Below are 144,179 nucleotides of genomic sequence, written 5' to 3' on the forward strand. Positions count from 1 at the left end.
GTGTCTGTCTGTCTGTGCACGTGCATGTGTGTGTGTGTGTGTGTGTTTGGTTGTGTATTCTCCTCAAACTCTGTATATATAGCCTGTATCAATTAAGTTCATACTCATATTCATGATCAATCATAAACCTTCCAACCCAGACTTCAGCTAAAAGTCCCCACATTTTTAAGCACATATGATACTTTTGGCAATATTATTAGCAGCTCCTAAAGCTCTGCATACTTCTATAAGTATGTTTTTAAGTATGAATATAGGTTGTCAGAACAACTTATGTTAAATGCTACTGTCCTACAAGTCCTATAAGGCATATTATCCATTGAGCATTATACTTGCAGGCCTCAAGTAAAATTTTTACTACACCCTTAAAATTCAAATTTTCCTGTCAGCTATTGTATAGATCCTCTCTGAAACCTTTCACAGTTTTGAAATACTACAGCACTGCCAGGCAAGTAGCTAGCCCCGGTTTATGTTAACGGTCAAATTCATGCAGCAGTGACTTTTACATACACCATCGCAGTGTTGCTTGAATGGAAGCAGCCAGAGTGTACTGCCCTAGAGACTGAGATCTGTTTGCTGTAATTAGCTGCTGTGTTTGACAGTCCCAGAATCATGCCTTTGTTCTTTTCCGCAGAGGCCTGCAGAGTGGCGCAGAGAACTAATATGAATCAAAATATGGATTGGGAACATCAAATTATGAAAGACAGAAAAATCTAAATAAAATTGAAAATAAATCAAATCTCACTGACGATACAGTGGCTCAATTCCATCCTAAAAACAAAACAGTTTAACTCAGTTCAATCTTACAGGCTAAGTAAGAAGACAAGGAGTGCTCTTCATTTAATCACCAAACTCCTGGACTCAGTATATACAAACTTCAGTAAATTGAGAATGCAGTTTGTTCAAGTAGATGTAGCGAGCAAAGAAATAAAAGTATTTCTAAATAATTGTGGTGAAGACATTCTTTAAATGGAAGTTCCTGGTGGTGATCCTGAAAGGCTTTGTCAGAAGGCATTAATCGTTATCAGAGGTTCTATAACCATTGATTATTCTCTGCTGTGCTAGAAGTTGTAGACTTGTTGTGACATTACATGGAAGACAGGAATGCAATCACCGGCCTGTTTCTTGATGCAGCCACCGTGGAAGATTGACTCCTCAAGTATCTTTTAGATCACATTCTTTCTTGGCAAGCCTTTGTTGAGCATATTTAGAAATACTGGAAATGTTAACTAGCATTTCCAAGGGGCTCAAAACTATCCACTACGAGACTTAAGAAACATTACTATTGGACAGTCTTGTATTTTGATTCAGGTTATCTGGTTAACTGAAAAGCCCTCCTTTTCAGAATATATTTTAGATCAAAAAACCTTACAGGATCATTTAAGGCCTGAGTTACTTCACTGTGCTGCCAGCTAGCGTTTAGAAAGTGAAGTTCAACCAAAGGAATTCTTCTGACATTCACCCTAAACTGATAAACAGAGGTTTTAACAATAGTTCATAAATTAATGAAAGTGTCAGATGAAGATCAAATGAGGGCTATGAGCTAGAGGCAGGACATGCCTAAAGCGAAAGACGAATAGAACGGATATCACCTGTTGTTTTGTATGAGTTCCTATAACACCTACCGTCCTGACAAACCAGATTGCGTCGTCTCGATCAGGAAACAAAACACAACATTCCGCAAGCTGTCACCTTCGTGTCTTTTGGTGTGTTTTTTCTCCCCTTTAAAATTGAATTATTTAACTGCACTGACACAGAGAGAGGAAACATTGCTTAAAGGCAGTAATGTAGCATTCTTTCACAGAGGAAGTGTTAGGGTAATAAACGTCAAACAAGCTCCTGAGCCATGCCTAACGGATGCTTTTACTAGCCCTGCAACAGAGAGCTGCTGCTCACTGAGGCATGGACCCAGATGAGTGTTCCTTGAAAATGGACAAAGCTCGTTAGACTGGAGGTGCTGAGAGATAGCATCGGAGAAGAATGGCTTTCTTTTTCAACAAGCCCTATTTCCACACAGCAAGTGTCATTTATAAAATGTTTTACATCATGAGTGCAATATTATGTTCAAACAAGCGTGTCAGGGGAAATATCTTACACGTAAATGACATGCCGAGAGAAGAACTGTGGCGGGAGATTTTGGGATGCTTTTACGCTGTGTCGAAATTTTAAAAATGCACGCGCTGTTCTTTTTCATGTTTCAGATCTTTTAAATTGTTTATCTGTGTTTTGGTACATGGGAGGGCATTTTAAACAGATGAAATTATACACCTTGAACTGTTCCCATTTTACAGTATCGCCCTTTTTAAAGTTATCTTAGTTTGTATGTGTGATAGGTCCAGTTGCTGACATGATTGTGCATCTGTTCGGTATGATTTGAAATGAAAGCGTACTTGTGAGTCTTGTCAAGACCTCCATTGCATATTATCTCAGTGTAGCACAGAACCGTTTGCCCAGGATGTTGAGTCCATTACTTGTGTGTTGATGTCATTTGGTACAGCTGTTCTTTACAGTACGTTCTGGTCTTTGATGAAAGATCGGTCTTTAACCTTTTTTTTTTAAACTCCTGTCCTTATCTTGTTTCTCCTTCATTGCAGATGGAAGACTGTTTTTGAAAACTACGGTGATGTACTGATATGGTATGGAGGGCCGAAGAAGTGTCTGTCAGTGGAAGATTCTCAAGAGCCCTCCAGAGTTAATTTAGTCGCAAAACAGGTCAAGCTGCTTGTGTGGGGCTCCATGGAAGTGTCTGTGTTTGGTCATAAACCGAAACCTGGGTTTGGTCAGACTTTTATTCTCACCAAAATCGACATTACGTTGTGGCAGAGACATATCTGTATGCCCTCAGTCGGCTCTATCGAAAGCAACAATTTGAGCACAGTAAAATGTACCGAAAGGTGATTATATTTACCACAAAATTCACAGCACTGAAGATTTTATACTGTATTTAAACCAGCAAGAAAGCTTTGCAAAGAAGGTCTGATTCAGAGGATTTGTTTTGTATTAAAAAGAAAAAAAAAAATAGTGAATTGCTGAGACAATAAACATATTAACTTGGACAAAGCCTCTGAAAAAAATGTGAATTGAATATATGTTGATCCACAAAACAGTAAATGTTTGCTTTTAATGTTTTCTAAATTAGAAGAAAATACAATCAAGTTTCCTTTTTATCATTGTTGTCTATACCAGAACAGAGGGACACTCACTTTGGTATGTGTATATAAAGTTAACAGATGGTATTGTGTATGCATTAGCTCTGTTAGGTAAACAATACCAACATTTATATTGAATTTATAGATTTGTTTTGTTTCTGAGCCATTACTCTTTCAAAATAGCTGCCATTATGGTGAGGAAGCATGCAGGCATGTAAATGTTTGTCCTGAAATTTATGATATCAATAAATACATTTCTGTGCTGACCAACTATGTACTTAGGGTTGATTCACTTAAGCCCAATGAATTTGACCCAAGATGAAAAGTCTTTCACAGCCATGCTGAAAATCAATTGTAAAATCAAAGTAAATCATGTGCCATTTATCTGATAAATGTTTTGTATTTTCATCAGATTCTGAAAGGTTCTGTACGAGAAAACGTACTCCACAAAAACTGCCACCATCCGTGAAGCCAACATTGTTGTTTTTTGTCAGTTCTCAAAACAAAGTACAATACAATTTTGTTTAATAGAATCACATCACTGTATACTAATATATGGCATAAAATAGATTTTATCAATTTCCGTTTGAATTCCATATTCTGGTCAATTTACGTAGCATTATGTGTTTTTACGTGGTGATTTAATCGATTAAAATAGCAAATCACCTCAGTTTCTTTCTCTCTCAACTGCCTTATCCATCTGTGGCAGTGTGGAGCTGCAGTTCAGTTTGACCTCTATGACCTGAACAGCAGCATTTTTACTGAAACTGTAGCTAAATTGGTAAATAATTTCATTTGATTTAAATATATCTGTGTTGTATGTCATGGTTAAGAGTGGACATTCTTTATCTAGTTTAAGCAAATAGCTTTGCACTTTTATTGAAACAGTCCTTTCATGTTCAAACCCATTCCTTTGACTCAAAGCGATGTTGGACCTTGTCTGTACATCACGTTTGTCTTGCACAATGTGCATTCTTTTTTTGAATTGTACCCCCCTGGAACCACTAAACTGTATTAGTTTAAAACTTAGCTTCTCTTTGTTTTGCTTTTCAAGAAGATGATTGTCTTGAATTTGCTTCTGATACTTTTCTTTGTATTTTGAGTGTAAATAAAAATGATAGTGTTGACAGGTGAACAAAGTGTTTTTATAGATTGTTGAAGGAATACACATTGACACAAATTATACAACATACAGACTTATACGATGTTTTAGAAAAAAAAAAAGAAAAAGAAAAACAGTTACATTGTTAAGCGAATGAATCAGAAATCAGCTGCTTTGCAGAAGAATGCTACAGTTTCCACCACGTGTGCCCAGTGTGGACTGTTATATTAGAGAGTTTTGAGTTTGTGTTCAATATATCACAAAGTGTTTGAGACCTTTACATAACATAATAGAGTAATTCAGTAGAAGGAAATTTGTTGGCTGGTAAAATCTGAGACTTGTCTTTTTTGGCCTTCTATTAGCCCTGTGGATGGAAAAATAAATCAGTATTAATAACTTTATATTATTAAACACAGAACATGAAGTTAACAATGGCTGCATATGACTGAGAAACTTGGTCTCGAAAAATTTCAAATTTGTCAAATCATGGGCAGCTATTTTTTTATTAGCATTATTGTTTCCAATGTTCTTTCACCACCCATTCCCAGTCTGTAAGAGTTCAGAGGTTTGTGTTGAATTTTAATGTTTCCATCTACTATGTACATCAAAAGAGGGTTTGCTTTCTGTTTGGTGTTAAGTATAATGTATAACTTGTTACATGCAGGTATACACTGTAGCAGGACCTATGATCATGTTGTTCCTCTTCACTTTGTATTACAGTAAAGGAAATGTATGAATATTCAAATGATTACAATGTCTTATTTTTAAAGTTCTTTTATTTACGTGAATGAGTGAATATGTGAGTGGATGTGTGGTGCGTGTGTGTGTGTGTGTGTGTGTGTGTGTGTGTGAGAGAGACAGAGAGAGAGAGAGAGAGAGAGCGAGAGAGAGGTAGAGGTAGTATTTGAACTGCTATTTCAAAATTTTATGTGTAGTTTAGTGATGGCTATTGCATAGGTGTGACAATATTGTTAAGTCACTGCCTTATGACTGACATCAAGTATAAATTACACAGGTGTTCTCTGTCTCTCTGTCTCTGTCTCTCTCTCTCTCTCTCTCTCTCTCTCTCTCTCTCTCTCTCTCTCTCTCTTTCTGGATGTGTGTCTATGTGTGTGTAATAGAGAGATAAAACCAACATTGGCATTAAGCTGCCTCGGGTCCTGAAGCTTCTAGCATTATGAAAAAAGTGACAGGACAATAGTCACAGGAGAATTATCATAAAAAGTGGTCATGCATTGACCACAATAGCAGAATCATCTCTTTACTTGTGTCTACTTAATGATGGCATTAAACCTCAAGTCAGATTTATTTGATTTTATGGTTGACCAGTCGAAAAAGAGTGCTGATGTTTGTGTAAATTTCACCATCAAGCAAAAAGGCATGTCTAATATTACATAAGCTGTGTGCTTATATTCTAATCTGAAGGGTAATCAAATATTTTCATGGTTGAGTTGTAAAACATGTGTTATTGAACAATGACAATATCTTGTGGAATAAAACCATTGAAGCTTATTATAGTGTTCATGCAATAATACACTTGACATTACGGAGAAATAAAACCTTTTTATTCTCTCCAGTTGAAAAGACACACCTCACAGAAGCACACCTCACAAGTGAAGGGGAACCCTTTTTTTCACCCTTCTTTCCTTTAGCTCCTGCTCTGTTTTTTTTTTCTTTTCAGTATATATTTCCTCTCATTTTTGTTTTGTCGCTAAGCACTTAAAGTTCTCTGTCCCGTTTTGAGTCCATTCGTATTCTAATGTAACTATCGCGTTCTGTTGCATCTGATCTGTATATGATTTACCAAGGGATCGTTGTGTTTAAGTGTCACTAATTGGTATAAGGTGTGTTATTTCAAATTTGTAAGGAGTAAATGAGAATCGACACTGAACAACAAATTTCTCTTGTAAGCAGTTCTGAGGGAAATGTGTTGACACTGCATTGCTTTACGAAGGCCCACTTTGCATGCTTTTTAAAGCAGCAGTGAAACAGAGAGGGCCTAGATGAATAATTGACTGATCTCTGCATAATTCAACACAGCATTGTGAAAATTCAAGGTCCGGAACGATTCAGGCTTTTCTTCTGTAATAAAAAATGAGGTTAAAGTTTCAATCAACCTTGAAAAACTACATATAAAGTGGCAATCAATGGTGACTGAAACTCCATATTATCAAGTTCAGCCTTTCTTCAAGTATAAAAGGTTTCTGTCTCTTGTGTGAAACTTGACCTGATGTATTTTGGCAGAAATGAAGGCACAAGTGCTTTGTCCGTGACAAACATCCAACTCTCCTCCGAATATTACTTAATAATTGGTCGATTAATAATTACTTAAATATTATACCTTAGTCGATGCTTTCACAGCCCAGAAGATTTAGGATCCTCATGATTTTTTTTTTTTTCAAACAGAAATGCACCTGTTTTCCATTTAATGTCATGTTATATCTGTTGAAAAACTCCTCTGCAGCTGGATGTTTCATATCAGTGTACATAGCGTAATAATTTCAAATCAGTACAGATATGACCGTGAGGCAGAGACAATAAAATACAGAATGCATATGAATTGTATCAAGCACAGCTAAGCCATCATTTGATACTACTCAAAATATAGCCTCTGTCACTGATAGCACTGCCAAATATTTATTCACCTGACATAAAGACATCCTGCAACAGCATGAGTCTTTTTACAAACTGTCTTCATTGGCATTGCGTCTCTACTTAGAAAATGGGGTGCAAATGTTAAAGGAAAGTTTCAGTCACCTGATATGACGGTCATGATATAAATCTGGATGAACAGAAATGTGACGACTCTACGGTTCTCTTCAACAAATTGAAGAAAAAAATACTGAAAGACCCTCCGGTCAAAATAAGACATAGAGTAGTTTGTGTGTTTTAAAATTTCTTATCTACCGTTTCATTAGTTGAGAGTTAAAGTGATGTGACAGTGTTTCTGCTGTACATTGAGATTGCATTTATGGTGTATAAAAATTGTATGCCTGTGTGTGAATGTGTGTGTGTGTGTGTGTGTGTGTGGGTGTGCGCATGTGTTTGTGTGTGTTTGCTCATGTTCAATAATGTGTTATCCTCTTGTGCCTTTTGCCTTCTTGTTTATTTAAAAGGTTACAGTTTTTTTTAATGATCATTATTCACAACAGCAAATAAACTGGAAAAAAAAAAAACTATCAAAGACTTTGAGATTCTCTGGAGCTCATCTGGACATCTTTGAGTCTGTGAGACGGAAATCGGTATGGCTTGATTGGACAGAAGATAGACTTAATGTCATCTAATCAGAAAGACCATTATGTATTAGTGAAAGTACCAAACAGAATTATCTGACAAGGGACAGGCCACATTATCTAAATTAACATTTTGCAAGCATGAACATGCAAGGCCACAGTGGAAAATGAAAGGCTACAGGAGTACGGCCTGCATTTAGACATTCGGCTGTAATTATTAATTTATGCTTGTCCGTGGTCTTAATGAAAATGAAAGCCAAGGAAAGAGAACAGGGAGGGATAATGTGCCGTGAAATTGAGTTTCATTTGTTCAGGGGCCACCTTTTAACTTTTCCTTTCTTCCCAGGAAATGAAACCAACCAGAGTTCTTGTGTGTTCAACCCACACCCCCACCCCCTCCCTCCCCTCTCATTGGACCCAGACAGGGACAATTTCATGACCTTTGCAGTGCTGGTAAATATCCTGTCTCCTTCTATAATCTGCTTTATACAGCCAACTCAAGTGATTATTCTTGGTTTCTTAATATCTAAGTACTTAATGTTTTAACACTTTGCATTGCCTTTTTAAGAACACCTGTTATGTATTACGGTGTGATAAAATGGAACGCATCACAGTTTTTGGCAAGAGCATGTACAGTTTATTCAAAGTGTACACAAAGCTGTCTTTTTCTCTCTTTTTTTCTTTTCTTTTTTTTCTTTGCTTCATTACACTCCATTTATGTTCACACGCCATGAATTATGTGGCTTTGGAAGGCAGTAATAATGGACCTACATGAGGTTATGAAATGTCAAACCCACCACTTTTGTTAGGTAGCTATAATGCTCCAGTTAGAAGGACACAGCTCTTTTAAAAATATTTATTAGTAAACGTAAGCCTTTTGACATCGCTCATAGGTCTTTGAGATTTACGCAGCAAATTGTTTTTGCAATTTCAGTTTTTAAAGAAAAAAACAAAACAAAACAAAAACATGATTATGGACTTGCGCTGTAGAGGCACTGTTCCTATCAGACATGTGAGAGAAAAATTGATCATTTTATGTGTTTACCTTTATGGTCACTGTGAGTCACTAAAACATTAACAAATTTAAGTGAACAGCTCCTTCACAGTGAAAAAGACAATGAATGAGTGCCTTGATCCTGGGATTTTTCTTAATTTCATCCCTCTGTTATAAAGATGGGTTGCATAGAAGTTGTGCATGACACACACACACATACACACACACACACACACACACACACATACACATACACACACACACACACACACACACAAGCTATTAACCTTCCTCCAGCTCATCAACTTTATTTTGCAATCTTCCTTCACAACCATTAGAATACCCTGAAGAAATGACTTTCCAATTAAAGAAGATCCAGGAGAAGAACGCCTTTTTATCTCAGACTCCTGGAGTTCTTTATACCAATCATTTAAATTGGAATTGATTTTTCAATTTAGCCCCTGACTGCCATGGACACACAGCAGAGAGGGCCAAATAGAGTTGCATTCAGAAATATTTGTCACGAAGATGCACCCCTCATAAATTCACAGTGGTCAAACACCTTAACATTTCTCCACAACTGCCACGCCACAAAAAGCCCGGCTTTTAGCTCAGCATGGTGATACTCAGAAAGCCCATCAGTTCTGGGCACTGAGGTCTTAGTTGTTGCCTGTAGATTTTTTATGTCTGTTACAAATGGGACTGTTTTTTGAAGTTATTATTGCCAGTTTTTGCTATCACGACAAATGTAGACTAATGATGAATGACCTAATGTCCAACTGGCTTAAACAGCTCAGTTGCTAGTCTGAGATTTACTTCTCTATCAATGAGAATTTGTCACACAACAAATTGGATGTAATAGAGACAAAAGACATATCACATCACAAATAACCATTGTATACAAACACACACACACACACACAAACACATGCATGCACACACACACACATAGATAGATAGATAGATAGATAGATAGATAGATAGATAGATAGATAGATAGATAGATAGATAGATAGATAGATAGATAGATAGATAAATAGATGGGAATTTATTTTTCAACCATTCCGCTGGCAATATGACTAATGAATTGTTCGAGTTCTTCTGTTAACATATAAAAATCAACTTAAGCCTGAAGTGACTGATCTTACATTTACAGGGAATAAAATGTTTAACTTTGTGGGAAAAGTTTCCTTTCTTGAAACAGCTACTGTGCGGTGGCTGTCTAACAAGCCTGGCTATCATCACAGTAAATTTCCCATGTTCTCTCAGCCCTGAGGAAAGAGTTGTCTTCTGCTATTACAATTGGACTCAGATGTGCAGGTTCGCCGAATGGGCCTGTGAAGCCTGCAACAGCACTGACAGCTGACTTTTAATGAGCATTTATTGTTTCCCAAGCGTGGACACTACTTTTATGGGGTCTGGTTCAAAGCGAAATTATTTTTTTCTTCGCCGTGTTTTAAAGAGGCATTTAGAGAGAGAAGACGGGGCTTTGTGGACTGACGGTTCATTCTTTAGTTTCTGACAGCTGTGTCGGCTTGTTTCGTTTATTTTCCCTCTCTCTCTCTCTCTCTCTCTCTCCCTCTCTCTCTCTCTCTCTCTCTCTCTCTCTCTCTCTCTCTCTCTCTCTCTGTTTTTTGCTCTCTCCTGAGTTGTTTAATATAGTTGTGCTGCAGGAATTCACGGGAAGATTAATGGACACAAAAAATGGGTGGCAGTTGTGAGGAGATGCAGGACAGAGCAGGCCAACAACCATCTGTTCACTTGCCTTTACAGCTCTCTTAATGGCGAGCGGCATGGATTGCAGCCACCAAGCAGCCTGCTGTGTCTCAATACGCACTGCTGTAAACTAATTGTCAGTCCTTTTGACAATACAGGAGAATACAGTTTTCATTTCTTTCCCAAATGTGTTTTACCTCTCAATCAAGAGGAGTTGGTGATAATCCAAAACAGTTATTTTGTATTTTCATGAGGACAAAGCTACGGGGAAAAAATGATTAAGAGATACTCTTGACACAAAACAGATCATTCACAAAGACAACATGCGCTGTAATTACAATAAGATGAAAGTTACTTTGTGTGTGTGTGCATGTGTGTGTGTGTGTGCATGTTTGTGTGTCTGCGTGCATGTGTTTGTGTGACTGTGTGTGTATGTGTGTGTGTGTGTGTGTGTGTGTGTGTGTGTGTGTGTGTGTGTGTGTGTGTGTTTACACAATCTTTATATTTGTCCTAAAACAGACACGTCCTGAAGGAATGACACAAATCTTAACTAATGCTTTGCTAAATTTTAGACACACAACTCAGATTTCATAGGCATCAAAACTTTGTTGAATTACAAAGATGGACATCATTCATCTGTTCATCTGTCCTTGTCGACTTGTTTCTCTTATTCTCTCGTCTTAGGTTAAACAACGGCTTTACTTTCTCTCCTCAGTGTTGACATCTGTAAGGCAAAATGAAGTTTCCTCTCTGAGTATCAATCTTGTAATTGAGCTCTTGGAGCCTGCTACGTGATGCGCAAACACAAACCCCCCGACATCCCTGCTACCCTGTCCACTCACTTGCTGTCTGATCTGGGCATACCGTTGCCCTGTGCTGTCAGGCTGAAGAAGTTTTCTTCACTTCTTTCACTATCATCTCTCTGTTTCTTGCCGTCTTGTTTCTACACTGCTTCTCCTTACCCTCGCTAATACACCAGGACTTCAATTATTCTCAGCACCAAGATGCCCTTGTAATGAGCTCTGACACCAACATGTGGTTGAATTTTTGATTGGATTTAATTGTTTTCTCAGCGGTAAATGCTGAAGAAAAACAGAGAGGGGTGGGGGGGAGAGAGAGAGAGAGAGAGATGGGAGTAGGTGTAGATGGAAAATGGATTTGATGGATTTGAGACACTCTCTTTCTCTCTCTCTCTCTCTCTCTCTCTCTCTCTCTCTCTCTCTCTCGCAATGTTTTGGTATTACAACATCTCTGACTTTTATCCTTGTTCAGTACAGCCTCGCTGTTCTGATACAAATGGATCATGTGGGAAGTTTAAGCAAGAGGAAATTAAATATTAAACCAATCTAACACAGCATGCTGTCACGGTGCTGTCTCACTTCGCACAGATACGATTAAAACCATCGCACTGTGCCGAGCATGCAACACTCGATCCCTCCTGAACACTGTTAGCTGCACAGTGCTTTACTGACTTAAAATAAATCTTGTCCTAATCTATTGAAAACCTGACAAGAGAAGCCCAAGGTTTCAAGGCACTTAGCTGAGTAGTGTAGGGGAAAAAAAAGTCTTACATTATTTATAACCTTTAATGGTGCTGCAACTGTGTGTGTTTGTGTGTGTTTATATGTGTGTGTGTGTGTGTGTGTGTGTGTGTGTGTGTATGAAACAGAGAGAGAGAGAGAGAAAGGGAGAGAGAGAGAGAGAGAATCAGTAACAGCATAATCTGCTAAAATAACTGCCTCTGTAATCAAAGCCATACATTTTCCACACTTCTCCTCTTGCTAACTGGCAGGTCAATGAGTGTCATCATTGCGTCAAGCGTTCTTTATGGAGAGATTATACCTTTTAATAGAGATTAAGGAGCACGAGTTGGAGCTTTTTTTTTTTTCTTTACCCACTGCACAGATAAGATCTTTATATGTAAGCAAGTGAAGGTAAACATGAGTGTACTCTAGGGAGACTGTACTGTTCACACTGCCGTATGGGCTTCAGCACTGTAAATACACTTCTACTGAAGAGAACTAACTGCTCACTCATCTAGTTCACCCTCCTTCATGAGGACAACGTTATCCACACTAGCATTTTAAACTAGGCCTCTAACAATTCTGGATATCTGTATTTGTGAAGCATTGCCCGACAAATATACTCCATGAACTTTACAGGATTACCTTTCAAAACTCGCCCCTTGCTCTGAACCATGATGCACAACATGTAAGAACTAACCCAACATCAGTAACTAAGAGTATGATGTGCTCATTCGTCATATCCATGAGTTGACAGCTTATTCTATGGTCTATCTCATGTAAAGAGGTAAATAACATCCTACATTGGAGTGTGGAACGAGGAGGCTCTTGGTTTGTGCATGCTGCACTCCTTAAGGGGTACAACAGGGCATAATCACAAAAGGATGTCTTTTCATGTACTGTAATGGAAACAAGATGTTCAGGATACAATAATGGTGTGTGAGGGGCTTGCATGGATTTTTCTTCTCTTTTTGTAAATTATTGTTTGTTACTTTGTTTCTCACACAAAAGCACAAAATTTAGAGGGGGAAAGTTGAACTTTTGGAATATTTGCTCAGTGTTATTCTACATGCTGTATTACAGTGTTGCTTGAGGTTGTTTTTACTATGGGCTTGATTTAAAGTCATTCTCTGATTTTTTTTAAATGTCAGAATAAATAAACTTTTTTTTTTCTTACAAACTCCTATACTGAATTCTAGTATTTAATGTCAGCTACAAATGCCAATTGCAATTACAACATCATTTTTCCATAAACACTAAATGTGTAGGATGATTGTATGAAAGTGTGTAAATTAAAAGTGAGTCTACATCTACACACATTTCAAAAATACATTCCAAACTTGTTTATAGAGAGCATTTCTGTGAATACGTTCTGGTTTTGTGTGTTAAACATTTAAATCATTAAAATTTCTGTCTTTCTTTGTATGGTTTCTGAATTCAGCTCTGAGATGGCATCTAATGAACCCTAGGAATCCCACACCACAGTAAATATACATATTAACAGAAAATGCATAGACACAACACTCTATCCGTTCTTTTCGATACACTGGAGTCATACTGAGCAATATTCAAAAAATAAATATTACCAGAGCTTCTCTGATCATTACTTGATAGTGTGCTGACAAGCAAACTCTATTAAGCTGTCCTCAAATATGCAAAAATGATATGATTTTACAATGATTACATATTCACTCCCCAGCTGGCTGGTTCTGTGCAATTCCATTTGTCATTGACTATTGTGTCCAATTATATGATTAGCTTTGAACACTCCGGCACTTGGAGAGCTCTTGTGTGTTCCAGTGCACTGACTGATTCACAAACAAAGTCATTACAACATGTATTCACACATATCAAATAACAAACAGATGGCCGTTATGCGTGCTGGCTGATTTGTTTGTGACACGAGTGGCGGAAAAAAGGTAGTTTCACTTCGCTTTGTTTAGAGCTGACTGGTTTATTCCCGGAGAGGAGCAGCTGGCTGCCGGGGCGGCTAAATCAGCTCAAATGAAAGACAATCTTGTTTCCATTAATTTTTCTGTGACAAAAGCACTTGTTATGAAGATTCTAAATTACCCAGAAAGCTTTCCGATAATTCATCATAGGCTGGACATGACTCTTTAATTGTTTTGAGTGTCAGTCTCCATCAAATGGCGTAAAGTTTCCTTTAAAGTGTATCAGGTGAGGTATTCTGGCATTGAGTAAGGACAGCAATCTGTCTCAGTGCTAATTGTATTACTGAATCCCAGCTAATTCGGCTGATTGTTGCTCCAGTAATGAGCAACGCTGACACTTTGTGAACAATCTTTAAATAGTGTTTTTAATTTTGTGTGTGTAGCATCTGATACTGTTGATCAGACTGTAGGTGTATCACGCAGGTTTTGGTCAGCAGTCAATTCATACTATGTCTCCCAGGGTGCAGTTTAATACTCACAAATCAGCTAAAGAACATTTCAAATTCTCCTGGTAGACAAAGGTTTAAGTGTTGCTTTGCCTCTTCATTATTGTGTTCAACAAGTTACACATGAGCTTCTGAGAAAGACAGAAAGAAAGAAAGAAAGAAAGAAAGAAAGAAAGAAAGAAAGAAAGAAATATTCCATTGTTTTACATCAAGACTACGGTAAAATATAGGTCCTTTGTTGTTAAGACCTTGTCACCTGCAAACAAACTATTTATTTCCTCACATTTACCATTACTGTGTCTTAGAATAAGCTTCAGCGGAAGCCCTCGGAGGATTACAGACTAGTCTAACTGTGCCAGCTCCTCTGGCACTGTCTCACTGATATGTCAACAATAACACATGAGGTCTCCTGGTTTTTTGGGGGGTTTTTTAATCATTTGTCTCCATACAGTAACATCTCCACATAGTGTACTCTTAAATCTCCTTGCTTGATGCTCACTTTTAACCCTCTATTCTCATTTTTACCCAATTTAGTCTCTCTGGGAGTTTTTTTTCTCTTTTTTCCCCCCTTTTTTGTAGGTCAGATAATCTTTTTTTTTTTTTAATTGGCTTCTTTGCATTTAAAGGAAAGTGCAGAGTTTATTTTTAAAAGAGTAAAAACAGATAAAACCACTAAAAAGGAACATACCACACTGAAAGGTCAATTCAAATTAAAAGGCTCTTTTAGAGTATGTACACTAGAAACTCATCTTGGATCAGCTCCACTGAAATGTTGCTAAGACATAGCGCTACCTGGCTGCAATACACTGACATAACAGTTTTGTGGGACTCTGCAGTCTAATCCTTTATTATGGCGCCATCCATTGTCTGTATACACACAGTGTATGTAAATATCATGAGAAAGCCAAAATACAGTACATCAGAAGTGAGACTGGAGTGTATTATGTATTATGGCTAAATATTTTGGGTGTATTTAAAACATATTTCAAACATTTAATTTGCTCAAAATGTTTTAAAGTGAATCTAATTCAAATTGATAGTACTAATGTTTGCCATTTCGTGTACTACCTGGGTCTATACAGTGCAGAGCAGAATTTCCAAACAATTCTCAAATTTTAGAACTGATAAACGTAACAAACTTGCATGTCATGGCCTGCGGTACATTAAAAAAAAAATTGAATTAATTTGAATTGTTAGTCAGTGCACATAGATGCCAGCACAGAAGTTAAAAATATATATGTACTGGTAAAATGAAAAGATTAGAGTCCTAACAAACAAGAGTTTCTAAAAGCTTCTGGAAGACTGAACAAAAATGAAAACATGTTGTTTGTGAAATGGCCTGTACAGCAATACTTCACTTATAATCCTAAAATAACAGATTCAAATGAAAACTTTGTTGTCTGTTGTCTTTGTATTACTCAATCATGTGACCAGTGTTTAGGCCTAACTGTACACTACAGCCCATATTAACATCTATGTACATGGTTTATCGTAGTACTTCTTTCAGAAGTCCCTGTCTTCCTATGTAACAGTTTGCTATTTCAAAAGAATAGTCCAAAAGGCTTTTGAGCCTTCTCAAATCATGGCACTGGTAAGGTTGCTGAGGGAACGTACACTTCCGGTATGGTGGCTCTTCCTTCGCACACTCCTCAAGTAGTTACGGTAAAAAATGACACTGATTACCCGGTCCTGGAACTGCTTAGACACAATGTAATAGAGGATGATGTCCAGCACTGTGCTCATGTTCATCAGGAAGGTCGTGACTGCACCCCAGGTACTATAGTCTTCATCACTTCTCTTCAGGAGCAGGAAGACAAGGCAGATGTGGTAGGGTACAAAGCACACTAGAATCTGTATGATGAGCGTGACGATTATGCGAATGGATTTCTGCTTCACTTTTGGCTTAAGTTTGGACGTACGGCCGTGGATGAGGTTATCCACAATGATGATATAGCAACCTACCATGATCAGAATCGGCACCAAGAAGAAGAAGATGAGCCTAGCAAAATTGACAGGGTTGTCAGGTTGAAGGTAGATGATGTCTTGCATCTTGACACAAGTGGTGTAATTGTACATCTGATCGAGGCCATTGTCGGGGAAAAGAAGGGGTACTGTTGCCCCCAGTGTCATAATCCAAACCCCAACACAGGACACAACAGCTTTTCGCACACTCTTCAGCTCCTTGCTGTGTCGTGGTTGCACAATGGCTACATACCGGTCTGCGCTGATGAGCGCAAACAACCACAGAGCTATGCAGGGGTAGAACATAGTTAGTGCAGCGTTAATCCTGCAAAACATGTCCCCAAAGTGCCAGCGGTTCTCATTGTAATAGACCATGCGGAAGGGCAGCAAAAGGATGAAAATCAAATCCACTATAGCTACATTTATCATGTAAATGGAAACAGAACTCCTTCTTTTGGTGGTCAGAGCAAAGACCCAAAGGGCAGTAAGGTTGACCATTATCCCAATTATGAAGATAATACAATAGAAGACTAATCCAGCCATCCTGAATTCCTTAGGGTACAGATCTCCAGACCCATTGGCCAGAGTTGTAACATCCAGAGACTTGATGTTCTGATCCATTATGATTTACCTGATAGGTTTGGGGAAATAAGAAGACAGTGGCACTAGATATGAAATACAGTAACCAGAACAAATTTGACAGTAACAAGGCAGTGAAAACTAATGGGAACGCCTTAGTGCTAAAGCTAAACTTGTGAAAAAAATGAAAGGATGATCAAAAAGGCTCACTGTGAAAAACTGTCTAATGTCTAATATATATATATATACACACACAGACCAAAAAAAAAATATATATATATATATATATATATGTATATATATATATACACGTATATATATAATATTTCAGCCTAGTTTTGAAAGCAAAAACATTTTGAGAGAAAAAGGAATTAAACCATAAATCTGAGACACAAAAGAGGAAGAATGAACAAAGAGAAGTAGAAGTGAAAATCTGAACATCTCTTCTGTTGATTATATCTATCTGTCTGGAAATCCTGTGACTGTTTACTGTAAATGAGTAACTGAGACTCCACCTTTGATCTTTTAATGGCCTTTACTGATGGGTGCAATTGATATCAAAAAGTTCAGAACCAGCCCATGTTATGTTACATTTTGAAACACGTCTGAAAATGATTAAAGCAGCTGACGTAGAGTTTTAAGGGTCAAATATATTGCATAAAGGATGATAGACTAGAGATATATCACTTCCTAACAGTTACAGTTGAGTTTCTGAGTAAATCTCGCATCAAGACATTTTAAGAGCTTTGTTATCGGACACACATAAGCAAAGACTCTTACCTCAGTTATCTATGCTCTCATTCTGTTGTTGACACTGCCAGTGCCCTGAGACCTGTATGAAGAATTCAAGTGATGTGGTAGCGAGTCCTTTTGCTGTCACAAATGCAAGCTGAAAAAACGGAAGTCATCTAGGCTGTTATTTTAACTCGTTTTTTTTTTCTGGTTAAACAGAAGCCCCTTTACTTCCTGTGTCGCCTAAACAGAACGTTTTTTTTTTGGTTTGAATAAATAGCTAAGCTTGCAGTTGCACCCACTTGAAAAAGAGATGTCTGCAGCATGAAAATCTCTTCAACATTGATAGGCAAAAAAGCTGACATGTTCTTGGCTGATTGTTGATTGGAAAACTAGGGTCTGCAATGCAACATTAACTCTCATGGGAGTATAGTACAGCAGGTAGCAACAGAAGACATCTGGTGTTGAAGAGTTTTAATTAAAAGCAGGATGTTGAGCTGGTGTGGTATAAACAGGAAATAATGCCTTTCTACAAGAGGCATGATCAAAGATGGCAGAACATACTTATAGGAAATGGTATTTTGATGGGTTATCTTCAAGACCCTCTACTCAGCCTACTCAATAGTAGGTGTGTAAATATTGTTTCTGATTACACCTTTTCTATTTTGACTTGACATCTTATTCTAACAAAGACAATTTAGGTGTTGTCCTGATCACAGCCTGCTTTAACTTTGTTAATACCATTCACAACTTTGAAGAAGATATACAGGTCTGTCATAGATCAAAGAGAACTTTGGTTATTATACATACAAATGCCTTTAGGGAATTTTTTAAAAAAAGCATACTATCTTAAGCAGAAATTATAAATATTAGATTATAAGATATTATAGATTTTAATAAGAGTTTTCACCCATTGCAGCAGGGAAAAACTTAAGATGTTCACGTTCACTCATTGGCACTATTATGGCTCAGATGTTATCTACCGGCACCAATGTGATCACATAAAATGTATGTGCTCCACTGAAGACTAACTTTGCAGTATGGTGGCAGGACAACAGCAAGATATGTTCAGAGGTATCAATATGACTGAACCTAAAATGGAACTGAGTCAAAAGCTTGTCATTGACACTTTTGTGCACTCGTTCATATTCTCCATACTGTCATGGACAGTCTCACCCACCACATGCTGTTCTCTACATCTGCGTTGGAGCAAAGCCCTTATGACGACAAAACCACTTCTTATGACAAATTTTCACTCACACTTTATTTTCTCTCAGTACTTTTTTTTTCTCAGGCTGTGACACCCACAGACAGTACCAAGAGAACATCCACAAGCACTGTATTCATCACATGCTAGATTAAAAATAGTATACAGAGCACTTATATTTTGTAATGGTACAAAACTGCAGTTTGGGTGGATGATGATTACTATTTCCAATCTTTCCTTTATTACAACCAGTAGGTGATTTTATTTTTGTAACAGGAAGGATGGCCCAATGGACAATGGGGGGGGGGATCCAATGGTCACTGACACTACTGTTTATATATATATATATATATATATATATATATATATATATATATATATATATATATATAGGGGGATGGCAGGTTAAGAAGGGTGATGCATTTTGGTCATTTTGCTAACATCTCCCTGCAATTCACCTACTGATTACAACCAAGAGACCCCATAGGACATACTGGTGGAGCCTGTTACTGCACTTTTTGGCTGGTGATAAATAAATTTGACAACACCTCAAATGGAGCTATTCTAACCCAGCATCCTCTTTACCATCTACTTAAAGACCTGGTAAAAGCGCTCCACCAGTCTGTTGGCCTGGGGATCAGTAAAGCCTACAAATGGTATAACCATAACAGCAGGCATCTGTTATCACAGAAATAAGTGGGGTCTTCTATATGTAAAGATTCCACTGAGTATGCCCATTTGAGAGGTGGACCATATTAGTTCCATACAACAGTTTTGGTGGTAACGTTGTGTAATGATATGGCCTTTAGACAGCAATGATAGCTGGCTAGAATTCCCCCCCCAAAGGGGAATTTCATGTCAACATCAGCACATGGACAATCACTATCAGCACAGAGGAGTACTTTGCTAGACTGTAATGAGTATGTGTGAAGATTAGGCAAACAGATACAGTTCAGACCAATACCATTAAAGTAAGAATTTCTCTCTTGAACTTCAGCCTGTTAGCACTCATCACATTACATGCTGTGGCACATGCAAAACAGGAACAAAAACAAAAGCAAAAAAGAAGGTCAGAGTGAAGATTGCATCATCTTCAGTCTCAACTTCCTCTTGATTCATGCTGATTTTTTTTTTTTTTTTTTGACAAGGCAGTACTTATAAAAAACTGTCCATGGACAATTGTCTCAAATTCTATTTAGGACACCTGCTTATGGGTCAACCTACACAAAAACCTCACATATGTAACAAATGAGCACATATGTAGCAAATGAGACAAATAAGGAGAGCCTAGTCTGGAACCTTGGATTTTAACCTGCTTTGATGTATCCCAGTGTTGTTCTTCTTATTCAAATGTGTGCAGTTACAACATCTTTTTCATGACTGTTAAAGTTGGCTCAACCTTTCTAGCAGGTTTGAGTGGCAAATGAGACTGATGGTTCATTTCAAACTACACTCAAGAAGAATTTTGTTTTTAGCTACTGAATGTACTAAAGAACACTGAATTGCTTCTGCACTGCACAGTGTAATCTTGACAGACAGTTTTCAGTGAAAACTCACGCTAAAGTACAGAGAGAGAGAGAGAGTTACATCCCTGAGGATTGTTTATGGACAACAGAACTGTCTGATTTAAAAAGGAAAACATCAGCGAGGGCAGGGTGAAGGGACGTGTTTGTTTAACTACTATGTATGTTATCTACAAAAGGCTAAACATAATTATGTGGATTTGTGCAAATAAAGTGGCATAGGAACTCTTGACACAGCTACCACTTATGATGATAATACTAATACTGAGAAGAAGAAAAAGAAGAAGAAGAAGAAGAAGAAGAAGAAGAAGAAGAAGAAGAAGAAGAAGAAGAAGAAGAATAGCAGAATGGTTAGAACACTTGGCCCTTGTAAGGCACCAAATCCCTTTGACCCCGTTTACACTTGGTTTTAAAATGCGTCTTGGGCGATAGGATCACAAGTGGACAGCGCTAAATACAAGTGTAAATGACCACCAAAATGCATTCTGATCCGATCACTCAAACCACTTGCCGAGGTGGTCTGCGATGAATTTGACCACATATCTTTTGTAGTGTAAACGCTAATGTGTCCTGATGCGTTCCAAACAGAGACAAACGTAATAACCTTCTAGCGAAACTGAGGTAGCAGTAGCAGAATCCGAACACAAGTGGTCAGCTGGATACCTTGGAGAAGCATGATAGACACAGCTGTAAACAGCAATGTGTCTCGGCTGTTCACTTGTGATCCCATCACCTAAGAAGCATTTTAAAACCAAGTGTACGATACAAGCTGCCGTCAGGAAGGAAGATACAACATCAAACGTACATAGATGACATCAGACTGCATGGAAGACTAGCACATGAAATCAGTTCCTTGATCTGGACAGTGAAGATAATCTCATACGACATCAAAATAATGTTCAGACTAGACAAAGGTGCTGGGCTCATCATCAAGTGTGGCAATATCACCAGTAATGATGGAATGAAATTGGAAGAGGGATGCATTAAGGAAGAAGAGGATGTCAAGAATAGCTACAGGTATCAAAGAGTGGGGGGGTGGGGATTTAATACCGTTAATGATAATACCGATATAATTTCAAAGACAATACGAATTTTTCATATCATGATGTTATGACATATGCACAAGTGACTAAAGATGCAAAAAAAATCAAATGACAAAAAAAATTACTCCAGTTCAGCCATACTCTTTAAGTATACTATGGTCTGGAGTAATGTTGGGATGTAATGACGCATATTCAAGTTTTCCTATTATCATTCATTTTGTTATCGCAAAAATACTCTGAAATACCATGATACTATTTTGAAAGCCGCGTCACCCGTCCGCTTTCTTAAAGTACGGCAACATCATGAAAATCTGTTAGAAGAGGACAAGAAGACAGTCACAAAGGCAGAAATCCACTAACTCTATGTAACCTAGGACCAAAGAAGAAGAGGCCTCATTAAGACAGCCATCAGAGCAGAGGAAATCATTCTGGCTGAGTACATATGGCCTAAGCAAGATTGGAACACAATCATTCAAGCATTTCACCCTGGAGGGATGAACAGGAGACCAGACAAAGGTGCCAAAGCCTCGAATAGAGACCAAAGGGAAGACACCACTAGATGTGGAGAGAGAACACCCTGCATGGGCTGTTCCAACGCCAGAGAGAGGAACAAACAAATGTGGAATGGGCACACAGATGGAGGAGGGAAGCTAGTCTCAAGGCATCACCGGAAGCTCTCATCACTGCAGCACAAGATCAGGAACTGAACACCAAGTACAACAGAGCAGAAATGCTGAAGGTCACATGAAACTCAAAGGGTAGATTGTGCAAGGAATAGATTGAGATAGTCACCCTACTCCTTACAGGGTGCCAGGAGATCACCTGCACAGAGTACTTGAAGATGCACAAGTGTCACAGCACTTGTACATGGGAGCATCTGCGAGGACTGCCAGATCCCTGTACATCAAAAGCCATGTGACAGAGACTGAGATGTAGGGGTGTGCGATATGTATCGTCTACTATAATATCTTAATTGTTGTTTTAAGGATATGTGAGCTGACATTATCAAGTATGCAAAAACCTGCCTTGAGAGTCCACACATTCACTGCGTCATATAGCCTTTTAGGATATACTCATGCACGTGCGGATTGAGAGTGCATGCAGTAGTGCTAGGACAGGCCGACATGGTCACCACACCACAAGTTAAGCTAAAGTAACTGCCTAAAAATGCATGACTGAAATTAAAAATGAGTGAACAAACAGCGGCAAGAGACAAAATGCAGACCCCACCAGCCAGTCTACGTTGTTAGATTTAATTGCTAGATGTGGATCATCCTCACTGGCATGGAGGTGGTTTGGCTTTGAAAAGACGGATGTTGCTCAAAACTTCTTTCACCATCTCTGAACTAACCACCACACAGTATATGAAGAATTTAGGTAAATCCTGTATGCCACTTTGAAATGGTTTACTCATACTTGCACTGTTTGATCTCAGTAACACTTGTAATGGTGCTTTTAATGTTTTTGTACTTAATATTTCAGTTTTAAGTAAATAAATAACACCTGTTTTCCTTAAATGTGTTGTTTCCATTAATATCATTAGTAAGCAACAATTAATATCCCAGTAACAAGAGTGAGCTAGTACCATATAAGACTTTTACAAACACATTTTTGAAGGATGCAAAACATCGTCTACGTATCGTTATCGACAAAATCCCAGAAAATATCGAGATATCATTTTTTGTCAATATCGCACACCCCTACTGAGAGGATAAAAATCCTGTGGGGCATGGAAATCGGAACCAACAGGGAGATTCCTGCAAGCCAGCCAGACATCAGAATGATCAACAAGAAAACCAGAAAAGCAAAAGTCATTAACATTGCAGCTCCTGATGGCAGACATGTCTCAAACAAGCATCAGGAGAAAAGTGGTGAATACCAAGACCTGTGGCTTGAAAGGCGAAAGGTTTGGAATGTGAAGGTCCAATTCATCCCAGTAGATATCAGAGCCCTGGGGAGCCATTCCCTGGACCTAAGCAAACACTTAGAATGCCTGCCTGGAACACACAAGGCAGCAAACCTCAGCGAAACAACTCTGCCTGGAAGTGGACACATCCTTCACAAGGACCCAGATCCCCCAGAGGACTAGTAGGAACTCAGAGATTCAGAAGAAGAAGAAGAACAACAACAACAACAACAAACCCAACAACAAGAGTCCTGATGAAAGGACATAATTCAAAACTGAACAAACTTCAAATCCTGGAAAAGAAAAGTGGTTGTGCTGAATTAACATCTTCTGGACCCTAATGCTTTAAAGCATAACAAACTGGCAAAATAAATAGAACAGATTGTCAACAGTTTGTCAGATCATAGTCCATATGATGGTGGACAGTGCAAGGAACATGCCCTTAAAACACCTGAAACAACAAATCTTGCAGTCAGGAAAAATTCCAGCTGGTGAGCAGTTTCCTAGCCATGTGCTCTCTGAGGTTGTATCCCTAATAGTTAAGAAGTCTATCCTTGACTGACATTGTCTTTAGCACAGGGGGCAGACAGACATCACATTATTTATGACATACTGCATTATGTTCTTCAGTGTGACAGATTTCACCACAACATCACTTGATGTAAGATTCAGTAATATACCAGCCTTTCCTGTGGCTCTTTAAATTTGCAGCACATTGACAAAGCACTTTAAAAACAGTGGTAGTGGTTTTGTGTGTGTGTGTGTGTCATAATGAAGGACAATGTTGTAGGCCTACTTTTCCATCATAGTCACATTGAAGCTATGGTTTTGCCTCTCTCTGACAATTAAGTGTATCAAAGTGCTGAATTACAAACAAAAAGAACATGTAGGGCAGTAAACCTGGTCATCTAGCTTTTTTGGTTGATAATGCTGCTCTTTTCAGTAGAAAAATTGAGTTCCCTAGTTGGAAAGGCTTAACCCATTGTAAGGTTATTTTGGGTAAAAAAAAATACCACTGCTTTTCTCACAAAAAAAATAATTAGATTTAATTTACATTCGTTTCAAGAATACAATACTAGCAGAGATTATTCATTTTGGGAAAGAAAAATTAAAAATTACAATTAATTATGTCACACCTGTATAACCCCAGTCAGAAATATTCCAAAATCAGTAGATCAGGTATTTCAAGATAATACACTTTTTGACAACAAAATAGTGTGGCAATTTTAATCTGCTACAATGTTCTTTTGTATGCATGATTTGGCATCATGGTGCAACACCTAACAGAGGGCCAGATTATCCATCATTTATCTACTGTGTTATGCTTCCCTCTTGTGGTCTTGGAACAAAATAACAATCCGATACAGGCTAGTACCAAAAACTGTATAGTACAAACTCCTGCAGTTTTCGAATTCCACATGTTTATCCCAAGCACTAATTAAATGGGAGATATGTAAATAATATTAAACTGTCATATTTAAATAGCTTTCTGCAACACACTGCAATATTGTTGCTTATTTTTAATCATGCAACTTCAAAGACCAATTCGTTGCCTGCTTTTTTTTTGTTTTTCCACTACATCTAAGCCCACAAAGATCTTTTCAAGTTATCTCAACAACTTTATTATCATTTTTACCCTTATCTTTCACAGCTCTCCTCCTCCTACCAAACTGCTTATTTCTGTTTTCTGACTCTTCCTCAGAGGGCGTCTGGTCTACTGGCTTGACGAGTTATTTTTGTTGTTGTTGTTGTTGTTGTTGTTTTGTTTTGTTTTAATAAACAAAATTTCACAAACTTTTTTCAGTGACCTCTATTCCTCTGCTTTTCCTGTTTCCAAAGTTCTAGGTTTTGTTTCTCTTTTGCAGATTGTTAAATTCAGAGTCGGAATAAAGAGCTTTGATTTAACACCACTATATAAACTCAACGAGAGAGAGTGGCACTATTCCTGAAAACCTTGTCCTAAAATAGGAGAGGATGATATTTTGGCTATGAGAGATACAGTTAAAAAGCCACTTAAAGAAGAGTTCACAACACTCTAATATAAACAGCTCTGAAAGACCTCACTGATTGTAGATGACATGAGTTTCTCCTCCATGCTTCTATGTTTTGTGTTTTGTTTTTTTCATTTAGAAAAAGGAAATGAAAAAAGAACAGCCTCATATTTTCCATTGTCTAAAGCAGCCAGGTTGATTAAAACTCACTGAAATATTTCTTTTTTTTCCTACGGAAACAGAAAAAGCAGCCCAACACATGGAAATATTTACACCAATATTTACATTTTGAAAAACAGGTCACCGGGCTGTTTCTAACCTCCCAAGGCACATTAAGGGTCAAGAGATCAACAAAAAAAGAACAAAAAACTGTCTATGGGAGCACATTTGTCACCTGTTCTCGCTGCTGTACAGAGTCAGATTTGGAGCACAGATCCATTTGGTTCCTTGTTGTTGTTTTTTTTTTCTTTCCCAGAGTCTGTGATGCATGTTGAATAGAAACATCGTTCCTCTAGGTTCTGATCTAAGATCTGACACACCCATCTGTGATGGCCCTGATACTGAACAAGGTTTCCAGAATTTATCCCGTTTCTGCTGTTTGAAATAGAATCTGAGTGGAGTCCATCATTTAGTCCATCATTACACTGCTTCTCAACCTGCTGCTCATGTTGATCCTCTCACCGCCAATCATGTCTCTGGATGAAGCTTCATGGGAAGTCCTGGCCACACTGGAGAAGGACACACTCACCTGCCTCTTCAGCAACTTCAGCACTTTCTTTTTGTAGCCCTTGCAGGCAAAGAAGTAGATGAAGGGGTCCAAACAGGAGTTGAAATTCATTAGGCAGACGGTGACGTGTAGAGAGATCTGGAAGGCATGCAACTCATCACAGTCTGGATGACCGATCAATTTCCGGATCATGTACTGTAATAAATCAATGTGATAGGGGCTGTAGCACATTACAAATACTAGAATTACACAGCAGATCACTCCAATGGCCTTCCGGTTACAACCTGACTTCTCAGATAGGGGGTTAGCCTTGGCTGTCATACGCAGTTTAAAGCATAACACTGAGTAACACCCAAGAATGATGACAAGCGGGATACCGTAACCTAAGATCACAGCGCCGATTAGCATGACAGGCAGGTTCTCGACGTTTTCAAAGTTTGGATACTCCATGCAAGTTACATAGCCATCGTCTTCCACGTTTGTCAGGGGCATGGAGAGCAAAGGCAATGTTTGCATAAGTACAAGCACCCACACAGCTGCACAGATGTAGCGGACGTTCTTCACCTTTCGGAACCGGGCGCAACGTAGCGGCAGCACGACAGCGATGAAACGATCCACACTCAAGCAGGTCATGAAGTTAACGCCGGCATAGGTGTTGATATAGAATAAAAGTGCTGTGAATTTACATAGTCCATCCCCCAGTGGCCAGTGGAAGCCAAGCGCGTAGTACATCACACGCAATGGCAATGACAACGTGAACAAGATATCCGACACCACTAGATGGGCAGAGTACAGAGTAGTGGAGTTGAGCTTCTTCAAATTTGGCCAGATTACATAAAGAGCTAACACGTTGCCCAGCAACCCCACAACAAAGACTATAACATAATGCAGAGGCATGAGAATCCGCGCTTCATTGCGGTGGTTATATAAATTGTTGCAACTGGGAGTGAGGCTGATGACAGAGTCATTGCTGATGTTTACCGACAACTCAGCCATTAGGTTGATGAAGAGACAACCGCGATCTGTGGAAAAACAGAGGTGTTACTATTTCATCAAGGAACTCATGGCCAGCCACTTGAATCAACACAAGGTTTCACTGAGGAAATGGATGAGCAAACACGTCTAACAGTTTTTGTTGTTGTTGTTTTTCTTTTCTTTCTTTTTTTTTTCTTTTTTTTTTTATGATGGTTTAGTGCAGAAACTCTGCGGTTCATATGAACAGTACAATCTAACCATGATTTCTATGTATGTATTGAGTGTCATTTTAATTAATCTGTGGGTCTAGCCCTACACTGTAAAGGAAGCCTATGACTGTCCTAACCTTGTGTATTTCAAGGAAACTCTATGTCAATCATCAAAGCTTACAAACAATAGGCGACCCTAAAGTTGCAGTCCAGTCATGGCCACAATCTGCAGGGTCTGAGCTGCAAAGAAATCTGCTTCCTGTGTTTCCAGCACATCCGGAGCAGTCTGTTCTTTGACAAAGATCAAGACGCTAATAAGTGGAAAAGCTATTTCAGGCAAGAGTTTAAAAATTCTGTATGAAAATGAAGTTTACTGGTATTTGGTATTACTTTTACAGTCTGCATCTAATGCCTGTTGATATGGTGAGCTGTGTCAAGTATGTAACATTACAGAAGAACTGCATTTTAAATGTCATATTTACTCAGTTCACTATCCTGTTTCAGTCAGCCATGATGCTCCCAGCACAACCAGTACACACAGTCGCCTTTGCCATTATTTACACTTTGCTTTACCCCAGCTTTTTTGCTTTGCACCATTTTGAAACAAGCTATTATTATTAGTAGTAGTAGTAGTAGTAGTAGTACTATTATTATTATTATTATTATTATTATTATTATTATTATTATTATTATTATTATCAGCTGCAGAGCTTTTATCATCATCATCATCATCATCATAATTATTAATATTACAATGATATAGTAACAGAACTGGGAATCAATGTTAAAAATAAGACAACTCTCATGTAAACAAACAAACATATAAATAAATGTGGCCACAAATGAGAAATTCTGAAATTTACCATGAGAGTTCTCATATATTCCAAAAATACTTTCATTAAGACCTAATATACAATCACAGCGGAAATGGTTGCTTACCGTACTTTTACTTTTTCAAAATAAACGCCTCAGTGCTGATTTTTTTTGCATGGCAGCACTGAAAACCTAGATCTGCTCTCGCAGTGTGTAGCATGGACCTCGTTCTTCTCTAAAGAGTGAGACGATAGTGAGAATCGAATGTTCTGTATGCGTAACCATAGTGACTGACACAACTTCCTGTGTTTCTGTCGTAAAAATATGAAGAAGAAAGCGTCCATGAAGAAAAAACAGAGACAGCCCCTCTCTGTCCTTTAAAACACCTGTTAATTAGCTGTCTCAGCAAAGCACCGGGCAACCACGATACTGGAACAAAAAAAAAAAAAAGAAAAAAAAGAAAAAAAAAGTTGTTGAGTAAACCAATTCATAAGAATCTCCAGTTCTATCATCAATATGGGATAGCAGTAGAAACATGGCATTTGTAGCTGCAAAACTAATAACAAACAAAAATTAGAGGAGCAGGAGGTCAATAGCATTATTCAAAGATAGATATGCAAAATCAAATTCAAATCAAAGGAAATACACAGTGTGTGTGTGTGTGTGTGTGTGTGTGTGTGTGTGTGTGTGTGTGTGTGTGTGTGACATCTAAGTTAATTTCTTACTTAATCACATATTTTCTTGAGATTGAGTTTTTTTCAGTCTTCAGTTTTTTTCAGGAGTGATGGAATTAAGTGTCTTAACAACACTCTGTTTTAGCAACCTCTCTGTTCTTTTTGCCCACAGGATGTGGTTTTTGGCACTAATTTCTCCCTCTCCCTCTCTCTCTCTCCCTCTCTCTCTCTCTGTCTGTCTGTCTGTGTGTGTGTGTGTGTGTGTGTGTGTGTGTGTGTGTGTGTGTGTGTGCATGTGAGAGAGAGAGAGAGAGACAGAGAGAGATTGGCATACAAGGGCTTTTATCGGCATGCAAAATGAAATGGTAACAAATTGTATGCACTGACAATGTTGTTATATCTATTTGTGGATGCTCGTGAAGCAGATGTGACACAATGTGCTTTTTTCAGTTACAGAATCCACCTTGGAGTATTAATAGAACTAAAGCCACCTGTAGATACTTTCATCTGCTACAGGAAGAGCCATCTGTGAGACTAATTCAGTTTATTTTTTCAGTAATATAGTTCAGCTGCCCAAAAGCCACCTGACAAAAGGGGAAGTCCAGTCTTTATGTTTTACATCATCAGTGGTAAAAGTGAATAAAACTCAAAACACATGATAAGAAACCAAAAATACGATAAACAAGTGAATGGCTGAATTGCTAATTTATTATGAATTATCTATGTATCTATGTATCTATCTATCTATCTATCTAAATCCTGAAATGTCATCTATTTATAAGTTTATCAGTCACAAACCCACATTTGTTTATTTCATAGCGATACCCTTACAGTAGCTGCTGTGAAGGTCCAGTGGCCTCTGTCACACACATTCTTACAATTGCAATTTTTGTCCTTTGTTTGCTTAATTTGATTTTACTGACACAGAAAGGCAATGCCATGAAATTTATGCACAGTTTAATGAAAGAGATCTTCACCATTTTATCATTTTAATGCTGAATGTTGAGAGGATACTGTTTCATCACTGGCATGCAAAACTGACAGTTTACTCTGTCTTGTGGTTTTAACACCTACTGCAGTGGCATGTTTTACAGTTGGGTGAAAGAGTATAAAAGCTCTTCGGGTTCTCTCTCTCTCTCTCTCTCTTTCTCTCACCCTCACAAGCACACACACACACACACACACACACACACACACACACACACAAATGCCTTATACATTTACACAAACTGGTGCTGTTGTATTTCGCGCTGTTGTATTAGAATTTTTTATCATTTATGCATTTTAGCATTAAAGTATAGCAAATCAACACAGTCAGTTCAAGAGTTTCCTGTTAAACGCTCATTAATGTCATGCAACAACAATACCAAGAATCCTTCTGTTTTGCCCCAAGGGAAACTCCTACACATTTCTGCAAACTGATGAGCACCGTTATCAGATTTCAGCAGGTATTTATGTCATGGGTCAAATGGCATTGAAAACAGAATATTGTCTGTATGTATACAATGCACACAATATATGCTCCTTCAGTAATGACATTGTTTACTGGATCAGTTAAAGATGTGTAGCATGTTCTTCCTTAGATGTCTGTGTGCAGCTCTGGCTGTGCATGGTGTTATATCAGTTTCCTCATTGTTATCAGTCTCCACAAGACTATATTAGTTTTATTCTCTGTTGACTGTGCTCTGAATAATATTCAAGAGATTGGACATATTATTGTGCCTTGACTCTAAAGACCTTATGAGAATGGCATATATCATGTCAAGACGGTGATAACCATTAAAATTGTTATGTAGAAGATTAATAGAGGATGTAGAAGAAAAACTGAAGATTAAGGCTCAAGCAAAAATTTGTCCACAACGTGGCACTGTGGCTTGCATTGAAATTATAGGCAATTTTCTCTCTTTGTTTTTCTCCAGTAAATCAGGAACTTTCAATTGTCTTTTCTTTCTTTCTTTCTTTCTTTCTTTCTTTCTTTCTTTCTTTCTGTCTTTCTTTCTTCCTTTTCTTTCTTTCTTGTGGTTCACTATGAAGTTGAAAAACCACTCATCATTTTGGCCGAATTTGTGAAACTCATCTGTAAAGACAACAGAAATCAGAATACCCAATCGGCTAAGTCAGCTATACATATGTGGGTCCACTTACTGACCTCCATACGTGGATTACTGTTTTATATCTGTTACAATATTTTCAGTAAGGCGAACAGTCTAAGAAGATATCTGCTCAGGAAATACTGGTGGATCAACACACATTTGTTCTTTTAATGGGCACATATCCAAAATCATTCATCTATATTTGTATATTTCGAATGGCTATGCAAAATGGCTGCCAGGTATATTCAATCTATTAAATATATATGGATCTAATGCTGCTTTATCTCTAGTAATATTCCAGTAGGACTGATGAGGTTAGATTTCATTCATTAAGGCACCTTAGCTGATATGCTACTTGTTCAGAGTGTTTGTTAAAAAGTGCACACAAGAGTTACCAGAAAGAGGAAAAGGTCATGGTTGCTACCATGTGAGAGTAACATGATTTCATTATAGATTTTACTCAGTGGAGACATGGACAGAGTTTTCATAGTGGGCTGAGTGGGCTAATATTTGAATACAGTTGACGCAATGCCTCTCATATTTTCCAGTATATGTATCATTACTAGCAAAGTTTCCTCTTAAAGTTTCTCTCAGTAAGAGTTTCTGATTCACTGTAAATGTATTAACCTTTGGTGGGTGGCACTGACCTAAACTGAATACAACATAATGTCTACAATATAAGGGTGAATACAATATAATGTCTGCTTATGGTCGTTTCACATATCAATCAATCAATCAATCAATCAATCAATCAATCAATCAATCAATCAGTTAATCAATTGATACATACATACATACATACATACATACATACATACATACATACATACATCATATTAAATGTTTGAATTACTCATATCAATTTGTTGTTGTTTTTAATGGTGAAATTAAAGGATTTAAATGCTATTTATTTAAAATGTTTTCGTTTGTGAGGTACATTTGATATTTTTATTGTTTTAGAGCATTTTGCAAGTTTTGAAAAGTTTGAACTCTCATTACAACAGTGTGGTGAGAAGATGTGAAACCAATTGAGCAAGGAAGCTGTAATGAGAAGGATATCCTGTGTTAAAATCTGTTGTAGCAGTTAACACTAAAGGAAACACTACAGTAAGAGCACTGGACATACATTGAGCTATGTATGATCTTATGTGTCTCTAGTTCACCACACAACAAGCTATTAAATATCATTGAAACCATAGATGAAATGAAATGACAGTGTACATCTTTTTAATACCTTCTAAGGCGTAAACAACAGGCTTTCTTCCTCTGTCTCCCTCTTAACTAATAAATATATTCAGTTTTTCCTCTTTATTTGCCGAAGGCATTGGAAGACTTATTTTATTAATTTGTTGACTATATCCTGCATGACAGGAATGCTCTGTTAACCTCTGAGAACTAAGCCAAAGGAGATTCCATTAGCTCATCTGAACAACAGAAACTTGCCCTGGCATTATAAGGCATATATAAGATAGGAAAGCAGCATTCAAGCAGTTCTTAAAAAGGCTATCTATAGTAGCTAAACAGCATGTCAGGTCACACTTGTAAGCCATCTTATGCATACAATACACAGCACTTCATATCAATTTTAAATAACAAGTGCAAACTTATCAAACCAAGTACAAAGTAAAATGGAAGATAAACTATGATAAACAAAAATGAAAAAAATGACCAGCACACAGGGGAAGCACCAAATGGAGATGCCCGACTTCAATGCTGGCATGGTTTAGTTTCACTCACTCAACTGCTCAGAAGATAAATTTCAGTGAAAACAAAGCTGTTTCAGTGATTGCCTTCATTCCATGGCAAAACATTTAAGAGTGTTTTCTTTAAGGACAACAATGCCTCCATCCACAGGGTATGATTTGTCACTAAATGGTTTGTTGAGCATAAAAAGTTTGTAAACCATATATAAACCAAATGTAATCTGTATGTTACTAATCAAGTTACAGTCAGTCAAGTTGAACACTCATGGGAGATAGAGGTTTTCAGACTCATCCAAAAAAACCAAAAACCAAAAACCAAAACCAAAACAAACAAACAAACAAATAAACAAACAAAAAAGAATGATGGAATTTTTCATGGTATAAAAGTGGTACATCCATCCAGAACAGTTCACACCTTTCTAAAAAACTTTGCTAGATCTCACTGAAGTTACTCTTATGAAGTATTTATGTTGGTGTTTCCTGGTCACCCATACATTGTTTGGTTTTGTGTACTGTGATGTTCTATGTTCTGTATGGTGCTGTTGCAACGTGTAAATCTGTTCTCCTACATTACAGGCTATGGTCATGTTCTGTGTTACACAATGTCCTTTATTTTTTTTTGGTTTTGTGTAATGTTTGCATTGTGCTACTCTATGCAACATTGCCTTTGTTTTTAAAAGCAGTTGGAATACATTTTGCAAACCATCCCACCGTGGGTTACTGCTAACATTACTTGTTTTAGCTTCTTTTGCTGGCTTAGTGAAAGCTGGGCAAAAGCAACAGTAATAAAATTGCAACACCTCTACAGGAAACCCATCTCTGTGGTTGTTTTTGCTGACTTTCTCATGCATGGGTGTTGGCCAACAAGTGACTAATATAAAGATCTTAACTATGATTTGATTAGAAATATGTAAAATGTCAAAAAACATGAGACATTTCTAATATTTTATCATTTCTACTAAATCATTTGCGAATGTTTTATGATATTTGCCCTCCAAATCACAAAATAATGACTGTATAGATATAAATCTAACACAGAGACCAAATATTAACATATACTGGATCAACTGCAGTGACCGTAAACTGTAACTGCGGATTAAAAATCTAAATTATGTTATAAGGTTGGATTGAGGACTTTATTACAAGTAGTCAACTAAACTCTGTGTTTAACTTTATGTATTCCTTGTACACACCATATATACAAATGAATTACATTTACAAAATGTAAAATATAATGAGCATTTTGACACAATTTACTGTAAAAGTTTTGTGCAGGGAAAAACACCCTGAGCAGCTGTGGATATACATTATTCATATTCTCACTGGAGTATTAAAAAATATATTAAAAAATAAGAGAAATAGTGCTAACATAACAGGTGATGGATGGAGGCAAATTCCACTCACCTGATATTTCCAAACACAATGAGAAGTATTCAAAAGAGAATTACAAGGTGAAACAGCAGCATCTATTGGACACAACTGGAATTACAACCAAAGACAAAGTAAGTGCTTTGGACTTTTTATTCTCACTTTTAAATGTATTGTATTCTTGGGTTAAATATACATAATTCATTTGCATGAATATATTTGTTAAGAATATATTCATCTACATGCCAGTGACTCCACATATTGTTTATATCTGAAAGGAAATTTGACATGTTTGGTATTTGATTATGATTTATAATCTCATTACATATTACAGATGTTACACATTACCTAGATCAATAAATGTTGGCGGGATAATGTACCTATTCATTTTCCAAGTGAATGTTTAGATTTTGAGTGTTAAATTTTTAATTTTCCAAGTGTCCTTAATTTAACTTTGCAAGGGAGGGCGGATGTTCACATTGAGGCTGATGTATGCACAGGAGGAAGTGGTCTTGATTAAGATCTTTTCACAACTCTGCACCTGACACAGGATATCAAATTCACATGAGAACCATTCTCCAGCCCAGATCCAGTGCTCCAGCTCCCCTCATGAACCAAAATGAACCTGGGGCATGTGTGGAAATGTTTTCTGCAGAAGGATGTGAGCAGTACAGACAGAAGATAGAGTAGCCCAAAAGAGATCTGTGAGCAGGAACTTGTGCACTTGCTGTTAGATCAAAAGGTATCTACAGGTAAACAGTCTACAGGTAAACAGATATGAGTGTTGACATGATTTATAGCCATGATTTATAATACACAAGATTGCTCACAGGTGAGATGCACAAGGACAAAGAAATCCCGTGTCTTAGGTTTGGTATTTCAGTTACTGAGCTGTGAATCCTTTATGCCCAAAAAAAAAAACAAAAAAAAAACATGAACATGACATGAACATACATAAACATACTAACATAATATCTAACACTGTAATTTTTTTTCTTCTTAAAGGGGGAATTCGACCTTACATATGTATGGCCCTAAAAGGACAAAACTGCAGACATCTAAATTTGTTTTCCTCTGAATCAGATTCTCTACTGATCCATTCCCTGTGGTCATGTTAGTTTTGTTGTTATTACCTATTACTCTAGTTCTCCACAGGATGGCAGTAAGACTACTGCACAGCAAACATCCTATGAATCCACTCACACACATTTTTGTTACTGAGTTTAAAAAAAAATGGTCAACATTAACAACGGGCAACTGATTCTGCACAATTTAAGTACTTACAACTTAACTGTTGTAAGACTCAAAGTTTATTTCTTAATCATTGGGTGTGATACAAGCAACAGAAAAGTTTTGAATTTCTATGTCAGTACAACATTTATCAACATCTATATCTATTTTGTGATTATTCATTTGAAGACTTGCCACTTTGATGAGTTTTTTTAAATGAAAAGAGGCAGAGCATAAATTACACCCAAACTGCCTCTGTGCTTTTCAAAAACAAGTAAAGGTCACAGGAGGGACTGCCCCTAAGTGTATTCAAGTGAGGATCTCATGGGACTCTGGCTAATATCTAGGAATTCAGGGTTTGAAGTTCAGCAAGATGTGGCCACACTGGTCATGTTCCTGATAAGGTCAGTGACCTTGGGTTTCTCTCAGCCTTTTGTTCAGTGGTGGTTCCTAGTTACTGATGATCAGACCAAGATAATAGGTTAATCTGAGCAAAAGCCACACCAGCCTCTGGCCCACTCACTCAAATGGGAAACTCAGAGGTTTTCACGAAACATTGTAGATTCTTTCCTTCTTCAGCGAACAGACCATGGGGTCTCTTTTAATGATTGCTACGCTGTTATGATTACTTTTGAGTTTAAATTGAAATTTTTCTGATGAGTTGACTGAAACCAATTTTGTTTCAGGTCTGTGCAGCTAGCTGTTGGAACTGGCACTGTGGTTCCCACATGTGTGTTGCTTTGCATGTGTCTTTATGATGTGATATATGTATTGAAGACAGCTGAGTACCCAGAATCCGTCAGCGTTCGAACACATCGTCACAACATGCTGACTCACATAGTCATACCTGACTTGCATTGTGACAAAGCACAAGTAAGTGGTTGTAAACCTCCTTAGATAATATTATTATTTAACAAGCTATGGTTACAACTCAAAAAAGCAGTGCACACCAAAAAGGTTATAGTAATCATTTTAAACTTTATTCCTAATTCATGAATCAAGATTGATTAGATGTCACTGGCTACCAGTTAAATATACAATTGAGTTCAATGTGTTATTATTTGTTTTTAAAGCATTACATGGATTGGCACCACTTTATATTTCTAATTTCCTCTGCCCTTGCTCCTCCACGCTGGCATGTCATGGAAAAAGGGTTATGGGGCCCATGACACTTGTAGGTGTGGGTTATGGGTTATACCATCTGTACCTCAGAAAAGTGTGAAGTTTTATAATATCTCTGTATATAACTTTTAGCAACAACTTTTAGCGATTAAGTAAACAGTAAACACATAGACCTAGAACACGAAAATTTAGAGGCCTAATTCAACAGGAATTGGGTCTATAAGGTCAAAAAGTCATTTGTTTCTATTGGAGACATAGACTTTAATGAACAGACTGTGTAATGGTACATTTTCAACATGCAGCAAGTGGAGAGCGGTGAGAAAAGGCAGGTTTCTGCTGCTGATGTGGTAAGGGTAAAAAAAAAAAAAAAAAAAACAGGAATGAGTAGGGTGTATTATTTCAGCTTCTGTGGCTGTGATGGAGAAATCTAAATATTGTGCCTGCCTCAACTTCGCATTGGCTATCAAATGAACATCTCTGAAAAAAAAATTATAGTTATGTTAGCATACAGGGACCTTCTTTATTGTAACTACTCGAAGTCATGACTTCAGTGTGTTCACATTTAAGTGACTTTTAATGAAAAAAGAAGAAGAAAAAAAAAAAAAGAAATTGGAGGTCATGAATGTCCACAAAACCCAGAAAAAGATTCATGAGGGTACATGAGTTAGCTCTCGCAGCCCTCTGAATGAGAACCGGAAGGGCGGGAGTGCTGGTGGTGTCTGGGACAGCCCTGGCATTGTTCAACAGGGAATGCCAGGAGGCTAACCAACTAGGGAACCAACTGGGCCTGGACAGTGGCAGATGATGCGGTAGCCCTGGAAGATTAGAGATCTGCTGCAGATCTGTTGGGCCACTGGGATGGTTGGCTCTTGGAGGGGGAACAATTTAGTGATCCTGAGGGGAAGGATCCTCCTCTCAGCATGCGCCACAGTTATCATGTATACATGTCTAGCTACTGCAGTGGTATTTAGAAGTTGTAATCTCCCTCTGTCTTCTCCCAATTCCTCCCTCTAAATCCTTGTAATAACAAACATTCTTCTTCCTTTATTATTATTATTATTATTATTATTATTATTATTATTATTATTATTATTATTATTGTTAAGCAGAAGAAGAAGAAGAAGAATGCTAGTAGTAGTAGCAGTAATATTTTCCCATGTACTTAGTATTACGACTTAATTTATGTGATGTATATAAGTTCACTGAAAAAAAGGAAGAAATGATATAAACTATCCTCCAAATTTTTGATCTTATAATTACTACTTTAGTGGTGTTAGACACAGTTTACAGATTGGAATATTAGCATTTGTGAGGGACCAAGCAGTTCAAAGTTTGGCTAGTCTGCCACTGGTGTAACACAAAGGATCATGGTTGGTATAGTTTTGAGCACTGTAATAATGGTTAAAAGAACTATTTTGTGAAATTAAGGTCAGAACATTCTTGATTGCTGACCCCAATGTAAAAAAAGGACTATATCCCGTTTTGGACAATATAGCCTAATAAATCTGTGCTGCACAGTTAAGTATTTTTTCAATCTTCCAAATCTTTATGAGCTAGTCTAATATGAGAATGGCAACCTGCACCCTACTGAGGTAACTTCCAAGAACTTGCACATCAAGATAATAAATGTGCGTAGGGATATTTTATGTTGTATAATTTTAACATGAACTACAAATTTCTGATGGCTTTTTTCATATGTTGCGTGCAAATAATTACTGGGACCAGCCTTGCAATAGACCTCATTAAAGAAGGAGATAGAAAGAAAGAAGAGAAGAAAGAAGATCTAGAAAGAAAAATAGCACGTCTGTGTACCTTCAGTGCTCAAACCCCAGATAAAACATGACCGGTACGAGATGAGGTATCCAGTTCCCACTTTATGCATCTGCTTTGTGCTCGCTTCACTTTTCTACTGTAAAGTATGTCTAAGCATGTAAAAAGTACATATATGTCACGCCCTAGTTCTCTCTCTCCCCCTGGTCATTCTATGTCTGGCTTGTTTATGCACTTTTTGATTTACCTAGTTAATAATCGATAAAGATTAATGTAACTTTTTCTTATTCATTCAAATGTTTCAGTTTAGCTCAAACTCAAAGTTTTTGATTTCAGTTGGTTTTACACAGCCAAACGGAAATGCACTGGCACAAAAGCGTGAAATTTTTATGATCTGCAAAACTTTAGCGTGTTGAATATACAACATATTTTAAATCAAGAGTGTTCCAGCAACTGCATGGATAACCTTAAAGCCCGCATTACTGCACCTTTTGTAGGCCCCTTCTGTGTATTATAGATACTTAACCTCTCCCTCTTAACCTCCCCTGATGTCAAAAATTTGACTTACAGCTTCAGCTTTTATTGGGTCATCATAGGAGCATAGTATAATGGTGCTAATCAGTGGCAGCAGGAACATCATCTCAGGAAACTTCTGTGGAGTTTCTTAAAAGCTTGTAGTCAGTGTCAGAATACTACATTCTGTTGAACAGAGCCTCATTACAAGGTTATGGAACACATAACAAAATTATTGGCACATATCTGTGGCTGTTATCTGTAGCTGTTGTGAAATTTCATAAAGTGGTAATGCTTTTATTGACTTTCAGAAACCATTATGTCACCTTAATGGAAAAAAAAAAAATTAAAACTTGTAAAAATATCTTTGATGATAGTGTGCTATTCTCTTCCAAGTTCAAAAAGGGGGCCATGCGCACAGCCTTGTGGTAAAGAGACATGTATTTTATGATTATTGTGAAATTATGGAGAGCTTGGGCAGACTCTTTGCCATACACAGCAGCACGCTTGTAATTGAAATTGTTACAATGCTCTAGAATCCTTTCAGCCCTGAAAAAGCAATACATCGTTTTCACCTTTGCCACCCACATGCGGCACTTTTATATGTAAAGACTGACACATTTTAACATGAACTGCATATCTATATTTAGATATGTGGTGCATGAATCATTTGTGAAGTAAGACAGATCACCTGTAGCTGCCGAGATAGATGAAGTGCTGTGGGTATGTGGGTATCCTGTAGTAAAAGGTATGGTAAAGTGGAACAGGAAGATGAAGCCAGAAAAATGAAGCAAGTTCATATTTCTTTTACACCCACACATGCCGTGTCAAATGCAAACACACTCCCCCACTCTCTTTACTGTGTTTTTTTATCACAGGAGTGCGTGGTAAGGGATTTGTTCCTACTTCATCTCGGTGTCTCTGAATACGTTTTAAATCAAAACTATGTGGCCAACGAGACCTTCCATAGACATTCTGAGAAAATGCTGATGAAAACACAAAGGCGTCTTTTATATGTGGTTCAAGCGCCTTACAGACATTCGAGTGACTGGTTATCAGTTCTGACTAAATTGGTGGTTGCTGTTTTTCTGGTATGTAGCTACTATGTTTTCCACTAAAACTCTCTCTTACATGCACTACGGATGAGCCATGACAAAATGATTTACTTTGAACTATACAATGTAGTCACCTAGTATACTCGCAGTGTTTGTAACATTAGAAGAAAAGTGCTCGCTGTTATGACCTTTGAAAAGATTCAGAACATCACTATGAATACAGTGTCACAATTCCCCTGTGACTAAGTCTTTGGTTATAACTTAATGTCACTAAGAATGTCAGAATGCCAAATGTCAAACTTTGAATAACTTAACGCCGAAATCAGATGACATTTTACTTAAGCAGGTTTTAATGAAAAAAATTACATATACTGATTGAGAAATGTCTGTCTGTACTGTCCATATTGTCTGGCTTAACCAGCATAATCTTTAACACGATCATTTTTATATGACATTTTAAACATCACTTTTTATAAGCATTTCACTCATTTTTATTTGAATGTGTCATCACAAGTAAGTCACTGAAGAAACAGCAAGGTCCTCTTTGACTGTTCAACTTTCAGTATTCGGAGTTTTTCATTTGAAGTTTTTCGGTTTCTCTCCCCCTACAAGTTTCATTCAAAGAAAATGTAACCCACAAAAACCCCTCAGTGAATCAATGATTCTTACATTGATTCCCAAATCAACAAACACCTCAACTTTGAAAATAAAGAGATAATAAAGACACAAATCAGATCTCCTGTCCTATGCACTATATAAAGCTCTATTTACATACTTTGGAGAGCCAGCAGAGACGCCCTGAAAGGTCTTAGAGAATTAGCATTGCTAAAAGTGAACTTACAATCCAGGTTCATCAGATGAAAAGCTGGGTATAAACTGGTATAAAGTTTTGAAATATAGACATTTTTGTCATCCCTTTAAAACAGATAGATATACCTCCCCAACCTAGTTATATATATATATAGCTGTGACTGGATTTCAAAGCCAAATGGATGGCATTCATACTTTGTTGTTGTCGTGGTTGTTGAGAGGCATTTTGTCTCTCAGGTGTTGCTGCTGCTGTTCTCAGGCATGCTCTTTGAAGAAACTGACGTGGACAGATAGCCCTTGAAGAGACTCATCACTCTCTGCTTGTATGTCTTAATAGCAAAGAAATAGATGACGGGATCTAGACAGCAGTTGACATTCATCAAGGAGACAGTAACCTGGAGTGAGATTTTAAAAGCCCTCCTTTCCTCACAGCTGGGCTCGTAAAGCAGCCTGCGCACCATGAACTGCATGATGTTGATGTGGTAAGGGCTGAAGCAAACCACAAAGCTCAAGAGAATCAACAAGATTACACTCTTGGCCTGGCGACTACGCCCTGACCTGTTGGCCACGGCGTTCTCCCTGGCTGTCTTGGAGAGCATGAGGTTTATCAGGGTGTAGCAACACAAGATGAGTCCCAGTGGCACACAGAAGCCAACTACGCAAGCCAACAGAAGCAGACTATGCATTAGAGGAGATCCATCAAAGTTGGTGTACTCCATGCACGTCTGCCTGTCCTCCCTGTCCTCCACCATTTTCCGAAAGAGCAAAGGGAAAGTCTGTAGAAGGACAACAAACCAGACAATGGCACAAACCCGCCGCACCACTCTCACCTTTCTCAACCTCAAGCAGCGTTGAGGGTGCACCATGGCCAGGTAGCGGTCCACACTGATGCAGGTCATGAAGGCGATACCGGCATAAGTGTTACTGTAGAACAGAGTAGCAGTCAACCTACAGAGGAAATCTCCAAAGGGCCAGTTAAACCCACGAATGTAGTAGACAATTCTTCCTGGCAGAGCAAGGGTGAAGAGGGTATCAGAGATGGCCAAGTTGGCCAGGTATAGAGAGGTGGAGTTGAACTTTTGTTTCTTTTGGCAGGTGATGTACAGGACCAGACTGTTTCCTGAGATACTGATTAGAAGCACCACTATGTAAAAAATAGGAAAAAGGATGGGAGCTGCTTTCTGGAAGACGAACACATCACAGCTCTGGTTTGAAGTAGTATCATTTGAATCCATGGTAACACAGTCCAAAGAGACTTGACTCACCTGAGAAATTAAAAAACAGTATAAACCAGAACTGAAAAAAAAAAAAACATTCATAGAATATGCTTTACCAACAACAGGCATTGCTGTACTTCATCATGACGCTATTGTTGCATTTTTGTCTTTGTTGAAAAAAAAAAAATTAAACTAGTAAACTTACACACATGACAAAAAAATAATGAAATTGACAGTAAATACCAAAAGGGGAATGTCTACATGATACTGTGAAAATAACTAAAATAATTTTTACTCTGATAAAATTTTGTTCAGTATGTTATTCATTTCAGTATACACCGAAATTCTATGAACCCTCCAATGTCATAATTTGACCGTCATATTCTTTATGCAATACTTCCTCTTCTATCCTCTTCTATCCTCTTCTGTATATTTCTATCATGTAGTACTTCATTTCTGATACAAATCTCAATTAGAAACAAGATTTTAAAAAGCCTTTAAGACTACTTACTGTGAGTTCAGCACGACAGACAGATTTCAGTAAGCTTCACTTAACGTGTGTGCTGGTGGAGTGACTGTGGACAATTTTGTTACACCTGCTGCTTAGTGCCTCCCATGAAATCCACCCCCATCATTACAGACGAATAATGACAGAGAAGAGGAAATAGCTGTGTATTAATATGTATGTATTCATATGTAATTCACATAAACATTAGCTTGTCAAAGCCACTTTCATCATCACAGATATAACATAACATTTTTATAACGTGTTTATATACATACAAATAAAAATGTAGAATGAACCTGTCATATCTTGTCCTATATATGGTGCCACTTCCTTTTTTCAACACATTTAGCTTTGAACAAAAGCTTCTGCCGACGACTGAATGTAATTGTTATATCTATATTTATGGCTACACAAGCTTCATCTTATCGGGCAATTTTTTCATTAAAATTGTGGTTATCACGAGCTTTTTCCGGGACTGCGTACCAGAGGCAAATCTGCTAGTCAATATTTATTTGAAAAGGAAACCACAATGTGCTTTCACACAAGCTCTGACCCACTTGGAGGCGCAAATGAGGATGTTGAGGTATGAAGGTACCAGCGTACATAACACTTGAGAGAACAAAACATTAATGTGTGCTAACTAGAGGGTTTATACCATTTCACCCAATCACCACCACCACCACCCCCCCCCAAAAAAAAGGAGGGGAAAAAAAAGCATGGTATGTGCAATTAAGAATGCATTGTTAGGATTTTGCATTCAAATTTTGAAAGGGTATAAAAATGAAAAATCCAATTTTCCAAAGACGTGCATGTCTTGCTGCACATGTAAGTAGTGAAGAAGGTGAGTTAAGGTCCTGATAAGATCTGTGGTCTGTGCACTTCATTTCTGATTCTAAAATCTGTTTGGGGCCACAACACTTCTGGAGATTGATGTATACTGATAAGATCTCAAGACATGTGACTATTTTGCAACTATCTGTGTAACAGACGCTTACCTGTAATCCAGAACAGTTGCTGCAATGAATTCAACCGTCAGTTGTGTTTATTTAACTGTATATTTCTTGAATACAGTGTTAAACCTTTGGGTCTCATATAGCATAATATCTAAGAGTTAGAAAAAATTAGTTCAATAAAATTGGACCAGCTACTGCTAGTGACAGTAATAATGGTAATAGCAGTAATATTACAATTTAACAGAACATGTTGCACCAACAAACTGCACTTAGAAACATTAAAGATTAATAAAAGTATATAAGTGTCCACCTCTGTTGGCTACACATTATTGTTTAACTTGTACTTGCTTTTCCGTGTTGGCCTTGAGTTTTCTTCAGCCTTGTCAAAGAATGCAGAAGATGCAGGATGCATGTGCAGGTTAGCTTCATTTTACTTGAACACAAGATGAAACGAAAGACTTCAAGGAACTTATAGGACTCTTGACAGGCATCACAACACAATACTGACAATACAATTCCTGTAACGACCTCGTCTCCTCCCTCACCGGTCTCAGCGATTCAGCGCTCAGCGTCGCCAGTTTGCTAATCACTGGTCTGATCACTCTTCATCCCTCACACTTGCCTTCACTCTGTTCCCCTCTGATTCCCCTCTTTATTTAATCCCTTCTGTTGGACCTGCTCTTCTCTAGCGCTATACCTTGAATGTGTTCACTAAGCCTATTTCGTTATTGTTAGCAACTCTGTACCCTGGTAAGCCTTTACCTTTGCCAAGTCTTTTGTGTGTTACCTTTGTGTTTCCAGTTTGTGTTCTGTCGTAGTCCTGTGTAAACCCTGCCTGTACTGTCATCTCTTCTGTTGTTGAAATCATCGCACTACTACTCTGCACTTGCGTCCTGCTCCATGGTTGAACCCTGACAGTTCCACACAACTGAACATGGGGAAACTAGGAATATTTACAGTGGAGCTTGAAACTTCGTGAACCCTTTCGAATTTTCTATATTTCTGCATAAATACGACCTAAAACATCATCATATTTTTACACAAGTCCTAAAAGTAGTTAAAGAGAACACAATTAAACAAATGAGACAAATTTTATACTTGGTCATGTATTTATTGAGGATCCAGTATTACATATCAGTGAGTGGCAAAAGTATATGAACATTTGCTTTCAGTATCTGGTGTGACCCCCTTGTGCAGCATTAACTGCAAACTAAACGTTTCCGTTAACTGTTGATTAGCCTGCACATTAGCTCGGAGGAATTTTGGCTCTGGGATGTTGGTGGGTTTCCTCCCATGAACTGCTTCAAGTCCTTCCACAACATTTCTATTGGATTAAGGTCAGAACTTCGACTTTGCCTTTTCGAAAGATTAGCTTTATTCCTCTTTAACCTTTTTTTGGTAGAACAACTTGTGTGCTTAGGGTCGTTGTCTTGCTGCATGACCCACACCCTCTTGAGATTCAGTTCATGGACAGATGTCTTGACATTTTGCTTTAGAATTCACTGGCATAATTCAGAATTCAATTTCATTGTTCCTTCAATGATGGCAAGCCATCCTGCCCCAGATGCAGCAAAGCAAGTCTAAACCATGACCACCACCATGTTTCACAGATGTGATAAGGTTCTTATGCTTAAATACAATGTTTTCCTTTCTCAAAACATAACACTTCTCATTTAACCCAAAAATTTCTATTTTGGTCTCATCTATCCATAAAACATTTTTCCAATTGTCTTCTGGTTTGTCCACGTGATCTTTAGCAAGCTACAAACAGGCAGCGATGTTCTTTTTGGAGAGCAGTGGCTTTCTCTTTGCAATCTTGCCACGCACACCATTGTTATTCAGTGTTCTCCTGATGGTGAACTCATGAATGTTAACATTAGCCAATGTAAGAGAGGCCTTTAGAAGCTACCCTGGGTTCTTTTGTGACGTCATGGACTATTACCGCGTTACTCTCGGAGTGTTTTTTGTTGGTCAGCTACTACTGGAGAGGGTAACAATGGTCTTGAATTTTCTCCATTTATACACAGTCTGTCTGACTGTGGATTGGTTGAGTCCAAACACTTTAGAAATGGTTTTGTAACCTTTTCTAGCCTGATGAGCCTCAACAACTCTTTTTCTCAGAAATCTCCTTTGTTCGTGCTATGATACATTTCCACGAACATGTGTTGTGAAGATCAGTCTTTGATAGATCCCTGTTCTTTAAGTAAAATAGGGCGCTCAGACACACCTTATTGTCATCCCATTGATTGAAAACACCTGACTCTAATTTCAATTTCAAATTAATTGCTAATACTAGAGGTTCAAATACTTTTTTCACAGATATGTAATATTGGATCATTTTCCTCAATAAATAAATGACCAAGTATAATATTTTTGTCTCATTAGTTTAATTGGGCTCTCTTTATCTACTTTATCTACTTTTTGTGTGAAAATGAGCATGTATTAGGCCATATTTATGCAGAAATATAAAAGATTCTGATGGGTTCACAAACTTTTAAGCACCACTATATATATATATATATATAGAGAGAGAGAGAGAGAGAGAGAGAGAGAGAGAGAACAAGGCGAGATTAACCGTAGGTGTAACTGATGATTGACTCACAAAGTTAATAAGGAAATCAGGAAGATGGGGCTGGGCGGTCCAGAGCCCCTGGAGGCACACCGGGCAAAGGGGCTGTACGGTCAGGACGAGGACCGGGAGCCTGGTTTGAGTGGTCCAAAGGCTCCACACGTGGAGCAGACGGTAGAAATGGAGAGACAGGAGGCTCTGGAACGTTACTGCTGCAGGCCCTGGGACTGGAGCCACAGCAGTGACAGTGACCAGAGCTGGAGGAGAAGCTTTCGCAGCAACAGGAACAGGAACTGCAGCAAGACCTGGAGGAGCTGGAGGAGAAGCATCTGAGACAACGGGGACAGCACCAGGATCTGAAGGAGGACCCTCTGCAGTGAGAGGACCAGGAGTAGGACCAGAAGCAGAAGAGCCAGAGGCAGGCACAGCATCTGTGGCAGCAGGACAAGGGGCAGGACACCCAGAGGCATGCACAGTGCCTCTGGTGGGAACAGTGACAGATAGCAGCAGTGAGCGATTAGACGCTGAGTGGGCAGAAGGCGCTGCGATGACAAGAATCAAACCACACTCATCCAGATCCTAGGTGATGACTCCTTCCCTATGCCCCTCTTGTGGCAGAGTTCTCCAAGTCCACCTGGACTTTCCCACTGTCGCTTCTACCAGGAGTTCAAAGATGGCATGGGATCAGGAGATGAGCTTGTTGTAAGAGGCCTTAGGGAGAGTAAATGGTTCAGAACCAATAGTGCCCCCCTCTCACAATGCTTGCCCCTCTGGAAGATACTACTAAATAGTGCCACCAACTGAAATAGAAACTCCTGGCACTTCCAAGGGGATCCATCATACCTGTCTAATCACTGGGTAAACTGAGACCAATCTGCTACATCTATGCTGAGGTGTGGAATTCTGTTACAGACTGCAGAAAAGGCTAGATGCATGGGCAGGCTAGCTTTGTTTTATCTGAACACAGCAAGATGACAAAAGATTTCAAGGAATTTACGGGATTCTTGACAAAAGCTGTACAACACAGTATAGACAATACAGGTCCACACAACTAAACAAGGGGAAACTAGGGTTATTTATGCAAGAAAAGAACAGGACTAGATTAAAAAGCATGAGTGTAAGTAACAACTGACTAACAATATTTACTAATAAATCAGGAAGTGCATAAACAAACCCAACAGAATGACCAACAAAGGGTGAGAGAGAGAACCAGGGCATGGCAGGTGTGCTATCCCCCAAATTTTACATCTGGATGTCTGTTCAACCATTCAGTGTAAAAATAACAGGGTGTTTTTATGCTCTACTGATCATTTTGTGCTGCCACAGCATAAATAAAATCAGAACCCTCTATGGGTGTGTGTCACAGTGTTTAAGCATCTATCTGCAACTACAAAGAAATTTACTCAAACTATAACACAATTTACATAGTCTATGTTCTTATTTGGACTGATGTATACCATAATTACAATCTCTAAATCTCTAAATGTGATGCCATACACAACAAAAAGATTTGTTACTGAAAATTTCAATTATAGACCCCCAGTGGTGCATGGATGTCCCTATGTTTCTCGATGGAACTGGGCGTGTTAGATAATTGGACCCATTTTCAGACTTTAAGATTTTAACAGCCGTGCAAATCGCTAAGCACAACTAGAGGATTTTTAAATCTTTTTTTTTTTACTCTGTTACTCATTGCCGCACAAATGTATCTGTCTCTCAGTTCTTCACATGTTTTGTCCTTCAGTCTACTCCCTCTAATGAGACCATCATCTTTACATTAGTGTAGAGCAAAGCACATTATGCTATCTGTACTGTCTAGCCAACCACAACTCTAATGACATGAAACATCCAGGGGCATACAGTAACCAGTGTGATTTTTTGTGTGTGTGTGTGTGTGTAATTGAATCGGATGGTTCCGGACTGATGAAAGGTCACTAATCGTCACCAGTCACATATGGTTATGATACAACTCTCTTAGGTCACAACATTAAAGACATGCAGACAGTGTCATCCATGTGTTAATGTCCTGCTGCAGCGTTGCAGTGATTCATTTCACGCTCCATTAATCATCAGCACAGAGTAAAAGATCTCTCTACCTTTCAGTAAACTGCCACAGGAAACCACGGTTTTGCACTTGCAAGGTGGAGAGTCCTTCCTCACTCTCAAGAGGATGTTGTTGGACTAAATTCAGAGAGAAGCTTTCAATATTTATCACCTTCGTTGGCACCCTTGAAATGACTAATGCCCAGCATGTCTTGGCCTGTAGGGTATTTCATGCTTGCTTGTATTGTTCATGCTAGCTTTATTCTTCAGTTGTCTTCCTAGATGAGAGATATTATATGAGTGCAATGTAAAGCTCAGCTTCATTTTGAAAAAAGGAACTAACATTTTAATTTGTAGAGTTACATTTCAGGTGGAAACATGAAAAATCTTTGGATGATTTATGCTGTTTGCAATATGACGTTTTACTGTGTCAATGAAAACAAAATTACCAAAATACATATAGTTTAATATAAAATGCACACAGTTTAATAAAATATGTATAAGGAGAAAAAAAAGCCTTTCATTGAACAACTGTAGATAAAACTAAGTGGTGTAAATGCGGCGTGTTGATGGCTATATGACTGTAAAGGTTTTGGGATATTGAATGTGACGACCCAGCATGAGACATGCAGCAAAGTCATTTCTGTGACCTTTTTCTTTTTGGTGAAAAGGGGTGGGAGGTCGGGGTGAAACTGATTTGGAGGGAATTATACACAATAAAGGATACAACAGCAGGAAGTAGAATAGTATGCAGGGTATTCTGAGGGCATTCTCTAGGGAGTTGTTTTGGTTTAACTTAAGTTACCCTGAAAAAAGTTAAATTAAAGTTAACTAAAAAACAACACCAAACTATTCTGCATTAATCACCATATGTAAATCTGAAATAATACATAGTACAAAGTCAATAAATACAACTGCAAGGACACAATAAGAGAGAAAGCACTTAGGGTGAGATGTCAACATAATGCCAAATTTATTGCATAAATAAAGTACTAAACAAACAATGTTTCATACATGCAAAAACAGTACTGTGTGAAATTTCATTGAACTGCAAAGATTTGAATTCAATTAAGCCACCACCAAGCTAGAGCCAAGTATAGTTCGATTTTTCTTTGAATTGCACATTATGGAGCTACTCCCCGACACTTGTAAAGTATGAAAAAATGAAAAAAAGTACAGTAATTTAATTTCTTTATTCATGAGATAAAACTTTAAGAGGTCAAGATACTGGAACCTTACCTTATTTTGACACATTGTTAGTCTGGAGCATATATCAACTCTGTAAGCATCAGTTATGTGTGGTGTTGTATAATCTGGATTGCTGTTATTATTATTTGGCTCCAGTCAGTGACCCAGGGTGCCAGCAACTAAGGAACAAATCACAGTAATTATTAATGCGATTGAAAATGCCATGCCAAATGTCAGGTTTAGCATGTCAAACTTATGCTTCCTTGGAAGAAGTTTCAAATACATCTCTCACTATTTCTACATGTGACACTGACTTATGCAAATTTAAGGATCAATGTTAAAAGAAAAAGTCACATGTTGATTCATAAATAGTGATTTACAATAATGTATGCAGTTGTACTTGTACTGTTACTTCACACACAAAAATTGGAGGTCATTTCATATGTGACCAGTAGAGGGTATGCAATGCTTTGCAAAAATCTTAAAGGAAGTCTGCAAAAGGTCTGCCAGGAAAAAAGGTGGGGGAAAAAAAATCAAAAGAAGTCATAAATATCATGTTCAAATATGCATTTTATTTTAGAGTTTTATGCACATTTTTTATAACAAATAGTGCAATCATTTTGTGAAAGAGAGTATTGTCTTGTGATAGAGAGTCAAAAGTGTCTGTTTAGACAACTTGTCAGTGCCCAGGAGCCAATAGCATTGAAAAAGATGTGGATATGAGATGGAAGAGATACTGTGAATAATACTGTGTTATTTGTACAGATGGCTTGAAGACCACACCCATTTGGTCTGCCACGTCCGTCGTAATTAACACAAGTTTCAGGCTCTGCTCCATCCTGTCCTACATGCTTTGATTCTTGATTTGGATTACAGGGTTGGCATAGCTTAATGATAATCTTGCATTGAAATATATGGGTTTTTTTTTTCTTTTTTTTTTTCCAAAGGTCTTTCTGGGTGTAAAACGGAGAGGAGCGTGGCTCTCCGTGGCTTTGAAGCTGCCGTGCCCCATCTCAGATTGGCGTTCCCACCCGCAGGCCTTTTGTTGGTGGCTGGAGCAGCTCTTTGTCAGTGGCCTCATGTGGCTTATGTCCATTCCCATCATCACCTATTACGCTGGACTCGTATCAGGCCGTGTCATCCAACTCGCCCTGCACACATTCAGCCACTTGTCAGACTTATCACTGCGTTTAGCTATTTATACAAATGGGGGACGAAGTCTGGTTTCAAGAAAGTGTTTGTCTGTCACTGTATGTGTCTATGTTTGTTTTCAGGGAGGATGTGTGAGTATATGCATACACATATAAGAATGTCTATTTTTGTGCATATGTATGCGCGCGTGTGTGCATGTGTGTGTGTGTGTGTGTGTGTGTGTGTGTGTCTGTGTCTGTGTCTGCACGCACGCATGTGTGTGTGTGTGTGTGTGTGTGTGTGTGTATGTGTCTGTCTGTCTGTGTCTGTGTGTGCGAGTGTGTGCATGTTGTGCATATATGTGTATGTGTACGTGTACGTGTACGTGTGTGTGTGTCTGCGCGCGCGCGTGTGTGTATGTGTCTGTCTGTCTGTGTTTGTGTGTGTGTGTGTGTGTGTGTGTGTGTGTGGGTTAGTGTGTGTAACTACAGGCCCAGCTTTGCTGTGGCTCGGGGTACAGTGCTGCAGATTGACACTGTCTGTCAGACTAGGGTCTGAGCTGGGTGGTGAGTTAAAGCAGGTCTGGGGCTCTCAATTGCACCCAGCAGGGGACAAGTGCTGGTCTCTCAGGGATGCCACAGCCAGCTGGCTTCACACAGATGAGCCGCGCCCCAACTGTCTGCCCTGCAGTGTGTGTGAGTGCGTGTGTGTGCATCTGCCTGTGTGTGTGTGTGTGTGTGTGTGTGTGTGTGTGAGAGAGAGAGAAAGAGAGAGAGAGAGAGAGAGAGAGAGAGAGAGAGAGAAAGCAGATTTGCTCACTGGTGTTGGTTTTTATGCTTGAGTCTCTAACAATTTGTGTGAATGTATGCACTGTATATTTGTATAAATAAAGGTGTCCTTATCAGTCCAGTTCCCCTCCTAAGGAGCCAGAAGGCAATGGTATTTCATTCCGCACAGCTTACCTGGCTTCTTCATGCAGTATATCTTCATCTCTGTTTTGACAGTCTTTTAGCAAGTTGTGCGATTTGTAGCTCTGTGCCCTCGTGAACTGTCAATGACCTCACAGCAATGAATGTGTTATAAATGATTTCTTAAAAAACGAAGCTTGTCACCTATTCCCATCAAAGACTAACAATCCCACAGTGGCTCCTTACTGTGGCCTGGGCATGAGTGTTGCTGCACTATTAATCTCAGTTATAATCTCTATATATACTCTATATACTTTATCTGCTCGATATATACCTTATAATAAATAAATGAAAGAAAGAAAGAAAGAAAGAAAGAAAGAAAGAAAGAAAGAAAGAAAGAAAGAAAGAAAGAAAGAAATTCCATATGCATAATGGTAAAGTAAAAGCATATTTATCAAAATGTCAGTTGATTTTTAAATTTGTGAAATTTTATTTTAAACATCATTTTACTTTATGTTTTATACTAGAGTAGACTGAGATATTTCAACTGGACACAGTAAATTAATGGAGTCATATAATCAAGCACTTTCTACACACCATTGAAACATAAAACTCAGCAACATACCAGTTGTTATGCAGTCATACTAAACAAACTTCCTGATGATTTCCCAACTCGCAGAGTAAGTTCACCTCATATTTCACACCTCAGGTTTCACAATAAACCTCAGGTACCTTGAGTTTCACAGTAAAAAACTTGAATCACTAGTTTTCTTCTTGGAGTGTTCCTCAACAATACCCATTTTCCTTCAGTGAATAACAACACAGCAGCAACTGTGTTGACTGTCAATTCCTCAAAAAAAAAAAGTATTTTTATTAAACAGTTTTACAGAAACATCACATGGGTAAAAGGACCTGTTCCTTTCTGGAGTAGGCCTTTCTCTAGGGTGTATAATCCTGCTGATGCTCTCACGAGAGGTGTGACTGATTTTAAAATCACTCATTCAAACTGCAATTCCCATATATTGATATACTTGCCTGACTCAAACAACAAAAACATTGGTAAATACTGTTCTACTGAAATAACGTGACAGATGAATAAAAAAAGGCAATTGTAAAAACGGGCCCATATGTGAAAAAGAGTGAACTTCCCTTTTAAGCTTTACTACAAGCTATATAACAATTTTCATTAAAATTTCTTTCATTTACAGAGAATTCAAAGTGAATGAGCCATAAAATATTACCTTTTTACAGTTACATTTTGCAGCAAGTACATTCCCATGATCATCATATATTTTATGAATGTAATAATGACTGATCTGAGGATAAATAGCTGTACTCAAAACCCATTTCACTCCTGTAAAAATTTCATAATCTCATTGCTTAAAGCTTCCGCTTGTAAACAGTTTTTGTGTTTGTCTAAGCTCTCTGATCTGAGCTTTTCATGTGTTAACAGCCAATGAATACTCGAGCAATATAATCGAAAACAATTAAGAGTGACATGGTTTTTTAATCTTATTTAAAATAGTGATTGATAACGATTTGGACGGCTCATTTTGACTGCCCTCAGATTCAAAGCAGGTCAAAAAAACAACCGTAAGTAAACATTGTCTTGTGAGTAGCTTCTCTGAATTTCTTGAAAACACACACCAACATATACACAGTACTGTAAAAACAAAGCTAGCATTCATCTTTCAGTTTTGTCTCTTGCCTGCATTTGAAGACACGGCCTTGTTCCTTGGCGCTTATGACAGCAAACTTTCAGGTCATCTGAGGCAAAGCTCATATTTTGAATGTCATTTGGGCTTGTTTTAGTATTGTTTTATTCAAGTAGCATGGACTAATTATACCAGCGTCTCTTCTCCTTGGTGAACAGAGTGACAGTTGGCGTTATTGGAGTGATCAGTCTGTTGGCCGTCCTCCGCCCAGACTATTTGATGTATATTAACAGTAATTGGTGCCATGGCCACAATGATGTTTAGTAAACCTTTGTGCCATTTTCCAGGAGGGTGCCCAGGAGGAATGTGTGTGGAAGCTGGTCCTTGGAGATGTCTCACGACTGCCTGGGAGAGGAAGAACTGTGGTGAACATATGCGTGCGCACACACGCTTACGTGCGCACACACACACACATCTTCAGTGTGACCTTCCTAACCCTGCATTAAGAACTGGCCTCTGCTGTCTATGCAGCTGCAATGGCCTGATCTCAGGTCACACTCACACACCACTGTCTCACTGATCAGACTCAGTTATCACAGACAGGAAAACAAGTAACTGATCAAGGTTTGATTTCATTTGTTATCACACCATTGCAGTAGTACTGTTAATATTAGGAAATTGCTATTAAAATATTATTACATCATAAATTGCTATGTTAGGAAATTGCTGTGGATGCACTGGAAGGATACGCTTTGTTTCTGAAATGGCTAAATAACTTTGCCTTCCTGAAGTATTTGATAATATATATGTTTCAGTTACCTCCACAAGGCATGATTACAATGTTTTCAGCTCAGACTAATTCCATTACAGTATTTAAATTAACTCATGTAAAACATTTGTAATCCTAATCCTGGCAAACTCACTTCCAGACTACTCTGCCAGGGCCGTCTTAGGTCACCGCTCCACTTTTCACAAGTGGGCGGCTTAAGACTCATCCATACAGGTTGCGTGCAAACACATCTGTTTTCTCCTGTTTGTTTGTTTATTTATTTGTGTTTCGTGCACTTTTGGCATGCCCATGTAAAAACATGGGGGATGCTACAGTGACGTTTAGGTTTAGGTTCTCCAGCAGTGGAGAGGAGTACCGGCCAGGGACTCCAGCAGGTTACGTGGCTGCCAGATTCTACAAGCCCACAAGAGCAGGAGATGTGTCATGACACAGAGCTGCTCATTAGGCCGAATCAGCATCAGGGGGGTGACAACTGGACAACTTGAGGCTTCTCTTGGGCGGACTCGTCGGGCTCTGCCGCTAATGCCGATATCTGGTCAGCTCTAAATTCTCCTGAGACCTGCCCCATAGTCTCTAGGCTGTGCTGGTAATATCTATTTCAGAAATGCCCCGCCATCTGACAGGCTAGCATCATAGCTCAAGAGGATTTCCACACTCGGCAAGCATTTACACTCCCGCCACGCTCATATGTTTCGGCATCTCCCATGTCTGTATCACTCAGCTCAGAGTTATTGCAGGCCTCAACTGTAAAAGGGCTGAGATACAAGTGTTTTTTTTTTTTTAATGAAATGCAAGTTCATAAGAGACATGCTTTAATCTGGTCTGTTGGTGTGGAGTTTTATATCATACCTGCTAGTGTCGGTCAGAGTGTTCGACAGTCACATCCCTTGGTCAAATATCTTTACTTAGCCCTTTAACAGAGATGTAAGAGGACGGCTGCCAGTTTGTCAAAGGTTTTTGCAAAGTTCAGTTACCTTAAAAACAACATTGCTAAACAGATGACATTGTTGTGAGGGGTATTGACTTGAGGTGCCCTTCAGTTAAAGCACATCACAGTTAACGATCATTATGTGTCATAAAAGCATACTTAGATGAGGTCTGTTTATATCTGATCCATATTTGTCCTTCAGTTGTGTGAAACTGCTACATGAGTGAAATCATACAAAACGTAAAGCTATTCTTCATAATCAGTTGAAATTGTAATGTAATATGTAAATATTTGTGTTAAAAATTTCCCATTGATTGTGTTTGAAATGCGCCAGATAGGATGAAGGACCTAAAGTGAGAAGCTATTAAAAGCTATTCTTTTGATTTCATTTTTACGGAGGGAGGTCAAAGATCTTTCTCCACAAAGATTCACACTGATACATATTTGTGAAAAAGGAATAAAATTTTGTCGTGATCACAAGTGTGAACAGCAAGAGGCAACCTAAAATTTATGACACCGAGGAATTCATCACTAGTTTTTTTTTTTTTTTCTTTGTGTTGCGTTCACATGGATACTGGAGGCTGAGCGGACGTGATTAGTACGGTAGCAGGAAAATTAAACTCTGCCACATTATTACACCCCATCTGTTTAGCTGCTAAAATTTTCTGAAGGGCAAAATAGTAAGTGTTGGTGTACATTTTTAACACCTTGTCATAATTCGTCCCCCTTTGAACAGCTCTCAGTTGTGTAAAATGGGAAACAAATGTTCTTCTGACAGTTTTCTTATGCCTGGGGTGAACGGATATTTATATCAAAAAAGGTGCTAACACAAACATGGTCTAAACACCGACCAGTAACAGGAGTGTACAAGGAGAAGTCAGAGCAATTTTTGGTTTCAATAACTAGTATTTGTGTCAGGCAAATGTTTTTATTAGTTGATGGATGGATACTGCCTGAAAGACTTTCGGGAGAGTGTGAACTTGTGAAGTTGTGGCCTCCAGACCTTTTCTTTTCTGTCCTGAACACACTGTAATTCCAGTGTGAGTGCCATTGCTTCCAAATGATATTATGCACAAATGAAGGGAAAAAAATACATCAAATTTGTGGATATCTTTGTCTTTCCATTTGTATAAAAATGCAGAATAGTTAGTAATTGTAATGGCCATGAGCCCGAATATTCTCACTGAGCACAACCAAAACGCCATGGATCCAGTTTATTGAACTCAGGCCATAGATGGGTTTGACTATATGTCTTTGCTATAACTGTGTGCGAGAGTAAAGAGCATGCACGTCTCTCTCAGGTAGAATTCAATTCTTAATTAGAAAGTCCAAAACCAACAGGATTACTGTGTCCAGGGGCAGAATTGAAGATTTGTGATGATGTCAAGTCACTCACCACTCTCCAGCTCTCACCTGGACTACACATCTGTGAGCCTGGCACAACTGGGCACAAGCCTGCTTTCTTTACCTGTAGGCACAGATGAAGACCAGAGACACAAAACAACAGCTCTAAATCCCAGCAATCATGCTGAGCTGTCAGCTCAAAATTTTGACATTATTATCATAACACCATCTGTATTTTCTGGTAAAATTAATAAATAAACCGACCGGGGTATTAACAGGGAATGAAATGGCCTTTCATCAGATGTTCTCTGTGCATTATGTTGGAACTTACCTGTTTTTGATTAAAGCAGATTCAAAGCAGCCCATTTTTTTTTTTTTTTTTTTGGCTAATGGCCTCTGTATGACTACCCCTCTACATTCACCCTGTCCTGGAAACTGTGAAGGACACAACCTTTGCCACAGCCAATCTCTTCTCATCCAATATCCCCCCTCATCCTCATTTTCATCAGCACATGTCTGGTCACAGCATGGGACCTGTTTGAGCATGAGAGCATGCTCAGATACACTGTCCCAATCTCCGTAATGTTTTAATAAGAACGCGCTGCTTGTCACATGTCTTGTTGTCACTGTTTGCTTATGTTCAAACTTCACGGGTCACTTGTGTGGCATTTTGTGGCTTGTCCCCAGTGCAAAAACGTGTCCACACTAACTAGCCAGTTGTGACCAGTGCATGCAGCAGTGCTTCAAGCAGCCTGCTTTTGTAATGCTTACCATGTAAGTGACAAGGTTGATGAGGAGGAAATACTTATGCAAAACTACACATGAATTATGGATGAGCTCATATCAATTCAGTGATCAGATGAGCATAGTACATATTGAAATAAGCTAGAGTGTTGCCCTTGTCTTTTTGATGGGGGGGAAATGGCTGTCCGTAATGACAGAACAGAGCAGGTTAGCGAGTCTTTTAACAGCGGATGAACTGTCACCCTTGTTTTGCAGGATAATAACAAGGTTTGACACATTTGTAACTATGTAGCATAAGGAGATATTTGGAAACATAACATTTATTATTGAGTACTAAATGTTCTTTTTTCTAAGGCAGAAGGGTACATACTCCGTATTTTCATCACTCTGTGTAAGATTCATGATTGACACCTTCTTGTCACCATAGAGAAGCACTGGAAAAATGATATAATAGGATCATTGTTGCACTACGTCCTGTATAAAGTATAACATTTCTGCTCATGAGGGCGGCCTCTTGTTTCACAGGTATGTGTGCCATGGCAACATTAGCCCTATGTCCCTTCACAGACCATTCCCATACAGTCTGTGTAAACATGACTGTCTGTAGTCTGCTTAACTTGGTCATTAATTTCGTTAAATGAGCTGAGAAAGTAGGATTCAGAGTGAACTGAAAAGGGGGAAAGAAAGCCCATTTCCTGTGATTTTGTTAATGTGCAGACCAAGTCTACTGCACTGACTGCCAGCAAATGATTGGGTCACTGGTTCCACAATCCAACACGCCTTCTTAGCTTCCCTCCACTGACTAAGCAGTTGCTGAGGAGTAATGTTTTGTGACAAACTCCCATCCATCTACCACAGTCAAATCACTGAAGTAATTTTTACCTGGCTACTTGTCAGCGCCATGAAGCACTACTTATTGTCTCGCAGTATTCAACAGCTTTACTTTAAATATACGAATTTTATACGGTTTTATACGAAATATACGAACACTCTAATTTCATTATAACATGAAGATGTGGTTTATTTTCTGTCTAGATTTTGAATGCGGTATTGGAACGTTTTGATAGACCTCATGAAATAAACCTCCCAACGGACAAATTTGACGTTTGTGGAAATTATAAAAAATAATACTCTACTGCAGACCCTAAAATAGCATTGCCCCTTCATTGAAGTTTTTTTTTTTTCTTTAACATTAGGATACCTACACAGTGCAACCCTCTCCTTAAAAGCACATATCTGAATTGTTGCTTAACCTAACCAGTGACCCTGCCACATGTAATCTAACCCCCCCTGCCCAGATTCACCAGTGCACAATCCGCTCCGAGGCAAGTGATACACCATGTGTCAGACAGGGCCACAAAATGAAAAGGGAAACCCGCGATTCACGAATTTAAGCCCCTACTCCGCTGGTGCTTACTCATCTGTTAAAAACAGAGTGATCTGTAAAGTTTGTATGGGAGGGCTTTTGACGGTGCCCTGCTGCTTTGTCAACGCAGCACATGCTGTAGGCACTGGCATTCCCCTATTGCCTTCCAGGTCATTGGGCAGCCTCAGTAGGAGGTCCGTCCGGAGTCTCATGACAAGTCTCTGATTCACAGCTGGATCCGTAACAAGGTATCATAGTAAATGAGTCGGTAAAACATCAGTGGTCTGAAAAGCGTGAAAAATTGTCATGATATCATTTGTAATTCGTGATCTGAGTTGCCGGTGAACACGGCCCGGTAATGAAAGGGTTCTCTCCTCCCGTTTGCCGGCAAACTCCACAATCAGGAAGACTGAGATTCTTACTAATACAAGATGGCAACAATTAAGCAAGATTTCACAAGTTGTAGGTGTTGTGGACATGACATGAGATGTTCATGACATGTCCTGTTTTAAAATTTAGGGTATGCTCTTCATCACACATAACCAATGCTTATGTCTACGATTTCAGTGTCTCTGATATTAGGCTTCATCTCTGTTGCCAAGCCTCATAATGTCAAGGATTCCAAAATGTTTCCTTACTGTTCAAGAATCATTCACAGAACATGTTAGACTGAGGAGGCTAATTTTTTAGGCTTACAAGGATGGTCCAGGAGGAGAACATTTTGTGTGAATGCTATGTATAATGCTCCTTGCTGGAATCATTTCAAGATATAAAATGTAAAAGATGTACACAATTTGAAGTGTTGTCACATCAAGGCAAACAAAACTTTCTTGAAGATAATACTAAATCACAAATATTTGGAAACGTTATTGGTCATTGGCTATAATCCAAAATTAACAAATGGACATCATATTTAAATAAATTTGCTTTGTGGTTCAACCAGGTGCATTGGTTCTTAATTTCTCTTCATATTCTCTTGTGATTTATTCCTAAATTCAAAGCCTCTCTCTCTCTCTCTCTCTCTCTCTCTCACACACACATATACTTATACTTATATAAGTGTATAAGTATATAAGTGTTTATATGTATATAATGTCCTACTGTAGTCTCTACACTGGCAATTCATGGTTCTGTGTTGAAATTACAATATATTTTAAATTCACCACACCAAACATTAAACAAACATTTTATTTTTTCACTTCTATATTTAGAGGTCTTGCGTGAGTGGCATAGTACTACTACAACTCGGGTGGGTGGGTAGGGGGGGGACTGGGCGACAACAACAACAAGAAGGTTGCTGTAAATCACAATGGAGACCTTGGATCTAAATGTCATGGTTTCATAACAAATACCCTGACATTTCTGTGATGGGATATACCCATGGGTTAACATAGCCAAACCAACCCAAACTGGCTCTATGCACTGATGAGAGCCTTGGGACAGCTGTGAAGAGTCTCTGACCATATTTAGTCTCTCTTTCTCCTAATAATATCAAAAACATGCTACGTGTTCAATGCAATTATTGTTGTTTTCTACTGTAAAAAGCAGTAGCCTACCTTTTATTTACTTAAAATGCAATCCACTTCCTTTGCCCAAAAAGCACCAGTGGATGCTTACACTGATAACACCCCAAAACACTTCAAGCATATTGCTTTTTTCCAGTTATTATATTTTTTGCATAGTATGTGCACTCATATTTTTCTATGTTACTACAATCAAGGGACTCCTCCCCTAGTCCCACATTTTTCTTTTGGAAAAGATAAGAGTATCGGAACCGTATAAATCTAATCAATTATATAGTTCTACAGATAAGATATTGGTAAATCAAAACGCATTTTCAAAAAGTCACACTATAATGAGGAATTTAAATTGAAAACAGAAACCATTTGTTTATTAGAAATGCCAGAGTGAGGTGGTGACTTGCCATCCATAAATTTTTGTCATCCCTTTATATCCCTTTAATCTAAGGCTCCGGTCCTGGCACAATTTCAAGATTTTTAATGAACCCAGACATCAGAGACATCAAACCCTGCTGATGTATTGTCCATTTGTATCAGTGGGACCATGGAGGACAAAGGGGCGAGAGATCTTAGGGATGTGTTTTTTTTTTTATATCAAATTTAATATTCAGCTGCTTATAAAGGGTCATTAAATGCTTTCCGTGTTTCAGATTTATAGCTCCACCCCATGCCCCCCAAAATAGTAATGGGGTATATCGATTTCACAGAACTGGATGAAATTGCTGTGTCCTGATTTGTCTACCTTTGACGGACTTGCATCAGACGGCAAGCTGCAGGCTCTGTTTGGCATAACCAAATTCTGGCTTCTTTTGGGGGCTCAGTGGTTCCTAGGGGAGACCAGAATAGAAGTCGAGCATCTTGCTGTGATCCAAAGAAAGTGTGCCAAATGCTATCAAAACTGGATTAGCAGACAACAATTGTGTTTCATGAAAGGAGGGAAGAAAAAAAAGGTAGTTTCCAAGTAACCCATGAGTGGAATTTTCAAACTATATTACATGTGTCATTTATGAAAATATGGTGGGCCTATCTAGCACCTGTGAGCTCAAAGGATTATTAAGATCATACAGACAATTTAATGAAATGCCAAAATGAAATGACTTGTATTTTTGAAATGCAAGAAACACCACAGGATATTACTCATAAGATTTTTTTTGTTTTAAATTACTGATATGTTTTATGTCATTTGATACAGTTCTAGCCATCAGTCCCTGACTGAATTCAAATGCATTTCACTGTTAGGAAAGAAACAGAAATGTCTCAAGCCTGAGAGATGTTACATCATTTATGACAAGCATAGAGCTACAAAAGGTATTAAAAAAAATAGGCTTATGATTGCAGGAAAGCTGTCCATGTTCCTGGTGGTAGGGCACAGCAGGTCTGCTTTCACCCCACTGGTCTTTCAGCTGCCCAGACGGCTCCATACATTTATTTGGAGTTATTGGTCATAATGTCGGCAGAAATGATGGGACTGAATAGCTGTTTTCCATGACCACACAGTGGAATATTCTATGAAATTCAGGCCAGTAGGACATACTTACTCTGTGTGTGTGTGTGTGTACATATATATATATATATATATATATATATGATTTTTTTTTCAAGTGCAGACTTTTATGACATTTTGTTTATTTGCCAGCAGCCAACAAAGGATGTGTTCTTACTCGCATTAAATGCTTAATGTAGAATTGGTTAAGTTATTAAAATATGACATTAATTATTTAAAAGTCCTCTTATTATGTAGATGTGTCTTGTAGACGTTTTTTTTACATTTCATTTTATTTTACACAATACCACATCAATGCTTTATGTCCTTCTGTACACAAATACTGCATATATTTGTTGTTATACATTTAAAAAAATAGTTTGTACTGCCATAAACGCGGCCTATTTTATTATCCTGTTACACTTCACAGTATTTGTAGGGTACACGCAACAGAGTACAGAGTGTACCAACGCTCATGCAACGCTATTGGTGCACATCACGAATACATAGCAAGAGAGCGGGTTTCTGAATCCTGACATTTGGGGAGAATCCCCTGCTGACTTAATCATGGCAAATATTGCATGTCATTTGTTAGTAACACTTGGAACTGGCTGATGGTGGTAGTAGTAGTAATTCGCCTCTGCTGTGCGAGTGCTCCTAGAGTGTTATGCCGTGGCAGTGTCACGGCTCCCCATGTCCTTATTTCCCTGTTGTGAGAGAGACAGAGAGAGCGAAGTGACAACACGGATCATCATGCAATAGAAGTTTATGGAAATATGCTGTGATGATAAAGTATGCACATGGAAAGATACTCTATTCAGACGTATTTCTGAATATCAATGAACTGAGCGCTTAAATACTGTAACAACAATATTTTCCCTTACCTGTTAAAAAACCAGGATGTTTTACACTACATCTTTAAATAAACCTCGAGAAGCTTATGATGACGCCTCTCTCATTCTCAAGCCAATAATAAGTCTCCAACGGACCAGAAGGCCACACCTACAGCCAATAGGATTTTACCCTTTGTAAAACGTGAAAACATGGCGCAGTGCATAACTCGAGTTTGCAGGAAAACAGCCTTACCGTAAGTTTGGCGTACTGCTAAAGAAACAGCTGTAAGAGTTACCTTGGCATCCTGTCTAGACTTGTGTTCATTGCAAACGGGGGCCGCATGGACGGTCATGCTTTAAGACCCGAGAGAGAAGGCAGACAAGTCCCTTTATGTTGCTGTTTTAGCTGTTCAGCTAATGTTGTCAGCTAAATTAGCCAGCATTACGTTCTTTGTAAACTATATGCAACTAAATTAGGATTAAGTCATGTCACCGTTTAGTGGCGTGCACAAAAACAAGAGTAAGCCCCCTTAAAGATGCATCACTCAAATTCTTACAGCAGTGTAGCTTAGCTTTCAGTGTTGGGTTGAAAGTGTGAAAAGGGATCCGACAGGGGTCATTGTCCAGTGTCCGTCTTTGAAACTCACACTGGGGTCCTCACTTGACTTATTAGTGCACAGCATCAGCAGCGATTTAAACTGGTTGAAATTAAAGAAAAAAAAATGGTATCACTCAGTTGACCCACTCTTTCTAATTAGTAAGAATTTGCAAAGCGAAATTCAGTTTGAATTTTTTGGTAAATCAATCTCATGCCTTACTGGTCTGTAGATCTTGCATTCAGTGCTAGCCTCCAATTGGCTGTGAATTAAAATGGAAGAGAGGGAGGCTTTATCAGTGGCACTGGAGTTCGTATTAATAGAAGGTTGATTTCGATAGTGATTTTTAGTGTGATAGGTGAGATGACTACTTTTAAATTAGCGATTTGTGGTGCTGGATTTCGAGTTTGTGACTGAGGTATATTTATTTAGGGTTTGTAGGCTCTTGCAAGCTGATTTCAGATTAAATGTGGATGAACAGAATAGGCTAATTTACAAATAACAGCATTTAGGCTGGTCAGTACCACCTCTTGTTTTTTCTCCTGAGTGACAATATTTGTGACAGTGTACAAAAAGTTTTCTCTTGCCCAACAGTAACAATAAAAACAAAAGTATGTAGGTCTATTAAGTTATCAAGAGATGCAAATGAAAATACACTAGGCATCATTAAAGCTTAAATTAATGAGTTAAGAAACCAAAAAACAATGACGTCTTTCGTTCAAAATATGAAACAAATGCATTAGAGGGTACTTTTTTTTTCTTTTTTCAGCCGATGGAGTAGATATATTATGATGCCTTGTGTTCAGGCAACTGTTCTCAGAAAAGTGTTGTCTTTAATGTTGGATCTTTGTTGCCAAATCATCTCTCAGTGTATGCAGTTGCTTGCTTTTTGGGCATCAACTTCTCTGTTCTGTCATCTCTGTTAGCATTCATTTGCTCTACCATGTTTCTTTGTTCTGGCACAAGATGTGTGCAGTGATTCTTCATCCTCTTCATTGGGTTTTTTTATGTTAGGCAAACAAACGCTTGAAAACAGTGATTTATTTTAATTTCCCATTAAAAGAATTGGCGTTGGAGCTTCTTTCATGATATAGCGTTTATAGCAATTTTTTAAAATATTATTTTGCTTGAATTAGTGCTGTCATTATTGTGTATGATACTGTATCATCCAGACCCACTTGACATAATATTTTGTAGGTTGAAATTTAATCTAAATTTGAAAAAATGTCGCTGAAAAACTATACACCAAGTATTTGTCTGCAATTTCACACATTACTGTAGTGCAGTAGATTAGTTTTAGAAAATCTAAATGGTAATTAAATTAAGTGTGGTTCGACTGATAAGAAAGATTTAATCGCTGAAAAGCCCTTCCCACAGACAGATCCAACATTAAAAATATATTGTAATTTGAATACAAAATTTTAGCAAATCTTGAATTTTAGTGAAATATGCCTTGAGTGTTTTGTTAGTTTTGCACGAGATAAACATTTTCAAGTCCACTGTAGACAGTAGTATGCTTTAGTTCTGCCCATCTGTACCTAGGCTAATTCCTCTTGTGAGAGTTAATGAGCAACTTCAAACACTTTAAATGTCAATTACAAAGAAGGCATGGTTTTAAGGTCATAGTAATCTGTCCATATTGGTCATCGGAACATGGTGCCAGGTGGCTTTAATTCAAGGCAGATGAATTTCTGGAGGCACCATACTGATGGCCCAGCTAATCTACTGTGTGAAGTGACTGTCACGCTAAGCTTCGTCATATTTGCAGTTAGTGTGTGAACATGAGGTGTGTACAGTGCCAGTTACTCCCCTCAAGGTTTTCTAGAGCTTAGCCGTGACGATGTGTTTTAAGCCATAATAATTATAGCCAATTGCTCACATTCACCCCTTTAGTGATACTGTTTTCTTAGTTGTCTTGATAAAATTCGTGATATTTCTTAAAATTAGTTATTCTTATTTTTGGTGCTGATATGGCTATATAAATATATAGCCTCTGAATAAAAGGTGGCACAGTTTCTTCTCACTAAGTTGTTTGTATGTCTGGGCTTAATACCTAAATATTCTGTGTGTACCTGTTTATCCTGATCTGTTGTGAGGCTGAATTGGGGGGTGAATTTTGTTTTTGTAGTTAGCTGGGAAACTTTCAAAATTCAGAGTAAAGAATGTGCGTACATGTTTTATGGAGAGCTGAGTGCCATTGGCCTGGCAGCAGACTGCACTATGTCACAAACACTCTTGTGTCAAAGATGCAACAGCATCCTACAGGAAACATTGACTGCCGCTATGAACTCAAGTGATGAAAGTGGCCTCCAGCTTGTCAATTACACTGCCAAGGCTCTGACCTTATAAGTTAATGGGCAGTTTCCCCCTTTTTAGGCCTTCCAAAGCTTTACAGCACAGGTTATAAAACCTGGAGTGTTATGTGCTACTATAACTTTTTCAATTAAGAGCAACTGCGTAAAAAGGCCTGAGGATAGCTGGCAGCAGTTGCAAAGTATTTCAAAGAGGCATTTTTACATAAATCAATGTTAAATTTCCCACTGCCCCTCAGAAAGAAGGTAAGGTGATTTTAATTGACTTCGATCCTGTTGGGTTTAAGAAAAAAAACCAAAAACATTTTATGCATTCTTTGTAAATAAAAAAAAATAATAATTAAAAAAAAAAACACAACCACACCGTAAACTTGTCAGATTTGATTTTTTTTATTTATCTGAGAATCAAATTTCATTGCAGCAGACTTGGTTGAAATACTTTATCCTTATTTATCCTTACTGGTAGTTAGAAATCGGATTAGGCTCACTGTATCCTGTTCTAATATTCTGTGTGTATGGAAAGACTGACATTTTCGAACAAAGTCAACAGGAGAGGAAGGGATCATTTTAGATGTTCAAAGCTGACTGTTTCAGTCATCTGGGTACCCGGCAGTGTAAAGCTACCATTGGCATCCCTTAGGAAAATAAATGTGTGTTGAGTAAATATGAATGTGTTGACAGCTCATTTCCACATTGATTTGTGCTTGTGGATGGGGCAGAGGTGTGTGGCCTTAATCCAATTAGAGAGGAAAACAACTTGAGACTGTCTGTAACCAAATGCCACGGGCAGGAGAGCAAGCGCAGCAAAATAAAGCTAAACTTGGATCCCTGTTTTTGGATGGGCTTCTTTTAAACAGTGGGCAGAAATAACTACAACAAGGAACCAGGTGGTGAGGGAAGCTGGTTGAGTCTGAGGCTTATTAAGCGAAAAAAAAAAAAAAAAAAAAAAAATAAGTGAGCTGTTCTCAAAGGCTGTCTCTGGGTTTTCCCCTTGTAAAGTGTGTGAGGGTTTTCACTACAACCAGGGGCCATTTGATTTTCCTTTCCTTGCATATAACCGTACCCCTAGAAAACATGACAGTGTTTCCAAAGAAATTCTTTCTCTTTCTCCATCTCCTCCTTCTTTCCTTTCAGTGCCATTCATCAATAAATCGGTCTATTACCTGTTGTTGACCCTTCTAAGCTGGCCTTTGAAATTTGTTACAGAGCATTAACTTAACACATGTTGCTGGGGGAAAACAAAAGGGGTGGTAACAGGATTGGGGGGCCAGCTGAGTAAACCTAATGTGGAGGGATGGCAGCTAGGAACGCACTTATCCTGGAGGTAACGGAGAAGATCCATACGGCCAACAGATGGAGATTTGTGCTCTGAGTCCCTACAGACAAAAACATGACCCAAACAAGTGCCTCTGCTCTCCTGCATTCAAAGCTTTGATCAACAGAGGGTTCTTGGCCGGGGAGCGACTCTTCTGATAGCCCGTGGAATTGCATCTGTATAAACATGGCCTTTGAGGAATGTGTGAACAATACAACAAAAGAATCTTGTTCTAGAGCCAGGCCTCTGGTGAACGAGAGACTTGTGTGGTTTATAGATTGAGCATGGTACTCGGATTAAATGAATAGGACAGGGAATACATGATGTTTTCAGAAATAACACTGGTCAGAGATTGAAACTTGCTAAAATATTATTATGAGAAAATCTGAGAGAGAGAAGACTCTGATGTGAGTACTGAATAATATTTGGTTTAGAGGAACGTTTTACCTTATATAAGACAAGTTCAGTTCGATGACAAATGGATTAGATTTTTTCTTATGTTAATTATTAAAGCTGGTTGGTGATATTACCACTGAATTTGTTTGTAAGTGGCAGCGAATGAATTATTGAAGTTCTAATAGTAGTGACATTTTAAATGTAATTTAGTAAATTGCTGCAAAAAACATCATTCAAAAAGGTCTACTGAGGCACTGAGAACACTTTGGAAATTAGTCAATGCTTACTAGGGAAGGTTTTGAGTGATCCACTGAGAGAGTGTGTTGAGCTTTCTTTTGTTAAGCCTATTGGTGTATGGCTTGGCTTTGATTTCTGTGGCTTTGAGTCTCTGCTATTTCTACTCCATCATACCCCAACTAGAATTGTTAAGACATGTTGATGGGTCTACCTCAGCTGTGAACTTCATCTAGTGCCAGGAGCAGATGTGATCAGCACACATGCTTTGGCCTCAACATCAGGCTAATGTACATGAGTTCTGAGGTTACTGCAGACAGGATAAGCTCTCTGAGACGACTGGTTTAACTGATGTAGTTTTAAATGAAGTTTGGATGGCTACTGTGCACTTATACGGTAGTAGTTCTCTCTCCGTCCCCACGGTGTCAGTGTTTACAGTGTTCTGCTGAGGTTTGGGACCTGTTTCCACTTTTGACACACATCTGGTTGGGAATATTCCCTTTGAAGAAAATCAGAAATTTGACATGTTCTTTCCTGCTTATTCATATCTTGACAAAAAAAAAATCAAGCTTAATTTGGCACTATTTTTTATCAGATATGGTTGCTTTTGAAATAAATGATTGCACTGATTGTCTGACTGAAAGAATGATGAGTTAATGAATAAATATATAAGGCAACCGAAAAGGCAGCATTCAATTATTATAATGCTTATTGTTATACTGAATGCTATGCTGAGACTAGTTTGATCTAAAACCAAGATTTCATGACTAATAAGTTATTTAGACATATGTAAATATATATTTGGCAGATATTTTGATGTGATGATTAAGTCATGATTCACTTATTTGATTGAACATCTCATTTTTTAAAATTAAGTGTTCATGTGTACTTCCCACCTCCCCCCCAAAAACAAAAACAAACAAACAAACAAAAAATGACAGTTCAGCTGAGATCACAAACCAAATTTGGAGGATAATTAGGATAATGAAAGCAAATGCAACCAGTGACGAACAAATAGTGACCAGCAGTCACCGGCACCAGAGCGCGAAACTGTAAACTTTAATGCCTTAATGCAAATGAAATATAGAAAAGAATATGAGCAGTATGAGGAGTCATAATAACAGAAGCTGATTTCCCATGGTGCCGTACTCCCAAGGAGGGAGCCTTCAGTTGGGCTCGTCTTCCTCTCTCTGCTTGCGAGGGTAGACCAGTCGGCCAGCGTTTCTCATTAGCTTTGGAAAATGAGCATGTTGTGGTCCAGGCGGTGCCGTGGGGGGTCCTGCGATGGGTATTTTGCAGACAGTAGATGGCGCTAGTTGTCACGAGTTCCACACACACTGTTCGTCTTGGTTGATGTGGCTTGGATATGGAAGTGCCGTCTGTGCTTATTTATGACTGGGCATGTATCGCTCTCTTGCAGTGTTACAAAGTACTTTGGACTCTTAAAACACCAGTTGCAGCTTCTATAAATTTTTTTTGTCTTTTTTGTTTTTTTTTTTTATATAAATTTTCACATGGGTTTGAAGCTTACTCTCTGCTGAGTTAGATGGACTGTTATAATTCAGAGCATAAACTCCTGCTTCATTTTCAAAGGCATCACGCTTGACGGTTTAATAAGCAATTTGTGTGAATTTTTATCAGGACCACTATAATTAGGGTTTATGCAAATGAACAATTCTTATCCCACTTTATCATGGACCCTATTGCAGGTAAAGAATTTTTGATTAGTGGATGGTTTGATGACTTAATTTACCATAAAAAACTCTGATAAAGCATTTAACTGAATATTTTTTTACTCTGTAAGAATAGAATATGTACGAATTTGAATTTGATGTCTGATACCGTACTGAAATGCAATTTGCATTACTTCTTCTCAAATGGGCAGGTTTGACTTAATTACTCTCAACTCTCTCAGCTCTTGAAGTTTTGCATTGGTAATCATTCATCCAAACTGGGGCCACTGCTGCCTGGCTTGCATTTTTTTTTTTAGTGCTTCTAATACCCACTCTGCACTTTTTTTTTCTCCTGCACCAGCCTATTCACTCCTTTTGCTGACCGTCAATACCACATTGCAACAGGTCAGCTTAGTAAGGTGAATTTTAAAGTTTCGATTAATGTTGACAAAATGTATATGTAGAAATGCACGCAAAGATGGTTTGATAGGATTTCATTGGTTTTCTTTTTCTTTCTAATTTTTTTTTTTAAGGCCTTTCCTGTGAACTTGTAACGTTGCTAGTAACCTTCTTCCCGTCAACTTACCTCACGGTTTTACGGCACATGCTCTGAGATTTCATGACTCAGAACAAGTTGTGTTTTAACGATGGGTTTGCAGATAAATATTTAAAATGATGAATTCTCCTTAATAATGCACCACCTTTCTCTGACTAATCAGTGCTTTGACAATCAATCAAACCCTTGACTCCACCTTACACCCCGCTTGAATCAGTCCCCTTTGCTCATTTTAAACCCGCGTGTGTGATGTCATATCCCCCCACCCCGGATGGACGCTAAGTGGATCCAGCCATTTGCCACGGGATTCAGTCAGTCAGGCAAGCAGTCAGAGCTGTTTGCTTAGTGCCCTTAATGGAGTGTGTGATGGGCCTCTGGACATGTTGCTCCTGGTAGCGACGTTGTGTTTGCGATACAACACATTAGAGGCAGGCCTCAGCGTCGACACACACAGGAGCACGGCAGAGCGGAGCCGCGGGGCTCTTCATCCTAACCTCAGTGCAGTCCAGAGAAATCTGTATTCTCCAAGGGCAGGTGTCTGTGTCACATCACTCACCCTAACGATGCATATTTGTGTTCATCACCCCCAGTGTTCGGTTACAGTGGATGGTCTCAGAGTTTTTTCCCCCCCCCTGCACAATGTTTGTTTGTTTAGTTTTTTGTTTGTTTATTGTTTCCAGATGGCAGCCCTTGACTTCGCTTGCGTGGCTTTCAAGTTCCCAGCGAGCGTTTTTATAGCCTTGGCTCGAGTGCTTATCCTGTTTCCTAGACCCTGCTTTATGATGAGTACTACCTCCAAACTGGGAACGACTGTCAAAAGCTGTCTGCGCTTTTCGCGGGTGAAAAAGCGCAGCTAATCTTTGTTTTGACGCCACAAGGTTTGCTCAAGGTTTAAGGGTCACTTGTGAGGCCAGTTTTCTTTTAGGTTACCATTCTCCTTAATTTATTTCTGCATTGATACCAAACTGAACCCTTTTGTTGACGGAGGTGCAATGAAATGCGGTGCTTTTGTTACGAGCAGGACTGATTAGACCGAAGACCTTTCCCAGGGTACGGGTCTGGGTGCTATTAAAGCCACGTCACTTATTTTACAGGAACACAGGAGGTCAGAGCTGGCTGTAAACGTGGGGTTAGACAGCCTTACTCATCGGATGCGGTTAAGAGCAGGGGCTCTAATCAGCGCTCACAGCTACGTAAAAAAAAAAAAAAAAAAGAAAAAGAAAAGAAAAAAAAAACCCTGGCTTGCTTAAGAGGGTCTTTTCTTCAGTGCCTCTGAATGACTGATTACTCTTGCATTCCATTTTGCTTAATCCCATTTTAGCCATTTTGATATAACCTAGGGATGGAGAAGCTGACCCACCTAGCAAAAAATAAATAAAGAAAGAAGTAAATAAATAAATAAAGTGGAGGGGTGGGAGAGTGAATTCGTGGCCTTGTCCACCAACGGGACACAAAGCTTCGTTTTCCTCCAGAGAGGACAGCATGTCTACAGGCCACCCACTAAAGCTGAAGTCTGTCTGGTGAGAGGCACTAAGTGTGTTGGTGAGGGCTTAGGCTACGTCAGCTTTAATCACAGGGTCATTAGTGTGTTATTAAGGGGCTGAGAGGTTTGCAGGACACTAGTGGACTTGGCGTGGTCAGAGTAGGCTACTACGTAGTCTGGCCTCATCCTGACCCCAAGTCAAGGCGTGGCGCTGACGTGTGTTGTTTGTGTTTCCCTCTGAATCACGTTGTCCACTTAATCTTCTCTCTGAACGCTCTGGCGTAGATTGGAAATAGGATGCTGATACACGGCTGTATGTTTGTGTGTGTGTGTGTGTGTGTGTGTGTGTGTGTGTGCGTGCGTGTACATATATGTTTGTGAATTTATTCGTGCATTTGTAAAAGAAATGACATGACTTAAAAATGAAAGCTCCTTGAATGTTTAAAAATTTGTTCAGTTTTGCCTTCATCTTGGTTTCTTCCAAAATTTAATTTCAGTTCAATTGGTTCAGGCCTCGCTAACCATTAAGAGAACTTGTGGAATAGTGCGAGCTAACATCAAGTCGACAACTTCTGTTCCCAACAAGTTTGAATTTTTATTCATCTACGTATTTTTAGCTACTTCTACATTTTACTCCTGATTTAAGTTTCAGCAGATCACACTACATAAATCCACTCTCTTAGTGTATATAGACAGTACCACAGAGGGATACAGAGCATCTCTGGAGAAATCATAGCTGAACCCATCTGATGGCATAATTCCAAGCATCATAAATTTGCAACAAATCATCTGATATGCTCTGTTTTACTACGTAGTCAGAAATTAAAACAAATATCACCGTTTTCCATTTCACAGCAAACTTGTAAGCACATCAGTGCCAAAACAAACCACCCTGGACAAACACCTCTGCACTGACAGTTACAATGATTTACATCTTCTCCCTGCTGTGTTTTGTCATGGAATTCAATGAATAAAACAATGCCGAATGTGAATATGGAGCGCTGTCGTTTTAACAGTGATGGGATATCAGTTCATACAGATGTACTGAACATCAGAAGAACTTTAGTATTTTAGTCTAGATCAAATGCACTCTAATGTATGCAAAATTAGTTGTTTTGTGAACTGCTTACTTCACTGTGGTAAATTAATGAATACAGGAAAGGTTCACATCCATCTGGGTAGATGATGCTTAGATCAAACCGCCTGTTTCAAATAGTTTGCCAGTGATCTAATTATCACCTAGTCACTGTCACAGCGAAAACATGGATAATTATTCTGTGATTTTTTTTTTTTTTTTTTTTTTCACTTTGATGAGATCACAAAGTGAATTATTTTAGAGTCTCAGTATAGGCTATATCTGTGACAGAAGATTCTGGATTAGAGTAGACCCCAGATATTCATACATTAAGCTTTCATGTATGGAATTGTGTAGAGTGGGCTCCACATCCTTAGGTTGTCATGAACACTTGACGAGGGGTCATACTACTTACGATTCCCTTCCCTGAGACTTTGTGAGTTTTTGTTTTTTTTTTTCTTTGCATACATGTTTCACACTCCTTCCTAAGACCTCCCCCAGTCCATTTTCTTAACTGATGATGTGCTACAAGTTTTAACCTTCCACTGGTACCCAACAAAAAAAAGTCTGAACTTGAGGGTGGCACAGCGTGTCGTTCTTCTGGTTTTCTGTTAGGAATTATGAATATAGAAGACGTCCAAGGTACCGTCCGGTTCATTTGAATGTGACAATCCGGGAAATGGCACCCGGGTATTTTGAGGTCCAGTCTTTTTTGAGATCTTTCTCCTGCGGTTCTGCTCCTGGCTCATCCGTGCACAAACCCCTGTGTGTCCAGCTGGCAACGGCTTTGATCCGTCCAGTCAACAATGGACCCATCACAGCCTTGCAAATTAAGGCGACTGTACGTGAAATATGAGACAGAGCAAAATAACTTTTGGGGGGCCTTTTTTCCTCTCTGTTTGATCGTTTTTTGGGGGTTTTTTGCATTTTTGCCCTCTTTTTTGGTCCCATTTCAGCTCTCTGCTGTTTTTGGACACTCGCAGCTTTGGCTTATTCAGGACTGTTAGATATTTAGTCCCTCTTTATGAGTTCTCTCTTGTGTTTTAGTCTGTTTGTGGGTTGAGGCCCAGGCTCTATGTCTGAAGCATGGGGAGAGAACACTGTTGGGAGTCAGGCGGCAGTAGCCAGGACACAGACTAATCGCCATGCCTTTTAGACTCGGGCCGGCTGTAGCCATGCGCTACTTCCTGACGCCTTTTGTTTACCCTTCTGGGCCCCAGCTGTTGGGATAGGTGATAGCCATATTCCACCCCTTATCCCCCCCAAAAATACGAAAAAAAAAAAAAAAAAGAAGAAGAAGAAGAAAACGGTGCATCCATGCACTGTTGCACACCCTGAACCCTAAATAGGCGCATTAGACACAGCACATTAAGAGACTGCTGGTGTGGATTTGGGTGTGTGTTCTTTGGGCCCACCTCTCTCTCTGTCTCTCTCTGTGTCACACTATCGCCCCCAGCCCCGTCTGGACTGAGCACTGGGGGCACGACACTGTGGAGATGTAGGCGCGATGTGTCGTCTGTCCGTCTTGTATTCAACCACCCGCCCAAATTACAACCGTGTCTCATAATTTAGATATTTTTACCGCTGAAAACAAGTATCCCATTATGTCCATTGTGAAGATTTTTTTTTTTTTCCCCGTTCTTTCTTTCTTTAAACGCTGTGTCTGGTGGCTTCACGTTTGATGTACCATTATGTTGCCCTAGAGTTGTCTTGTTGCTCCCTTTGTGCCTCTGTTGACTTTTCTTTCTTTTTTTTTTAACCCTTCCCCCTCTCTCTCTCTCTTTTTTTTCTGCCTTTGGTAACGGACACTGCACTAGCCTGCAGCCGGACGCTGTGAAAATACCCAGAAGGCCAATCAGACCATATGTGGTATTGCAAAATTTTATTATGCACTAGCAGCATTGTGCCACAGCAGGGTATATCTAAACATGAAAATTAGTTCACAGCTAAATGCTGCTATGTGCAGTACAGAGAGATCGGGGAGAAGAGGAACGGGGGAGAATCAAATGCAGAGTTTACACAATGATAGTAGATGAGCTGCATAATAGACCCCAAGCTGAACAGATCCTGTTTTCAAAGCCAACACCACAAATGGGATTTCAATATTATGCTTTAACAACACAACTGGTACCAAGAAAAGCAGAGGCAGCCTTTTGTTTGTGTGGAACATGAATTGACATAATAAACCAACACCATTTGAACATCCTACTGATGTTATCCAGAACGTGTGAACTTAAATCAGCTGCTTCTAGACTACAGTTTTAAGCTACATTGCCTGCACATCACCTCGTGCTAGTAAAAAAAACGAAGGAACATTTGTGAACATAACAAATGTAGCCCGCCTAGGCTGAAATTTCTAGCTCATAGCATCTTAAATAGTGCGAATTTCTCCATGTCATCTCCGTTCACTGTGTTGATGCTGATGTTGTGGCGATTGGAGTCGTAGTTGAGGGATTGTGGGTGATTGGATCAATAACGTCAGTTTAGAATCATAAATTGGAAGGGGGGGCTGTTACCAAAATAATGAAAGTAATGATGGTAACCCTCCACTTGTAATGAACTTTACCAAGGAAAGTACTTGAGCATGACTTTGTCTGAGAGCAATGCAAATGGAATTGCCCCCCGATGGTTTGGAATGCACCCAGCTGGCCTTTAAAAGGTGATAATTGGAAAATACAGGATACAGCCGTAGTCAGAAAAAGGACTTCTTGTTTCAGAGATTTAACCACTGCATGGTTGATGTGGAGTGTGCTAAGCTTGCCTCTAATAGACTGGATTTTTAGATTTTTTTTTTCCACTTTATAACCAACATAGTGTTCAACCCTTTTCTAAAAACACATTCTAACATGCACTCATTTAGATAACACATTTTTCAAACAGGGTGTTATTTACACATTATAGAAATTCTTGTCTTTTAATTAATTGTGCGAGAGAGTTATTTTTTGCTTTAACACGGAGTAAATACAATAAAGTGTGTGTTTCCTGGCCCTGACTGTAGCTCTTTATCTCCATAACAATATATTTCTATAGATGCTATTCCCATTTGAACTAAATGCCAATCAGGCTTTAGGCTAATTATTTTTTCAAAACAACTCAATCTGGTTTTATTCAAATCCTAAGATTCATGGTCTATGACCAAAATCATGAGGGTAGTAATGGAACTTTTTACTGACCTCTTAATATGGGCTCTATCCAAGTCTCTTCCAGGCTAGCTTGTCTCTGTGATCAGAGGAATGTGAACCAGAAAAAAAAAAAAAGGTAAAAAAAAAACCAGACCCTGTGGTACCTCCCCTCCCTTTACTGTGCGGCTACAGCAGTAGCCTACATGAAGTGAGACACAGCATTCCTCTAGATCCAAAGGGAAGGAAGTCATGAAGCCAGGGATTTGGAGAACTTCTGTCCCTTACAAGTCTAAATTGAAACCATTTTTCTGATCCTCTCTTAACCCTCCATGAGCTGCAGCGCCAGCAGCCGGACTTCATTACTGTCTTCGGCAGAAAGTGCTTACCATTGATAAGACCCTGTCTGAAGCAGGCTTTTTTTTTTTTTTTTTTTTTAACTGTTAACGTTCGCCAGAGTCCCTGGACTGTGGTTCATAGAGGTAGTGCGTAGTGTTCCTGAGATTTACGATAACACGTTTAAAGCTGAATTACGAGATGCGGTGTTATCATTTCAGAACAGGCCTGGTACCAAAACGTTCTCTTTTGAGCCAATCCAAATAGCGTGTGTCCAGTGCCACCGCCTGACCTGGGTGTCAGTCGACAGGAGTTTCCATCATTACCATGCCGATCTGCCGTCTGTACAGGAAAGCCTCTGAAATATCATATGGAACCTTTTTCTAATGACTTCCTCTGGGTCACGAGCATCACTTCTGGTCCCGTGTCCGACCTTTGGCGCAATGCTCGCTGAACCAAGGGAGCGCTTTCAAAATCACCTGACAAACAGAAATGCTTAGTTTATCTATACCAGTCCAGCTAGAGAGGTTCATAGTTTCCACTCTCCTCATCATAGGCAAATAGGGATCCACACCTTTGTTTGAAGAGTCAGGATTGTCCGTGGACGTCTCCTGAGTATTGAGGCCTAGTTTTGTTGATTTGTGTGCTCCAGTTGGGGTGTGTGATACATATTTTCCATGTTTTTGTGGAGTGTAAAGGAAGAACGTTGGCAATGGCCACCTCTTTATGACGATGGCAGTATTTGTCCTACTCCTACACCTTTCACTTTCCCACAACCAACAGTATGGAGACGGGTCTGCCTGTCATTTAGGCTGAGGAAAGAACGGGCAGAGGGGTGAAGTTAGGGTGCAGTTTGAAGTTTGGTTAAAATTAATCATCAGTCATTGACCCTCTGTCATTTTGATTTTCCCTGTTCACCATTTCCTCACAAATTCCTTTCTTTCACTCTTATTCTACTTAAGGGGTCCTTTGAGCCTGTTAACAGACAGAAGGAACAGAATAGACAAACAGTCTTTAGTTTAAGTGGAACATTGAGTACCATTCTGTTCACAGACAAGTGTACCCCCATTAGCTGTTTACCTCTGGCTGTAATCTGTTGACAGTCCATTTAAAGAAATGTTTGGATTTGTGACTCGCTCTTAAGAGGAGAGTGGCAGGTCTTTTTAACTCATGTTTGGATTGTATGCACAGTTGCTGGCATGCAGAATGAGGTGCTGCAAGTCTAGAACCGCTGTGAAGTGTTCAGTTTGTAGTCTCTAGGCGACAGTGCTGCAATTTGCATCTACCTGGCAGTTTGCTAAATTCATTAGCCAAAGGCAAGAAAACAAACATGGCTCTGTCTTCCTACCTCCTCCCAGCCTTTCTCAGCCTTGCTGGCACTTTGTTCTGACTCTCTCCCTTCCTCTCTCTTTTTCTCTTACTCCCTTTCTCTCTCCTCACCCTATATACTATCCCCCCTCTTTCTCCCTCACTCTCCTTCTCCATCTCTCTGTCACGATGACTCCCTTCCCCCTTAAACTCTTTCAACTGCCTACTCCAGATTCCAGTGAAGGCAAAATGTTAATACTGTGTTTAATACTATGGAATGTTTGAGAACTATGGCTCAGGCCAGTATCCAGTATGGCACTTAATTAAAGAACAAATAAACAAATTGAATGGTAGTATTTACTGGTTGAGAATACCTAATAGAAACGTACTTGTTAGGAGCATGGAATCGTGGAAGTCTTTAACATCCTGAAAGAAAACAATATTTTCTGCTGTTTTGACCTGAATGATGGCCTAGTAAACAGTACATTAAAATAGTCCCTTTGAGTCAGGGGATTAAATGACTTTTTTATTAAAATTCTTGGTACTGTAAGACATCCATTAGGATGATTTAGTGTAGGTGAAGTGCAGTCATAAAGAGGGTGATGTGTAGAAGACATAGTGAAACAACGCACGCAGCCATGTTGGAATGATTACACACTGGGCCACGCTTGGTGCCTGACACATGTGCTCGCTACATGTGGTGTGCTGTACACTGCCGTGTAGCATCCTGTACTTCCCCTCGCTGCGACTTAGTGCACCGCCAGGGAAAAACGTGTTCCTGATAAACGGCGGTTAGTGGGGTTTGCTACCCTAAAGTCATGTTGTGCTTTGTGGTGAACCTGTGGCTTTAAAATGTCCCTTGATGACTCTAGCAAAACCCCCTACATCAACCTTACACCATCTTCGAAACTTAAAATCTGAATTAGAATAGGTAAGACTGAGATTCAAACAGGAGTGTATTTTCTGTCAATGGAGGTTGATCTTTGTGTGCGTGTGCGTGTGCGTGTGCGTGAGCGTGTGTGTGTGTGTATGTGTGTTAAGGGGTCATGTAGGCCTATTGAATTCTATATGTAAGTGTGCCTTTGTCAGCTGCCTATTCCAAATGGGTTTGAAGGGCCATTGTCACAGATGAAGGCACAACCTATTATACTGGGTTAGACTTCTTAAAATCCTAGAAAGGATTTTGATTACCTGATTATTGTGTGTGTGTGTGTGTGTGTGTGTGTGTGTGTGTGTGTGTGTGTGTGTGTGTGTGTGTGTACTGTATATGTTTTGGTGCTCATATATTTGTGCGAGTAAGTGTGTGTGTGACAGGTGACACTGTTGGATTTTCCCTCCTTGTTGAGGGGCACGGTAGGCTGAGCTTCAGGAAACTCCCTGCAGAATCAGGACCAGTCAGGCTTAAGCCTGTATTAATGAAGCACTTGTTCAGAGCGTAGAAAAGCTTTGTACTCTAGAAAGCCCTCTAACCACTCAGCCTGGAACCCAAATTCATCTTACCATCCTCTGTGATATTTGCTATTTCAGCAGGGTGGTTTTGTCATGTTAAAATAGCAAGACTTTTATCTACATTGAAATATACACAGAAGTTGAGCATCCCTAATCCAACAATCCAGAATCCGAAATGCTGCAATTCTAAACTTTTTGAGCGCAGACATGACGGCATATTTTTTTCATATTTTCATAATGTTTACTTTTAAGTACCTATGTGTGAATAACTTTAAGTGATTGCTTATCAGTAGCATATCAGTTAAGAGTCAGGGATGAAGGTGATACCAGACAACCACAGATTGTCCACATGGGTGGCTGAGGTTGTGACACCTTAGCTGTCTGATGGTTCAGTGTACACAAACTTTGTTTCATGCACAAAATTATTAAAAAGCAAGGCTTTGTACTGGTTCAAGGAACGAAAACGAAAACCAGAAACAATCTGTATACTGCTAGGAACAAAAAGAAAACCAGACACTTTATAATTTTTTGTTATTTTGTTGTATTTTGTTTATATAAAAGAAACTTTATATCAGATTTGAAGCCCTGTTAAAACGTTTTATGCACAACATTATTAAAATATTGTATAAATTACCTTCAGGTTATGTGTACAAAATGTATATAAAACAAATGGATTTTGTATTTAGACTTGGGTCCCATCTCGTTATGTAGCCTATATGCAAATAGTGCAAAATTCTGAAAAAAAAAAAAAAAATCCAAAACACTTGCGGGCCCAGGCATTTCGGATAAGGGATACTCAACCTGTATTTATATATCATAATCTTTATTCTCACTAAAGGTTTTCAAAATTTGATCTCATCTTCATAGTAAATATATTTTTGTTTCTGTATGAAATGTTTTTAAAAAGCAGATGTAAAATGCACGCTTTGTATACTAGTCCCTACAAGGTGAATATCGGCCTTTGGATACTCTTAGCTGTTTGAATGGGTGTAACCATGTGATTAGCTGTCTGACCATTTTTATTGCAGGTCTGCTGGAAATCGTTATGCATGAGAAGACCACAATCCCTGTTGATTGCGTAATGGTATTGTAAATAGCCAGATTTTGTGTAAGGTTTTGTTTTGTTCACTGACCTGCAATGTTGATGCCCAGAGCTGTGTGTTTAAAGATGTCATTGAGCACAGGGGCATGTCTGTCTCACATTCAGAGTGTGTAGGGGGCGTGTAGGGTGGGAGAGGAGGGTGAGAGTAGTCCCTGAAAGCTCACGGAAGAGGCACCTCTCATTTTGATCAGGCACTCTTGACCTATCCATGCGTGCTTGAGTTTATTGAGGCAATTTGTGTCCCCGGAAACATGATTCAGGGATTCTCTCTCTCTCTCTCTCTCTCTCTCTCTCTCCCTTCCCTCACTCTCTCTCTCTCTTTCTCTCTCTCTCTCTCTCTTCCTGTCAGTCTGTCTCACAAACACACATACACACACACTCTGTGTTGCCCTTAGACTTTCTTCTCTGGATCAAACCTGTAATAGAAGACCATGTGTGAGTCTATTGTACAAAGTGATCCAATACAGTTTTGCAGTACTCTCTAAGTGATAGTCCTAAACTGATTATACTTACTCAAATCATTCATTTTAGACTCTGAAAATAAATCAAGATTGGATTCTCCTCATGCAAGAGATTAGACTCGGTTTTTCATGTTTGAGACTCTCAGTATGTACATCCTGCCACTAGGGGGTGAAGTGAGCTACAACAGGGTCATGACTGACTGTATTGGAGGAACTATCTGAGTGTAACTGAAGCTGCCATAAATAAAGCACCTCAAAGAAACCAAGTGTTTGGATGTACTCGTGATATTTAGCGCAGAAATCAGATGAGTGACGTAGCAGTCTGTTTTGACTCCGCGTTAAATCCACCAATGTGGTTGCCGAGACTTTTTGAACACCTTAGCCCATATCTCCATCAGAGTATTCCATCCATCCAGTGACCCTAAGCCGTGGTCCACTGGGGCTTTAAGTCTGGGCAGAATTATAGCTGTTGGGCATTGTGTTGTGTTTGTGTTTCACAGTTCCACAAATGTTTACTGTTCCTCTAAAGCTGTGTTCAAAACCTATAGCTGGTCAGACTGCAACTGACGTCCGGTGTGTGCACGCGTGCATGTGCGTGTGTGTGTGTGTGTGTGTGTGTGTGTGTGCGCGTGCATATGTGTGTGTGTGTGTGTGTCCGCGTGCGTGCACCTGCATATGTGTGTGTGTGTGTGTGCAGAGGGACACAATAAGCTAAGCCCTGTGTGCGGAGTTAGATTGATTGTTACTGGATAAGAGCTCTGCTCTGCTTGCTGTTGGCTGGAGGCTGTGACTGCCTCACCCCCCAGTTCCCCCAGTCATCCCAGTGCTGGGCCTCAACCACCTGTGGTGCAGTCAGGCCATCCATCTTCCCTTTGCAAACACACACACACACACACACACACACACATTAACACACACAGAGTACAAGGGGCTGTGGCTGTCTGACAAACAGTCTGTCTGCAAGCTGTCTGACATCTTAATGTAGTGGTTAAAAGACATTTCTCACCAAGGTGCTTCAGTGTATCATTTTTGCATGTGCTGAAATGGTTGGAGGCCAAATGCATGGCAGCCACAGTTAATTTTTAATGAATTGAATTAGATATGGAAGTAAAATATAGCCTGTGTGGGAAAGGCAGCCTTTCTGAGCTGTGCAGAAAGTCCTGAGACATTGTTACTGAAAATCCTAACACCATACCACTCCACTGCTCTGCTGTATGTGTTATTTATTCTAAACCAACACTTTTATCATCTCTTTGATACACAAGTCTGGTGAATAGTTCGAATGAGGCTACCAGGCAAAAGACAGTGACGTGTGTGTGTGTGTGTGTGTGTGTGTGTGTGTGTGTCCTGAGAGCTGACTGAAGTGGTCAGATGGTGAGTGTATTAGAGTGTTTAAATAGTGAGTGAAAGTGAGAGTGTGGCTCGGGGTCCCAGTGGCTGGGCTGTAGTTAGGTGGTGGCTGCTTTGTGGAGCTCCTGCTAATACTCACATGTCCATATGGTTGGAGGAGAGAGAGGAGAGAGAGAGAGAGAGAGAGAAAGAAAAAGAGAGAGAGGTGTTTGAGCTGCTCTGGAGAGCCGCCAGAGAGGAAAGTGGAACTCGGCCTGGAGACATTAGGCTCTGCCCAGCTCAGAGACGTGACAAAGCAGTGCCTTGAACTGAGTGAGTGTGCTTTCTTTCTCTCTCTCTCCCTCTCTCTCTCTCTCTCTCTCTCTCTTTCTCTCACTCTCTCTCTCTCTCACATGTGTGTGTAAGCACAGTATCTCAGGTTAATAGGCATATTAACTTGTCAAGGTCAGTTATCCATGTGCATGTCTCTTTAATAGTCATAGGCTATAGATATGTTTGTTATTATCTCATTATTGTGTGTATGTGTGTGTGTTTTTGTCAATTTTTGTCTTGCTCATATTTTTAGATGTTTCTATAGAATACACAAACCAAACATATATCTGTGAAATTATAGCACGATCCTGTCCAACTGAATGACTGTGTAAATCAGCTGTAACATATGGTGTTAAATGAAGGAGGTTTTGTTTTCATTGACGTGACAGGAGGAGTGGTGGTTTTGGTGACTAATCAGTCTTTCCAAAGCTTTTAAAAACCAACAATAATCAATCACTTCTCTTAGGCAGAGTGCTTCACAGGCCTGTCTTTAAGTGGTGTCATTTTAAACAGGGATGCAGTGGTGGACACATACTGGGAACAGGAATGTACCCCTCCCAGCCTACTCAGCAACACTAACCTAACATTAAGAGAACATTTCTAAAGAGATCATTAGCAAAACAACAATTGTGTTGTGTTTGTTTTGAGTAAAATTGCATGTTGAGTTAGGTTCTTCCCATCCAATTATTTTCTCTTGACATTACACTACCAAAACACTACAATAAGATTATTGATGTGCAATGCAATTTGCATCAAATTGAATAATCCTGACAGGGCTGTGTAGAATTAGTGTATGTGTGTGGGGTTTTTTTTATGTCTAGATATCATAAAAAGTACCTTTTTATGATGTTGAGATCATGTACTGCAAGATCAGTTGGATATAATAGATTCAGAAGTGATAGCTCACTCAGTCTTTTCTCTAAAGGAAACTGTAGATCTGTTGTTTTAGTTTCTGGTTGTTGTTGCTTCAGACTGAAACATTTACAGGGGGAAGTGCCTTACTTCAAAATTGCTGACACTTTAACAGGACAGCAACATTTGATTTGTTCGTAACCTACAAGCATGTACTTATGCGCACCTCTGTAGTATGGGGACTTTATTTCAAACTTGCACTTGGCATATTTATGTATGTTTCTCCATTTTCTTGTCCATCTTTAAAACATTTGCACACCGATCCTTCTTTAGGATTTTGTTTTTTTCTTAAAGAGCAAAACATTTTATTAGACACATGGAAAGAGTAGACAATAAGTCATTAATCAATATTTTGATGTAAGCATTACAAGAACACTTGTTTGAAGTGCATTTTTTGACCCTCAAGTTCTTTTGATTCGCTAGATAGCAAGAGACAGGTTTGGATGAGAAGCTGAGATCTGTGGGAAAAGCTAAAACTTGTAATGGAAGAACAGTGACCAGTAAAGAGAGGAGTGTACCTCAGTAAACTCCAGACTCTTACAATTCAGACCACACCCTATGACAATCCATACGCAGCCCTTTAGCCACCCTAAGATGTAAGTCCTTATTCTGTTTCACGGATACCCTCTCAAGCATTCTGTAAGTAACTAACCTTAAGTAAGACAGTATCTTTTTTTTATTATTACATTTCTGTGACGCATTATAAACCATTACCCCGTAATGTCATTCACGTGTTGGTTTTAACGGAAGGGTTGCGAAAATGTTTGGTCCATAGCAAACCTCTAAAACAAAACAAACAAACAACCCCCCCCCCCCCCAAAAAAAAGAAAAACAACAACAACAACAACAAAAAAACAGGACACTTTGCTTTTGCAACCCTGCTGTCACATCTCTGAAAATGCCCAGATTCTATTTGCATGAAATAAATAAAAATCATATCACATTAAGCGCGGCCGAGGCAAAAGGTTCCCGGTCCCAGATGTCGTCTCCATCTGTCCCAGACCCACTGTCTCATTGTCATGTTCTGTGTTGTTAAATGTTAAATAATTCCAACAGAACAGTACTTTTATTAATGGCTATTTTTTCCCCCCTTTTCTTTTTTTGTTCTCCCCTCCCTCATTCTTTCCCTCTCCTCTTGCTACCCACTGCGAGAACATTTTTTCTTAACACTAGAGCTCCTGATCACATTGGGTTCTAACTATGGGCGAGCAAACATGGGCTAATTACTAATGTGATGAATAATGATTGGTGAACATAGTGAGGCCGCTTCTCCCTGTGTCAGGAGCATGATGAAAAGCCAGGGCTTTATTAGTGGTGGAACAAACCCCCCCACCACCACCAACACCACTCCACCCCCTCTCTCTTCTCTGTTCTCGCTCTCTCTCTCTCTCTCTCTCTCTCTCTCTCTCTCTCTCTCAAGGTACCTTGTCAGCCCTGTCTTCCCGTACAGGTTGGGTCTTGGGGACAGGGAGAGTAGACACACGCACTTGAGCCCACGAGAACCAAACGCCTCCCCTGTGACGTGTCACGGCCTCAGATAATGAAGCCACATAAGCCCGTTATTTGCTGTTTTACAACTTGTTTTACGAAGGTGAGCTGACAAGCAGCCTCCATAATGGTTCCTGTCACTTTAACTGACAGTATTACCAAGAGAAAAGGAGAACCCAAAGAAACTGTGAGAATGGGCTGGACCTTTATTTGAGCTGGCCGTCTTTGATGGTGATCTGACTGCAGGCTATCATTTTACATTTTACGCCGGTCACCATTGTCGAAAGGCCATTATAGGTGCTGAACTCTAGTTTTATTTTCCCTTCCCGCTAATCAATTACAGCGTTCATCCATTAATCAGCTAAAGTGATGGTGTAAGAATGAGTCCTGGGTTAAAAGTGAGCTTCGCTCAGGGCCTCGGGCAAGAGTTAACGGGCTAGATTTCTTAATCCCTGGGAATTTCAAAGAACATGAAACAAATGACTTAAATGACGTTTTCTAATTGGTTTGTAACACTCATTAGATATCTTACTTAGTGTCTGTCAATTATTGATTTTATCATGATATAACCTCCTAAGTGATGTCCATTCATTTGGCATACCATTTATGTTTGGGTCAGTATAGACAGTTTTCCATCAGTTTCCATCAGTATGTGAAACTGATATTACATAGAAGGTACTGCTGTTTAAAAAGTATTTCTTTTGAACTAGATCTGTGAAGAAGAATTTTTTTTTCTTGTATTGATGCGCATAAAATGACCTTTGACATGTTGCATGGTTTAACAGGCAGTAGAATGTTACTGAAGAGCTTTATATGCCACGGTGACATTGACGTTTTACTAACGAAGAAAGAAGCAAGTTGTGTTCATTAATTTGTTCCTTTTTTTGGTTCATTCATTTATTCATTCGTTCACTCGTTCATTCTTTAGCCCATCAAACCATACAAATACACTGGGCTGTGAATTTTCATTCTACATCATCCTGGAAGACAACTCAGTTGTAAAAACATAAAATAATTCATATCTGCTTTTGAACCATTTGAACCAAGCCCTGAAAGATGAGCATGTACCTCAAAAAATCTCTATGTATGCATGTCACTATCAATTTGTGAGAGTGTTCACTGGCATACTAATATTGTGCGTCAGGGAGGGGAAGGAGACATAATTTGGGGTGTTTTTAATAAAACATGTCAAACAAATCTTTGGCCTTTTTGTGCTTGCCAGCATGCATGTCGATGTACCCAGGCTGAGGGGTGGCATGATAGAACTGTAAATGAAGCCACGCCGCCCATTAAAATGGACAGCACATACAAGCTCTTGTAAACTGTGAAAGAAATATTTTCCGTTGAAACAGTCTAGGAAGTGAGGGGAGAGGACGCTCTTCACACCCTGTCCACTGAATGAATAATAACCCCCAAATATTGGACATGTACTGTATTTATTTATTTATTTGCCCCCCCAGTTAAGTCATTTTTATGCAGTCTCCCAGCCTCAGTCGAAGGCTAATGTGTCTTTTTGAGAGTTACACATTTATTTAATCAGATGAAAGAGTGCAGGATAAATGTTTCTCGGGGGGTTGAAAGCTAATTGTGTTAGTACACAAAGAGGCACTTCAGATGTGAAGCAGAAGAGGAGAACAGGGAGAAGAGGTAGTAGTTTTTGAGAGGTGGCCACTGTGGCGGTGCTCCTACTGTGAGAACTAAAGTGATGTGCTGTCACTTCAGGACCAACCCAACTGGACAAGACCAATAGTTGGAGCCACTTCCACACTCTCTGTTTTTTGTTTTTTTGTTTTTCCGTCTCCATCGCAGTCCTCTTCTGAGCTTCCCTCTCGTCATAGGTTTGTCCTTTCTCTCTGTCACTCGCTCTGAGTTTAACTCTACTCTCTCCTTTCCCTCTTTCCTCCTCTTCCCCTCCTTTATTCGCTCTTTGTCTCTCCCTCTTGCCCTCTTTCTCTCTCTCTCTCTCTCTCTCTCTCTCTCGCTCCCTCTCGCTCCCTCCCTCTCTGTCCCCCCCTCCCCCCCCCCCTTTTTTTTTTTTACGAGATAGTCCAGCCCCCAGGGTCAGTCAACAGAGTTCCTTGTGGGTTTTTGTGGGGATAGGGTGTTGGGGGACACTTCTTGTGTAGATTTTTCAATTCTTCAATGTGTCACTTGGCTGTGAGTGCTATTGTCCGAGAGTCTCTTTTCTCCGTGCCCCTCCACTGCAACGAGTTGTGTCATTCCCTCATGATCAGCACTTTTGTTGCCTTTGTTTTTGGCCCTACCTCAGAAGTCCATCTTGTCTTTTATCCTCCTCCCATTCATGCAGAAGGGAACAGTTGTGCTCTGTTGTGGAGATGTTCCACTGGATTTCCACCAGTGGGGTTTCTTTTCATTCCCTTCAAAGTGCTACAATGGGGCTCCAAAGGCCTGAATGGCTATTGCGGAGTGCGCACTCTTAGTGGGCTCCGATATTTTGTTTTCCCGAAGTCAATAAAAATGCTAAGTTAAAAGCCAACCCCTGTGCCCTCCCCACACCCTACACTTGTTCCCTCCTTTTATGTTCCTCCCTCAATTATTTCTAAAGAAAAATTAATGGGAATTTTTTTTTCCTCTTTTCTTGATCTTGCTAGCAGAAAGCGAATCAGATTAAGATCTTTATATCATGTGAGATTTTTTTTTTTTCCTCTTCATTTTCTTCTTGCACCTGGTCAGATATATAGACGTTACTCTTACAGAATATGGACAGGCAGCGCGGCTCTCGTCGAAGAAAAAAGATAAAGGGCTGAGGTTTGACGGGTGAAGCTGCTTTTTCCCTCTTTTGTGAGGAATTAGAGCCAAGACCACTACTTCTTCCTCTTCACTGTGCTTGTCAGGCATTGTGTTGACATGGTTTGAGAATGGGGCTGTTGTTGAAGGGAGATTACAGGTAGATGTGTAGGCCGGTAAAGATAACTGCTCTGACTTCATCCTCATTGCGCAGATTAAGGCGTAAAATCCCCCCCTAATGAGATGAGAGGGGGCGGGGGGGGGGGGGGGGGGGGGGGGGGGGGGGGGGGGGGGGGGGGGGGGGGGGGGGGGGGGGGGGGCATGGTTCTGTCGACTTCTGAAGTTCAGTTGCTGGGGTCACCTGCCACCAGCTGATCCTATTTGGAGGGGATCAGATGCTCCAGTTAGATCTTTGGGCACAGAGAAAGAGAAACAGCAAAAAAGAGAGAGAGGGAGAGACAGAGGGAGACAGACAGAGAGAGAAGCAAAGAGAGGGATCAAGAAAGTTAGAAGGACAGGAAGAATCAAGACACTGTTTTTTTTTTTTTTCCCCTTATTTTTTCTCCCCCTTTAGTGTCTTCTGCGTCTGCCTTTTCTGCATATTTTCCACAGTTTTTCAGACTTGGTCTTGGTGTTTTCAGGCTTAAAAAACAAGCGTGATGTCATGCTGGGAATTCAGTTTTATTGGGATTGTTTCAGCCAGCGATAGACTGAGGTGGACAAGAATGTGCAAAACCTAAGCTTGGAATGAGATAAATATGGATGACTCTTTGACCGTTTCATTTCCTCCGCCGGCTTTATTTCATGTTTATGCATCAGAGCATCGATTTTTTTTTTTTTCCCTCCATCCCTCTTGTTTCATCTTTTTTTTTTTTATTTGTAAATTTCATTTTAAAGCCTAAACGAGACAGATCTTGGAAGTAGTTTGCATATTAAAAAGAGACTGATTATCACAGAGTAGAGACACAAATCTTTAATTTTGTGCATTTTAGACACAGCCACTGCTGGCACTGTCAGGTGCTGGAAATAATTGTGAAATCTGCATATTGAGAGGACTTCAGTTGACAGTGTTCATACAGCATGTGGGGAGAGGGGCTGAAATTGGACAACATATTTATACATGGTGCCGTGGCTAAAGCTTTTGTTGTATCCGGGAATTCACAAATCTCTTTATTATGAGAGAATTCTAACATTTAATTCAGACATGAATTTGTTGTTACCAACTGCATGAATATTTTTTGGTTTTCTCTTAGATTTTTTTCTTTTTTTTTTTTTTTTGTACCTCTCTGAAATTGTTTTCTCTTCCTTCAAATGTGTAGCTGATTTTCTGGTATTTAACTGTCGAGGTTTTAAAAGCATAAGCTGATTTGCTAGATAACAGAGTTTAGTTTGCGCATCATCAAATCGCAAGATATAATTGTGGTATACAATTTCAGGTTTACCATGTTTTAAGCTAGTTACTGTTAGCTGCAAGTGGAAGCTGTGGAAGTTTTGAGAAGTACCATTTGTGGCAGTTATGCTTAGCAGAAACGACATACTGGTTTACAATAAATTTAAAACGCATAATGTGCTAACAGACTGACTAGAATTGAGGGTTAGTTAGTGATTAGTTACCTTAATAACTAAACCCGGCACAGATCTGTAGAGGATAAATTGTAGATTTAAGGAGAGACCATATCAAAGAACACTTGAGAGATTTGAGCATGGGAGTCACAGTTTCTTTCTTTTTTTTTTTTCCAGCAGTTGGTTACAGCACACCTGTCTTAAGCATTTGGATGGAGTCAGTCAGTAAGCCTGAAGAATACTCTCAGGTCTGCTCATACAAACTTAGGCTCTACCAGTAATGAGCACCAGCCCTGTCCAGAGTCATATAAAAGCAAACCAAGCTGAAATCTCAGAAGCTGGACTTGTAAATCCACCTACAGCGTAATGGTCAGATTATTTTACAGCCACTAATGTAGATACGCTGCCCTGTGTTATGATAACCTTTCAAGTTGAAGAGAAAAAAAAAACGAGGAATTCAAAAATGTTGTATAATTCAGGGATTGTAAAACTTATGAAACATATATCATGGTGTAATGACAAAGAAAAATGTTGGCCAGATGTGGCACCATGTCAGTAAAAGGTTCCAGGTTGGACTACTGTGCTGATATTTTTTTTTTCCTCTTTTTTGTTTTTCTTTCTTTCTTTCTATTTTTTTTTTTTTTTTGTGAGATCAGACACTTAATAGTTTCAGTGCTACTGTAATGTACCCATAACATTTATGGCTTGTTTTTATTGCTGGCAGTTTGCCTTGCTTTTAATGTGAATGACTACACCTTTAACATTTGTGACTGGTGTTACCATTTTGGATATTAACTGAAGAGGTTCTTTTTCAAGCCAAATATTGTTCCTAATGACAAATTGGGTAAATCACGTAATCGTATAAATAATTGAAAGATATGATCATTCTTGTGCAGTGGCTTTTGCGACTGGACTTCGATGTTGTGGTTGGTGTGAAAAAGCTATTAGCCATTGTTTAATGGAATTTGAGTCGTTCTTTACTGTGAGAGTGGTATGCCACAAGTTTTATGACTTCCGTAATTATGTGAACAAGCTTCTCAGTGTGTTGGCAGCCTAGCCGAATGACTTTAGCATTGCTGTGGTATATAATGTGAATTTGTGGATTATGAGGTCTACCTTTTTATTCCTAAATAACACTACTGCCTGTAGCATCACCTACTTTTTTGAGTTGACCACAAAACACCTGTGACACATTTGTCACCTTTACCAACATTTCTATGCTCCATGGCATTAAACTGCTCTTAAAATCTTCAAGTTGCGTGATTTGTCTTGCCTGTCTGAGGCTGTAGCCTCAGTACATAGTGCATTGCTACACTAGCCGCTGACGTGCCTTAATTTTCAGTTCTGTGTGTGTAGATTAAACGCGACTCTTTGGTCAAGTCCGTTCTGATTCGGTCATTATGCTACGTTTAGCAGCGTTTCAAACATATATGGGAAGATCAGCAGACGGGTCGGTCCCATGTTGAAGGGGATGCCGTCTACTCAGCACCCACTTCAAGGCTGTTGGGAGAACATGATGTGCCAAAGCGAGGTGCCCTTGTAGCCCTTTGGCAACCAGACTGCTGCAGATTAAATGCTACCACTGAGTTGGAAAAAAAAAAACAAGTGAAACGGTGAAAGAAAACGCTGAAAGAACATGGCTTGTAGATTTGTTGAATAGTTTTATCTTTCCTGGAACCCCTCACCCCCGTGTCAGCTGATCTGCTGTGGTTCCCTGCTTCCTCTCTGATGATCAGCCGCAAGGGACTCTTTTTTTCTTCCCTCTTGTTTTTTTTTTTCCCCTTTCTATTAAATTTATTCTTTAATTACGGCTGCCATCTTCTAGTACCATCTTCAACCCCACTCACGGGATAATTTATTTCCCTTTCAAGTGGGCACTTAAAATGGCTTTTTAACATTTTCACCCCTGCAGCTGTATGCACTGAATGTTGAAGACTTCATTTGGATCTTTCTCTCCACCCATTACTCTCCGACACCTCCTCAGCCACCCCCCTCCAACCCTCTTCCCTACCTGCTTTGCTCCAAACTGGTTTTGCTTTTTCTTTTTCCTCCCTAGTTTTGCTTTTTGCTTTGTGTTTTATTTCCTCTCTTCAACTTTGGACACTGTAGGCTTTTGTCTCTCAAGTGGAAGTAAGCTCCTTGGCTCCTCTTTGGTTTCTCGGTGCTTACTGATTGTAAGGATTTTTTTTTTATGCTTATTCCTCCTCCTTCCCCTTTTGAGAGATTGTCAGTAACCAGATTTAAACACTTTTGAGAGCATTGAGAGACCCTGCAGTGATGCTGTGTCCCCAGGACTGCAAAGTGCTTAGAGCCATAACTACCTGAATTGCTTTTAATTGCCCAATGTAGCTCAATCATCGTGGTTCCGATTAGGCCTGACTGATACTGGAAAGCAATTGTAAGTGTGGAGGATGGGGATAAGTGCCTACTGAAGTGACATTAGCTTCCTTAGACAACAAAGACAGAAAAGAGAATACCCTCCTTTTTTCTCTTTCAAGGAGCCCTAGCTCTGAAACCCCCCACCCTTTTTTCTTCTCCCCACCCAAAATTTAAAAAAAAAAAAAATTCTATTAATGCAGTCCCTCAGAGGGCAACGTGAAGAAACAGATAGACAAGGCCCATTTCTGACTGTAATTAGTTATGTGTGATCTCAGTTATTTGGCCCATTCATTAGTACTAATTGTTTGAACAACTCCCAGCCTAAGGAACAAATAATTAAACATGTATGCCATAACTGATTTTTTTTTTTTTTTTTTTGCATACTATTAAAATGTGTTCTTTGGTGGTAGAAGCAATTAAACAGCTTTTTTTTTTAGGTGGAAAACAATGCTAATCACAGATATCATAGCTTTCTAGAAGTGCCCTTATTGTTGTCATTTTAAGCCTTGCTACTGTTGTAAGGTACTGGCACTGTTTCCAGGAGCAATTAGCAGAAAGTAGGCTATTACGTGGATTTGTTGTACTGTCCAAACCTGAGTTTTTCAGAGCCATCATTAATCCTTTTCAGTCAGTGTGTCTTTACACCCAAAATGGCCTGGTCTTTAGTAGATTTGTTCAGCTGGATCTGCTAAGCCTTTGAGCATTAGCATGAGAAGAGAGCAGTAGTTTGTGGTGTAGTCACTGATAAAAGGTTTGAAACTATAAGTCAGCGCTTGAATCAGGAATTGAAAAGGAAAACAAACCTTTTTACCTTCTTCTAACACAGAGTCAAAGACATATGTAGAGAAATCTGGACTTTCACTTGCTGGACCATTGATAAACATTACATGATGCAAAAGGAGATAATAAATCATGATCTAATGGAAGGCTGTGAATCAGGCCCAGTGGCAATAGATGTAAGAGGAAGTATACACGGTGATGTTAGAGAAAAAAGGATGAGTCCATTTCAGATTCATATGTAACTTTGTAATATGATATTTAAATCGGGAGTGGCCAGTGTGTCTCCTGCAAATTTACCGTCCACCAGGATGTCCAACTCCAATCTAACACACTTTGTTCAGCCACTCAAAGTCCTGAGGAGCATATGAATATTAGATCTAGGAGTGCGAGATTAAAGCCAGAATGGGATTCCCACAGTAGGGTAGTTCCCTCAAGATGGGCTACCCTAAATCACTCTGTGAATTTGAATCGCTACGAATCATGCGCATCATTCCTACATGTTAATGTCACTTTTTTTTTTTTTTAATTGTTTGTTTATTCATCTGTTTATTTGGCCAGGGATATGCACAGGCTGCTGTTGGCAGCTAGGCCACAGTGCTGTGGCAGCCGTCGTGCCCAGCACAGCCCGGGCACCTCGCTGAAGTATGTGCCACGCCGTGCCATCCTCTACGTTCCAGGCAACGACGAGAGGAAACTGAGGAAACTGAGTTCCCTCGACGTGGACTGCGCCGTGCTGGACTGTGAGGATGGAGTGGCCCTCAACAAGAAGGTACCAAAAATATGGAGAACTGTCCAAGACCACCTGACTCCAGTGCATTGAATTTCATATCATTCAAATTCCAACCTCTTCTTTTCTGAGCTAGATCTTAATCACTCCATTAGGAAGCAACCTAAGCATAATGCTTTACCCCCCCCCCAAAAAAAAAAATAATAAAGAAAACACTTTTTTTTTTTTTTCGCCGTAATGTGTTGAGAGGTGAAAAAAAGCTATCTTTACTACCCCATCCCCCTCACATTCGCATGAAACAAGGTGTTCTCTTCACACTGAGGAAACAGCAGGATGAGAGCAGATGCAGCAGGTTAAAAGCATTCTCGACCCGCCCACACAGCCCACCAATTTGCCCTGCCTGCCTCTCCATGAAATCATGACTAAAGAGAGGCCAGGAAGGAAAGAAGTCAAGTGACAAAGGTTTTTAAGTCATGATAATAAAGATGATTGATGTGGCTACAGGCTATAGCTGTATGAGAGAAGAGTATAAGAAAAAAAAAACTAAAACCCTCTGACAAAGGTGATGAGACTCACAGTTTTGAAACACTACTTAATTTCTTTATCATTCCTGAATGGTAAGGATTTCAAATGGGAACAGACAAGATGCAGCCACTCATGCTTAAACATAATACAAACATTGGCTAGGCCTTCATGGAGCATGGACCCCTTGGATATGTCTCAGTTTAGCATATCAAAATCTGCTTCATTTATACTTCAAGAAAGCTCAAATGGCTAGAAAAGGGTATCTGTTTTTCAATAGATACATGCTGATGTGAAAAAAGCTATATTTAGATCTTTATCACAAGTATCTTGCTTTTTTAAGAAGTAAAAGAAAATGATAAAAAGCATTCTTAGCTGTAATCAATTCTTCAGTGGGGTTCTGCTTGTACAGGATTATCCTGTTGAAAAATATTAAGGCTAGGTGATCTGAGGAGGGGAAAATAGTGTTAGAGGAAAATGGCTTTGGTTCTCTCGACAAGCAGAGCAGACTCTCTGTGCTAGCCCGTGTTCCTGTCAAACCTGATAGAATTAGCGCTCCAGCTAGTCTCTCAGATAAAAATGCTAATAGCTCACCCTTGAAAATAACATTGTGCTGGGAGAAGAGATCGGCAAATAATCCCATTACTGCTCTGCTCTTTGATGGTATAAACCTGTTGAGACTACAGCGGCACAATGCGTTCTAGCGTGAGACACCGTCAATTTTAAAGACCATATATTGGCTTTAAAAGAGTCTGAAACAGTGTGGCCTAAAGCTGCGATCCATTATTTATTTGCTGGCACGCACTGTGTAATGTAAAAATGAGTTATTAACTCGACGGTAAAATGCACCTCTCCCCCCGGCTCGCTCTCGTTCACTTCCCACTCTCTCGGCTGTTTTCTCCATTGTGGCAATTGGAAATCCATGGGAGGTTTCTGTATACCTATAGGCAGACGTTTTATTTTCCTTGCCGCTAAATGACACTTCCTCCTGCAGCGTAGTTACTCTCATATAGACTGAGAGAGAGAGAGAGGAAGAGAGAGAGAGAGAGAGAGAGAGATACCTTCCTCTCATTTGTCACAACAAAATTGAGATTGAGATTGAGAAGCATTTATTTCACTATTCAAAACCCTGAAACCTGAAGAGGTTTTTCTAGACCAATTTGGCACTATCCAGCTTTCTTTTTTTTTTTTTTCTTTTCAAATAATGTATCTATTTCTTATACAAATTTATATATTTCTAAATCAATTGCAGTTTAAGGAAAATAACTCTCCTTGTTGGAGAATGACAATATTGATTGCGTGTGTATATCTGTATATGCCATGCTGTGCGTATGAAGAGTATCTCAGCCATTAGCAGACATGTCACAGTCAGTGAGTTTTTTTTTTTCCTTTCAGTGGTAATTATCTGTGCCCTAATAGCCACACTGCCAGGCTACCCCACCTCACCAAACTGTGCCAAACCCTACCCAACTTAGCCTGCTTGGGGCCATGTGACAGAAGGTAAAGGAGATGCCCAAAGACTGTTAACTGCCACATAGGACATGGCTTAGGGCGCACGCACACACACACACGCATACTTGTTATATAAAAGGATTTTCTTGTTGAAAAAGGGCAAGGATAGATATATGTAAGCTTCTCGGGTGGAGCTGATAGCTACACCTGTCCTCTTCTCTTCTCTGGGGGTGGATTGTTTATCTGTCTGTTTTCGGCTGTTGGTGCCCTATAGACTGCAGCACAGTTTGTGGCATTCCACCCAGCGGCCCTCCTCCCTGCCCGCCTTCACTCTCCCTCTCTGCGGCCGCCCGACGAGATGCTCCCCCTAATCCCTGGAAGTTTGGAACTAATGAACTAACTGCTGGGCCTCCGCCACGGAGCTTGGTCCCAAACTATACTGTACTTCACACTCGATTTATTCTCCAGATGGCAGGACTACGCAGCCCTGCCGTGAGGGACCACCTCTTCCACTGGAGTGTGAAAGTGGACGGATGTTGTTTTCTTTCCCCAATCTCATCATTTCGTCACTCGAGAATAAATAAAAAAATAAATAAATAAAAAATCGCCTTCCGCCATTAAACTGAGGATGAATCCGCCGTATAATGGCTGTAGTTGCAATGTTATTTGCAGTGTTGCGTCTGGTAAGAGGTTTTTGCCTTTGTGTATTTGCTTTGTGCGTGTGTCTGTGTCATCTGATCTTCTTTTCCTACAGACTGTGGTACTAACTCAAAATCTTGCCCTTTCTCACTTCCTGTACCTGATGTACGTCTGTCTATGTCTATGTGTCTTTCTGCTTACCTACCAGTCTGGCTGATCTGTCTCATTCTCTATATCTGTCTGCCTCAATGTTGTTCAGAGTCTGAATATCCTACAAAGTAGCCATTGCTTTATTAGCAACAGGTCTACTACTGCACCTCATTGGTCTGAGGCAGCAGTGAAGATTGGATTCCGTGGTCTTCCCAGCATCCCATCTGTTTTGTTTCAGTGCTAGCCACCACACTGTGTGACTGCACCCTCCCCCATCACATTCGGGCCAGTGGAAGAGGGCACATATTTAGGCTGGTTTTTGACTCTGGTTGGTAAGCTTTCTGCTTTTGTTTGCTTTCGGCGCAGTTCAGCGCTCTGTTCTTTCTTGGGTCTGTGTGGTTGAGAGGGCAAATATTTCAAATATATTTTCCAGAAATACGAGTGTTTTGTACAGGGCAGTGAAGAAATGATTTTTTTTTCAAAAAAACCCTTACTTTCCATGACTTTCTTGATGTATGCGACGCACATTACATTGGTATGTCACCTTGTTTAACACCATAGCTGCACAAATAGAGCTTGTTTGTGTTGGGTAGTTATTGTTTATGCTGTGGAGGTCCTGGTGGTGGCAGTAGTTGTATATTTTGGAAAGAGAAAGGAGGTGACTTTTGAGTACACATAGCATTTTTCGTCCATCTTTGTAGGATGTTTATCTTTAAAAAAAAAAAAAAATTCTCTTGTGTAATCTGTCCTTTTCTTTGGAAAAATTTTCTGTGATCTTTTTCTAGCTCTATAAATTCGTCTGAATGCATATCTCTTGTGCGTCAAACCTGATGCATTCAACAGTATTGTAGTCTTAGATTTCAGTTTCGGCTTATTTGAAATTGTAATACTTTTGGCTTCCCGTCAACGTTTCCAATTTAACATAATTTATGCAACCAACTGTTATCTGATATAGGGGCCCAAAAAATACAGCATAGACATTTTGAAGTTATCTCAGATGTTTTCCTTATTACACCAACTGAGTCAGTGGAGGAAAGGAAGAAGAAAAAAAAAAGAAAAGAGCTAAATCTCAGCAGTTGAGAGATGTCTCCACAAGTCGATTTTGTGTACAGGCAGTGTCAGAAGACGGGACAGAACTCGTAGCGTCAGACGTATTGTCCTTGTGTTGAGCTTGGCAACGAATGGTGTTAGAGAGCAGGAGGCCCGTGTGAAGTCTCACGGTGGGCTCACGGAGATACCCCAGAGCTGACGGAGTTTAGGCCTGAGGGGCCTCTGCTGTTCCTGGTGTAGTGCAGCAGAACCTGAAGGAACGGCACAGAACAAGGAATGGTTCAGAGATAACATGCAGCTGCCAAGAAACACAAACAGGGATCTGAGGCGTTCACCCAGAAAATGGATCATGGCTCCAGCGAGATCTGAAATCTGAAGCTGTTGCCAAAATGACCTGTCTGTCAAACTGTGTCTGTGTGTGTGAGTGTGTGTACGTGCGGGAGTGTGTGTACATGTGCTTGTGTTCATGTGTGCGTGTGCGCGTGTGTGTGTGTGTGTCTGTTTAATGCTGCGTGTCATGTTTTTGTCATGGGGAGTGAGTAGTGTATATAGTCCATCAGGGGTGAAGGTGAGTCGGGGGTCACTGGGTAGGATGCCCCCAACTGAGTGGTGATGATAGAGAGATGTGCTGATGGAGATGATGAGAAATAAAATGGTATAGGAGACACACACAGTAAATGGACAGTAAGCAGACATTCTGTGAAAAGAATTAGCTTTTGGTGGGCTCAGTAGGATTTTGTGTGCATCTGTTTCTCTGTCTGGGTCTGTATCTTTGTATGTGTGTGCACTTTGGCAGATATGGTTGCATTTTATTTTCAGTCTGTCACCAGGCACATTAATGATGAAGATGTTAATTGGTCCTTGTTAATTTGTGATATGCAGTTAGTGTGCCATGAAGCTTTACAAATTGTGTTGGTCCTGCACTGAATGGATGTGTCAACATTATTCCATGAGAAGTTGCGTCATTTTCTGTGTTGCTGATGGTGATGATGTTTCAGTTACAGGTTGTTGTGTTGAGTTAGTTTGAGATCCGCTGGCTGAAACCACCATGGCTCGCAAATCACATCACTTTAATAATACTCATTATTTAACTGTCCTGTGACCACTTGTACCCTGGTGTAGCACAGTATTATTGTGATGGTGTTGTGGCTTTGCATTTATTTACAGTTCCCCTGTCATCTGAGGGGATGAGTGAAAATAAAACACGAGGAAAACCTCATGAGAGAACTGTTAGGGCCCTTCACTGTGAGAAACAAGCGTTCGCGTCCGTTGTCTTCTTAGGCACGCAACATGCATGCATTACTCTGCTTGTTGAGTACAAGGTGTACTATCACTCTCCTGGCCATATGATTTTTTTATTTATTATTGTTATTTATTTTATTTTTTTTATGCCGCTTGGTAAACAATATCTTGTGCTCTTTGCAACATTTCAATCTCAAACAGTCTTATTTGTCTGATGGATGATTATTGATGAAGCTGCCTGTCTTGATGAAGTCAAGGAATATGCACTTTTTACTGTCATTGACTCTAGCTTCTATGCTAACATAACATTAGCCACTATTACCCATAAAACATTAGCAAGCTGAACAACGTTTGCCAGGGAGAAAAGGAAGGTAAATTGGGCCACATTAGACAAGTCTAAGTAATAGTTATGTCTTCCTCTAGCCATAATATCCAAAGTGATAAATGACTGCTAAAAGAGGACCTGTTGATATTTAACCTCTTTTCGTTATGTAACCACTTCTGTGGACCTTACAATGTAGATTTTTTTTCTTACAGGCAGAGTTGTTACAGGCAGCTAACCCTCATTTACACAAATTCCAAATCAAGTTTAGAGAATAGATGGTTCTTATTCTTTACTTGCCACTTCAGATATCTGAGATAGAGTTACAATATTGTGTGCATGGGAGCTTTATAAATGATATAGGAAAATTCTCCCCGTTTTTCCAGGAACTTGACCTCTTTGATATTGCCCAACAATACAAAGGGAACTGGTGTGTCCTGATTTCCACCAACACTGATCAGTATGTTTTTGATCAGTATGAACAGCAGATGTCCAGTAGAGCACCATCAGGGTGGCCTAGGTCCACAGCTGGCTTTGCACTGTAACCTCTTGGTCATCCAGATGTTCAAAGTTAAGGGCAAGCAAATGTATCACAAAATGCTGAGTTCCAGAGAAAGCAGCAGTCCTTCTCTTGCTCGCATTATCAAATTATGACTGCCTGTTTTCATTGGCAAGGGTTCGGGGCCACACAGCCATGCAGTACGTGGCTTGCCGAACGTAGCCCCGCAATGAAGAATAGAACCCAGAATGTTCTGCAGCAGTAAATAGCAATAAAAGATACAGTCGTCCAGTGTTCTCCGCCAACCACGTGAAAATTCAAAAGGACAGGAAGGACTCGAGTTCAACCCGTGCGGAACCGTACAAATTCTTAACTGGGGAGAGTATCAAATGCTCCATCTATTAAACACTCCACCCGAATGGGGTCGCAGATGCCTGACTTGTCACTTGTTGGAGCATGTCCGTGGGACATTGTAACTGGGGATTACACACCTAGAGTCTACAGGCTGCTTGTCCTTCCGCATAAGCTACAGCTCATTTCCAGCAGCATGACAAGAGTCCCAGCAGGTTGCAAAATGCCTGAAAAAAAAAAAAAAACAGGAATAAGAAAGAAAACAAAAAGACATGGAGAATGCATCATGGCTGAGAGCAAATAATTGTATTTCTGCATTGTTTGAGTGGAGCACAGAGGAAGGAGGACGCATACATGAAAAGAGAGCTGTGATTGTTTGATTAGATCATTTATTTATTTGTTTAATTATATGTTTTGGTAGGTAAGGCTTCTTGGAAAATCTGATACGACAAACTTCTAAAGGTGAAGCTCCCATTAGTGCGACCACATCTGTACCACTTTGTATTGCTGCTCCATGAACAACTGTTTACCCTCTCTGATCATTTCAAGTTAAACCTGATCAGTCAAAATGTACATGACTACATCTGACAATATTTTATTACAAAAATAATAAATAAATAGCGAAAGCAAAAAAAACATACAGTTAATGTCCAGGTAAAACAGGGCTGGGTGATAACAATATCAGTCATTTTCAGGATGAAATAGATAATGATAAGAAAACACACACATTTGTAATTTATTTTATATAAAACAAAGTTCTATATCCATTTCTCTAAACCGTATGTAACACCAACAGATGCTAAGGGGGCAGAAACATGCTTTAGTGCTTGTACACTTTTGATGTACGCTACACACCCACTCACAAAACCACTGCTCCTTGGGATGAAAGCCAAAGCCAAAGAAACCTCCAAAGATAAAGAAATTGTGGCAAAGGTCGCACAGCTCCAGAAATCTGGAAAAGGCATTTAGTGTGATAGAAATCACAATTCAGCAATTGTTTTCCCCTCGCTGTTTTTTTTTTTTCTGTTACTTTGTCTCATTTATTTTTGTGGTGCTTAATCACTTGACACATTGCTCATGTGTAATAGCTGTTTGGCTACAGTCTTTATTTATTTATTTACTTATTTGTTCATTTATACTATATTTTTTCCATGATGACCTATTCTGTGTTATCTGTTATTGTCCTTTTTTCACTCTATACAAGCCATGTTTGTTCAGTTTTATATTTACATACCAGACTGCTGGTCCTGGTAATAAATCTTTTCAGATTTTAAACTATAATGAATCTTCTGTTACTTCAGGGTCCTAAGCAGAATAATCTTCAAAGTTCAACTGGACGTTGTTAATATGTTGCAATAAATGTTGATTTCAAACCATATAAAGAAGTACTTTGCGATAACCTTACTGACCACGTCTCCCACCTTAAAGTAGTACGGCTATCGACTATTTTAACGTCGAACTCATGGGTTTTGAGGTCCTTTTGGACAGCCAGTTTTATGTGAGGTCTTGGTTACAACTGGTAAAAACCTGACATAGCGCTCCTTTTTGGTCCATCACTCTGTAGGAGTCCATATTCGGAAGCTCTCAATACATGAAGGAGTTGGCCTTTTTTTAAGCAGAGGTCAACATTTCCAGACTTGAAAGTCTGTCTTTTATTTTGAGGTTTCTGTGGACCCGCTGTCTCGACTCAGTGTCGAGCTTTAATGATGGGCTTGATGGAAGAAATCAAAGATCACTCAAACCTGTGCTTCTACCCACCACCCTGTGGGATGCTAGGTGATTGGGGAGGGTACTTTGAAGCATCTTGTTGGATGGAGAATCCATTAATGTAAAACATTTTGCCTTTCAAAGTGTGTGTTTTTTTTTCTCTCCAAGCTTGCAAGTTGGTCTACCCTTAGGAGCGAAGGTGTTCCTTCAGAATATTCTCTTTGACTCTTTAACTGCATAAGGGGGTTCGGTAGCAGGTCTTCCCCACTGATCATAATTCAAATATCTCATTTCCTATAACATCATTTCACAGAATTTCAAAGGGCCTTTGTCAGTTAAAAATGTAGGAATAATATCTTACTACATTAAAGCGGCTCTGTAGGGACGAATGGGCAGTTTCATACTCATGCTTCAGATTTATGTGCCCTGGACAGATTTGTGCTTTAGGACAGCCAGTACTTTTGATGGTCATGGAGTGGGTTGTGCTTTGTGTTTATCCAAGCGTAAATGTGACACTGTTTAGACAAGGCGACTTGCGGACTGCCAGGCGCTGTAATACCAGTCGTTAGATGACAGAAAACAATGGTGAGAGAAGTGAAGTAAAATGGATCCACCATGGAGCAGCCTTGGGAATGCTGAGTTATGACTTCATAAATCCCTCAACCCTTCTTGTGTTACTATTGTCCCTCTATTGACGCATTGTGGGCTTCGAACATGGCTTAGGTTAGGTTTTAGTTTAAAGCCATCCTCTGAAAGCTGCTAAACATATTGAGCGGAGGGATTCATGTCAGCTGCTGTTGCATCAAGTCCTCATCCTGTTCTCTTTGTTTAAGACCTAACATTTTGCACTGGAATATAGATGTATATTCCAGCGCAACTGTAACTATAGAGTATGTATCTTTGTGATGCCGAAACCTGATCCTGCAAAGCTAAGGCATTTTGAGGTGGTCTTTGTGCTCAGAGAGGAACAACATAGTGAGAACAGAGGACAACCACTGACCCTCTGTTTTGTTGTCCTGGGTTCTGAAGGGGACTCTGGGTTTGATGGCTGTAAATGAATAAATAGCCAGGTACTGAGCTTTTGTACATATCTTGTGGAGTTGATGAAGGTTCTTATCCAAGTTCCATTAACCTCTGAAATGAACTATCCTCTCTCTCTCTCTCTCTCTCTCTCTCTCGCTCGCTTGCTCGCTCGCTCGCTCGCTCGCTCGCTCTCTGTCTCCAGCGCTCTCTGTGTCTTTTTCTTTCTCTCTTTCAACCAGGCTTTGGTTTTCTTCTGTCCCAGGAGTCTGGCTAATTACCAGCAGGCCCTGCAAACCTCACTAACTTTCCAGGCGTGCTTCTGATCTGAACTGACAAGTCCTAAGCTACCATTTCCTCATGCTGTTTAACTCAGGCCACATTTCTTTCATTTCTCTCTCTCTCTCTCTCTCTATCCCTATCTCTCACTCTTTTTGTTTTAGCCACATCTGGTTTGAGTCTGCTGGCGTGTGCTGCAGTGTCACTGCAAGGCGCTGAGGCTGGAGATCGACTTTGATTCCTCTGTTCCTTTCCCTCCTAGAACTTCCTGTCGCTTGTCCACAATGGGCACGTGTGTGTGATGGGACTTCCATGTGTGTGTGCGTGTGTTTATGTTGATGGTTGCATATGGGTTGAAGGTTTTTACGCTTTATGGATATGAGTCCATTTACTGCAGTGTGGATGATCCTCCTCTCCAGGCCTGTCTTTCCCACTCTAATCCCAGGCGCCATCCTCAGCATCCTCTGTAAATCTGGAAAATGGGGAAACTTTACATTTAGTTTGACATGTTGCCTCCTGTTTGTGTTTGTGTGTGTGTGTGTGTGTGTGTGTGTGTGTGTGTGTGTGTGTGTGTGTGTGTGTCTGTGTGCGTGTGTGTTCGTATGTAGACTGTTTTGGTATGGCATTTTGTTTTGTCATTATTTATGCATATTAGATATCTTCCTGTTCATGGTCACACTATGACTAATATCATGGAAAGATACATATTCAGTTCCACTGTGGCATATGAAAAGTTGATCTGCCACATTCTTATATATATATATGCATTTATGTGTTACAAGCATTATTTTGGTACCATTTGAAAGATCAAATGTTTTGTTTTCTTTTCTTTTCTTGTATTGAATCAAACAAACAGAAAAAAAAAAAAGATTCTAGCCATACTTCCATTCTGCGGTCTCTTCATGGCAAATAAATGTATTCTACAAGGAATAAATTGTCTGTAAATCAGTTGGAAAATTGCTTCTGCATTTTTCTCCAGGTCCTATTAACATTGTGTTGTGTCATCAAATGACTCCTGGGTCACCCATTCAGTGACTGGTTTGGCTTTTGAATGGAAACTATAAAAAATCAAAGTCAGACATTTCAAATCTCTGTCAGAGCGTTGCACCTGACACTGATTTCCCCATGCCTTTTGATACAGTCTTTACCTTTCTCCCCCACCCTCAACCAGGCAGAAGCGCGGGAGACCATTCCAAAGATGCTGGCTGAGCTGAATCTGGGTCGCACAGAGAAGTGTGTACGGGTCAATTCAGTATCCAGCAACCTGGCGGACGAAGACTTGTCGGTCATCCTGCGAGCAGAGGTCTTGCCCTCTGCCCTCATGCTTCCCAAGGTGGAGGACACTGGAGAGGTCCAGTGGGTGAGTGCATTCATCCATCAATACAACGGACAGGTCTCCTCACCCTGAACAATGACAGTGAAATGTGGTTAATTACACAGTAAGTGTTACATCTCATGTAAGACACTGTAGGTCACTGTCTGACCAGTGGAAAAAAAAAAATGTAAAATTCAGATTTAACCATTTAATAGGCATTGAAGCTGATAACAAATCTATGGGTCCAGGCGAAGGGATTCGTAAGCCTGCTACTTGCCTTTATGTGTGTATTCATAAATCTACTGCACTGTGTGAGGGCTTGGGTAATATAAAAATGATTAATTGATTTGTCAAAGTCATTATTCAAAATTCGGAGGGCTATGGCAATTATTGAGTGTTTCAGCTCTGCCCCGAGCAAAGATCACACTTGATAATCTGACATGAATCTTCAGTCCTGAGCTGCTGAGTGAGTCTGTAGTCCAGCAATTGTTGCATGGCTAGGGAAAGAGAGAAAATGTGTGCTGTGATGTGAATGTATCATGATATGAAGTGACATTGTAAGCTTAAGTAAGAACGCATCCACTGGTCAACTGCCTCTTCTCTCTTAGGAAGCACACAACTGCAGAGATCTGTAATGACACCACATTTAAAATGTTTACATTTATGTTTTATTGACCTGAATTCTTTTCTGTTGTTAAGGTGCTGATGGCTGATATCTGATTATTTTACATAGTAATGAATACCATCATCTATCGTTGATATATTTTCTCTGCTTGTGCCAGTTATTTTGAGCTACATAACAGCTTTGGCATGATTAATGTCAATGTTTTTCACATTTACGGTTTATTATTTTTGGGTTATATGTGGTTATATAAGATATATTGATAGTCGGTATTTTTGTGGATCAACTGCTTAAAATATCTTATTAGATGTTATGCAATATCTTGTCGGCTATATAACACACATGCTCTTTACACTTCCTGATTCCAACATAAAGTGACTCTGATGAGAAGGCGTGGAGACCATGCCAAGCATTATAAGAAAAGTGAGATATACTAAAAATACCCATGACATTTTCTGGCTTTTTCCCCCATCTTTAAAGAACACAGTGGTCTCCATACATAAACTCACGAAGTAAGAGGAAACCACAGGTCACTTCAAAGCAATAATAACAAACTTTTTCATTTCCCCAGCAAAAAAATGGGAATCGATCCCAGTTTGCCGGGGCCCTGGGAGAAACGGGCTGTTTTTCTTGGCATGGGCTCGAAAAAGCGATGACATTTCAAAAAATCGGCCTCCAAAGTCAGCCATGTCACACTATACAAACTCTCTCAGGTCTCTGCTTGAGAGATGAAATTTAAGGCCTTCTGGAAATTCAAGGCCTTGTCGAAAAAAATGACACATGCTTGACAGTCATCTGAAACAATATTTACAACTCAAATGCCATTGAGGTCAGTGAGGTTTGTTCATGTGGAGAAAAGGCTAATGTCTTCACTGGAGATCTAGACTTTTTTTTTTTTTTTTTCATTTTAACAGCACCTCCTAGAACATTCAGCTGTTTTCCTCAACCCGAAAGGGCCCAGTTCCTGGGGAGAAGTTAAATTGATCAACTCAAGGTTATACCTAGTCCAACTGGCCAGATACTACAGTCAGAAACCTAGAAAAGACAACATTGCACTGCACTTCAAGGAGCTGACTCGTCCCTTTGGCTCTCTATAAAAGTGTGTGGCACGGATGTCAGTTACTTACAGGTCAGGAGAGAGTGACATCATTAAACTACCCTGTTTCCTGATCGCGTCCATATGCATCGTCAGGGTGTGAGGCCTCTTTTTTTTTTTTTGGATATCTGTCCCATCAAGAGAATGTCCATGCAGTTTTGGGGGCCCCGCGACAAGTACCACTCTGAAAAAAACGGCCCCTTTGCGTGCTGGCTACATCACCCGGCCTCTAAATCTGCATGCATTCAAGCACTCACCATGATTTTTTTTTTTCAAGTCCTGAGTCCTGAAAGGAGTTGCAATGTCTTAACTAGATGGAGAGAGGAAGAAAGGGGTTGGATGGAAGGTGGGAGTCAGATGAAGAGAGAAGAGAGGGGGGGGGGCAAGTCTGCCGCTCTCTCTCCCCACAGTCAGTCCAGCCCAGAAGCAGGAAGTTTTTAACTAGTGGCTTTAATTAGTGTTCATACATTTCCTGGGCTGCACTTTGTTTCTTCCATTTTTAATTGCAGACAGGTGTTCAGACCCCCCCCCAGCCTCCCTGTTCCCACCCCTGCCCTAATTCCTTTCTTTTTTCTTTTTTTTTTTTTTTTCTTTCCTCCCAAAAAATGTTTCTGCTTGAGGAATACTCCATAAGTCATGTGACTAAACTATGGAATTTGGAGTCACACAGCCACAAGTTCAGTTGTACATGTTTGATAGGCACCTAGCTATCATTATCAGAACTGGAGTGCGGAAGATGAGTCAGTGATGAATTACTGGTGTCTTGCCCTAAATCGAAAACAACTCTTCACTTTACAGGTTTTTTTTTTCTCCACACTCATCGCTTTACACAAGTAAATGTACTGTGCAGTGTGAGATAGTTGTGTGTGTGTGTGTGTGTGTGTGTGTGTGTGTGTGTGTGTGTGTGTGTGTGCGCGCGTGTGTGTGTCTGTGCATGCGCGCATGCAAGCGCATATGTACATGTTCGTGAGTGTCCACATGCTTCACTCTGTGTTGGACAGATATGCAGCTGTAGCTGGAACATGTTCTCAGTAGGCCTTTCACAGAGCACAGTTCATTCCCACAGCAGGGCACAGGACACCACCAGCACAGAGGAAACCATGTACCTCTGACTCCACTTGGGCCACCGTTTTGAAAAGCCAGGAGACAGAGACCTGAAACAAATGAGTGATCAGACTTCTCTTCTCTTCTCTTCTTTTCTCTTCTCTTCTCTTCTCTTCTCTTCTCTTCTCTTCTCTTCTCTTCTCTTCTCTTCTCTTCTCTTCTCTTCTCTTCTCTTTGTATTTGAATGACTGTCCTAATAAAGGTAAATGCAAAGACAAACTAATAGCTCAGTTAGGAAATGTGCTAAGAGCACTTTATGGAGCCTTTTCTATCTCTCATTTTCTCTTCCCTAGCTTCTTCTACTCTTCGGTGTAGCTTTTGTATCATGTAACTCTTTGTTTTTTGTAGTCTAGGCTCATGAGTTCATGAAAAAACTAATTTTGTTTTCCTATGTAGTATTTTTTTTTTTCCTGACTCAAATATGACCGTAGGCATTCTTATTTCTCTGCCAATGTATGGACAATTTCAATAACTGTCAAGTAAGTTCAGAGGTGTTTGTACAGACAATATAACAACCAGGAACTTAAATGATGTTAAAATGGCTTTTTAAAATGCATTTTTAATTGAAACCAGCACAGTCCTTACAATATACAAGGTTAGACTGCCTGCTGTGGCGGCCCTCGAGCCCGTCAACAATCCAACCTGATAGCAGCTTAATAATCAATTAATTTCCTTTTATATTGCTGGAATAACCACTGCTCGTCAGTTTCCATTGTGCTCAGCATTAGATTTGAATGTCTCTGTGATTCTCCCTCTCTCTCTCTCTCTCTCTCTCTCTGTCCCTCTCTCTCTTTCTCTTTCTCTTTCTTTTTTTCTCTTTGTGTGTCTGTGTCTGTGTTTGCGTGTGTGCGTGCGTGTGTGCGTGCGTGCGTGTGTGTGTGTTTGTGGTTTCCCTAACTTGTCTGTATTGAATTAGACAGTCACTAACTGCCCCTTGGAGATTTGGTCCAGGAGCACTGTGGGCCTGATTATCCCTTCTCCTCCGGCGTGAGCTTTAAATCCCTCTGTTGTTTATTTTCCTCCTCTTTTCTCTTTCCCGTACACGAGGAGAGGAACCTCCAGACTCATTTGTTGCTAAAAGATGGACTTACTTGTTGCCTTTTGTGTGAAAATCTTTTGCTCTCTCTTTCTTCTCTCTCTCTTGTTCACTTGTTTGACTGACAAGGCTTATTGGGCTATAACAGGCGTAACTCTTCTGTTTTGTCTGAGGACAATTCTCCCACAAATTCGGAGCCACGGTGCATTCTTTGCCCCGCCACCGTATTGGGTGTGCACCAGCCACTGAAAGGACCAGCCTGAAGCCCGGCTCCACTCGTCCCCCTCCCTCAATTCTCCCTTTCTCCTTTCCCACTTTTCCCCCTTCAGTGAAAATGAGCACTTCACCAGGCCGGAAACATTTAATCTGGACCCTTTTGAAAAACATTAATTGAAACTTGTCCGCTTGCCGCTTTTTTTTTTCTCCCTTCTCCCATGATTATTTTCTTCAAATCCAATGCTTTCCTCCCCGTCCACCTCTGTTGAGGGATAGGCTAATGTGGCTCTTACTGTGGAGTGCTGTTTTTTCAGTGAGAACTGAAGGAAAACACTATGGAGCAGCGTGTTCACAAGGCGTTATTTACCACTAGAAAAGCCACGTCTCTTGAAACCAGAGAGTAGGTTGAGTGGAGCAACAATAGCGTTCTTACTTGCTTAAAACGACAGGACAATTGGCAGACCCAGCCAAACCAAATAAACCTAGAAATGAAGCGGTCACCTTTCACACACTCAATAAAATGTAACAACAACAACAAAAAAAAGCGCACCAGTAATTTGTTATCACTCATCGGTGGCCTAAAAGCCCACTCAATCCTAGAGCCTGTTAAAGGGCTTGTGTAAGTGTATTGTTTGGGAAAAAGCTTTATATTTTGTGTAGTTGGCTTAAACATGGCTGGCCATTATTGTTGTCCAAAATAATAGAGCAGAGAAGGGGGAATCACAGCCCCCGACAGAAAAGGAGAAAAGGAAATGGAGCTGCCACCAAACACCCTCTCCTCTTTGGGAACACAGTTCAGGGGGAATATTATGCTAAGCCCTCAGCGTCAGTTTTTATGTTGCCATAGCAGCATTACTCCTGCAGGGTTGTGACCTCAGATGATTACAGTACAAAGCTTATTGGGCCTTGAAAACCCCTTTGAAGATGAAAAGTCTTTGATGGTTTATATTTATGCAAATCTCTCAGATATGATTTATCCAACTGAGATTGAATGAGGAGATGATTAAAATTCTCCCCCCATTAAAAAAAATCCCTCAATGAAGGCGTATTCTTTGAGCTAATAAAACAAGTGTGTGTGTGTGCGTGTGCGTGTGTGTGTTTGTGTGTGTGTATGTGTGCGGGATATTTTTTGTCTTTATTTCAAAAAATAGTGTCAACTTACCTGAGGTTATTTTGATCCTCTGTCCCCAGTATGTGAAAGATGCTGAAGAGAGAGAAGGAAGGGGGGACAGGGAATTACACATTTCTACTTTGAGTTTTTTTTTTTCCTCCCTCTCTCTTCCCCCACTCGGCTTTTCTCTTTTTTTTTTGACCAGCTTTGAAAGGAAATATCTGACGGAGGGAGCTTTTGTGTATTTCCAGATGATAGATTTTGGAATTTGGGCTACCCCACTGGCAGTCCGCAGCTAGCTGTGAACTGGTCTGTTGGAAAAAAAAAATTGGAATGCTTTGGTCTTCAAAGACCTAAAACTTCATTTTAAAGCCTTCTTAGCTTAGCGCAAATATTAGTGGGAAGCATACAGAATGAAAGGCTGTGAGAAGTGTCCCATCACACTCTGATTGTCATATGTCTCTCTAGTCTGTCCACCAGGGGAAGCAGAACCTACATAATGCCAGAATGAAACACTACACTCCCCAGACAGCTTAAATCCTTACATATATATATATATATATGTGTGTGTGTGTGTGTGTGTGTGTGTGTGTGCATATATATAAATAAAATATATATATAGAGAGAGAGAGAGAGAGAGAAAATTCTCCTCTCTCAAACAGCCACACTAATGTATAAAATATGTCTTAAGGGGCTGGAGTTCTTTTAGGCGCTGTTAAAACCCGAAGAAAAAAATGTATTACTTGTTACTAAGCACTGAATAAGAGGCTTAGAATGGAATTTGATCTGTAATTCATTCACATATCTGGTCAGTGCATGTGAAAGTGTCATATGAGGAAATTTGTCAATGTTCAGATAATCATAGAGACATACATGACTGGATTTTGCTGTTGATGAGTTTCCCCTGTCACTGACTGTCATGCAAGAATAAATAATGATTCTTCTTTCCCTCAGTTTGTCGACAGACTTGAGCAGCATTTAAAAGACAGAAACTTGGCAGAGCCCATTCGTTTAGTCACCTTTGTGGAAACCGCCGTGGGTCTGCTAAATTTGAAGGTAAATTACAACCCGAGGAACTGCATATGTGAGAACCATGTAAGAATATAGCGTGCTCCCAGTTTAGTAAAATAAAGCATCAGTGAGCATTTACAATGAGTATTGTCATAAACAGTGCTAGTTTTTCAGACAAGACCAGTCTTGGAATAAATTGCATTATGAATGGAGATTCTCCAATATAAATACTTTTTGTGTCACAGAGGGCTAGTTTGGGGGATGGTCATTTTTTTTATCTTCTCACACTCAGATAAAATGGAAATAACAACTTGAAATTTTTAATACTGCTGCTGCTACTACTACTACTAGTGGTAGTAGTAGTAGTGGTAGTAGTAATAGTAGGAGTGGTAGTAATAATAATAACAATAATAATAATAATAATAATAATAATAATGGGCAAGGCTGAAGTTTGGTCTTCTCAGAGTACACAGAGCACCCCCACTCCACCTCCGTGCTTGGTTTACTTTTATTTTTCCTTTGAAAACTCTAATGTGTTGAACAGAGTAAGTCTTGAGCCAAGACAGGGAAATATTGCCGAGTCACAGCAAGAAGTGAGATTAATTTGGAACCCTACAAAAGTATCAAATAAATTCCATCTGGTCTATTGGTGACATGATGGTTAGCAAAACTCTCAGATAACAATGTGTGTGTGTGTGTGTGTGTGTGTGTGTGTGTATCTGTGTGTCTGTGTGTCTGTGTCTGTGTGTGTGTGTGTGCGCGCGCGTGTGAGTGAGTGAATGAGAGACAAAAAGAGAGAAAGAGAGACCCTCACACTAAAAGTTGCTGTTATTACTGAGTAGTTCCCATCTGCCCAGACAGCTGAAACCTTGGTAAAGGGAGATGTGAGTAAAATATGAGTCGTCTGACTGGGAGAATTGACTGCGGGCCAGAATCATGGCTCCCTCTGTCAGCTCACACACACACACAATCACACACACACACACACACTCAGACACACACACACACTCACACGCATGCACACACACACACACAATCACACACACACATTCAGACACACGCACACACACACACACACACACACACAATCACACACACTCAGACACACACATAGTTCTTTGTGTCTTTGGTGCTTCTCACAGGCAGTGTGTGAGGAGTTTCGTCGGCTTGGGCCGAAGGCTGGTGTGCATCATGATGGTGTGGTCTTTGGCTCTGATGACTTCTGTGCCAGTATAGGTTTGTTATCTGTTCTTAAATAACCTTATGCTTATTTAGCCTTATTTTCCTCCTTTTTTATAAATGTATTATGCTATTATTATGTGTAAAAGGTTATACCTCTTGTAACTTTTAACTTTACAACAGATAAAAAATGTTAATATTATTAGTAGTATTCATGTTTGTATATTTGTATATTAAAATGTCATTTCAGCCCTCAAGAGCCTCGTTTTTGGAAGATGGTGGTTCACGTGTTTATTTTCACTGACTCACGTATTCTTTTTGTTAATAGCGGCTTAATTAATATGCTCAAATTAGAAAATGAGTCGTCATTGGAAATTCCTTATCTAATTTTACATGTTTGTGTGTGTGTGTGTTTTTGAATAGTGTTTTAGATTTTATTAAGACTTTTTTGGGGGGGGGGGGTTTGTTTGTTTGTTTGATACTTCAGGTGCCACACGGACTAAAGATGCCAGAGAGCTCCTGTATGCTCGTCAGAAAGTGGTGGTAACAGCGAAAGCATTCGGGCTGCAAGCCATCGACCTTGTTTACATTGACTATTCGGATGTGGAAGGGCTTCGGGGGCAAGCCAGAGAGGGCGCTCTGATGGGCTTCACTGGTATGTGATATCCCTCACTTCCTCCTTTATGTTCCTTTGACTCAGTGTCTGAAGCGTGACTGTATTCCTTTAAAGCTTTGCGGTGGAAAAGATGCCGCTCTTCTACATTCCTATCATTTGCCACCGCTGCTTTAGGAAATCACTGTTCTCCTCCCCTTTTGTTTATAGCAAATAGCAACTCCTCAAGATACCCACAGTATTACCCCTCTAAGCAGTTACAGCACTGGTGCCTAGTTTCTTTTTAGCGCTAAACTTTTCGCACTCCCCTGTATTCCTACACTGAAGCCATGTTCTTGCTCCTCTAGAATCAGTACATATCTGCCAGACCTGGTCACAGCTCCTGTGTGTGCATACAGTACATCTCCTTTATATTCCTGCAGCAGAGTGTTGATGCTGCAGCCTGTTCCTTTAGCCGTGCTCCTGTAGCATTCCCTCAGGCTTGATGGCTCTCATCATGTCTTTCTTCTTCATCCTCTGAGTCCTTTTTCTTCTCTTTAACTGCAGTCAGAGCTCATTAGCCATTTTAAGAATCTGAAAAATAATAATAGCTTCGAACGCAGTCAGGCTTACTGGAAATCTGTGACGTGGCTCCAAAGCTTGTGCTGTCATGCTTTATTTATTTATTTGGGTTTTTTTTTTATTCGAGGGCAAGGAAAGCAGCATAAGAGGAAGGCGCATCCCAGGATTTCACCAGCTGAAGCGATTTTTGCGTCAGGAATTTCTCACTAATTAAGCAGGCGCTGGCATGCTGCGTCGCTTCCTTAAATATCACAGAATTCATCATGATTGTAGATTTTGACATTACCATCAATAGTGAGAAAATAAAGACAGCCCAAATTGCATGTCTGTATGAGAGAGAGAGAGAGAGAGAGAGAGAGAGAGAGAGACCGGAAGGAGGGAGGGGGGTGTTGCTAGAGCAGAAAGATGGGCGTATGTACACCGCTCAACACCATGTGGGTTTGTAGCCAGGCAACGCGTACGAAGCCCTGGTGAGTGGGTAACTGGCCACAGGAGGCCAGAAATTGGTCTCCTCTGAGCTTTTACTAATGAATATATAATTGCTGTTTGCAGAAGGCGCACGTTTACTCATGCTAATCTACGTATACAGTAACACAACCGTCGCGCTAGAGCAAGACTGCATTTTCTTTCCTTATCTTAAGTCCCCTGTTTCCTTTTTCGGCGCTTTCATTTCTTGGCATCTCTTCATTTGGTTATTGAAATCTGATACACATGACAAATGTCTTTGAATGCGTGTTAAGCCCCTGGTTCTTTAATTATGCTAGAATTTGTGTTAAAAATCAAATAAAGGACTAAATGCGTCGTCGAGAGATTATCAAAAGCCCAAAAATTAGTGATTAGGATTATGTTCTCTGATTTAAAAAAAAAAAAAAGAAGAAAAAATATTGTTCTTATGTCAAAAACACATGTTCTTAATACACCACTGTTTGCTCCAATTTTTTTCTGATTTAAAGGACAGCTATAGATTTAAACAGTGTTTGTTTTTATTTATCCAGTGGATGGTCCATGTGTGATCTTACCATGTTGCAGTCATACTACGACCAGCAAGACATACTATTCACAGCTTGTCATTAGTGCCAGGTGGAGCTCAGTTGGACAATGTTCTCTCTCCACTCTACAGGGACAAGCCGAGATGGTCCACCTTTCCATCTCTCTCTCCCTCTCTCTTTCTCTTTCTCTTTCTTCCTCTCTCTCTCTCTCTCTCTCTCTGTCTCTCTCTCTCCCTCTCTCTCTCTCTCTCTCTCTCTCTCCCCGTCTCTGTCCTAGACAGCAGCTGATTTTCCTCTGACCTCATTTGGCATTGTTAGTCTCAGGGGGGCTTTGTGCGGAGCCTTTACTACAGACACTGTTTACAGTTTACACCATCAGTGTGAAGTGTGTGTGTGTGTGTGTGTGTGTGTGTGTGTGTGTGTGTGTGTACATTCATGTACGCTTGTTGCAGTGGAACAGGACACTTGTCAAAAGGGTTTTGCCTCAGGTCTTCATGATATAACCATGTGGGTGTTATGTTTTTCTGCTTCTTGACAGCAATTAAGCAGTGTCATTAAGGAGTGTCATTTCATCTCTGGCAGGTCATGTGGTAAATCGTATATGCTGATTTCTGGGTGCATTTAACATGTTTCAGGTAATTTTAGTGTGTGGGTAATTGATACATGTTTCTGCACAGGTCATTTTTAAAGAAAGTACAAGAATTCTTGAAATATAATATAAATGTCCTATTTTATTTTGACTCCAGAAACTATTTGAAATTTATATTGCACATTACATAGATCTATTTAAACAACATTATTTACAACAGAAAGTTTCACCCACAGTGAAAATGACAGTTGCTATCTGTAATTATTTTTCCCATTAAAACATTCAGGAGGTTCTTCATTCTATCCCTGAAAATTCAAGGAATGCTTGAAATCCAATGGGATATCATATCAGATAACCACTCACAGGAATTCTGGGATCCTAAACATTCTATCAATTCTATGTTGACCGCAGTGTCTTTTTGTTTTTCTTGAAAAATCAGTCACTAAATTCACAACCAATTTTTTTCTTTAATCCAGATTGTTGGGAAGAAAAAAAACCTCCACATTTTAAGATTTTTGTTTTTCTTCCCGATAAAAAAAAAAATTCTCTGCGAACCTTGAGCATCTTTTGATTGCATCGCACTCTGTTAAATAGAAATGCTCCAATGAGACCTCCTCAAACCAGATGGCATTTTATGATTGGGTAAAGGGCTACAGGAAGCATGAATGATTCATGGGGGCCGACCAATGACAGTGCAGCACCTAGATCAGTGACTCGCCCCCTCTGTTTGTTCCGATGCTGGCTGGCTTAGAGCGGACGGCTCCTGAACAGGTGGTAGGATGGGGAAGGGGCCATATTTTGTTGATGTGAGGGAACTACCCCCTACCAGTTTTTCTGGGATGGGTGTTACAGACATGGGCCTTGAGTCTCCTCTTTAGGCTGTTGATCCAACAAGCTGCCTCCTCTGGGACCGAAGACAACTGTACAGACGGTGTTCTTTTCCCTTGACCCATCCAAAAACGGCAGTGCCTGCTCAAAGCAAGACCTCACTGGCTGAAGTGTACTGATATCCACACATAAAATACAAAACTCCACGTGTATTATTGCGAATAAGCCATCACCTGACCCTGAGTGAAATAGGTATAAGTTGGATGTTATTTATGAGCTATTTATGAGCTGACTGAACGAGCCATAAACGACGCAGTGTTGGAGTATTTCACTGTTATAGTTTGTCATATTGGTCTCCTGAGCTATCACGCTTTAGGAAACACCTGTCTGTGCTATGAAAGGCTTTGAACCAGTGGTTGACATTAGGCTTCCAAATATTTCATTGTAACCAAACATGTCGAAACAGAATTACATCACTCATAGTCTGGAATGTTTCGGAGGGGTTAGCTGGGGTAAGGCTTAGCAGATGGAGCTAATGGTTTTCTCATGTGCTAAAATCTGATCCTGTCGGCTACCTTTAAGTATTTGTGCTTTGGGAGACACAGTTAAGCCTTAAAGTGACAGTGTCTCCCTGACTGGTGAGAAACCTTCATTTTTTTCATGGCCATTTTGTAACTTTAAGTTACCATCACGCATTTGATCCAGAGACGCAGTGACAACTTTCTTTAGTTTAGGCAGGGTGCGCTGAGGTCCGAGACCATATGATAAGTTTTGTAGTCTGAGGTACCTGATTCGTCAAAATGACCAGAAGGAAAAGGCAAAGATGTTCCTGATATTACTTTCAGGTAAAACAAATGTTTTTATTTTCTTCATTTATTTATTTCTTTTGATTTCTTTCTTTTACTGTTATTATTATGTTGTTTCATTTCATTTTATATGATTGTTATCATTAATATAACAAACATCAGTATTTCCAGACATAATTAAATGAATGAATAATTCTATGTAATACTCATGTTGTGCTGACAATGGTAAAGCAGTGGTAATTTAAGGTTCAGTTTGGCGTATGCTTGTCACACATAAATAAAATGGGATTTCACGGTCCTATAATATTTTTTGTCATCTCCAGTTCTTCTCCCTGAAGTCTGGTCATTAACACACATAGCCGACTTTTACGGATATCACTTGTCTCTCTGTCTGACATCTATATCTGTGGGTATGCGGGGGAGCGTGTATGTGGGTTTGTGTCTATAAGCCTTTGTGTGTTTGAACAAGTCAGTGTGTCTGTGTCTGTGTGTGTGTGTGAGTGTGTGTGTGTGTGCGGCCTACACATAGTACCCCTGTAATGAGAAGCAGAGAGTTGAGCTTTGTGCACAGGCAGACTCAGATTGAAGTGTAACTAAGCATGCAGTAAAGTTTCAGAGTTCAGCGGGGCACAGTGGCAAAAATCTGGATGACACCCGTGATTCATAGCATCCTATGTCCCTGCTGTGTTCCTCAAATTCAGCACTGGCCGGGGAGCCACGCTCCAAAAATGGGGGAGCTAGTATTCACCACTGCCTCACCCTCAGAGAAGCAACACCTCCAAATCTAAACAGACAAAAAACCTTTTATATATATGTATATAAACACACACACACACACACACACACACACATACACACACACAGACAAATCGCAGAGGATGTGTTTTACTTTGCTCTAAAATTTGTACATTTACAGATATTTTGTTTTGGCAGTACTTTCAAATCCTCTTACAGCTTCACATAGCAATCTTCTCAGATTGCAAACAGAAGCTAATTTTATGTTAATCTGTCTCTGGATAGTATCATTGATGGAAACGGTTTATGTTGTTTATTTAATTAACATTTATACTCTGATTTTATTTCAGATGTGACATTAGATTTTTTTACATATTAACTGTTCATCAAATCTCATTGCATCTGCAAACTTCTAATGTAAAACATAAATATGCTACTCTAGTAATAGCACAACGTATGAGTCAGTTAATACTACACAGAAATATTTATATGAAGGATGAGCAATATTTATGTGTATTCTTGTTTCCTTTTATGAACCATCAAAATAAACAGTATAACATGTATAATTTCCAACTTGGAACAGTACAATCACAGAATGGATTTAATTCATCCTTTTTTGTCAATTTCTTCTTTTTCTTTCTTTCTTTTTTTTTTTTTTTTTATTTTAAAGGAAAGCAAATCATCCACCCCAACCAAATCAAGGCAGTGCAAGAAGAATTTTCACCTAGTCCTGAAAAAGTCCAGTGGGCCAGGGATTTGACTGCCGCATTCGAGAAGCACCAGAAACTGGGAAAGGTATATTACAGCAGCTCCCTCCATCCGTCCCTTAAAACTCCACGCCACCTTAAAACTGACAGCCACCTTGCCTCCGGGGTAAGATCCAACTAATGTGCATCCTTGAGCGTGTGTTCCAGGACCAGGAGCATTCCTGGCTTACATCATTACATTTCTGACACTTTGGCTGCATCTGCCTCACAGCTCCGAACATTAGAGCGTTCCTCTGTGAGTACGCCCGTCCGCCGTGAAGTGGTTCTGCGAGATGGGAGAAGCAAATGAAGTGTCGAATATTATCGTTCCTAATTTAGTGCATCATTGACTCTTATGTTTTCTGCTCGGCGGGGCAGCTGCTGCAGAGATCGTCCGCTGATAATGCCCAATTCGCCCCTGTACCTTCCTACTGCCACTAGTTCTTAAACCCAAGAAGACGAGGGGACAGCCCCGGGGAAATTCAGTAGGCCTCACACGGACTCGCTGACGGGTCATTAGCCGAGATATTGAAGCAAAGCCAGTACTTTTCTTCTGTCGTTTTTGTTTATATGAGGATAGAAAGAGAGACGGAGATAAAGATCGCGAAAACTGTCACTTGTCATCGTCGCTGTATAAAAATATAAAGAATACCAATATTAAACAAAATCCTGTTGCTCCTGAAACAAGACATTTTTCAAAATATTACAAAAATATGATATTTGAAGAACAAGGTATTTTGAGACTTAAGTGTTGCTTTTAATAGAAAGAACACACACACACAAACACACACATTCTTGTCTATATGCTGTTAGTTTTTGGGGTTTGTTTGTTCATCATACAAAATAATTTTGGCTCTCAGCAGTCTTTGGGTATAAAGGGCCTTGAACAACCAAAGAAAAGACTTCCACCCATAAATCACAGAGCTGTCAGGACTGGTTTTCCCCTCACATTTCATCTCTCCCATACAGGCCAAGTGAAGGCATCTTTGTTGAGAACATGCAGCATTGTCAGTCTCGCATGAATTAAACACAGAGCCTCTTTTAAAACTTAAAATGGGTTTATTGAACCGGACTGGTCTAAGGAACAATCTTTTTCTTATCTGGACGTCAGTCAAAGTATATTACGATTACAACTGCTCATCATTTTACCATTATAAGAAATACATTTGGGAACATTTTGAGGCTCTGTCCTGTAGCTCCACATTGTTCAGATTTTGCCTCGGTTTTACTTTAATGGACTTCAAATTTTGCATGCAGGCATGCTCTTATCCGTTTGCTCTCTAACTGTTTTCCTGTGTTCCTCAGGGTGCATTCACTTTCCAAGGCAGTATGATTGATATGCCATTGTTAAAGCAGGCCCAGAACATCATCACCTTGGCTTCTGCTATCCCACAGAAGTAAGCCAAAGCCTGAACACCACCAGGATGACTGAACATCACCTTACCCAGGTCCCCAAAAGACCAGTTCTGAACATCTCCGAGATGCGTTTTCTCTTCAGATTTTTGGACTTTGCGATGACCATTTTGAAACACCAGATCGGTGGTTCAAAAATATGTACTGGCTGATACGTAATGTACTGTTTGCACTGTAATAAATGTATTTAATTGTTTTACTTCAGAATGCAGTGAGGATCCTTTGTCAAAATAATTTTTTTCTTCTTTTAACTTCTGATTTACACCTCTAGGATTTGCATTGTGGTGTGGCATGAGTGGGTAAGTGTGTGTGTTTGTCTCTCTCTGTGTGTGTGTGTGTGTGTGTGTGTGTGTGTGTCCACTCCCTCCTGCCTGTCTTGTGGTCAGAGCTGGCGTTCAGCATGCCTGGCTAAAGGGCAATCAAACAGAACAACCCACTGTTGTTTCTCCATTCAGTTTGAAGCTTCTTGCCACCCCAGCTCATCAGAGTGCTGTTTGCCAAAGAGCCACTATGAATTTCCTTAAAACAATCTTGGTGTGTTTGTTGGCACTCTAAATCACAGGCCTTTGTGTAGGAGGGGGTGATGATGGACATTGAGCCAGTGTTTTCGGTATAGGTGGGTGGGCACGGGCGCGTGCTTTCATCCGTAGTTGGGCATTAGCTCTGTGCTATCCCATCCAGCAGCATGGCACTCACAGTCAGTCACACCCCGCAGGAGGGGCACCGTTTAGTCACTTTGCTCTATGCAAATATCAACAATTTCTCTATGTGTTCCTTCACTTCGTTCTTGATTTTTTGTTTGTTTGTTTGTTTTGTTTGTTTGTTTGTTTTGTTTTGTTTTTCTTTTTCTTTTTTGTTTCTCATTGGCCTTGCCAAGTTGCTTTTGTCTATGGATTCTGTCCATCGAAGAATGGAGTCACCCACCTCTGTTTCAGCACATAGTAAACATACTGAATTCATACAATAACATTAGAAGGCCTTGGTGATATACCATACTTTTTTTTTTTTTTTAAAAGATCTCTTTTTTAATAAACCCTCAAGATTTTATTTGTAATAAATGATTGTTTATAAACTTCTGCTTGTTTTGTTTTGTTTTGTTTTGTTTTGTTTTGTTTTTCCCTTGTGAACACGTTATCCAGAACATTATGTTCTTTCTGGTAGCTGGCAGTCCTTTGTCTCCTTCCTCTGATGATGCCTTGACAAAAATAATTGTGGGGTAGTGGGGGTGTTCGAATGGTTAATAGTTCAGTTGGTCACTATGGCAATGGTGCTCTACACCCAGTGTTAGACTTGATGTCGCATGATCAATTGTGTCTGCAGCAAATGTTCAGGTCAGGACTCAGTGCCAACTCAGGGCGCAGACAATAAAAAAGAGATCGGAGAGTCTGCTGTAGCCAACCCAAAACCCCGACAATAAGCTGGCTGCTTGGCACAAGGCCACATTGCCTCCTCCCTCTCCTCTCCTCTCTCTTTTCCCCCTATTTTTTGCCTTTTAGTTAAGTTTTTTTTTATATATATTTCTTTTTTCTAACACTATAGGTTTCACCTAGTCGCATTTGCCACCTGCTTTTGTGTCTTTAATATTGATAAATGTCTATTTTGAGTCAGCCTCTACTTAAAGCCACATGTTGACATGCAGAATGCCCATGTTTTTGAGGATGGTAAGGCCGCTGTCAAGTACAGTAATCCCAGGAGACAAATGTAATGAGAGAAAGCATTGTTTGTATTGTTGGACCATAGCATGCAGATGTCCATCAGGAATTGTTTTGTTGCGCTACTAAGTCTGTGTAACTCTGCCCTATCAAAACCTCTGTCACCCCTCACTGTAAATGAAGTAGAGGAGTGGCTTTTTAAGTGTCCTAAACGTACATTTTCTTTAGACTGTAGTTTAGTGTAGAGCTTTAACCGAAAGTCTGTTCGCTAGAACTCAGGCTAACTATCTGAAGGTACCACTAGAAATGAATACAGTGTGACTACCATATGACTAATACCTAAAATGGAGCTCACAAAGTAATGCTAAGAACCCCCCCCCCCTTTTTTTTTTTGGTGTCTTCCTTATCTACTCTTAAAACAGCAGTACCACGACACATGATGGATCATAATGCTTGTGGGACAGGGTAACTAATAATTTAACTGTGGGTCTCTGTTTACTAAGTTGTTCAAATGTTTTAAGGCTGTGTACTTGTCAGGAGGTAAGTATAGTGGAAGTATGTTTCCTGTAGTCCCTCAAACTCTCACTTACAACAATCCAGTTATCCTCCTACATGATTACATCATGTGAGCAGGACATTAAAATTATGACAAACTGTCAACGCCCAAGAAGAGTTTAAGAAGAGATAGAAATGAGCTTACTTTGATTTGGTCAGATGGAAGATTAAATGGATTTTACTGGCACTTCTCTCTATATATTTTGCGGATCACTCCCTTCATGTGTGTGTTTTATATGACATTTCTGTTATTGCACTGAACTTGACATAATCGTCTCAGTTTGCAAAGCAGTATTTGCTGGTATTCCCAGAGAGAATGTATTACAAATAACACAATGAGGACCTCACTAAATCTTGACAGTATTCAATTAGACTTGGAGCTTCCATATCCTTGACTGTAATGTGTCAGAATTGCTTTCATAAATTAACAGATACAAACCCGATGGATAAAATGCATGTATGCAAAAACACTGTCACTGAAAAAATTAAAACAAAACGTTTTACATATTTTTCATTACTCTGAATGGGACCCGTGTGGTCGCGACGCTTTTATTTGCCTAATTTCTCGCCCGGGGATTTGCCAATAATGACTTCATTGTTTTACTAGCCTGCTAATGACAATATGTGACAAACTAATTCCAACAAAGACTATTCCTCTGCAATAAAAATGAATCGTTTACGACATACGCGTGGAGCGCTTGGAGTCAAGGATCTAGCTTGGAAATAATGTGTAATAGAAATCAATTTGAATTTACAGGCTTTTCCAGCCAATGATGTTAATGACTTAACAATGAAATGTAGCCTATTGCAGTGCAACGTACCAGCAATTCTATACTGCATTCTGAGAAGGAATGTGAAACCTGTAAATGAATAGAATTATACAATTTCGGAGAAGCGGATGAAAAAACTTTTAAACCGTAAGATGCGTTGTTAGATGCACTAATAATTAAAAACTTTGTTAACTAGACTAAAGTAAAGGCCAGTGTCCATTTAATGGTAATGGGATAACGTGCAGAAAGTTTCACTGGCGGCATGAGATCTTAACGGTTTTTTCCTACTTTAACAGCATTAACTGCAGTAAACGTGAACCGATGTGTGACAGGCAATTTAACCCAAAGTATAACACACACTCACAATTTTAACAACTATATTTCTGAAAACAACGGAGTAGTGTTTGTCCCAAAATAAGGGAGAAGTTGTGGCCCTTCTTTCTTTCTTTCTTTCTTTCTTTTTCAGATAATTATTGTGAAATAAAGTTATCTGTGTGGATACACGAATGAAAGAAATACAAGGTATTGTTTTTTGTTCTAGCATGTCAATTATTATATTTATTTGTTTTTTCCATAGCTGTTTTAGATGTCGTTCCAAATAACGTAACCGGTTTTCGTTTGCGTATTCTTTTTTGGAAGAGGTTAGAATAACAAACGGTGAAATCAATGTGACGGCAGATTTGACTCCTTAATTTCACTCTCTAAAATACGGTATTCTACGGTATTCCCAACAACTGTTTCCTCTTCCATCTGTCGAGTTTACTTAATAATATTTGCTTTTAATCATATGTTCAACTGTATTTCAAAATAGGAAATCACACTTAGTCGTAATTTGCAGCAACAATTTCGACATATTGCGGTCCCCATCGTGGGTGTTTTTAAATAAATACATTTTTAAATTTTGTAAATTATGAAAATGTGGCACATTACAAATTAGCCCTGGCCGCATACAGTATCTAGCCACATCCAGTAATTAGCCATTGTTGCCCATGCTGAAAGAGAAAATGTACCAAAAATATATATAAATAAATAAGTAAATGGACAGTTCAGGAATAAATGGGCTATTTATGTAATTGTCTAGCTTTTTCTCTTACTTGGAGATTTCATTAAAAGGGGAAATAAGTTCTATAAACACACATGAGCAGTCATATCATCATACATTTGAAAATTAAGGTACATTTGAAACATTTTGCAACACACTTAAGACAATTTGAAGTCTACTCTATTTTTTTTTTTAATTATTATCTCAAAGATAGCTTTGAATTTATTTGGCTTTACAAAAAGTGAAAGTTTCTGCAGTTCGGCCAATTATGAATCCTGCATGCATGATGTTGTTCGTCTGAGAGAAAAATTATTTCCCTCAATATGAATTGTGTTGGATTTGTGAAGTTTTCAGGACTTCTGAATGGTCCATTTCTGTGGCTTGGCGAGTTTGAAATGACTCTCTCTCTCTCTCTCTCTCTCTCTCTCGCTCTCTCTCTCTCTCACTCAAATGGAAGCAGATCAAAGGCTGTATCGTCTCCCCGCGGACCCCCGTAAAACCCCGAGCTTTTGTCTGCTGTTGCTAGGCTTCGAATCAACTAAGGAAGGGTGTCCAGGGCATGTTAATCAGACTCGTTACAGTGTGACAAAGTCTCCAGACTTTTCATTTTTGGGGCTGGTTTCACCCTGTGTTCATGTAGTTATACTGCTTGTCTGATTCAGAATGCTTTTATGAACTTCTGGTAATAGCTACCGCAACTGATGTTTATTCAGGGCTAGCAAGGCCTATTACTGCTTCATTACTAAGAGGTCATTTTTCTTCATTCGTGTTTTAATACCAGTCAACTATATGTTTTAATTTCGCTTTCATTGGACGCAACAAGACTTATCTTCATTTGAGAACTAGAAAAAGGGTAAATTAAGTTTCTGGCACTGTTAAACAAGCTCCAATGATTAGCTTTACGTGAGAACCGGGAGTCTTGTGTGTCTGAGGTATCAAGTAAATCATAAGTAGATGAAAAGTACGGGCCAGATGATATCAAGTGCATACTTTTAATTTACATGACGATTTTAACCTGAACTTGAGTTCAACATAATAGTTTCGTTTCAGTGATATTTTTGCGGCGTAGGCTATTTAATGTCACATAGGTTTCGAAGCATATAAACAGAACCCAAGTAAGTAAGAACCGATATATCGTGCCTCGCCAAAGGCCTTGCCTGAGCTATGTTGCTTTCAGCGTTTTTTCTTTTTTTTGTCTTTGTTTTGTTTTTTCCCCTCCTGAGCTGTTTTAAAACTACGAATGTGTTCGTTATGGGTTGTGTAACCCTAGTCTGGTTCAAAAAATTTTTATCCGAAAACTGAAAACAGAGCAACTAAGTTAAAATAAAAAAATGAATGTAATTTTGGGTTACGCTGGAAGGAGTGCTCAAATTTTGCGTTTTGCACCTGTGTTTGGGGACACAGTTTATGTGCTACTCACTCACTCACTCTCTCTCTCTCTCTCTCTCTCTCTCTCTCTCTCTCTGTGTGTGTGTTTGTGTGTGTGTGTACGTGTGTGTGTGAATTATAAGGATCCAGCTTCCATAACTTGACATTGTACTTCCGTTATTACAAAAATGGCGCCAACACCTTGCAGCCCGGAGGGTAGTCTGTGCATCCAGATTTTACATATTTTATGACTGAGTCTGTTATTGTTAATTTTCTCACAATTGCTCACAAATTAGGGAGAAATTAAAACGATTTAATTTTCTCTTTATGGCTGCGATAAAATAAAAACGCTTTAAAGTGAAAGGGAGCGTGCTGTGTGATTTTAGTCTTTTGCGCAGCTTCTACCGCCTCTCCCACTGGCTTTCTAATAAGGGATGAACAGCGCAGGCGCCCCAAGTTTAGAAGTATGCCGCCGGATGCCGTCAAAATTGAAAGCAGGAGACTAGGTGTTCATAGCGGCGACAAGTATTGACTCATGGTTGTGAAGAATGCTTTTGTAATTATGCTGCAAGCGGACATGGACCACCAGAAAGTTCTTACGACTTTCATGCTCTGTGGGTTCTTCTTCTTCCATTCTATACCTATATTTGGTATCACAAATGAGTGCTAACAGTAACACATACAGATACCGAGTAATCATTTGTTACTGCCCTTATCACCGTCTTAATTACAACCAGCTAGGTTTTCTCTCCACCATTTGCAAGTACAAAATTGCCATGTGTCTGTAGTTTGAATGATATACTGCATTTGTGTTTGATAGTACGAAAGACGTTTGGCAAACGGACGCAATAGGATGCCCTGATCAACCTCCATGTCCTTCAATGGAGAGGCATTATGGTGATTGATAACACACATTACGTCCCTTAAAGTGCCGGGTTAAAAAGCCAGCGCTCCGTTTGTACAATGGCTTCTTCTGGTGTATCCATCATTGCCCTATCTCACTTACGCTGTTAGGTGAGTGTTTGTACAACGATCTGACGATTTAACGCCCGTTTTTTATCATTGACGTTGTATTTTCCCATCAACCACCCCCTCTCAAAAACTGCGCTTCAAGATAATTGGACTTCTCTGGTTCTCTAATTATAGTTTCCTAGTTCTTCATCTGGGTCTTGTCCTGTTTAACAGATAGTCTGTGCCATTGTCCTACTGTAATGTTTGACATGCAGTCGTTTATGATCGGTCATTTTTTTATATGTGCCATTCACTAACTCAGTGTCCCAACTGTCAAGCAGCAAGTCATGCTTGGCGTGTACTCGCGAAAGCGCGTTTCTGCGCTTATCACCTCTGACACGCGTTCTTCCTCGGCCGCCGCACTCACAGGTGGAGGCGGTAACGCTGCATGAACGCCAGCAGGCTCACTTCTGCTCGGTATTTGGTATTCAGTGGCGCATCACTACAAGATACACTTATAAAACTCTCACTTGGCTACCCTCTTCAAACGTAGCACAAAAGCAACAAACTCGTCTCTTGTTATACCTGTTTATGTCAACTTCATAATAAGTTTTTCTTTCTTTCACTTGTCCTTCATACTGGATCACTGTGTTTGGCAAGCTGTGTTTTTTTTTTTTGGCATCTACATTTTTTATTACACAAGTTCAAGATGCGCACTGTGAGTCGTTTGACAGCGTCTGCTATTTAATTATTTGACTTAGCCTAGTTGAAGATAGAATTTAAAACTACTGCAGTGAGTCTGGGGAGAAGCATAAAAGAGTTAGGCTATGGTTTGAAAGTATGCACTACCTACCTCTCTCGTGACGGACATCTTCGCCTACCTCATATTTCAGCTCTCACAAGACATCTGCGAGGTATCAGCTAAGTTTTTAGACATGTCAATTTCACATGCAATAAAATGGAAAGAAACCTTTTGCAAACTTTAATCTAACTTTTAGGTCCCACACAATCTATTGCAAATCATGCTCACTCTGTGAACTTTTTTCAAATGTTCAACGTTGCTTTGGTTGGGACAGGACAAATCAACATGTCTAGTAACAACCCGTCATTGTTTTGACTTGATAACTTCTTAAATGTTCTCATTTCGGGACATTCAACACAGCAAGCCTGAGGAGACACTTGAACAGGGACGGGTTTAACAATGTCAGGACAGTGCTCAAATCCAGGAACATTTGACATTATCCTTTGCATTTTAAGGGTGATATATTGAGCGTTTAGTGATCTGTTACGGCCGGTCTCGACACGTTACGCGCGTGTCTTTGTTTGCATAGTCATGCTCTGAAGTCTCGCCTATGACATCATCTGTGCTAATCCCATTAAACTTGATAACCCAGAACTGAAGCAGGACTACTTATTATTTTAACCTACTCTTTTATGTTTCTGACAAGCGTATTGCCCTTCCTAACGAAAGGATTCAGTAAAATCCTTTTTTTTCAACCAATTCTCATTTTCAACTTGAGCGAGTTTGCACTCCCTAACATTATTTCTGAAGTTTCGACCGCATGGTTATGATTTTTGTCTGTGATTGAGATGTTAGGGTACTTGGTTTGGCAACATACAATTACTTTTGACTAATATATGTTCATAAATAACGAATGATGTATGTGCCCCTAAAAGTGCACGCGCTCATCAACACAATGTAGCCTTTATTTGACGAGTTATGTCAGCAAATTACAACTGAGTAAATACAAACGCATAAATCTGAACTATAAAGTTGGCCACCGGATGAACCGTCTACCAGATAAAAGATTCACATATTTTCACTGTCTGGAATGGTTGGTAGATTTCAAAACATAGTATGTTCTCATGTAACACTTATAGAGTACGGCATACTTTTATCTTATAAATACTGCAAAATCTGAAAAGCAGCAGACATAGCTAGAAATCCCCAGGGAGCTAATCTTACGGGAGTTCCATTATTTAATTATAACTTCTGTGAGACTGACAGTCGTTTGAGGGATCGGCGGTTTTATAGATGAGATTCAAAGCACGCTGTGAATACTGTTCGCCTTTTCTTTGGATTTTACGCTGGGAAATATGTAGTTGCTTTAGTTTTTGGTCTCGATGTAGTTGATCGTTTTATTGTAACGAGGTATGGTCTTAAATTTATTTAAGTTTTTTCTTGTTTTCTTTGCTGCAAATCAATCATTTTCAATTGAAAACTACCTTTGAACAATTAATAAGAACGAACTTTTTGCGGCATGAAATTCGCTTATTCTGGTTTATCATTGCCTTCCTATTCAGACGCGCAGCATGTCACCTGTTAGATACAATTCAACTTATCAAGAAGCAAGCTCTTTGCAAGATAAATGCACGTGTTTTACTCTGAACGTTAATTTTAGATAAATAAACAGGACGGAAATATAAAATTAAAGCCACACAATTCTGCATGTGATCCTTCAGACTATGTCTCAGTGACAGTTCTTCACACACTAAGATTCTCTCTCATTTCTCCTTCAATAAATGTTCTACGTTCGATGCAAACATATCTGCTATTCATAAACTCTGCGATTCATAAACTCACAATTGCTTTGAGGAAAGGGATGCCAGTAAAAGCAACTTTTAAATGATATGCACATTTATTTAGACCGATTAGGCTAGATATTACGTTCAAATCAATATAGTTGCGTTTATGCACTTCAAATTGCCTACCAAATAAGTGCGTTTTGCACTGATATAAAACTATTTCTCGCTTATAGTGTGAACATGCATTCGGAAAAGGCACTTAATTGACGTTAATCCACTCAGTGTGTGGAACACGTCAGTCAAGAGGCACACAAGGGAAAGTGAAAGGGGATATGCCTAATGAATCACCACTTGACCTTGACGTTCTCTGCACAGTATGCAGCGTCGATGTTTGGGGCAAACTTTACATTGGGCTGCCGTAAAACAAATTTCCTAAACAGACATAAGATGAGCGCATTTCGATGTACATGCCGATTGCCGATTGTAATTCCTCTAACACAGGAAATTGTTTTAAACGTTAGATTTCTTTTGGGGTTTTTTTTCTGAGATATGAACGAAAGGAAAGATTTAGCTGCATGTTTTTTATGATGATATGGAGGAAATGCACATAAATTAAAATGTTCATTTTCCTTTCTCTGCTGAAAGGTAACACTTTGATTTGTTGTAGACATATAAAGGCTGTTATAATCGATTGTGTTTTCAAAACCTTCAAATTCTTGTCCTTAAACTCAAAGATGATTGCGGCCGATTTGGAAGACATACCGAAACACATTTTTTTTCTCTCACTGGGGTTGTAATTCCATTTGAAAATGTAGGTTATCACTGATTAATACATGATTGATGGGGTTAAGGCTGTTCGTTTTGTTTAGGCTTACAGTGGAATCCGGCTATTGTTTGTTGGACATAGCATGGAATCATGTAATAGTTTAGGCTACTTGTCGGTGTTCTGTGCTGAATACTGAGTTGAGAAAGACAGTCCAGGAAGCACGTGTTCAGATAACAATTATATGTTAAATAAATTCATATAATATATAAAAATGTGTGTGTGTGTATATATACATATATATATATATATATATATATATATATATATATATATATATATATATATATATATATATATATATATATACACATATACACATATATATACACATATATATACACATATATATACACATATATATATTGTAACTGAAACAGCACCCGTTAACTGCGTTCCTCGTAACTCGCCTCCATTTTTATTTTTTGTTTGTTTGTTTGTTTTTTAGATTTGACTTGCTCTCTAATTTGCTCTCTAGCAAAATGAACCAAAAATAGTTCATAATTATTTGCAATGTCTCGTTACAATATATACGCCCATTGCCGTGAAAATCAATATTGTGTTTACCTCTTTGCGCTGAGGTGTCGCATTTAGATAGCGAATCTGCTTGGGCTGGCACATTAGAGCGGGCTTTTCTGGTAAGGGATCTCCTTTGAAACAGCACACAGCTGACTGGTCCAGGAGATAGAGTAATGAGGGTTCCGCTGGGGGCTGCCTGGGTAGAGAGGTGGCTTACCCTTGCCTAGTCCAGCTTGGAGCCCTGGATTTGACTCTTCAATCTCGGCCCCCTAGCCGTGAGCACAGTCTCAGAACGCCTTTTCACAACACTGGTGATGAGCAAGGCGCTGATGAAAGAAATCTGCACGTGAAACGCTATTATGCATAGGAATAACTCTACGCAAGGAGATGAGACGGACGTGGATCAAGAGTGGAGGCTACAGGAACACCCTTGCATCAGCCCCAGATATACCAAATGGGGCCAGTATGTTTACTACACCATCACGAATAATGATCACTACAAAAGAGTTCAGTATAAATACAACATGCTCGCCCTTTGTCAGATGTCAAATAAATACAATAAACACAGGTTAAAACTTGTCCACTTTACTATGTGAGAGCCTACAATTACCTGAGGATTAGTCCAATTAATGATTCATGATAGTTCCAAGTTCAGCTATATCTCACTGTTTATTTGAGAATCTACTCTCAAGAGACTGTAGGGTCAATAATGACTGTTCTTGATTTAGTGTGTTGGAATATGGAAGCAGGAGAGGGGATTCTAAAGTAGATCATTAATACAGTTTCTAATACATAGCCATACATGTCATTAAGATGAATTTCCCATGTTATTTTAGTAAGCTATAGTGTCATTTACCATTGGAGGTATCAGAGAGGGGCCAAAGGTGGACATCCCCTATGAGCTCAGCGTAATTATACAATTTGTCTTGTGATTGGGATAGACCAGTGTAGAATCTCCATTGGGACCACTCCTTCCCAAACCTGCGTCTATCATCCATTCCATCAAGGCTGATATTTGTAGGGGCTCAATGGAGGAGTTCATTTATCTCAACTCATCCACAGGAGTCAACCATGCCTTCATTCTACTCAGCGGCCCACAAAGGAATGAATATGAATGGCATCTATCCTTTAGCCGTCAAATAGGGTTTATGGGGTTTTAGGGACTCTGTTAATGTCAACCTTGGTGTGATTGGAATTCTCTGATAAAGAGCTTGTGCTTTAAAGGCTCAAAAGTACATTAGTATCTACGATAGGGTTGATTTGTACAGCTGTTGGTGTGCTCCTAGTTCTGAAGTTAGATATGTTTAAGCAACTGCAGTTAAGTGTCATTGAAATATAATGACATTATAGCTGAGTATGCAAAGGTGGATTGTGAAACCTTCATATTTGCCAAAAATTTGTCCTTATAAAATCCCAGATATGCTTCGTAGACATTAAAACCCTTTCAATTATCACAGCAACATGTAAACCCTATTGGACATACATAACAAATATTACAGAACTTATGAATCTTGGTTTTGTGATTTAAGAACTCACTAATGAATTGTCTGAAATAGGTGCAGTAGCATGTTAAGTACATTAAGTACAGCCATGGTTGAGATTTCCATTTGACCATGTAACAGAAATTGAGGCAAATAATAATTTGCTTAGTGACCAGTGCACAGCAATCACCTTAACCAGTCACTGACCGCACTATTGGCTCTCACAAAATAGATGTCTATTTGTGCTGAAGGTTTGAAGTAAATCTGCCCCTATGCCCTGCAGAGCAGAGAAGCATTGTATCCAAAAGATATGTTCTACAGTACTTGCACACCTATCAGAAATGTCAGTGTGCAGTTCTGGCAGCAAATCATCAACAGCACAGACATATCCTGATATCAGCCTATGAGACATGGTCCTGGATGTTCAAAGCCATATCTAATGGCCATTCCAAGGTCAGCTGGGGACAAAGAGAGTGGCCCTGTGATGTTCCTGAACAACTAGTCACTCCAACAAAAGCTGAGATCCAGCAGGGGGGACACATGGCTGGTGACGCACTTGTGGCCAGTTCACAGGGGATTCGCCTATACTAGCTTATGGGCTTATCAACTAGGGATTAGAGCCTTATTGAGGAGAGGAGAGGTTTTGGATATTAATATAGTACCTAGGCTTGCTAAAACAATGTCATGATATGAGGTTATAAGTACAGTGACCTTGATTTTCTTTCATTAGTTCAAATCAGTTACATTTTTTTTTAAATCATTTCATAGTGATTGTTAATTACACCGTGCTCCACGTGTATGTGGAATTTGTGGAAACTTCTCTATGTTGCTCTGTAGGAAGATGACTGTTTGCCACACAGTCATCGATTTGATCACAAAACTCCTCTAAAGTCTTATACACATATCTTGCACACACCCTGATTCATATGTCATAGCAATATTCTACCAGAAATTCAAGTCATAGTCATTTTCAGCATCCAAATGTTCTGTTAACAGTGCTTGCTCTATCCATTTCTGTTTGCCAAAATGAAGATTGGTCACTAGAGTTTAGATTATATCTCCAAAAACTTTGAACGTGACTAAACTACATCAGATACATGACCCCGTTCACATCATTATATTTCAGTTGTGACGCCGTGGTTACAATTGTAAACACTTTTGTCTAAGGCATCAGTGCTAAGATTTGATGCGTTTTGCCCCACTATACTTTTTATGAAGTAGCAAAGTGATTCCAGGTGTTGCTCTAATGCTGATGTGGAGACACAGGTCAGGCCACACGCTTTGTCCTAGGTTCGATATCTAGATGCCTGTCTCTCTTAGACAACGCAAACATCTATTTAATCTGTGGTGAGTTCAGAATTTCTACCCAACATGACTTTTGCACTCTCTGAAGAGTGTATCAGTCATGCTGGAGAAGAGCAGGGCCCATTCAATATAACTCCTGGAACAGATCGCATCTTAGAAGAATGTCTCCTCTCGCGGGACACAGCCGAGCCGCACAAATGTTGCTGGGCATTTACCACCTGGATGGAACATGCTTCTATTGGACAGTCCAACCCTGCGTTTAGGGCCTTTTAAGCAAAGGCCTGTCAAACACATGTGTGAGTGGTGAGATAGTCGCACAGGCTCTGAAGCTGCAGCCGTATGGTCCACTATGCCGAGTGGACCAGTTATGAGGCTTTGGCTCTATTGCTTGTCCGTGGACGACCTTGCTCTCATCACCTAGCGCTTTGGAAAGCCTCCCAGTCCTGTGGATCTGCATTTGGACCCACACCAAGTTTCTGGGCCCACAGATGTTGCCATGCGGCCAGATATTATGTCAGTTTCTCAGGTAGACAGGCATTATTTATCTGTGTTGAACTGAAGAAGTGATCTCACCATGCTGTCTGAGTAGTGCCTCATTTGATGTGGATAAAATTTATTTTTTTTCACATGACTGTATCCCCTTACAAGTTGTTTCTTTGTTCATGAATGGAGTGTCTATACACATGACTTTGTGATCACATTTGTATGTATCGCTTAGAACACAGTACAAAGACAATGAAGTGCCACTGCATTGGTTACTACAGTCAGTGTATTATAACTGATATAACTTAAAAAATATATATATTATGACGATATATTATACCTTCAGTTGAATAGTGTTTGCTAATTAAACTGTCATGACATTAATCTCCTGGTCAGTTTAATAAGCATGTTTATTGTAATAAAGGCTTCATTACAATTCATTCTTTTGACAGTGCAACTGTCATACTACAAACTTCTCACACATCTGTTCATATTAAGGTGTCATGCACTACAAAGAGTTGAAGATATGAAACTTTTCATATTGGTTCCTCTCATCTTTTCATTGTATTCTAATTTAAATTATTTTCATTTACGATAATAAAACAAATGGTTGTATGCACTTCCATAGAGAAAGACATGTACAGACATATACAATCACTTTTATTCAAACACATAAATATTGTCTTTCTCTTTGCGCAGCTAATCTTTACAAGACGTCTCGAGTTTTTAAGCGCCTTTCATGCGTAAGGTGTGTAAAATACAGTTTGGTAATACTGTCGCCTTGTGTGAAATGTTCGATCAGACTCCTATGAATACGTTATGTATTTTTCTTCGAATGCATTTCAATTTGACAATGAATAAACTAACCGACATTATGCAGACAGCACAGATTTCTGTTCAGCATGTAAGGTAACATCATTGAAGTGTGAAAGTTTCATGCAGAACAGAAACGTAACAGCAAAAATGCTACGAACAGACTTGCGAGTGCAGTTCAACCTCCAGTTTTCTTGAGACGCCTGAGGCAGGATTGGAGTTATTCATAAAGTCTATTGATATAATTCCACCAATCAGACAGTGTTCGTGTCTTTTCGAAAACTTACGACTTAAGCTAAATCACAAATCTTTTCCGATTGACTCTTGCAGCGCGTGATTGCATAACCTCTTTCCTTCAATAATGAGCATCCAGCACGAAAGTACGAGCTCCGTAAACTCCCCAAAAACTAGTCATAACAAACTTCTACGTCCTTCTGAGCATGGGCTTAACTCCGCACAAATTAATTTAACCGATAAATAAAACAAAGCAAAGACAAATACGGGTACTAGGCTACTTCAGCAGTTATCCCTGTCAAGAATTCTCGACACCATGTTACAAAAAATTAAGCTTTTCAGAGCTAATTACAAATAAATAATGATGTGCTCGCTGAGTAATTGATTTAATGAAGTTCCTATGAAACTATTAAAACCGGGTACAGGTCAGGCGAGAGGCACCCTGGAGTGCCCATTGTCAGATGTTTAACTCCACCAATCTTTTCGGAAAGACATCGGGGCTAATAGGTGAACTCACAGCTGCTCGAATGAGACTTGAAGAACGCGTCGTCCCGGGATTTTTCAGAGCAAGCATAACTATTCACCCAGTCTTAATGTAGTAAGACGTTAAATTTCCAAACTATCTTATCTATGCATAAGACCGAAAACGTTCTCAGGACGGGACAAACATGGCCACCGGTCCCGACTCGACTCAAATTTAACAGTTTTATCGAATCCAGCAAATACCTCAAATACTTACAGTTGTCGGGCAGAGGGTAAAGTCTTAGAAGTTTTTCTGTTCCAATAACGATCTGCGTGGTTAACACGGAGATGACCAGAGAAATATCACGTAGGATACAGCTGCAAGTGGATTGTGTTTTCTCAGTTATTCAGGAAACTTAAGATAGTAGCCAGGTAGGGTGCTTGGGAGATTTTGGCAAATTGCCTAGATAATGAAAATGTGCCCAATTTTGGTCTTGCCTACATGACAGGCCCTTTTTCTTTCTTCTTTCTCTCTGAGTGGTGAAAAATTAACAAAATACTTTTGTTGTTGTTTTCTTTTTCTTTTTTTAATAAATGTAATCCTTGCCTGTGGTTTATAACTAGGTGTTGGAAAATTGTGGGTTCTGTGTGCAACTGGTGATATATATCCCTAAACTATTTCTGACAGAGGTGCCTAATCAGTCATAATATGCATCACCCCGTGAGAACAAATCTGTCTGAAAGTTATTCGTAAAATGAACTTATATAATTCATCATAACCTATTTATTAAGGAGTTCCTTAGTTGACTACTTTTATTTTCAAAATGATGCAATGTCATTCAAGTACAAGTGATGTTTCCACGGGGAGATTACTTTCCACACGAACAGTTTCTCTTTCAACGGTTGAGCACCCAAGAGCTTTGTGATTGCAAATCGTGTATCAGACTTTTAGCTTGCTCGATCAACATGCTGCTTTTATTCAGTCTGTTTGTCAAGATGGACATAAAAATAATCGGGGGGGGAGGGGGGGTGGCTGTGAATATTAAATGAAAAATGTGATTTAAACTGACACTCTGATCTGTTTTTATTATTCTGTTATCGACAAACCTGGGAGCAGGACTTCCAATAAACAGTTTAACTAATATCATCTTCAGATGTTAATTGAATTTCTATGTTCAATCTGTTTAAATGGGCCATTTGTACAAATGGTGTCACTATATTAACTACATGCGTCTTGTCACTCTTTTTATCATAACAAGTATTTAACCATTAAGTCCCTAGACGCATGTGACATATTTATTTAGATGTTATATATTTTATGAAAATTGGCATAAATTAATAATAAATTAAATTAATAAGTACGATTTTAATGATGAAATTGTGCCCTCCCGAGACGTCGGAATGAGTAATGCCTGAAATTTCTGCATGTTTATTGCACATACTTCATACTTAACGCCGACGTATTAATTTTCTTAGTTTGAAAGTTAAATGAAAACATATGATTTCCAGTGAACGATGAGCTTCATCTCGCAGACGGCAAATTGGATACATGATCATGTAACAGTGCCTTAGGCACAAATGAGTTATTGAGTTTCTTATTTCGCTCGCTCAAATTTGTGATTTACAGTTTAACAGGAAAGAATAAGCAGTGTGTCCAGACTTAAATGTCAAGTTGTGGTCTACTGGAAATACAGCTGAAATATTTTTTGTTTAATATAAAATCTTACTAAATGTAAAAAGTTCAGAGTGTGAACTCTGACTAAATTGTAGAAAGCAGTCTCCTCTGATGTGATCATTCTGTCTAATAAAGGCAAAAGGCAGAGAGCTCGCTGCGTTTTCACTGTGACTTCTGCTTTTGTCTTGTAAAAAGTGGCGTCTGTATGTCTGACTCGGAAAGTTACTGATTTGCAGGCTGCATGTTAAGGTAGCCCATGTAAGTGATTTCCACGGGCATCTCAGCAAAGGAGAACAAATCGTTGACAAAGGACAGGCTTTTCGATTCAATAGCGTCGTTAGGACAACCAAAAAGTATTCATCAGATAATAAGTTCTACTTCAAAGCGTCTCTCATTCAACAGTGACGCCTTCAGCTCCTTTATGAAGACCCCCCTTTTCATGGCTAGGGGACTATCTCTTTGGTTATTTTTCACTGTGTTTATTTTACACCATTCACTGGTCACTTGTTTTAAATAAATAAAGAACTATTCTGCGCTTTTAATAGTTTGTAGACAAAAGGTGATGCAAGGCATCAGTACTTGTTTCAAATTAAACATGAATATGTACTGGGCAGCTGAAAAGTTTTGAGGACAAAATATCAGAGTTTGGGATGAAGTGAAAATTGACAGAACTAATACGGCATGAAACTAAAGGTCAAAACAACTGTATCTTAATAGAGTGTCTCGAATTGAGGAGAACTGTGTCCAGTGTGGCCTGCGATTGGTGCCTCCATGTCATGACAAATTCAGACACCCCACCAAGGCACAGTTATGGTGCCTTTAAGTTTCTGTCTAATAAAGGGGGAAAGGGAGGTTTTCGGAGAGCCTAGCTTTGAAAGTCGCGCTGTTGACTTGAAACGAGTGCGTGTTGAGTTATATTGGTACCCAGTAAAGCTGTGTTTTTATACACATACCTATATCTCAATTTAAGTATTCGAGACAACCACCTTTAGGATTTGTCAGATACGTTCATATGAATGCGCCATGGTGAAGTATCATGGCACTGAGCATGAAAAGGTTTTAATTTTATTTATTTACTTATTTTCACCACAGCTATTTGGTGAGTTGAACCAATTCATGATGAATTTGTTTCTCAGTGCTAAAGCTGTAGTTTTGTTTGTCCCATTATGCTTGTTTATTAACGCAGAAGACGCTTCATGGGGGAAGATACACGCTCTTTCCTCTCTCATGATTGACCATTTAGTGTCAGTTAGTGGTTTCTCCACTAGACGTATTCAAATTTGAACGTCTCGCTAGCCAATTGCTATAGAAATCTTAACGCACCATGAAGATTGTCAAAGCGCCCAGCCTTCCGCTCTGAAGTAGATCTCTTTGAAGTGGTGCAGGACTTGCGTTGGTCAATTTTGATTCTATGGACTGGACAGAGAGCACTTTGAAAGTGAGAATCTGGGTTTTGATGGAGAAAATAAGAGGGGGGACTTGTTTCACATTCTTTGTACAAGATCCTTCTTATTGTCAGATATCCTTTATGCTTTATATTCCCCATGAATGATTCATGCATATGTGGCTTTGTTCTATCCAGCCTTTCATAAGAAACACGATTAGGAAGATATACGTTTCCCCATTAGTTTGGACTTTAGTTGGTTCAGGAACTGTGCGTAGCCAGATATTTCATTTTTGAGAATCATTTACTTTGAACTATCTAAATAAATGTATTGCCTGTACTATACGTTGTCTTTCGTTTTTCAGAGTTGAAGTAGCAAAATATACTATGCCACCCCCATCACCTTCTATACCTCAGCTTCCCCTCTCCAGCCACAGATTTCTTAACACACATTCAGTTCCTCTTCGAGACACTAAACATTTTGAACGTTGTTTTAAATTACAGGTAAGACTTCCAAATATATGAACGAGCATGAAAACTGGTGTACTGAAAAGACACTATTTACACGTCCTGTTTTATTCAAGTTTGCCATAAACGAATACTTGTATTCAGTTTCACCACGAACATCAAGAATCACCACGGTGTTCTCCACTTTTCCCACCAAAGTCAACAGCACCATGCACTTCATTATATAGTTACAACACGGTTCATGCGGTAGACTTCACATTACACAGCTTATTCAAGTAAAATGTACAGAACACGATAAAAAGCATCACTACGTTCCACCAAACTTAATGTTATTATTCTTTGGTGTATCTGTAATTTCTGAACAACATTAAAACAGCAAATAAATTACAATTTACAAAACAACATTACTCGGACGCTACAACGACATTCACAAGCATTAATATCATTATATACAAATTCGTCAGGGACAGGCCTGTCAAATTTACAATTTTAGGGTCTCAAAGGACATATCCGTACTCTAAAACGAGAGCTACAATGATGTATTTTGCATAAAATATAGTTTTAAATAGTTTTAAATATCTAAAAAATGCCCCACTGTAAATGTATAAATTTTTAACAAAGATTCAACCTTTTAAAACATTTCCCTATCATTAACATTGGATATTCGTAAATGTTTATTGTAAATTATTCTAATTGCAAATCAGATGTAAAGTTCTCATGATTTTTGCAAGAGAACAAATGACCCTAAGACACTCAATATACATAAATATATGAACATTAATGTACAGATGACTGTTAACAACAACTAAACTGTGGAATCTTTCGAATCAGACGATTATATCACACCTGATTCCTTTGATATCGGCATATGTAAGTGTCACAGAGTAAATCAGACATGTGATCGACATATTTTTCAATTCACCATATTTGTCTATTAACCTAATTTTTTTTTCATGGGCAGAAAAATTTTGTTGATAGAACAGCTGTTCAAAAAAATGTTTTGATTTTGACATTCTCAATTATTTTCTAACCATCAAATCATTGACAATCCTTTGTTTATTTCATTGTATTTATTTTCAACTTCAGATAGCTTTTATTTTCTCATAAACATAAAGATTTATGAGGGAGACATCTAAGATGTACACATTCAACATAGTTTTAAATCTGTAGAGAGGGCGGTAGAAATTAATGGCAGATGTTCTTCACCAACTGACATCTGCGGCGCTGTTGCGAGTTCCTAACCCAAACATTAACACTTAAGACTCCTGCGTACCAGTCGGATTTCTGTCATAGCCAGGGAAACTCTTTATAAATAAAATCCTGTGGTCATTACTAAAGCATTGTCCTTGGATCTGAGTTTCTGAATGAGTCCTCGTCGTCAGATTCCGACGTTGGCACATCGCTGGAAGGAGTGTGAATATTGTTAGGTCCAGCACTCCCTTGGCACACGTACCATTCATTGAGGTTGGTAACCTGAGGCGAAAGGTTCGTCGAGCGGCTTCTGTTGGCTTCTGAGGTCGGCGAAAGGGGGTCACCGAGGGTCGTGGATGTGGAATGGTATGAGGAGCCGGTGTTGACAGAAGGGGGCGGGGGTGACTTGCAGTGGACTTTCATGTGTTTCCGCAAGGAACTGGGGTGGGTGTAGGACTTGTCACAGCCCCGCACTTTGCAGTAGTAAGGCTTGTCACTGGTGTGGACGTGGGAGTGCTTCTTTCTGTCACTACTGTTAGCAAATTTCCTGTCACAGCCGTCAAACTCGCATTTGAAAGGTTTCTCTCCTGAAAGACACAAATACGCAGAGGGATGAGCACTGTCTATCTACCTTTCACAGGAAGAGGAGGTTTAAGCACCACAATATCATGCATGAGCACTGGGGTCCAATTCAGGTCAAACACATTCTTTAAAAGCATGCGCAGATAGTTAACGGGTCCATGAAAAAAAACCTATGTTGCCTATGTTACAGTTTTTATGTAGTTGCGTAACAGATATTGTCACCATATATTTTAACACTGGGCCTGTTATTTTCTGTATTATAGCATTTAATTCACCATAACGAGGGCCGCTACCACTCTCATGTCAGAGACGCTTTGCCAAAGTACCACTTCCAACTCAAGTAAATTACATGCATGGCTATAACCCCATATCGCCAGAGGCTTTTCCTATGCGTCATACCCAATATTATACATCTACACACAAAAGCCCTATGCACACTCGCAGCCTAACTATTCCGTGATCAAATGTGTCGTCGCATAATGGAGTACTCAATTCCAGAACCATTTGCATATGGGAAGAAAACCATTGCATAATCCCCAGCTGTTCTAATCTCTTAAATTGATCAAATTGGCATGTCTTCGAATAACTGTTGTGTTGATAGTCTAGTTGAAACGGGGCAAAAACAGGCCCAATCGTTCATAAACTAAAGTGTTTAAGTTCCCTGAAGTTAATAGAGATTTTAAGAATATAAAACAGAATCAGACGTGTTAGACTGAACTCCATGTGTGCCTCATAACAGAGTATTTTAATATCTCATAAACATGCGATCCAAGTTCTGATCAGTATGAATGAAATCTGAACCTACTATCTACAATAGTTTTTTTTTTTAACTGTCTGCATACATGACATACCAACATAAAGGTTTGTGTTTATATGAAAGTCCACATATTAGACTATGTAGGTGAGACAGGGAAGCACATGTTAAGAGCAGAACTAAGCTTGAAAACATACGAGTGCTCACTGTTCTACACGTAGTCAAGATACGTGCGCGTTTAGAAAACGCTATTTACGTCTTTCACTGGAAATCTTTAACCTCTGTTTGTACTTTCTTCATTTCTTTACATTCTGTGCATTTAGTAATCATCTAGCTATTGAAATCCTTAGCGATGGCGATTTCACCTCACTCCATTCACCACACACCGTATTTGTAGCTTGTCCTCCCTCACGTTACTGGCAGACACGGTGATAAGCTTTAACAGTCTTGCTGTGTAGCTCGTGAGTGCAGCTTTGGGCGGCACTCCGTTTCCAAAGAAAGCCAGTTTCCTCAGTCACAGTCAACAGCTCAGTCAATGTTACACCATGTACGAAGAGGTGAAAAGTAACTTTATGACAAGCTAGTCCCCACTCATACAAAGCCCTCTGGACCTTTTCTCATTGTGTTGTTTACATGAATAGATAGCATGCTTTCAGTGAGTATGTAGCCTATGCGGCCTATATGTGCACAGAGTATTAAAGGCCGAAATAAATCCCTCGTGGCTGTTGTTATGATTACAGCCCCAGTGCGAAAACACTAAATATGCATTTAGTCATTGAATTAGTAGTTGTAGCTAAAGAGTTTTGATAAGTTTTTTTTTTCTTTTTTTTTTTCAAATTTGATGTACATTAAACCAAGGACGTTTATGGTCTATGTTCACTATTAACTTCCATACATATTTTAAACGCTTATGTCAGAGAGAACTGCAAGCACATTGAGAACAAACACCACTTTGAGACGTACCCCAACATGCAACATCAAAAAATATTATTCTAGTAGGTCACAAGGTTTCCCGAAATACGTGGTAATTTCAGCGATAAATAATGTTAGCTGTGTATTTAACCTACGAAAATTGCCTACAAGGCGTAGGAATCGCATATTTACATAAGTGAACCTTTAGTCAAATCGCGGTCCATTTAAGGAACACGACACTTACTTTCTAAAGGTCCAACGGGCGCAAACCAGACTACGACTTGGCATGGAATAATTGTGTATGCATAGGCTGCACACGCTTTCGCCGAACACAAACATAACTTCTTTTAAGCAGTGCCAGCATAAGACTTGCTTAACAAAAGTTTGTTCTAAATAAAAAGTGAAGAATCTGTATTCATCTTTCTAAATCTTCCTTTCTTCGTCAAGTTATTCACACTTTCACTAACCTGTGTGTGTCCTCTTGTGAATCTTAAGGTTTTCCGAACGAGCGAACACTTTTCCACAGCCAGGGAAAGGACAAGGGAATGGTTTTTCTCCTGTGTGAACTCGGATGTGATTTATCAGTTTGTACTTTGCTTTAAAAGCCTTTCCCTCGCGCGGACATTCCTCCCAGAAACAGACGTGATTGCTCTGTTCGGGTCCCCCGACGTGCTCCACCGTGACATGGTTCACCAGTTCATGCATGGTACTGTAAGTTTTGGAGCAGGGCTTCTTTGACGTTTGCTCCTGATCAATCCATTTGCAGATTAACTCTTGCTTGATGGGCTGCCTCATGTATCTCAAAAACGCCCCCGTGGCTCCATGAGGAGCTGAAGCGATATTCACATTTAAGTTCATGGAGTTGTAGCTGTGGAGAGAAGATGGTCCATAGTGCTCGGGCCTGTGGCCGAAGTGATCTGGCCTTCCATAGATGTCCCCCGGAAGACCCAAGCGCATCTGTCCGTTGAGAGCATGGTGGTGGGCACCTGGGGCCGTTTGGTCGTGCAGTCCAGTGAAAAGTGGATGGGCACCACCTTCCGAGTGCCCATAAGCACCTGTTGGGGAAATGAACATGCCATGGTGATGAGGGGAGGAGGCGGAACTATGCTGGTCGCCAAGTGCATGCATAGCAGAGGCTGAGAGCTCTCTCCTGAGGATGAAGTCCCTGCTGCTTGTGTAGCCTGAGTGGGGGTGAGCGACGGGGAAACCAACTGTGGTCTGAGAAGAAGTGAAAGATGCCGCGGTCTGGGCTTCAGGATGGCTTTGAATGTGCTGAGATGGACTAAGTTTTAGAGCATTTGTCTGTGCCATGTGCTCGGGTCCAAATGGAGTGAGAGCCACTCCAGGGTCGTTGCCCATCTCCCCAGGGTGGAGGTGGGCATGGTGGGAGTGAGGGTGATGCCCCCCTATCCCCGGGAAGCCTGTCATATTCTGATGAGGAAGGGGTTGAGTCGCTGCCAAATCCGCTAATCTTATCGCCGAATTCCTCTTGCTCAAAGGGGGCTCCATAACTACACTGTCATGTCCACACTCTCTGCTATTGTTTTTCCCACTACGCGCCTTCTAAAACATTAAAATATATGAATATAGTCGTCTATATAACTTCTTTTGTCCTGCCTCTAACTCTGCTTGCTCCTTTTCCCACTCTGTCCTCAAGCGATTGGCAGAACATACAACAGTTGGAGGACACAGTGGGGAATACAGTTTAGAAATGGCACTGCGGGTATTGGACGGATTTCGGTGACTGGCAGTTAAGAGAACGAAGCGATTGGCTGTCTTTCAGCGCAGAGGCTCAGCGGGGTTCCGCCCCCTCACTCTCTTTATCGCCGTTGACTCCAAAAAGTTGTGCTCACAAAGTTACAGGCAAATCTGTTTATGCGGTTCTGTTTACTAAGACATAGACACGTGGACAAAATCGGGGCGCATGCTTTCAAAATAAACAGCTTTCCGAAGTTGCTCTTCCCTGGAAGTATTTGGAATTATCTTGTTTTTGGCCAAATATGATTAAAATCTTGCAGAATCCTATGATTACAATCACAACCGTGACACAATAAAAGGGAGAAATGAAAGAAACTCAACAGCAATCGAAAATACTACAGAAGTATGCCCCAAATTTATATAGTCGCGTTTCACCCACGATTCCACTACGTATCTTAATGAACAGAGGTAGAGGACAAATTCCTCTGCTGAAAAAAACGAGAAACCGATTAAACCATACCAACAACAGTAAGCGAAAACCTTGCTTTCTATAATGACCAAATCCTAAAATGAATTGATGTGGCATTCATTACTTACAGCGAATCACTACGGTCACTTTTTGCGTGTGTTAACAGAAAAATCAAGCATTTTGTTTCAGTCCAGTTATTATTGTGCCGAATATAGGACAATTTTTACTAGGTGTCAATTTGTGGCCGCAGAGAGAAAAAAAAAATGACTTGAGACAGCTTTGCTTTGTAGACCTGTTTCTGAGCCACATAACTATTTCCTGTTGAAACAATGTGCACAGAGGAACATATGTCGTTTCTTCATATGGCCTAAATTCCGACCCAGAGCAAGGTGTCAAACATCTAAACGTGAGATATATTATAAAGGTTTTGCTCAGTTACTCATCTAGGTATACAGTATAATGATAAAAAAATAATAACTAGAGAAAATGAAGCTTAACAGTGCATGATCACTTCCTCTAGGTTACTCCGCCTAACCTCCTGTCCAGAAGACTGTTATATAATAAAAAATTGATGTGAAAGTGATGAACACACAATGGTCTTTTGATTGTGTTCTGTTCTAAGTTTTTGAATGATGTATATTATCGTCCCTTCATTATTTCTGGTCATTTAAGAATCCTAAACTAAATATTTTGATCAACAAAGAAATTATCCATCACCGTGAATTATTGTATTTTCCTCTCACGACTTTATCTGTAGATGGAAAGGGTGATGTGGGAATAAGGGAACTTGTAAACCTGTATATTGGTGCATTTTATGGTACTAGTCCACGCCCTCTTGTATATTCCCTTATGAGCTCAGCAGGATGTATCTGTCATCGATTTAATATGTCTTAATTCAAAGACACTTTTGGAATCGATTTATGGCACCACAAAACTCTGACGATACATAGTGCTTTATAGGTTAAGGAAACGTGGAGTGTTAATTTGAAATAACTGACGGGTTACCTTTGCAAATCTGGCTTTGGCAAACCAGTTGATATTGATAAATGTCTTCCTCCATGCGTTATGGTCTATTCCGTGTGATATGAACAGGTCTTATTTTTTGTCCGCTGCATTTGAAATGTATAGACAGGCTAAACAAAGATTCTTCGACCTTTCCGTGACTATCCCCTCCCACCACTGAGTTAACATACAATAACTTTGAAAAGTTTGTTTATTTTTTTACGTTTGCCACTTAGTGGAAGAATGGTTTGAATTAAGCACCCCATAGGTAATAATCCAAAAGTCGTTTTTAACACTCTTTAACCCATTTTTTTTTACAACATGGTGCATTGTTTCTGAATGTCTTTGTCTTCTTTTCATTGCTTTTCCGTACAGTGAACTTCGGTCACCACATAATCAAGTCGGTGGTCGTTCTTCTAAAAAAGGTTTCCCATGCTTTATCATTTCATTCCCCTCTCATAAGAGATTTTAAGAAAGAAATATATAACCTATCAGTAAAAGGTGTTAATACATCAGTATTACAATTACTGTTATTTATATTAAGAACACGCTATAACGTGTTTATAAATGGTTCTCCTTTGGCTGTTCGTACACGATGTGGACCAGTGCTTAATTGTCTCATCTTCCTTTAGAGAACAATGGGCGTTTTGGACAGGTAGCTAGTTTCAAGGGCTCTAAGGCAGGATTTAAATGCCATTAAGATATTTTTATTTCACTGTTTAAATGATCCATTACTTCAGGTCAAAATATTTTTTTCCTTATGGAAAATTTACAACGGTAATTGATAGAACTCGAGCAAAAATACGTATATGTGGTATATCTGAATTTTTACGTCTGAGTGTTTAAAGACTGGAATGTACACAAACTTACACGTTGGATTCCTTTTAATGGAGCAGACAGGGTGACAACATTTGACTGCATTTGAGCACTCTTAAAAGATTTTAAACAGTGAGCTTTTGTTTTAATGGGGTTTATTTTACACAATAAGTTCAAAGGGTAACATATGTGAACTTCACGGGTCAGAGGTCAAATACCCTTGAAACAGCCAAGGTCACTGATCGTAACCACCATGCGTCCACATGTTGATGATGTCAAATATTTCTGTATTTGAAAAAAATGTCTGAGGGCACGGCGCCATCATAAAAAGCTGCTTCATTTTCATTCAGTTACCTTGACAATATTTAAATCATTAGCATCGGGTGAAGAAATGACATTTGTTGTGTATGTGATGAAGATAACTTCATATGTGATGAAAACTTAAAATCACTTTTATTCATATTTATTTCCAAATGTATCTTTCCATTGTTCATATAACCTATTCCCGTCAGCCAGGTAAGTGTTCAGCACTGGATGGTTTTAAAGAACAATTTTAGAAATATTTTGTACTAGCTTTATTTTTTTTTTCCCGGGGTCTTCACCAAAATAATGGTAGAAAGGTTTTGGCAGTTATGTATCTTCGCCAATAGGCTACATCCGTCCCTTTTAATTTCTTCTTCTTTGCTTTTTTCTTCTTCAGAAGGGAGAGGTTTTCGTGGTTTTCTACAGAAATAAAGAACTTCTTAGAGTGGTCGGCAGACGTGACTTTGAACTCGGAACAAATCCTGAGCTTCCTGCAGAGAAGCTAGAAATAGTCTTGAAAGAATGGTACATTGCCTAACGTTAAGGTGCATGACTTTGAGCTGAGGCACACAGAATTCTCAAAGTTTTGTCATGTATAACATTATATACCGCTTAAAGCATTTGGAGTAGAGAGGAGAGAGCATAACGTTCGTGTGTGCTGGAACAGGACCTTATGGGACTCCAGTTCAATGGTTCAGTGAAAGTGTAAGTAAACTTCCTTTAAGTGAATATTAGCCTTTGAATGGGTGGCTGTTGCGTGTTAGCTCTATGGATCATGTGTGATCAATCTAAAAGGGAAAGAATTCATTTGGTTGTGTACCTTAACACAAGCGTTTCATCCACATACTGGCTACTGACACAGACGGAGGGGATTGTTGATGTTGCCCGTATAGGCTATACATTAGAAGAAAAATATTTTTCTTCTCCTTTTTTTGCCAGAAATATACATATGTCACTTTCAAAGGGTATTCGACTTATGTTTTTCATTTTCTTTACATTCCCTTCGTTTTATATATATGTTGGATATTACTGAGACAGGATACAACTATTGCCCGAGGAACTTAAGCAGCTTCATCTTGAGAATACAGGCTACACAGAAACAGTTCCGAAGTAATTCTTAAATTCTTCCTTATTTTGGCAGTGTTGATGTGAAGGAGTAAGCTATGAGTAGCCTGCATCTGCATTGTTTAATGGAATATTGGAATGGTTTTTTTTCTTTTCTTTTTTTTGTTAAAGAGGTGCTAAAATCAATTAGAAAACCCCTTATGGCCAACCATTATATACAATTAAACATACGTATTTCAGTCTCACATAGCACTTATGCTTCTTGTGCTCATAACGTTTCAAATATAGAGGCTGTAAACGTTTAGTAGGCTACTCGTTGAACTGACAGCCTATTAAAATGTTACATACTGCACATAGAACAGCAATAGTAAGCAAATATTGTCACCTAGGGACCTATCAAACGCAGTTTAAAATGTTAGGGAAGACGCACTAATAGATATTGGGCTGCTGTACATCTTATTTTATCTGATGCTCTGAAGTCTTATGTTTATATTTAATTGTAACATAGCAATACCGAATCTTATAATATGCATAATGCAATGCAATATACTGGGCATTCCCTAATTTCTAGTTCCTTTTCAGATAAATTATAAAGTGTTCAGCTACGATGTCTGTAATATTGACCCTGTCTTGTGTGTCCTATACTCACGCCAAGCAAAGAGTCCCGGCTGAACTGGGTTGATGAGGTTTACATGTTTTACG

The 144,179-nt window shown here is 39.4% G+C and overlaps 6 protein-coding genes across 6 annotated transcripts in view; 2 read left to right on the forward strand and 4 right to left on the reverse strand.

Annotated features, from left to right (window-relative positions):
• Positions 1-2,940, forward strand: part of dachd (dachshund d) — a 95,757-nt gene extending 92,817 nt beyond the window's left edge. Inside the window, exon 11 of the mRNA XM_030786392.1 lies at positions 2,592-2,940. Within this exon, the coding sequence (XP_030642252.1) occupies positions 2,592-2,629 (38 nt within the window). The 3' untranslated portion in view covers positions 2,630-2,940. The remainder of the gene's footprint in view (positions 1-2,591) is intronic.
• A 12,747-nt stretch (positions 2,941-15,687) lies between these two features.
• On the reverse strand, positions 15,688-18,193 carry gpr18 (G protein-coupled receptor 18). The gene is made up of 2 exons (XM_030787311.1): positions 18,178-18,193; positions 15,688-16,640 (listed from the first exon to the last, which is right to left on the reverse strand). The coding sequence occupies exons 1-2, from the start codon at positions 18,191-18,193 to the stop codon at positions 15,688-15,690; spliced, it is 969 nt and encodes a 322-aa protein (XP_030643171.1).
• A 7,490-nt stretch (positions 18,194-25,683) lies between these two features.
• On the reverse strand, positions 25,684-26,778 carry gpr183a (G protein-coupled receptor 183a). The gene has a single exon (XM_030787195.1). It carries the CDS (start codon positions 26,776-26,778, stop codon positions 25,684-25,686), a length of 1,095 nt encoding a protein of 364 aa, XP_030643055.1.
• Positions 26,779-40,350: 13,572 nt separating this feature from the next.
• LOC115823157 (G-protein coupled receptor 183) lies at positions 40,351-41,352 on the reverse strand. Its single transcript, XM_030787183.1, has one exon. It carries the CDS (start codon positions 41,350-41,352, stop codon positions 40,351-40,353), a length of 1,002 nt encoding a protein of 333 aa, XP_030643043.1.
• A 20,148-nt stretch (positions 41,353-61,500) lies between these two features.
• clybl (citrate lyase beta like) lies at positions 61,501-116,328 on the forward strand. The gene is made up of 8 exons (XM_030786841.1): positions 61,501-61,551; positions 90,803-91,013; positions 101,376-101,564; positions 107,659-107,760; positions 108,858-108,951; positions 109,382-109,549; positions 114,686-114,810; positions 116,067-116,328. The coding sequence occupies exons 1-8, from the start codon at positions 61,508-61,510 to the stop codon at positions 116,160-116,162; spliced, it is 1,029 nt and encodes a 342-aa protein (XP_030642701.1). The 5' UTR covers positions 61,501-61,507; the 3' UTR covers positions 116,163-116,328.
• Positions 116,329-136,017: 19,689 nt separating this feature from the next.
• On the reverse strand, positions 136,018-139,633 carry zic5 (zic family member 5 (odd-paired homolog, Drosophila)). Its single transcript, XM_030786633.1, has 2 exons — positions 138,592-139,633; positions 136,018-136,463 (listed from the first exon to the last, which is right to left on the reverse strand). The coding sequence occupies exons 1-2, from the start codon at positions 139,631-139,633 to the stop codon at positions 136,018-136,020; spliced, it is 1,488 nt and encodes a 495-aa protein (XP_030642493.1).
• Positions 139,634-144,179: the final 4,546 nt, after the last annotated feature.

Source organism: Chanos chanos, chromosome 10 (assembly GCF_902362185.1).
Source record: "Chanos chanos chromosome 10, fChaCha1.1, whole genome shotgun sequence".
NCBI lineage: Eukaryota > Metazoa > Chordata > Actinopteri > Gonorynchiformes > Chanidae > Chanos > Chanos chanos.

Coding starts and splice junctions, on each gene's coding strand:
- gpr183a (XM_030787195.1), bottom strand. CDS start 26,778: ATGGCTGAGTTGTCGGTAAACATCAGCAATGACTCTGTCATCAGCCTC.
- clybl (XM_030786841.1), top strand. CDS start 61,508: ATGGCGCAGTGCATAACTCGAGTTTGCAGGAAAACAGCCTTACC. Junction 109,550..114,685: donor CGCTCTGATGGGCTTCACTG/GTATGTGATATC, acceptor TTTATTTTAAAG/GAAAGCAAATCATCCACCCC. Junction 114,811..116,066: donor AGCACCAGAAACTGGGAAAG/GTATATTACAGC, acceptor TGTGTTCCTCAG/GGTGCATTCACTTTCCAAGG.
- zic5 (XM_030786633.1), bottom strand. CDS start 139,633: ATGGAGCCCCCTTTGAGCAAGAGGAATTCGGCGATAAGATTAGCGGAT. Junction 136,464..138,591: donor TCACAAGAGGACACACACAG/GTTAGTGAAAGT, acceptor TGTGTCTTTCAG/GAGAGAAACCTTTCAAATGC.
- LOC115823157 (XM_030787183.1), bottom strand. CDS start 41,352: ATGGATTCAAATGATACTACTTCAAACCAGAGCTGTGATGTGTTCGTC.